This window comes from Erinaceus europaeus, chromosome 1, assembly GCF_950295315.1.
Source record: "Erinaceus europaeus chromosome 1, mEriEur2.1, whole genome shotgun sequence".
Lineage (NCBI taxonomy): Eukaryota > Metazoa > Chordata > Mammalia > Eulipotyphla > Erinaceidae > Erinaceus > Erinaceus europaeus.
Genome location: NC_080162.1, coordinates 172,558,669 through 172,702,847, shown reverse-complemented (window position 1 = coordinate 172,702,847; position 144,179 = coordinate 172,558,669). Strand labels below are relative to the sequence as shown.

Here is a 144,179-nt window from a genome sequence, read left to right as displayed (position 1 = left end):
ATGATGTCTTTCATTTTAACAGCCTGTGTGAACTTGGCCAAGTCACCAGTTGAACTAAGTGTTCGTCATCTGTTAAACAGAAATAACAATACCTATTTTGTAGGGTTTATATAATAATCATTAACAATGTAAATAGTATGCCTGCCTCATTACGGGTGCTCAGAAGATGGTAGCTGTTATTACTATCTCAATGTACTTGCATTTCCAGAACTTTATATACTGAACATACTTTATAAAATTTGGTCAGACTTTCCAGCACCGGTGACTATAGCAGAACATGTGCTACTTCTCAGCTCTTAAGGGCTTCATATCTACATGAGAAAATAAATTCCAAAACCAGTTCATGAAATTGATAACACATGTAAGAGTGGAATATGTTGCAGACCATATGATTTTTGAGTGGTCAGGCAGAAAATGGTAAGGGGTGACTGGTAGTTACTGGGAAATATAAGCTTACATGTTTGTATGTGTAAACTATTTATCATTAAGTCACCTGTGAAAATGTCCAATTTGTTTGGGGAAATTTGATGCTGACTATGCCAATGTTGGGATACAATGCATCCACTTGCTGCTTCTGTGTTAATATGATGGAAGACAATATTGGGTTAATGATCTTGGGCTATCAAAGTGTATTTATCATATAATGGATGTGTTTCCTCTTTTTGGAGCAAGTGGTTAGGTAATAATCTAAATGGGTTTTGATGATGTTGAATGATATTGCTCAGACAAGGCTTTATTATGTGAGCATGCATACTAGTCCTTGTAAACTAGAACACAGATTCAATTTCATATTTTGCTTCTTCGTTGCCTGCCTTGCACAGGCTTTCAGTTGTATTACATCTTCTATAATCATTACACAATGTGGTCCTTTCATCTAACTAAACTCTGTTTGAGCTCTAATAGATGGAATCAAGGTGATGGGCACAAGTAAAATAATGCTTCTTTTTCTTTAGGACAATGCCTTCTTTTGTTACGTAAGTATCTCTCTCAAGGCATTTGTCATAGACCTAAGTACAAGTACACCCCAATAAAGGTTTTTGAGACATTCACAGTCACACTGGAAGCTTTAGACATCTGATTTCAGAATCTAATGCAGCTACTGAATACACTCAGAAGTCCTGAAATTAGGCAGAAATGGACATCTTTTCACCCACCTCATGTCATGCCAGAATGATCTAAAATCCATTCAAGTCAACTTGTCAACCAGGTACTCATCAGTCTGCCCAGACTACATCTGCAGAGCCTAGCCTAGTGGGGCCAACTCCTTTTAGAGTTAACTGCTTACTCACATGCCTGCATCATACCAATGGACATTCCAGAAGCCCTGGCTTCCACATGACCACTGGATGAATGTATCAGAATATTATTACTCACATGGACACACACACACACGTCCAGGCATGGAATAAAGTATTTTGCTGATGTGGATTTGTAATGCACACTTTACTATATAGACAATTTCAGGCTCTACAGGGAACTTTTGAACATTGGTTTGCTGTTTTGCTGAGGCACCCAAAGCCCAAATGAATCTTTCACCCCTGGTTGGTCATCAGAGTGGATAAAGCAGCAGTTTTGTTGCGGTCTTGTCAATCTATTCAACTCTTTTCTCAATTCTCTGAGGGCCCTGTCGCGCCTGCTGGCTAAGTCCGGGTCCCAGTTCTCCCCGCCTTCACCCGGCCGAGGGGCGGGGCCGAGCTGGCCGCCAGGAAATGCCCAGGGGTGTGTGTCACCTGCCCCAGACTTGTTGATACTCAGGAGTACCGCCTTTTTTGGGCTGTGCCCAAGAGACCAAAGGAAGAACTTGCTCTGGGTTTCCCAGCTGTGGCCCAAGAGGAACTCCTGAGACTTTTCCACACTCCACAGCCATGAGCAAGTTGGGCAAGTTCTTTAAAGGGGGAGGTTTGTCTAGGAGCAGAGCTGCCCCCAGCCCCCAGGAGGCCCTGGCCCGACTCCGGGAGACCGAGGAGATGCTGAGCAAGAAACAGGAGTACTTGGAAAATCGAATCCAGAGAGAACTCAGCTTGGCCAAGAAGCACGGCACGCAGAATAAGCGAGGTAGGCTCGGTGTCTGTCCCCCAAAGGCCAGCTGTCTGCCTCCAACCTCCTGACCTGTTTTGGAGTCAGTTTTCCCCCAACCCCCAACCCCCAACCCCCACCCTAGAGGTCAGGTTTGCTTCCAAACTTTTCTAGGAACTTGCACGGTCTGACCCCCTAGACTGGGACAAGAGAGAGTTAAGCAAGGCAACCTGTAATCATTCAGTAATCACAATAAAGCAACATTTTAATGTAGTACTTAAAAAAGTCTTCAAAATTAATGTGGAAAAACCTCATGATAAGCAAAAGATTAAAAACTTAAGTAAATTCAGGGTTGATATTACTACTTTTTTTCCCTTTTGCCTTAGACCTATATTTTGTATGTCACTTCCATATGAACAATTCTTTTCTTAATGTAATATTTCCTTCACAGTGGATTAAAAAGTGTTTTGTCACCATCAGTAATTTAACATGGGTTTACAGAATTATAAGAATTCAGGGGTACAGCTTCGCACCTGCATATATGTGTGCACAACTCATTCTTGGTGGACTTTATAGTGTTATATCTGAGTTTTAAAAGTCCATTATAATACTGCTTCTTGCTTATGGAAAGTTTTGATGATCCTTTAAATTTTGCTTCTGACTCACCTTCTTTCAGTTCCAGTCCTGACTCTTAACATTAAAGATCAAGTTTTCTACTATGTATTTATATCATACATTTTCACCAGCATTAAATCTCCAGCGAAGCATATTCTACTATATTCTGATATACCTTGTTTCTCAGCTGTTGAAAAGTTTAGTTAACTGTCATGCAGTTGAAATACTAGGCTTAAAAAAAAAAAGTCAAGGCACTAGGGAATTAAACATTAAATTTCCTATCATTAGCTTTTGCCACACACAAGGGACTTTGAGTCCCTTTAGTGTTCCTGCCACACCTAAAATCCTTTGTTCTTGTCCAGAGTTCATTGATTCCTTGTGTTTACAGGGCTCTCTCTCCTTTCTCTATTTCTTTTTCTCTCAGTAAAATAAATAAATAAATAAATAAATAAATAAATAAAATAGCACCTATGACACACATAAAACCCCAGTGAGAAGGTGGATTTGCTCTTGTAACAATGATGAATACATGACATACCCTGAAAAAAATTAATACAGAATTTTACCATCAGTCCCTTGAATCTAACATTATCCAGTGAGGCTTCTTTAGTCCTTACTGAATGGGAGATCTTTACAAGCAACGTATCAGATAAAGGACTAATAGCCAAAATATATATTCACCAAACTCAACAGCAACAACAAGGCCCCATTAAAAATGGAGACTAAATAACAAAGCTTTCAATGACTTCACTTTTCTATAAGATACTGCTGTTATTTTACATAGGGTAGAAATACTATTTCCTAGAGTTAACCTTGAAGACTACTGCTTCCCATGAATGCGTGCCTGATACATATTTGCATACTTATTGCCACAGTAAAAGGGCCAGGTTTTATATATCTTCATTATATAACTTTTGTCTACATTACTTTTGTCTGTTTTAGAGCTAAATGCTACTTTCTGTTTTTATTTTATGTCTGTACGTATTTAAAGAAGTTACTACATAGCAATTTCTAAAGAGAGACTGTGCCATTATGACTGCTAAAAAGTCAGTGATGGTTGTGTTTGTTATTTGGGGTTTTCTTTTTCGGTTTAATGTGCATGTTGACATTTGCTTAGTGTCTTTTAAGGATTGTTTTTCTCTTTGTTTTGTTATTCATTTGAATCTGTATGTAGCTCTAGTGATTACTCAGTTCTTCTTCTAGCGTTTGCCAGTAAATCTTGTTTTTAAAGATCTGAAAAATTAAACATTCCCTTTTCTTTATGGGGAGGGGAGAGGAAGAGAACATCACTCTGGTATATGCTGCATCTTTCTTACAATTATATTGAGGGGTAATGGTTTACAGTACAATTGTTGACATAGGGGTGCAATTTCTCATCATCTTCTGATAGCTCTCACCCACAACCTAGGTTCTTTTCCACCATCATGCACCAGGACCCCAGCGCCCTCTCCAACCCTCTCCCTTCTCTGCCTTCCCCTGAATCTTTTACTTTGTTGCAATACATCACACCCAGTCTAAGTATCACTGTGTGTTTTCCTTTTCTGTTCTTGTTTCTTAAGTTACACCTATAAGTGAACTCATCTGGTCTTTGTCCTTCTTTCTCTCTTAACCTTATCTCACTTACCATGATTCCTTCAAGTTCTATCCAAGATGAAGCAAAGGATAGAACTTCATATTTATTGACAACTAAGTATATATACATACATACATATATATATATATGTATATGTACATACATATATATTTTTTATTAGTCACTCATCTGGCATTGACCATCTGGGCTACTTCCAAGTATTGGCTATCACAAATTGTGCTACTATGAGCATAATCGAACAGAGATCTATCTGGATAGGATAAATAGCATAATGGCTATGCAGACAGACTCTCATGCATGAAGCTCCATCGTCCCAGGTTCAATCTCCCATACCATCATCATAAACCAGAGCTGAATGGTGCTCTGGTTAAAAAGAAAAAAAATATATATATATATACATATATGAGGATCAATGAAATTATCCCGAAAAGTCCTTACTTCAGTGCTGTATAAATACCAGCTGTTGTTAGCACTTTTATGTATGTATGTATGTATGTATGTATGTATCTATGTATCTATTTTCCCTTTTGTTGCCTTTGTTGTTTAACATTGTTGTGGTTATGGATGTCATTGTTGTTGGATAGGACAGAGAGAAATGGAGAGAGGAGGGGTAGACAGAGAGGGGTAGAGAAAGACAAACACCTGCAGACCTGCTTCGCCGCTTGTGAAGCAACTCCCCTGCAGGTGGGGAGCCAGGGGTTCGTACCCGGATCCTTACGGGCTTTGTGCCACGTGCAGCACTTTTTTTTTAAAAGCAGAAATTGACTTCTTAGTACAGGTCCCTTATAGACACACATTGTCAATCGGAATACCATCTAATCTATACCATGTGCCACATGAAAACCTTTCACCTGAGGACAACAGTCACTTGAATCTCCTGTTCCACAGCCCCCACATCTGTCACCCCTTGCTGTGCTGAGGTGTTCTCACCAACACTGACCCATTGGATCTAGGGTGAATGCCCCTTAAATTTCTACCTTAGCTGTTTCTTTCTTTCCTACAATATTCCTGGCTCTGTTCCTTGCCTTGTCCCACACTGAGCAAGAACTCCAAGTTTGTAATTATGTGAAAAGACTTGATTCCATCTGGAGCTATCAGTAGGCCTCAGACTACTGGAACATGGGATGAAGAGGTAAAGGGCTTAAACAGAGAGGAAATGAATTTTGCTGTTACCCCATTCCAGTAACATTAGGCCTGATTCCAGGCAAGACTTGTTACTGAGGCCATTCCATCTCATAAGGTGTCTGTTGGTAAATGGCCTTCTAGGCATTTTTCTATTTGAGTCCTCCAGTTCATTTTGAAATATGAATTTTGATTGATTGTTTTGCTGAAGTGGAATTTGCTTTGAGAATCATAATGCAGAGTTGGTCTTTCTTGGAGCAGAGGCCTGCATATAATCCTACTTAGTGATGGAAACTCCCTGGGCTCCGGTTTGCTTTTCATTATAGTTATCATAGAGTCAAATTCTGCAATTTCAGGTGCTGAGCCCTGAAGGGCTTTTATGCTAAGAAATAATATCTATCTTAGTTAAGTGCCAGACAGGTAAGGGCAAAAACATGGGTCAGGTAATATAAGACAGACATAGACTGTGAAACCTTGATGGATAGAGGTTCCTCTGGGAGGTAGATTTTTTCTGCTGACTGCTTTGCTTTTTTTTTTTTTTTAATTAAATGCCACTAGTGCTTTACCAAGGTTTCATGTCTGGCACTTCCAGTGCACCAGGTTGACTTTTTCCTCCACTTTTCAATCTCAGAGAGAAACAGAGAGGGAATGAGGCAGAAAGAGACAGAAAGAGGACAATCTCCACAACATTGCTCTACCCCCAAGTGAAGCATTTCCTGTTGATGGTACACCCTTGTGATGCTGGGGGCTTGAACTTGGGTCCTTGAGTATAATAAAGCATGCACTTCACTGGGTGAGATATCTCCCAGCCCTATGACTTTAATTAAGAGTTTCTCAAAATGAGGTTCTCCAATGTGATCACCTACCTCATATACCATAATTCATAGGGAGAATTTATTAATCATAAATACTTCCCTTAAATGCTAATCTGGCAGATTGAATATAGAGTCTAGAAAATTAAGCTTTGAACAAACAACTCAGTGATCTGAATGTTCACTACAGCTTGAGAACTCATGGTGTAGTTTGCCACGAGTTGTGAAATTGGGAAGTATACTTCTTGGTTATTTTCTTCCCCCACCCATTCTCATTGTTTCTCTTTTTCCTTTATCACACCTGCACTTGGCTGAGAAATGTGTATCCACTTCCCCTCTGCTTACTGCCAAAGAAAAACTTCTGAAGTGTCTAATAGATCCTCACTAGCAATCAGGATTTGTTTTCTTTAGAAATGTTCTGCGGAGGATAAATAGCATAATGGCTATGCAGACAGACTCTCATGCATGAAGCTCCATCGTCCCAGGTTCAATCTCCCATACCATCATCATAAACCAGAGCTGAATGGTGCTCTGGTTAAAAAGAAAAAAAAATATATATATATATATACATATATATATTCTTTTTATCATTTTCCTAGGAAATTGTAGTTCCCAGGACAATTGTTAACACCTGAGTAGCTTATCTCTTGAAGATAGGAGTCTATATACCACTCCTATCACCAATCCAAGTCCCTCTTCACTGTTTGTACTGGATAACCAACACCTGCCACACCCCTTTGACCTAGTCCATAGTCCTTTGCTTTGCTTCCTAAATGCCACTTATAAATTAGGTCATCTGGTATTCCTTCTGTTCCTTCTGGGTTGTTTCACTTAACAAGACCTTTTTTAGTTCTATCTAAGATACGGGAAAAGAAAATATTTCATCACTTCCTATACTTAAGTAGTGTGTTTTACACCATAACTTTTTTAAATGACTCATCTGTTTTTGGGTATCTGGATTGATTGCTTCCAGATTTGGAATATTATAAACTGTGTTGCTGTAAACATAAGCATACATAAATCTTTGTATTATTTTTATTTATTTATTGAATACAGACAGCCAGAAATCATGAGGGAAGGAGGAGATGGGGAGATGCAAAGACACCTGCAGCCCTGCTTCACCACTTGTAAAGCTTTCTGTCGTTAACGTTCGGGGACTCCAACAGGCCGGGCTAGCTTCGCGGCGGTGAACAGAGACTCGAGGACACATGACTGGGACGGGAAGCTGTATTTCTTTATTCACGAACAACGATACACAGATCTCTCCTGCATCCTTCTCCTCACTCAGCTGCACCAAGAACTCTGGAACTCTGTAGGGGTTCTGGGGGCGGGGAAAAGTGGGCCCCGCGAAACTAGCAAGGGCCAAACCAAATCTCTCAGAGGTAGAGGGAAGGGGACCAAACCAATATGAAGAACACCAACATATTCCCCCTTCTTTTTTTTTTTTAATTAAATGACCACAGTATCGGGTGTGGGGTGAACAGAAACCTATATCGTACAGGCATTTTCAAAAAAGAAACTGGCACAAACATGGAGGAACATGTAAGCGAGCAACAAGAACCAGTGTGCTGCCAAGGGAAGGCCTGAGGGGGGCGTTTTTGCCTCTGTGGGCAAAACTTTTATCAGCTAAAAAAAAAAATTTCCTGCCTCTGGGGGCTTCTTTTGCCTCTGGGGGGCGTTACTTGCCTCAACGGGCATTTTCTAGCATGGGGGGGAGGGTGAGGCCTAGAGTCTCAAGGCAGCTGGCTACAGTCAGTCCCCGAGAAACCCAGCAGCACAAAGGGAAGCTGCCAGCCCTGTGCAAAGTGTCCGAGGTGTACCAGTGAGTCTGATAGAAGCGCGAGTCCAAAGCAGATGTCCACCGAAGAATTGCCAAGTGGTGAATTGTTGTACGTCTGTCTCGATGGGGAATGTCAGCCATTGGAATTCTGCTTTTCTGTAGAGAACTTGACAGCTGCAGTTCACTTACGTATGAAACAAAACTTGTAGCAGGTTAGAAGTTTACCACAATTGATAACTCTATTACAATTGGAAGTCCCTTCCAGCACGATTCCAAGGCTATTTGAAGTTCAAACAATAAAATTTGGAAAGGCAAACATGAACCATAGAAAGAAAAAAGACTCAGGCATGAGAATTATTAGCATAGCCATAGCGCAATCTAACGTTTCTAATTGAGAAGGAATTTGAGACTTTTACATATCAACAACATCTTTTTAACCTTTTGTTACACCCATTCAAGATGGAGACACACCCTAGGTGTGCGCAGGTTTTTTTTTTTAGACCAACTTAGTTAAAATATATTGATTGTTAACTAATTTTTACCTCAGACTTTAAATATAAGTTAATTTTATCTTTATGAGAATTGCATTGAAAACCTTTTTCATTTAACTTTGTTTGGTAAGAGTATAGCCTTAAAGTTACATTCTTAACCTTAAAGTTAATGTTACCTGTTGTTAAAATTCGGAGGCTCCAGCTGGCCGGGCTAGCTTCACGGGCGGGTAACAGAGACTTGAGGACACACGGCTGGGCAGGGAAGCTGTATTTCTTTATTCAGGAACAATGATTTATAATCTAAGACAAACTAATCACCAAACAGAACTCTCCTGCCTCCTTCCCCCGCAGCGGTGCCAAACACTCTCGAACTCTGGGACTCTGGAACTCTCTTGGGGTTCCTTGGGGCGGGGGCAAGTGGGCCCGCAAAAACTAGCAGGACTGACTTGGCAGGGGGAGAGCATACAACAGTTACCAAACTTTAAACACACATATACATATGGTCTTCAATACCCAAGGAGAGAAACTTTTGTTACGAAGACATGTCATTTCAAACACGAATTTAGATCTGTACTGTCTTAGCCATTCGGGGAGTGTGTTGTCCAGCGGTGGGGGCAACTTCAGCTTTAGGAATTGTAGGTTGTGATCTCTGCACGAATCTCTGCATATTCTAGCTCGTCTGCCTTCAGACCTGAGATGAGGATCTAGGCCAGGGGGCCCAGTTTCGGCAGGGAACCTGCGGTCTCCGGGTGGTCCGGGATCTGCCCAGACTTCATAGCAGGAGGGCAGGTGGGCCAGCCATGCAGAAGGCACGCGCCTAGGTGCCCCGGGGTGGCGCCTGTCCGCCATGTCTGTTGCCCTGCTCCCAGCGGCCAAGCAGCATGGAGGGAGCCCGCGCCCAATGTCCCGCACTACGTGGCGGAAAGCCGGCTCCTGCGGGCTGGCTCTTGCAGGCTGGCGTTGGGCGGAAACCACAGAGTGGTCCAGAGATAAATGCTCCAGAAACAGCGAAACAGTCTCGTGAAGAAAGGGCAGAGGCCTTTGGAGATCTCTTCACAAGCAGAAGAGAAGGCCATAGTGCACAGGTAGCCAAATTGTCTTCACTTACCTGAGAGATGCACAGGTCCAGCCCCACTTTGTAGGTGCCATTTGTCGTTAACGTTCGGGGGCTCCAGTAGGCTGGGCTAGGTTCGCGGCAGTGAACAGAGACTCGAGGACACACGGCTGGGCCGGGAAGCTGTATTTCTTTATTCACGAACAACGATTCATAAACTAACCCAAACTAATCACCACACAGATCTCTCCTGCATCCTTCTCCTCACGCGGCTGCGCCAAGAACTCTGTAACTCTGTAGGGGTTCCAGGGGTGGGGACAAGCGGGGCCCGCGAAACTAGCAAGGCTAAACCACAATCTCCTAGAGGTGGGGGGAAGAGGACCAAACCAAGATGAAGAATACCAACATATTCCCCCTATTCTTTTTAACTGCTCAGTCGGTAGAGCATGAGACTCTTAATCTCAGGGTCGTGGGTTCATGCCCCACGTTGGGCGCCATTTGTCGTGAACATTCAGGGGCTCCAGTAGGCCAGGCTAACTTCGCGGCGGTGAACAGAGACTCGACACATGGCTGGGCCAGGAAGCTATATTTCTTTATTCATGAACAACGATTCATAAACTAACCCAAACTAATCACCACACAGATCTCTCCTGCATCCTTCTCCTCATGCGGCTGCACCAAGAACTCTGGAACTCTGTAGGGGTTCCGGGGGCGGGGACAAGTGGAACCCACGAAACTAGCAGGGGTCAAACCAAATCTCTCAGAGGTAGGGGAAGAGGACCAAACCAACACAAAGAATACCAACAGCTTTCCCCCTGCAGGTGGGGACTGAGGACTCAAACCTGGGTCCCTGCACACTGTAGCCTGTGCACTCAACAAGGTGTGCCACCACTTGGTCCCTACATAGATCTCTTTGAAGAGGTGTTTTTTCTGTTCTTTGGAGAGATTCCTAGGAGATGATCTGGATCATAGGTTAGATACAATTCTAGTGTTCAGAGGAACATCAGGACTGCTTTTCCACAGTGGTTCAAACAGTTTGTTTATTGTCACAGGGTTATCGCTGGGGCTAAGTGCCTGCACAACAAATCCATTGCTCCTGGAGGCCACCCCCCCACTATTTTTTCTTTCTTTATTTGATAAGACAGAGATAAATTCAAAGGGGAGAGGAAGGTAGAGAGGAAGATACACAGATACCACTAGCTTCACTGCTTGTGAAGCTTCAACCCTGTAGGTGGGAGTTGGGGGGCAGGTAGCTTGAACTCAGGACCTTGTGCTTGGTAGCATGTGTGCTTAACCAGGTACACCATTACCTGCCCCCGCCCCCGAAAACATTGTTATGAATGGTGCTATTTTGGTATCATAAGAATGTTTTGGGGGGCCGAGGCAGGTAATGGTTATGAGTTTGATCCCTGGTGTCACATGTGCCAGAGGGATATTCCAGTTTTCTTTCTCCCTCCTGTCATAAATAAATACATCTTTTAAAATGCCACAGTTACGATGGGTCTCAATTTCTCTGGTATTCTAATTAAAACCAGACTTCATAGTAAAGTGTTCTTTTTGCCTCTGGTTATCTTATCATTTTGTGCCACATTCTGTGTATTCTGGGACACAGGAAAAGAGGAGATTTTATTTTTGGAGAATGAACACCCAGTATCTGGATCAAACATTTTAATCTTTATTTATTTACTTGTTTTTAAAGTCACCAGGTTTATCACTGGGGTTCTATGCCTGCACTATGAATCTACTTCTGATGACTGTTTTTTCCCTTCCCTTCCTTCCTTTCTTCCCCTACTTCTCTCTCCTTTTCTATTTTCATTCGATAGGACAGATAGAAATTGTGAGAGAAAGGGGAGATAGAGAGGGAGAGAAAGACAGACACCTGCAGACCCGCTTCACTGCTCTTGAAGCTTCCTCCCTGAGGGTGGGGAGCAGGTGGCTTGAATCTTTTTCCTTGTGCATGGTAATGTGTGCTCTCAACTGGCGGCCACTGCCTTCCCTCCTCTTATTTTTAATGGGAATTGGACAATATACTCCACTTTGGTTTTTTTTTTAATATATATTTTTAATTTTTTATTTTATTTAATTTATTTATTCCCTTTTGTTGCCCTTGCTGTTTTGTTGTTGTAGTTATTATTGATGTCATTGTTGTTGGATAGGAGAGAGGAGGGGAAGACAGAGAGGGGGAGAGAAAGACAGACACCTGCAGACCTGCTTCACCGCCTGTGAAGGGACCTGCCTGCAGGTGGGGAGCCGGGGGCTCGAACTGGGATCCTGATGCCGGTCCTTGAGCTTAGTGCCACCTGCGCTTAACCCGCTGCGCTACAGCCCGACTCCCCTCCACTTTGGTTTTTTAAGTACATTTATTTATTTATTATTTATTAGGTACAGAAAGAAATTGAGAGGGAAGTGGAAGAGAGAGTGACACACACACACACACACACACACACACACACGGAGGGAAGGAGGGAGGGAGGGAGGGAGAGAGAGAGACAGAGAGACAGAGGAGAGAGAGAGATCGAGCTACAGCCCACCACTCCAATATATATGGTTCTATGGTTCGGGAAATTAAACCAGGAACCTTAGACATGCACATCCTATGCTCCACCAGTTGAGTTATTTACCAGCCACACAGTCTGTTGCTTTTGTTCTATTAATATAGCTTCAATTTGCATCTGTTTTTCCAGGTCCCACATCATTTTTTTTTCCCAACCCATTGGCATTAGTTAAAAATCCCAGCCAGAATTTATTCTTTCTCTCTTACTTATATATGTTAAGATCACACCTGGTATTTTATATTTGTATTTATTAAATGTCACCTTATTTTCAGTTGTTCTAAAATTAAGATATTTTAAAGTTTCAAGTTCTTTTACCTACATTTGGATCTGATTTTAAGTTGAATCAGTCAGAAATTTGACCAGCAATCACATGTTACAGAGATGTCACTGCAGGATAACTCCGTCATATTAGCAGTGCCTCAGCTCAGACATGATTTCAAGTTTGACAGATCAGTACTCAACGATTTTAGTTGTCCTAATCCACACCTTCTTTTATTTATTTATTTTTATTACATAACAGGGAAATTGCACATACATGATACTATTAAGCTCCAGGTCAATTTCTTTCATTTTTTCATTTAGAGAGAGGTGGAAAGAGAGAGGATAGAAAGAGGGATGGAGAGTCTCTAAAGTAAAGAAAGAAAACACAGTACTCGTCCACCATCTATGGAACTCACTTAGTGCTGTCTGTGAAGCTCCCAGTTAGCTCCAGGGCTCAAACCCAGGACCCACCCACCAGAATGTCTGAGCTCTACTGGGTAGCCATTTCCTGGTCTCTCTAGTTTGTATAATCTTATTTCTCCAACTTTGTCTTTTTTCTCTAACAATGCCTCAATATACCTTGTGAATTTGTATTCCTATAATAAAAGCATATTCATACAACTCTTTTACAAATGTTGAGATTATTATTATTATTTACTTTTTTAAAAAAAATTTATTTCTTTATTGGGGAATTAATGTTTTACATTCAACAGTAAATTCAATAGTTTGTACATGCATAACATTCCCCAGTTTCCCATTTAACAATACAACCCCCACTATGTCATTTATCATCCTTCATGGACCTGTATTCTCCCCACCCACCCACCCCAGAGTCTTTTATTTTGGTGAAATATGCCAATTCCATTTCAGGTTCTATTTGTGTTTTCTTTTCTGATCTTGTTTATCAACTTCTACCTGAGAGTGAGATCATCCCATATTCATCCTTCTGTTTCTGACTTATTTCACTCAACATGATTTTTTCAAGGTCCATCCAAGATCAGCTGAAAATGGTGAAGTCACCATTTTTTACAGCTGAGTAGTATTCCATTGTGTATATATACCACAACTTGCTTAGCCACTGATCTGTTGTTGGACACCTGGGTTACTTCCAGGTTTTGGCTATTACAAATTGTGTTGCCAAGAACATAAGTGTACACAGGTCTTTCTGGATGGATGTGTTGGGTTCCTTAGGATATATCCCCAGGAGGGGAATTGCAGGGTCATAGGGTAGGTTCATTTCTAGCCTTCTGAGTGTTCTCCAGACTGTTCTCCATAGAGGTTGGACCAATTTACATTCCCACCAGCAGTGCAGGAGGGTTCCTTTGACCCCACACCCTCTCCAGCATTTGCTGCTGTTACCTTTTCTGATGTATGACATTCTCACAGGAGTGAAGTGATATCTCATTGTTGTCTTGATTTGCATTTCTCTGACAATCAGAGACTTGGAGCATTTTTTCATGTGTTTCTCGGCCTTTTGGATCTCTTCTGTGGTGAATATTCTGTCCAAGTCCTCCCCCCATTTTTGGATGGGGTTATTTGTTGTCTTGTTGAGTCTGGCAAGCTCTTTATATATGTTGGTTATTAAACTCTTATCTGATGTATGGCATGTAAAGATCTTCTCCCATTCTGTGAGGGGTCTCTTGGTTTGGGTAGTGGTTTCTTTAGCTGTGCAGAAGCTTTTAAATTTGATGTAGTCCCATAGATTTATACTTGCCTTAGTCTTCTTTGTAATTGGATTAGTTTCATTGAAAATGTCTTTAAAATTTATGCGGAAAAGAGTTCTGCCAATATTTTCCTCTAAGTATTTGATAGTTTGTGGTCTAACATCCAAGCCCTTGATCCACTTGGAATTTACTTTTGTATTTGGTGAAATACAGTGGTTCAGTTTCATTCTTCTGCATGTTTCAACCCACTGTTTCCAACACCATTTGTTGAAGAGACTCTGCTTTCCCCATGTAATAGTCTGGGCCCCTTTGTCAAAGATTAGATGTCCATAGGTGTGGGGCCAAATGTTGAGATTATTAACTGACACTGTGGCTGCATCATCAAATTTACCTGGGGGGTCAGGTGGTGGCACACCTGGACTGCTCACATGTTACCAACTCAGGTCCAAATCTGTGAGCCCCACCTGCAGAGGGGAAGATTCTTGAGCCGTGAAGCAGTGCTGCAGATGTCTCTCTGGTTTTCTCTCTCCCTCTCTACTCCCCTTCCCTCTCAATTTCTTTGTCCTATCAAATAAAATAAAAAATTAAAAATCTACCTGAGTATTTTAAAGTATCATACAAGTAAGTTCAGCTTCAAAAAAGTTGGGTTATGATTGTGGGCTGTGGGATTCTAAGCTTTCTAGATAATTTTGAAATGTTGACATTAGAAGCCCAAAGACTGGTCTGTGATTTGTCCTTGAGGCAGCATCTCGAAAGTAACACAAAGGGAAGTCTTTGAGCTTAGGTCAATATTTTTCATCTTTGCAAACTCATACTGACTTCTGTTTATCATTGTTTGTTAGTTCATAAGAAATGAAAGTGTAAAGTGTTTCTTTGAGGGGATAATTCTTTCTAGTATATGTGACACAAATTCTGACAATTTGCTGTGTGTTTTTTTTTTAACTTTAGCAAGATAGCTAGTACTGTTTTTCATTCTTCTTCTTCTAGCGTTTGCCCTTCTTCCGTAGCCAGTCAATAGCGTCAGGTTGAGCCTGATGTCTGCTTGTTGCTGGCTTTGAAAGTGACTGGGATCCATGTGGATTCAGTCGGCTAGGAAGGATCGTCAGTTTCCCCAATCAATGGGTACTCACTGGATGCACCACGAGAAGGTCGATCCAATGCATCCCACTGTTTTTCATGCTATGTAACACTGCATTAAGTTTACTTGTTCCTTTGCAAATTTGGAGCAATACTCTCAGTATTGGGACATTCAAAATGTTCTTTATACAAAATAACACAAAACTGAGCAATAGAATCTGTTTTGAAAAATACTTGCATTATGCAAAAAATACAAATTTCCTTAACCTGTGCTATTATTCAGTTTATTGATTAATCCAGAGTAGAACAAAGTCGAAAATCTGTGATTGACACAATGATTGTGTTAAAATCATGTAATTTATGAAAATTCAACAAAGTATAGCAGGAGATAACAATGAACTTGCCCTCATATCTACAGAGTATTATTTTTATTTTTCTTAGTATTTATTTATGATTATGTATTTCAGTCATTTGGTATTCTAACCAATGAGATATAATGCAAGGCATCTAATAACTGAGTATGTGATCATTTTGCTTGGAAGGTCAGATTTGAAAAGGCTATGAATGATCTCCTTTGCTTTTCATTTTTGTGTAAAAGCATTTGTGGATCTATTTATACAGATACTCAAAAACACCTAGATAATATTGAAGATTTGTTTTTTTATTTTAAATCACTTTGTCTGTCTTCTACCTTGATAAATTATAAGCAGAACTTCTAGTGCATACTGATAATTTTAGTTTTCCCTGCTTTTTTCTATTACTTGATGAAAGTTCTGATAAACACACAGCTGGTTTAAAATTTTGCAGAAGCAAAAACAAACAAACACAAGAGTCTGGGTTAAATGTAAAGTATATAGTAAACTAGTTCTTGAATAATTGATTTTCCTGTATCAAAGTTTGATCCCTTGCCCCAGGCCAGTGGTACTTATAAGGAATTGCTTGTTGGAAGAATTTAGGGCCTAGTTCAAGCAGTTAGGGCTCATAAACCTGGGCAATGGCTCCTTCAGTTCATTGCTAAGTTTATTTCACAAATATTTCAGACTTGTGCATATTTCCAGTGAGATGATGTGGTATAACTAAAAATCCCACTACTATCCCATCTGTGCTGCTTCCATCAACTCTTCAATTTAGCAGTCAGTTGGCATAAATGCCAAGACTACAGTACCACACTGCAATACCAATGCTATAATTCCAGCGCAGTAAGTGCTACCCTCAAAGCCAAAGGAACCCAAAAGAGCAAGCAAGTAATAATAATGATTTTTAAATTACAGGACAAAAAAAATTTTTTTTGATTATATTGTTAAAAGTTAGGAATCCTTGTTTTAGAAGTTAAAGTCTATACATGAAAATTTAAAGATTAGGTTAAATGAAATAAATGTTTACATTTTTACACTTGACTTATATATAAACTTAAGGAAACAAAATAATGTAACCAAATATTTGACAAACACTTTGAGGTTTTTATTCTCTATTTAAACATTAATTTCTGGTAAATCTTTTTGATTCTTTTATATAGCATAACATATTACAAAGTTATAACTATGTGTCTTATTTGTGATAGTAATAACATTCCTTACCAGATTTTCACATTACCAGTTCTTTCCATGTATGTATTATATATATGAAGTGAAAGTAAATCTTGCTTTGGAGTTTGAATGAAGATACTATTCTAACTCAAAACTTCTTTTTTTGCGCTGACTACAATAAAAATTATGATGATGATAAACTGATTTGTACATGTTGTAAAGTACCACACACAAGAGCCCATACTTTTTGTCATTCTATGAACAACTTGAAAACTTTTGTTCGTGTAAACCGCTTTGATTTGTTGGGTATTGTTCTCCCAGTTACATTTGAAAAATCAAAGAATCACATAGTTCATCACCAATTTAAGATAGACCCATTCATAATTTCAAATGATAAGTCACCTTGAAGATAGAGCTATGAATTTTTTTTTTTAGATTTATTCATCACAGGATCTCAGAACAAGAGTCATAGAAGCATTGCCAGACAAAACTGAGAGGTGATAGTTTTTTTAGATCTCAGGAACATCTGCAGATCATAGGCACAATATTAGCCAGGACTGTGCAGCTTATGCTCAGTGCATCTTATGAGCAAGATTACTTATTTTCACGTAGAATACAAAACTATATGAAGCATGGCTATATACACAGACATGCTTACATACACATGTGCATATATATGCAAACACATATACACACGTATGCATACAAGTATGTATGCACAATAACAACTTGCATCCCCATATTGCATATTCACCCTCTGGAGTTTAGCACAGTCATTTGTTTTTGAGTTTTACTGCTTGATATTTGCTGGTATCATATTCCTAATGTTTTCTCTATATTTAGGTAGTCACAGGCTCAAGAAAACTATTAATTTATGAAGTTATTAATAATGCTAGAAACAAGCAAAACACTCCTTCTTTCATTAAGTTATACATTCTGCATGGTGTCAGACCTTTAATTGGATGTCCACAAAGAGTATCAAGTAGATTTTAATGAATATATTGGTGTGTTGTTCTAATAATGAATTCATTCTGCTTGTCTGGCAATTGACTTTGATGGCAACTGATCATAAAAAAAAAATAAGGATTTTCATGTGTATTTGAAATGAATTTATAGGGGCGGGGGTAGATAATCCCAGGTTCAATCCCTTGCACCACCATAAGCCAGAGCTGAGCAATGCTCTTTTTTTTTTTTTTTTTAATTTATTTTTTCCCTTTTGTTGTCCTTGTCATTATTGTTGTTGTAGTTATTATTGTTGTTGTTGTTGTTGTTGTTAGATAGAACAGAGAGAAATGGAGAGAGGAAGGGAAGACACAGAGGGGGAGAGAAAGATAGACACCTGCAGACCTGCTTCACCACCTGTGAAGCAACTCCCCTGCAGGTGGGGAGCTGGGGGCTCGAACTGGGATCCTTCCACAGGTCCTTGCGCTTTGCACCATGCGTGCTTAACCTGCTGTGCTACCGCCCAGCTCCCTGAGCAATGCTCTTGTAAACAAAAGCAAGCAAACAAAAAAGAAAGATAAATTGAGTTTATGGGACCAACAAAATAGTTAACATGGAAAGTACTCTGGCTTGGCCCATGTTTGAGACTGGCCCCTACCACACTGAAGAAACTTCAGTATTGTATTCTCCCCCCACACCCCACTGTACCTTTCCTCCTCCATATCTCCCTGAAAAAAGTCAGTCTGGAATAGTAAAATTCCAGAGAAAATCCACCCCCCATAAACATTTCCTCTTCCTTCTGCCATTCTCCTCCTCCTCCTCTTCCTTCTCCTTTTCCTCCTCTTTCTCCTTCTCCTCTTCTTCTTTCTCCTTCTCTTCCTCCTCCTTGTCCTTCTCCTCCTTGGGGATGATAACATTTAGGTCCTGGCCTACCTAACTTTTGAGATTTCCCTTCTATAATATTCTCTTGTGTGACATCTTATTAGTAAAAACTGAGTTATGGAATACAGAGTTCTGGTGATGGGAATTTTGTGGAATTGTACCCCTCTTATCCTATGGTCTTGTCAATATTTCCATTTTATGAATAAATTTAAAGAAAAATCTGAGTTATAAAGAATGAAGTAAGTATACACATCACTTAAGAAAAAACTTGAATTGCTTTTTTATCTCTAGGACATAGCTGTGTGCATGTGTGGATTATATGCACTTTGTCTAAGCCATTTCCCTGGTCTTAGTGGAATATATTTTTTTAGTTCTCTCTTTTTATTTTTCCCAAATAGAGGGTGAAAGTCAGAGAGGGGTACAGGGAGGAGAAAAGCACTGCTCTGTGACTTTCCATAATGCTCTTAGCCTTACCTCAAACCCTGGCCTTCAGATTTGGTGAAATTTGCACTTTACCACCTGAGCCATTTGCAGGCCCTGATCATGATTTCTGATGTTTTACATTTGAAAATATTATCTCCCTCACCTCTTTTTTTTTTTACCCCCAAAAATATTTAGTACAGTTTTGGGATGAAGAGACAAAAAAAAAATCTAGTAGTTTTGACTTGGTTAGATCAGTATTTCACTTCCCAGTGCTCTTTCAATAAAATATCTCTTACTTATTCTCCCACCTTGTTCCTTTTTTTTTTTTTTTTTTTTTGCTGTCTTCTGTGGTATTTCCTTGGCCATTAGTGTGCCCTTGTCTCCTTTTCAGCTTGCTATTAACTTCACTGGCATTCAAAACTGGTAAGACCTCTTCAATCTGAAGAGTTGAAGGCTGCCATCTAAGATTCAGCTAGTCTCACAACTTGGTGGTGCTTTATTCTGAGATTTTTAGTTCTTATTTTCTAGTGTATCTCAGCCAGAAACTTCACACTGTTTATATGAGGTCTGTAGTAGTGGGTCTGTAGTAGTCTGTAGGTTGGGAGCTAGAAAGAATATTTTGTGTAATGCCTTTCTTGCTTCTCACTGAGCAGTGTGTTGGAGTTTATATGTGCACAGTCACCTTCTTTCATCTCTTCTCCCTCCTCAGGGAAGTTTTTACTTTCAAACCTATGATTTTGAACCAAAATATTGTGTTTTTTACTCCATTTGTAAAATGTGTGTGACAGTGCTTATCCAGTGGGTTTTTTTGAGAACTAAACCAGGGTGACATCAATAGAAGGCTTTTTTTTTTCTTTTTCCCCGAGTGACCTGTATGTGAATAGGAATGGGGCTTACATTAAACTAATTTCAAGTGAAACGATTTAAATATATGATTCCTTATTCCTGGGTAAGCAAAACACTGTCATAGTATAGTATAGGTTCAGATTTCACAAGCAGGGTTGTCTATGGTCAGTCAATTCTAGGTTCTTTTTCTGCCAGCTAATGGATCAACAACGTACAGCTACATACCCTGAATGTGTCTAAAACAACAGACTGACCTTTAACACCAAGTTGCCCTACACATTCTATAGCCAATTCAGCTGCAGTATTTTCCTTTTTTTATTATATATGTATTTTTCATTGAATAGAGGTAGTCAGAAATTTAGAGGGAAGGGAGTGATAGAGAGGGAGAAAGAGACAGAGAGACACCTGCAGCCCTGCTTCACCACTCGTGAAGTGTGGGGACCAGGGGATCAAACCCGGGTCCTTGCTCACTGTAACCTGTGTGCTCAGTCAGGTGCGCCACCGCCTGCCCCCAGCTGCAATATTTTCCATCTCATGTCAGTTATTTTTCCTAGATAGCCAAGAGAGTTTTTCCTCTGGCACCATAGTAAAATTGGATAGGAATAGTTTAATTCTAATTCCAGTGGATAACTATTAAATTTTAGTCCTGATCCTCAGGGGACTTTGGTAAGGGCTCTTTCTTTTACCCTTAGCAGCAGGCCACTGCTCTGTATAGGTCATTGTTCTGTAAGTCAGTGACTCATGGCACACCACTGCTGCATGGCCATACACACCACTGGCTGTGTCTACCGGACACGAATACAGGTTTCTTTGTTTTAAAAAGAAAGTCACTCAGGTTTCACCAGCTGCTTTAGAACATATACTGGATCTTGGTGAGATTAAATTGCACGACTCAATATATATCTACACACGACTCAATATATATCACTCAGGTTTCACCAGCTGCTTTAGAGCATATACTGGATCTTGGTGAGATTAAATTGCACGACTCAATATATATCTACACATATATATGCATTTTTTTGCCAAAAGAAGAATAATACTTGATTTTACTGCATCCTGAAAAATAAATATGGCTGCTTCTTTCTCAATGCATTTATTAGAAAACCCAGTCAGAGCTTGTCCAATTCTGGGTGAGTCATTGATCTTGTCATTTCATGTGAGAAAGAGCTCATGGGAGACTTGTCACCTCTCCTTCTTGGCTCTTTGGAACAGAGGCCTCTTGTTTTACTGTTTGAGAGATGCTTAATGTGCCAGGCAGAATCTCAAGCAGTGTCAGGTGTCCTGGGGCCACATAGAGTCATTGACTTTGTTGACGAGTTTTTTTTTTTTTTAAGTGTGATAAGCCTCTAACTTTTGGATATTTCTCTTGAAAGTCCAGGTTATCTGCTTCTTTTGAATCTGTGGATGGCTGAGCCTGTTCTCTGCATGCCTCCTCTTTCTGCCTCCATGGGCTGGAATATAGGGATGTTATTTCTGTCACAGCGAGTTTTTGCATTTCTGATCACCGAAGCTCTCACTTTTTTGTTGTTGTTGTTGATTTCTTGACACTGGACCAGTGCTGCTTCTATTTATTGTCCCCTTTACACTGTAGTGCTTTTTGTTCTCTCAAAGATAAGAAAACTAAGGCTGGGAGTCTGGTGGTGGCACACCCAGTTAATCATAGGTAGTACAGAGCATAAAAACCCGCACAAGAATCCCAGTTCAGGGGGTTCGCATCACAAGCAGTGAAGCAGGTCTGCAGGTGTCTTATCTTTCTTCCTCTCTGCCTCCCGCTCCCACTGTCAATTTCTCTCTGTCCTATCCAATAAAATGAAAACAAACAAACAAAAAAAATGAGCTTTAGGAGTGAGCCCCAGTGGCAAAAAGTAAAGAAAACTAAGGCTTTTCCCCTTAACCTTGCTCTGTTCCACTCACTTATTATTATTATTATTATTATTATTATTATTATAGAAATAGGGTAAGAGAGCAAAGAGAAAAGCTGCAGCCAGCTCTAATGCTCCTGGAGCTCCCCCTTTGCAGATGGGTACTGGGGGCTGGAATCTGAGTCAGTTGTGTCACCACCCTCCTCCTCCACTTTCTTTTTTTTTCCACAATTTTTTTTTTCCTTTCACATTACTTTTTTTTTTTTTAAATAATTCATTTCTTTATTGGGGAGTTAATGTTTTACAGTCAATAGTAAATACAATAGTTTGTACATGCATAACATTCCCCAGATTCCCATTTAACAATACAACCCCCACTATGTCACTCATCATCTTTCATGGATCTGTATTCTCCCCACCCACACACCCACCCCAGAGTCTTTTACTTTGGTGTAATACTCCAATTCCATTTCAGGTTCGACTTGTGTTTTCTTTTCTAATCTTGTTTTTCAACTTTGGCCTGAGAGTGAGAGCATCCCATATTCATCCTTCTGTTTCTGACTTATTTCACTCAACATGATTTTTTCAAGGTCCATCCAAGATCGGCTGAAAACGGTGAAGTCACCATTTTTTACAGCTGAGTAGTATTCCATTGTGTGTCTAGACCACAACTTGCTCAGCCATTCATCTGTTGTTGGACACCTGGGTTACTTCCAGGTTTTGGCTATTACAAATTGTGCTGCCAAGAACATATGTTTACATAGATTTTTTTGGATGGATGTGTTGGGTTCCTTAGGATATATCCCCAGGAGGGGAATTGCAGGGTCATAGGGTAGGTCCATTTCTAGCCTTCTGAGAGTTCTCCAGACTGTTCTCCACAGAGGTTGGACCAATTGACATTCCCACCAGCAGTGTAGGAGGGTTCCTTTGACCCCACACCCTCTCCAGCATTTGCTGCTGTTACCTTTTCTGATGTATGACATTCTCACAGGAGTGAAGTGATATCTCATTGTTGTCTTGATTTGCATTTCTCTGACAATCAGAGACTTGGAGCATTTTTTCATGTGTTTCTCAGCCTTGTGGATCTCTTCTGTGGTGAATATTCTGTCCATGTCCTCCCCCCATTTTGGGATGGGGTTATTTGTTGTCTTGTTGAGTCTGGCAAGCTCTTTATATATGTTGGTTATTAAACTCTTATCTGATGTATGGCATGTAAAGATCTTCTCCCATTCTGTGAGGGGTCTCTTGATTTGGGTAGTGGTTTCTTTTGCTGTGAAGAAGCTTTTTAATTTGATGTAGTCCCATAGGTTTATACTTGCCTTAGTCTTCTTTGTAATTGGATTCGTTTCATTGAAAATGTCTTTAAAATTTATGCGGAAAAAAGTTCTGCCAATATTTTCCTCTAAGTATCTGATAGTTTCTGGTCTAATATCCAAGTCCTTGATCCACTTGGAATTTACTTTTGTATTTGGTGAAATACAGTGATTCAGTTTCATTCTTCTGCATGTTTCAACCCATTGTTTCCAACACCATTTGTTGAAGAGACTCTGCTTTCCCCATGTAATAGTCTGGGCCCCTTTGTCAAAGATTAGATGTTCATACGTGTGGGGCCTCATTTCTGGGCTCTCAGTTCTATTCCACTGGTCAGTGTGTCTGTTCATGTTCCAGTACCAAGCAGTTTTGATGACAATGGCCCTATAATACAGTTTGAGATCTGGGAGTGTGATGCCTCCGGTTCTGTTCTTTTTTCTCAAGATTGTTTTGGCAATTCTAGGTCTTTTCTGGTTCCAAATAAACATTTGTAGCATTTTTTCTATTCTCCTAAAAAATGTGCTTGGGATCTTGATGGGGATAGCATTAAATTTGTAGATGGCTCTGGGTAATATATTCATTTTGATGATGTTAATTCTTCCAACCCATGAACATGGAATATCTTTCCACTTCTTTGTGTCTTTTTCAATTTCTTTGAGTAGTGACTCATAATTTTCAGTATACAAGTCTTTCACTTCTTTGGTTAGGTTTACTCCTAGATATTTTATTGTTTTTGTTGCTATAGAAAAAGGAACTGATTTCTGGATTTCAATTTCTTCTAACTTAGTGTTTGCATAGAGGAATGCCACTGACTTTTGAATGTTAATTTTATAGCCTGACACATTACTGTATTGCCTGATGATTTCCAAAAGCTTCTTGCTGGATTCCTTAGGTTTTTCCATGTATACTATCATGTCATCTGCAAATAAGGAGAGTTTGACTTCTTCTCTTCCAATCTGTATGCCTTTAATTCCTTGCTCCTGCCTGATTGCTATGGCAAGAACTTCCAACACTATGTTGAATAGTAATGGTGATAGTGGGCAGCCCTGTCTAGTACCTGATCTGAGGGGAAATGCTTCCAGTTTTTCACCATTGAGTATGATGTTGGCTATAGTTTTGCTATATATAGACTCCACTATCTTCAGGAATTTTCCATCTATTCCCATTTTTTGTAGTGTTTTGATCATAAAGGGATGTTGTATTTTGTCAAAGGCTTTCTCTGCATCTATTGATATGACCATGTGGTTTTTGGTCTTGCTTTTGTTGATGTGGTGGATCACATTGATTGATTTACGTATATTAAACCAACCTTGCATGCCTGGGATAAACCCCCCTTGGTCATGATGAACAATCTTTTTTATATACTGCTGTATCCGGTTGGCTAGAATTTTGTTCAATATTTTCGCATCTATGTTCATCAGAGATATTGGCCTGTAGTTTTCTTTTTTGGTTGTGTCCCTGTCTGCTTTTGGTATCAGGGTGATGTTGGCTTCATAGAAGCTGGCAGGGAGTATTCCAGTGTCTTCATTCTTCTGGAAGACTTTTAAAAGTAGAGGTATTAGTTCTTCTTTGAAAGTTTTGTAGAATTCATTTGTAAAACCATCTGGTCCAGGACTTTTATTTTTGGGAAGATTTTTGATAACTGTTTCAATTTCATTAGCTGTGATGGGCCTGTTCATGTTATCCACTTCCTCTTTACTTAGTTTTGGAAGTTGGTAGGTATCTAGGAAATCATTCATTTCTTCCAGGTTCTCTAGCTTGGTGGCATATAGTTGTTCATAGAAGCCTCGGCCTCGCATGATATGTTGAATTTCTGCAGTGTCTGTTGTGATTTCTCCTCTTTCATTTACTATCCGATTTATTTGGGTCTTCTCCCTTTTTTGTTTTGTGAGTCTGGCTAAAGGTTTGTCAATTTTGTTTACTCTTTCGAAGAACCACCATTTACTTTCATTGATCTTTTGTGTGGTTTTCCTATTCTCAATGTTATTTATTTCTGCCCTAACTTTAGTGATTTCTGTCCTTCTGGTTGCTTTAGGATTCCTTTGAATTTCTTCTTCTAGGTCTTTAAGATGTGCAATCAGGCTGTTTATTTGTGCCTTTTCTTGTTTCCTAATGTGTGCTTGTATAGCTATGAACTTCCCTCTTAGGACTGCTTTAGCTGTGTCCCAAATATTTTGATAGCTTGTGTCTTCATTTTCATTGAACTCACGAAATATTTTGATTTCTTCCTTGATTTCCTCTTTGACCCAGAAGTTGTTAAGAAGTGTACTGTTGAGCTTCCACATTTTGGCACTGTTACTAATCTTTTGTTGATTGTTAAGTGTTAGTTTAATTGCACTGTGGTCTGAGAAGATGCTTGGGATGATTTCAGTGCTCTTGAATTGGCTGATGCTGTCTTTGTGGCCTAACATATGGTCTATCCTTGAGAATGATCCATGTGGATTTGAGTAAAATGTGTATTCCATTTTCTTGGGATGAATGACTTTGAAAATGTCCAATAGTTCTAGTTTATCTATCTCTTCATTTAGCTCCCTTATGTCTTTACTGATTTTCTTCCTGGATGATCTGTCAAGTTGAGAGAGTGGGGTGTTGAAGTCCCCTACTATGATTGTGTTACTGTTAATATATTGCTGTAGCTCTTTCAGTAGGAGTTTGATGTATTTAGATGGCTTCTCATTGGGTGCATAGATATTAATAATTGTTAAGTCCTCTTGATTGACTGATCCTCTGAGCATTAAGTAGTGTCATTCCTATCTTTTTTTTAATCTTATCTATTTTAAAGTCTATCTTGTCAGATATGGGAATAGCTGTTTCTGCCCTTTTTTGTGGGCCATTGGCTTGTATGATAGTTTTCCATCCTTTCACTTTAAGTCTGTGTTTGTCTTGTTGAGTTAGGTGAGTTTCCTGTAGACAACATATTGTTGGGTTGTGTTTTCTGATCCATCTTGCTACTCTGTGTCTTTTAATAGGTGAATTCAGGCCATTGACATTTATTGATATCAAAGATTGAAGATATTGTAACGCCAGTTGTTACAGTGAGTCGTGGTGAAGAAACAGCTAACTCTTGCCCAATGACTCTGAAATAAAATATAATCTTATTAATTAATGATGTTATGTAAACTCCTACTATTGATGATAACAATAATATCTACTTAAGAAGTCTCTACCACTTACATGGACTGTTATACATAAGTTCCATCAATTCTTTCAAAGATTCATGGAATAATAACCCCCCCCTTCCAAAATAGCAAACTGAAGTTCAAAGAAAGGAAACAATTTTCCCAGAATATACTCATATTGTGGAGGATGACTTTTCACTGTGGCCTCATACCATGATATCTTTCAACTATATGTACAAAATTATCCAGTTGTTTAGTTAATTTTCATTCATTTCAGCTTCTGTAAATTGTGCCAATAATATCTTATTAGAATTTTTCTGAGATTGTTATGTATATCACATGAATACACATAAAGATTTTAATATTAGTTGGGCAGACAGCAAGTATTTAATATGTGTCAGTTTTTATTTTGTATTCTCTTGGCTATGCACAAGGAACTTGGCCACATACTGGGGTTAGAAGGATGCTTTATCTTTCTTCAAAGGGGTTATAATTAATATAGAGGAGGTAAAGAGAAATCCATTGTACAAATAATTATAACATGGTGTGATAAATGCAATAGCAGATACAGATCTGGACAAGTGCCAGGAAAGTATGCATCGACCACTCTCCCAGGGAGGGGAGAAAAACCTTCCACAGCTCCTGTTACTCATGTGCCGACCCTCACTACAGTGATGCTGTGGAAAGGCCTTTACATCAGATAAATGTTCAGTCATTGGTTTAGTTCTTTCCTAAAGGGCAAGGCTGTTTCATAAATAAAATATAAGTGCTATTCACAAGGACTTACGCTGTAGTTTTGCACCTGGAGAAGGTTATGATGCTGAGCGCAATAGAAATCTGAACCTGCATTATGTGAAGGAAAGAAGGAAGGAGAAAGAAAATTACTATTCCCAGAGGGAAATATAGAAAATTGTTCCATTATGACCGAAGGTCCATACTCCCAGAGGGATAAAGAATAGGAAAGCTATTGGGAGGGGATGGGATAGAGAGATCTGGTGGTGGGAATTGTGTGGAGTTGTACCCCTCTTATCTTATGGTTTTGTTAATGTCTCCTTTTTTAAATACATAAAAAATAATAAAAAAAGAAAATTGTCCCATTCCTGATACAAAGTCTCTCTTTGGCAATTGTAGAAATTCCCCAGCCTGTTTGCTTGCTTCCTGCCTGTTGGCATGTCCTGCCTATTTCTTCTGCAGGGTTTTGGAAGGCAAAACTGTACTGGGCACACATGTATAATTATAAGAGGCACAGCTATATATAGAAACCATTCTGGTATTTTATAATTGTGAACTTACAATAGAGGATCAGAAGGATCTCAAGAGAGTCAATTACAAGAAAGAGAGGGATCAATTCAAGCAAAGCAAACAACAAAAAGAATCCAACATTCATGTTATATTCATTTCAAAAGATAAAATGGAATTGTTGTGTGTGCTGGTAGCTGGAGGAATGATGTGACAACAGTATAAAAATTAAAATGTTAAGAGATGGTGAAGTTGTGCAGTGGTTTACACAGAGAACTTTTTTTTTCATTTGAGTAACCTTACTTTTTTATTTATTTAAAAAATGAGACATTAATAAAACCATAGGATAAGAGGGGTACAACTCCACACAATTCCCACCACCAGATCTCCATACCCCATCCCCTCCCCTGATAGCTTTCCTATTCTTTGTCCCTCTGGGAGTATGGACCCAAGGTCATTGTGGGATGCAGAAGGTTGAAGGTCTGGCTTCTGTAATTGCTTCCCCGCTGAACATGGGCATTGACAGGTCGATCCATATTCCCAGCCTGCCTCTCTCTTTCCTTAATAGGGTGGGGCTCTGGAGAATCTGAGCTCCAGGACACATTGAGGGGTTGTCTGTATAGGGAAGTCTGATCGGCATAAATGATAGCATCTGGAACCTGGTGGCTGAAAAGAGAGTTAACGTACAAAGCCAAACAAATTGTTAACCAATCATGGATTTAAAGGCTGGAATAGTGCAGATGAAGAGTTGGGGGTCCTGCATTTTCTAGATAGTTATAGGCATATTTTAGTATATTCCAAAGGGCCTATAGCTATACTAGTTGTTTGTTGTTGTTATTGTTGTTGTTTATTTTTTCCCTGAGCCTGAAATCTGATATGCAGGTGGATCCAAGTTATTGTCTGGGGAGGTGATGTCATGGCTGGAAAAGGGACAGAAAGCTGGATCAGGGAAGAGAGTAGCTCCCAAGTATGGAAAACGGGTATAAATATTGTTGACTGTAAACCTCATCGATTTGATTTGGTCTGGCGCCCATATTCAGCTTAGGAGCCTATGTGACCTCTGCATCCCTGCAGATCTGAGCTCACATTCTGTGGTCATGAGTAGGAACATTCCAAGCTACCCCAATATGGACCCATCTCCCTCAGGTGTAGCATAGAGTATGTTGTCCATCCTCCCTTTGGAGGATGGAACATTCTCTACCGTTGTTGATCCAAGTTGAGGGCAAGGTCCTATGGGTGCCCACAAAGGGGTCTATTTTGTTGTTCCTGATAGAGATGACCAGTAACAATGGAGAGAGGGATTTATTTGAAGTCTAGGCCCATCTTGTCTGTTTGGAAATCTCAGGACTCCCTGACTAGGGCCCCAGCTGATGGGGTGGCCTGGTAGTGACTAAAGAGTCATCGTTAATGTATGCCAGTCTCTTGCCCTTATTCAGCTTTTGCAGTCCTTGCTTTGATAAGGTTAGCTTTGGAGTGAGTGAGAGAACTGTAATAGGAAGTAGGTGAGGAGGGTATCTAAGTCTAAGTAGACACTATTTCATTATGAACCTTATATTGACTCACTACAGACTATTGTGTACTTTTGCTTTCAGTTATATATCTTGCCCTAATTTATGGATATATGTGAACATATGCTCTATCTCATGGGACCTGGTCTCTAGGTTTTGGGACTTTGTCAGGAAGTGAACCACCTGGAATGGAATTAGAAAATACTATGAAAGAAAAGATCTCACCTGAGTAATGAAGCTGAAGGGTTGTCATTCCACACCTGAAGTCTCTGGACACAGTCTGAAATGTGAAGCATGCTGAGTTGGTACTCATTGGTGCTGATTAGGTTGGGATCGGTGGATGCAATATTATTTGGTATGAATTGAGAGAAGCATGCAGGAATGTGAGCCCCACCCTAGAGGTTCCAGGAATGGGGGAAATATGGGCTCTATAGTGGAAATGTGAGGCTCCTGCTGTCATAGGGTTCAAGATAACAATAGATAGTTATTGTTATAATCACATTATTTGGTAACTGGGTTAACTTTGAAAAATACCTTTGTTAGGATTTGCTGTATAATACCCAACATCACCGTATTTTATATCCTTTAACATTTGCTGTGCCACTAGTTGCTTCTGTTCTCCCTGGTCTAGGCTTTTGAGAGAGTCAACATATCAAAGACTCATCCTATGTATTAAAAAGACTCAGAGCATAGTGGACTTTCATGTGAGAGGCCCTAGGTTCAATCCCTGCTACTACCAGCAATCAGAACTGAGTGATACTCTCATAAATAAATAAATAAATAAATAAATGTCTAATACTAAAAATTCCAGAAGAAAGGAGAATGGAGGGAAGTACAATTGAAATGATAACGAGAAAAAACACAGTTTCTCCAAGATAAAGGATAAATACAGACCTGTATTTATCTAGAGACTATGTTTGTACTCAGTTCAAAAAAACCACTCCTATTACCACTTAAGCTTCAATCAGAAGTCACAAAATAGTTAATGTAATTGTTAAGAAATTTAATGTAATTTTCTTAAAAATTGAAAGGGTTGAAAAACCTTATAATCATCTGGCTCACCACAAAGAACTTGACTTCTTTAGTAATAAAGCAACATGCTGAACAAATTTAGCATCTGTAACTATCCATAGTTAAGGTGCAAAATGAACTAAGAAATTTCAATTAATTTACATAAAAACACAAATCACAAAATAAAATATAGTAAAATCATATTAGAGTACATGCTGGTTAGCGCAATAAATAGAAATTAAAATATCACATCAAAAGATGAAGACTACCTCAAAATAACCACAAACTTAAACATCCACGTATGTTAGCTCTAACAAGTGCACCCCCCATAAAAGGCAAATAAAAGTTTTTTGTGAAATTGCAGTCTCCATAAAAATATTACAAGCAAAATTATAGCATAAGAACATTGAAAGATTAATTTAACATTAAGCCAAACACAGTATAAGGCATAAAGGACAGATAATAATTTTTTGATGGATCATGCAATAAAATTCACTAAGGATAATATGATGGTTATGAGTCTGTGTGAATCAAACAAAATGCACTAGAATAAATAAATCCAATCTGTTGGAATTGACCAGATACAGAATAGAACTTCCTTTCAGAAATCTGTTGTGGTGATTTATATATTTTACTCTAAAACTGTAAATCTACTTGAGTTCCTTTGTAAATTCAGTTTAATTGCCACCTCTCATTATATTAACATTCTTTCTTTAAAACATATTTATTTATTCCCTTTTGTTGCTCTTGTTCTTTCATTGTTGTAGTTATTACTGTTGTTATTGATGTCGTCGTTGTTGGATAGGACAGAGAGAAATGGAGAGAGGAAGGGAAGACAGAGAGGGGGAGAGAAAGATACCTGCAGACCTGCTTCACGGCTTGTGAAACTACCCCCCTGAAGGTGGGGAGCCAGGAGCTTGAACCAGGATCCTTAAGCTGGTCCTTGTGCTTTGCGCCCACCTGAGCTTAACCTGCTGAGCTGCTGCCCGACTCCCTATGTTAACATTCTTTTGCTGCCTTTATATCCTATATCAACACTCACTTCTGGGAGCCCGGGGTACCTTCCAAAATACTATAGTGAAAAGGACTCTTTTAAAAAAATTATCTTTGTTTATTAGTTAGAGACAGCCAGAAATTGAGAAGGAAGGGGAAAACAGAGAGGGAGAGAAACAGACACCTGCAGCACTGCTTCACCACTTGTAAAGCTTTCCCCCTCCAGGTGGGGGCTGGGTCTCGAACCCTGGACCTTTGCACATTGTAACATTTGCCCTCAACCAGGCGCGCCACCATCCAGTCCCCAGGACTCTTAATTTTGTGACTTCTGATTGAAGCTTAAGTGCCAATGGGAGTGGGATTTTTTTTTTCACTTTAATACTAGTTTTACTTGTTTTGAGGTAACCTTGGTTTATAAGCCTATAGATGTCTTCAAAATAGAATTTCTCATCTCTTCAAAATGTGTTACTACGTTTCCTGTGACTCCCCACTACCCCACCCCCCCAAAAGACCATCACACTCCACCAAATTCCATTCAATCACCTCCTTCCTTGCAGGTCACTCCCACTCAGTCCATTGATAATGTATTTGAATATAATTTCTCTGAAGGCAACATTCTTTTTTCAGTAATATGTCACTCAGTACTTGAATATAACTGTTAGAATTGATTCCAGGGAAACTCATGGGTAGATGTCTTCAATAGTTCCACAGACCCCATCCATCTTCTAGCCATTGCAGCTGAGGATTCTCGATTTTGGTTTGAGTACTCACTCACTGTCTACTTTTAGGCAAGTCATAGACTCTGTGGATATCACTTGTCTTTGGAATAAAGAAATGGGACTAGCATAAATAGTCATTGAAGTTCTTTCTTTTTATAATGTTTTACGTTTCTGTTGTGTGACTTTGAGTTTACGTTGTTATTTATTTAGCTGCTTCACTGAGGAGATCCTGAATTACAGGACTTGTTACAGGGGTATATTTTCACATTGCCCCAAGATAGGTGCTAGCTATTGCACCACCACCAAATTGTTCCCTTCCACGTTAGGGTTTTCGGTCTTATTATTCTCTTCTCCCCTTCTTGTTTGCCCCCCTCCCTTTTGTGCCTTTGGTTCACTTAAAATATAATATATATAATTTCCAGAGTGACTTGAGATCCTCACACATGTTCAGCACCACTCTGCAGTTTTTTCCTGGCCAATTTCCTCATTCATCTGTTTGGGGAGAGAGGGAGAGGAAGGGGAGGGGGAGAGATAGACAAAAAGGAGACTCACCACTACAACGCTCCACCATTCATAGAGCTTCTCCAGTGCAGTCCCTGGTGTTCCTATGCAGTGTTAGGGCAAAACACAGGGCCTCAGGTATGGTATGGTGCTTGCCCTCCCCAGTGAGCTATTTTGTAATCCTATGGCTTTAACTCAGCTTCATTGCTCTGGGCCTACTTTTTCATTCAGGTAGAAATTGAATGACAGAGCAGGGATAGATAGCATAATGGTTATGCCAACTCTCATGCCTGAGGCTCCAAATTCCTAGATTCAATCCCCTGCACCACCATAAAGCAGAGCTGAGCAGTGTTCTGGTAAAAAAAAAATATAGATATAATAAAAAAAATTAAAATTAAAAATTAAATGGCAGAGAGAGAGAAAAGAGAGGCCACAGTAACAAAGTCCCCTCCAGTATTGTGGGGGCTGGGTTCAAACCTGGGTTGCAAGTGTGGCAAAGCAGTGCACTACACAAGTCAGAGGTTTTGCCCCCCCCCCCATTATGAAAATTGACTTTTTATCTTCTTATACTTGGCATAGCTTTGGAAGAAAGACTTAAGAACATCTTTGGATTGGAGGTGCAGTGGGATCTGGCTTCAACAATTGAGAGAACAGATGTTGCTCTTCCGTTTCTTAACTTTATTTGGCATTTCCTCTTCTGTAGGTGTTAGCAGTGCTGAGTTCATGGGTAAGGCTGAAGACACTCCGGTGACACCCAGGTTAGGTGTCACTTAGGTTCTCTCCTTATAAATGTGGCTTCTCCCTTATTTAGCTGCATTGCAGGCGCTAAAAAGAAAGAAGAGATTCGAGAAGCAGCTTACTCAGATTGACGGCACACTTTCCACCATTGAGTTCCAGAGGGAAGCCCTGGAAAACTCACACACTAACACCGAAGTGTTAAGGAACATGGGCTTTGCGGCAAAAGCGATGAAAGCGGCTCATGAAAACATGTGAGTGACTTTGGTTTCCTCCTGAGTCATACATTCCTTCTATGTAGGAAAGAGCATTTGGAACTACGTGATGCTTTGGGCAGGAATGGGCTTCCTCACTTGTGGCTTTATGACATGTTGGAATGGAATGCTCAGACAAGGATTAGAAGTCATAGTGGCAAAGCAAAACAAGAAGAGGCAGAGCATGAAAAAAATGAAGACCACATACATGTTGTCTTTATTTTTCCCAGCCCTTTCATTGTCTGACATCATACCTGTAGATACTTTAATCCCATAATTTTAAAAAGGCTTATGTGGCAACGCCTATAAGTATACAAGAACCACAGAATATGGTATATTGTACTGAAGTAAAAGATTCAGGGGTTGGGATGGGGGTGGGGAGTGTGGGTTCAGGTCCTGGAACGTGATGGCAGAGGAGAACCTAGTGGGGGTTGAATTGTTATGTGGGAAAATGAGAAATGTTACATATGTACAAACGACTGCATTTTACTGTCAGCTGTAAACTATTAATCCCCCAATAAAGAAAAAATATACATATACAACTTAAAAAGAAAAAAAAAGCAACAACTATAGAATAAGGGTTGTCAAACTTTGATGGAATTCAAAATTACCTGGAAAGATTTTAAAAGAATATAAATGCCCAGCTCCTTTTAGAAGGGTAGGGCTTGGGCCCTTAGGCTTTAGCCAAATGCTTAGGTGATTCTGATATTAAATAGTGTTGGGGAATCATTGACTAAGAACAACAGTTATAGAGAGGGATTTGAAGATCAAATTGTCTGAGTCATTATTCATATTTCATTTTCAGCTCATTTTAGGAAAATTACTTCACTTTTCCTTCAGTTAGTTGGCAACAATAATAGTACTTGCCTCATGGTTATTATGATTCAGTGATATACTAGATTTGAAGCTCTTTGTATAGCAGCTGTCATAAAGTACGAATACAGTGATCGGTGTTAACGGTGGCAGTGGTGCTGGTGACAGACAGTTTGACCCAGGTCTGACCTTTCCTGAGGTCAAGTATGACCATGAAGGCTGGGCCAAAGATGCTCGAGAGCAATGACGTATCTGAGGGATAGAGATAGGTAGGCTGAGGTCAGTTAATACACCCTTACTAAGAATGTCTCTTTGCCTTTTTTATTTTTTAATTTTATTTATTTCTTACCACCAGGGTTATTGTTGAAAATTTAGTACTAGCACCACTCCACTGTTCCTGGTGGCCATTTTTCCCTTTTTCTTTCAGTGGAGGTGAGAGACAGAGAGATATAGAGAGGGAGAGAGACACCTGCATCACTGCTCCACTGCTTTTTTAGCTTCTCCACTGCAGGCAAGGACCAAGAGCTTAAGCCTGAGTCTTTGCACATGTAACCTAGACCCAATATTTTAAAAAAAGATTTGCTTATCTATGTATTAAGATGATAGAGAGAGACGGAGTGAGAGAGAGAACTATAGCATCACTCTGGCACGTGCAATGCCAGAGATCAAATTTGGAACCTCATATTTGAGAATCTGTCACCTTATCTCTGCACCACCTTCAGGGTTGGAGTTGGACTACAACTCTTATTTATTGTTATTAATTAGTTAATCAGTTAGTTAATTTTTACCAGAGCACTACTCAGCTCTGGCTTATGGTTGTGTGGGGGACCAAACCTGGGACTATTGAGTCTTAGGCGTGAGAGTCTCTTTGCATAGCCATTATGCTTTCTCTCCTCCACCCAATATTTATTTTTTAAATTCACTGCCAATTGATTGTCATTTTGGTAGCTTCAGAAAGTTTATCTTGAAATTCTCTACCATAAGCAGGACACTAAAATGGATTGCAAAAGCATAGCCTTTCTCTTCAAGTAACTTAGCAGCAGCAGTAATTGTGTTGCTTATGAGAAAAATTCACCCCTAGACCCAAATGTCATTCTCATATTTCTTTTTAATAAATATATTACTTGCATATTTGTTATAAATATAAGGATTTGAAATAATAGGTGATAGGAGGGTGGGAAATGTCTTCTTTTTGGCTATTCTATGAAGTGATCTCAGTGTACTTAACTTTTCCCTATATTGAGTCTGAGAAAAATCGCAGAGAAAATCACGAAGTTCTTTTATTTATTTATTTTTTTCAGTGGGAATCAAACTTGTAGCATGTGTGTTATTTAATAATGGTTAACTTTGTTGTATGTCATCAGTGTCAGAGTTGGAGGTACAATTCAGTCAGTGCATAGAAAAAATGGGCCCATTTCTGGCATTTAAACCCTCACAGCTAAGGTTGGTGGTTATGGGAAGAATGCCCAGGTGCTGGAAATTTTCTTCAAAGCAGCTGTCCCTCCTGGTTCTGTGACTATCTGATTCCTCAGCGGAAGTTGATGATTCTGCAGTTTCACGGGCTGAATCCTGCCTTTTTTTTTTAGTAATTTCCCACAACTTCAGCACCTGTGGGAAGGTACTCAGGAAGACGGGGTTTCTGAGCTAGGAGACATTCTAGAAAAACAGAAAGATCTCTGTCTCTCTCCAAAGCTTAGTTTCTACAATGAGCTGATTTTCAACAGTGACTGCTGAGAGTGGCTGCAGATTATCTTTGGCACATGGTCCCTGGTGGTTTAGGGCACCATTTCTTGCAGGGTTGATAACACCATAGTATGTATTGAAATTTTATGTGTGCACTACCAAAGTTTCAATAGAGGTCTACAAATACTGATAGTTATAAAGTCATTTTAGCTTTAGGAATGAGTAACTTAGTGGATACTTAGTTAATATTTTTAATTTATGTGCATGTGAGGTTTTACTAGTTTTTTTGACATACACATCAATTTTTTTTAAAGTTGATAAATGCTACCATTAGGAATTTTAGTTATATTTTACTGAAGTAACTAAGAATTTATGTTAAGTTGACTCACACTTTTCATAAAGAACTACACCTAAATTTATTACTAGAAACTAAAATTGTAAAATATTTCAACAAAATGCCATTTCTTAGGGATCTGAACAAAATAGATGATTTGATGCAAGAGATCACAGAGCAGCAGGATATCGCTCAAGAAATCTCAGAAGCAATTTCTCAACGGGCTGGATTTGGCGATGACTTTGACGAGGTAGGCAGCACTGCTTAAGAAATGTGGTGTTGGGAGTCGGGCAGTAGCGCAGCAGGTTAAGCACAGGTAGCACAAAGACCCACACAAGGATCTTGGTTTGAGCCCCCGGCTCCCAACCTGCAGGGGAGTCGCTTCACAAGTGGTGAAGCAGGTCTGCAGGTGTCTATCTTTCTCTTTCCCTCTCTGTCTTTCCCTCCTGTCTCCATTTCTCTCTGTCCTATCCAACGAAGACATCAACAACAACAATAACTACAACAATAAAACAACAAGGTCAACAAAGGTAATCAATCAATCAATCAATAAATAAAAGAAATGTGGTGTTATGGCTACTGTATATCACCATATAGAGCAGGCAGGTTTCTTTATTATTTTAAAAACAAATGAAATTTGTTGAAAATGTACTTCATGTAAGTGAGAACGAAGTCTTGGTGCATCCAATTTAGAGGAAAGATTAACATAACTTGGCTAACAACCTCTTAATTAAGTTTTTAGCTATTAAGGAAAAGCAGCATGTGATTATGTAAAGTTAGTGACTTTTAATGGTGGGAGCCTAAATAACCCCATTACAAGGAATTAAGTGCACAAACATCTGGTCGCAAATAAAGCAGACTGTGTCACTGCACAAGGAACAGACTTATCATCCTTTGTAGTTGTTCAATTAGAGACTAGGCTTTTGTTTATTACTTAAACTATGAAACAAAGTAAACGTGGAGTGGCATTATGAACATACATATTCCATTTTGATTAATCAGTCCAATAACAGACTATAATTACAATGGTGGTGCTTGCGCTGTGGATTTCAATTGTTCTGTTCAAAGCACATGGATATGTCACTGGGACATATTTTAAAATATTTCTAGTTCTCAAACTAGCAAAGAATTAGCAAGGTAAAGAATCTGACTTTCTATACCTATATGGTATTACAGTGATGCATGGTTTCAGGAACAGCAGTGGCAACCAAGAAGAGGACTATGTGATAGATATTTTATGCATCCTGTCAGACCTAAAGTAGTGGTATTGGGCCCTTTTCAGAACTAAGTGGCCAATCCCTTGTTAGACTAGCAAGCATCTGGTAAGCACATGACATATGATGGAGTGGGCTCTGAGCTCAGAAAGGACATATGGGTCTTATGATTTACTATGAAATGTATAAATTCCTTCACTTTTCTGACCCTTAATTTTTCTTGCCTATAAAATGAACATTTCTAGATTACTAGATTATCTCTCTATATTCCTAAAATCATCTATCTGTGACCAAGTAAGTGTTTGGTACCCGAGGCTAAGAATGATGGATGAAGTTATTCTGTTATCATATTTTTAAGAAAAAAAAATCAACATCTTTTGTGAGCTGTTAACAACTAACAAGCACTATTTACACTTGTAGACATGTATTAGTGTAGGATAGCATGTAGTATCACTTCTGTATTTGTTTCTAATGGTTTTGTGAGTAGAAGTAGGATGGGAGAACATTCATTCTTTTTAAAAAATATTTATTTATTCCCTTTTGTTGCCCTTGTTGTTGTATTGTTGTAGTTATCATTGTTGTTATTGATGTCATCATTGTTGGATAGGACAGAGAAAAATAGAGAGAGGAGGGGAAGCAGAGAGGAGGAAAGAAAGACACCTGCAGACCTGCTTCACCACTTGTGAGGTGACTCCCCTTCTGGGAGCTGGGGTTTCGAACTAGGATCCTTACACCATATTAGTTTCTTTTTTTAAAAAATATTTATTTATTTATCCTCTTTTGTTGCCCTTGTCATTCTACTGTTGTAGTTATTCTTGTTGTTGTCATTGTTGGATAGGACAGAGAGAAATGGAGAGAGGAAGGAAAGATAGAGAGGGAGAGAGAAAGATAGACCCCTGCAGACCTGTTTTACTGCCTGTGAAGTGACTCCCCTGCAGGTGGGGAGCTGGGGGCTTGAACTGGGATCCTTATACTGGTCCTTGCGCTTTGCGCCATGTGTGCTAAACCCGCTGCACTACCGCCCGACTCCCAGAATGTTCATTCTGAAGGTATTTTATTCATATATCCTATGGGGAACCAGAAAGCACACTACAGTTATCTTACATGTTCCAGTGTTATACACTTCCGCTTTTACCCCCCTTTTCATGGAGTAGATTTAACAGAGGTCAAATCCTTGTTTAGCTTTCTGTGTGTCCTATTGACTTGATCAAATGGTTGGTTAGCTATCTCCTCTCTTGATTCCTGATGTTCCTCTCAACTTGATATAAGATCTTTACTTGTGTAGGTGCTTTTCTCCCACATTCAATATTTAGCTCCTTAAATGTAGGTTGTTGACTTATCTTTGTAACCTCACTATTGAGTGTAGTACCTGGCCAGGAGTGAGATCTCAGTAAATTTGTGTAATGATGAAATGAATAATATATGAACCATCTACTTGGTCAAATATAAAAGTAGCTTAAGTAATTTCCAGTGGTGACAGCCTCAGAATTCCAGTGACACAAAGTTAGTTTTGACTCTTAGTCTCTCTGAGGGAGATTGCCTGAGGGTTCATGGAGTCAGATGTGACATACAGCAAATCATCTCAAAGTATTATCAGGTCACTTCTTCCCTTAATGTCTGCAGTTAATTTTGGCTTTCTAAGATACTGTGGACAGATAATAGACTAGAGCCAAACTAGATTCTCTGGGAATATTGCTCAAATAAAGAAATACAGTATACTTACCTTGAGTTAAGGTTTTGTCAACCAAACACACAGCATAATTTATACTTGCTTTGGTAATTTGACAGAGGAATCATATCAACAGTATCTCTCTCTCTCTCTCTTACACACACACACACACACACACACACACACACACACACACACACATACACATTCCATTACATTATGGATTTGCTATACATATTGTTTTATTTCCAGTGGCATTAGCCCAAATGGAAATTCTTAATTTAATTTTATTAATTTAATTTTATTTAATTAAGAATCTCCATTTTAATTCTTAAAATGGAGATTCTTAATTCAGCAGGAGAAAAGAAAAGATACACTGCAAAAAAAAATGACAGACAAAATGTAAATTTCCTATAAACTGTGGAAGTTATATATTCAGCTAGCACAAATTGAATAACTGTTTATTCAGTGAAGTATTATAAGATTAACTACAACAAATTTACACAACCCATAATGTTCATTTTTTAATCATTGCTCAGTGTTGCAAAAAAAAACTTAGTCTTAAAATAAATATTCCATTTCGCTGAGTTCTCACATATCAATTGGGTAGCAGATGTTCTTGTTATTGTGTTTAGGGAAGCCCACATCTTGAAATGTTAACTCTGTAATTCTTCCTTTCTCCTATGTTCAGGATGAGTTGATGGCAGAACTTGAAGAACTGGAGCAAGAAGAATTAAATAAGAAGATGACAAATATTCGACTTCCCAGTGTACCTTCCACCTCCCTCCCAGCACAGCCAGCTAGAGTACCAAGCATGTCCTCTACACATCGATCCCGAGCAGGTCTGTGCACCCCACCACAATGATTTGTCATCAGCCTCACAGGCCAGAGAGGCAGCAAAGCCATTTATACAACAGACTTTCATGCTTAAGGCTCAAAGGTCCCAGTTTCAATCCCTGGCACCACTGTGAACCAGATCTAAGCTGTGCTCCAAATAAATTAAAAATATTAACAATTAAAAATAATAACCAACTTCAACCCTTTTAGAACATGCTTTCTATTTTATAAATACCTATTTTTTGTCACATACATATAACCCATGCTTATTTTCTGTGTGGAAAGTATGACTCTCACTAATTATTAATTTTCCTCTGCTTTATATTTCAGCATCTTCCAGGAGATCAGAAGAAGAGGAAGATGATATCAAACAACTGGCAGCCTGGGCTACTTAAACTAAAATGGGATATCTGTATATTACAGTCTTAATAACACCTATTTCCATCCTCAAGATAAAAAAAACTATGTTTGCTAAGTTCAGATGTTAAGAAAGACCCTATCTTAAATGTGCACCAGACATAATTGTCCTGTAAGCTTCATCAGTACAAGCTTTAAAGGAGTCACATGAAGATAGTCAGAGGTGGGAAAGGACTAGTTGGCAGCTTCTTGGAAGATACATTACAGATGGGGACAGTCTACTTTATTCACTGCTGTATTTGCTGAAAGAAAGCAAGATTCAAGTAGCATTTAAAACATAACAATTCAAAAGCCACTTAAGAGATATATTTAAGTTAATTGGTCAAAAGTCACTTTCTTATATATATATATATATATATATATATATATATATATAAATGAAAGTTCCTTTTTGTTTTGTTGGTTTTTCTTTTCTTTTTTTTTTCAGATAGAGAGTGAAACACCGAAACACCGAATTCTCCTTTGGCACTGTAGCAGTAGTACCCCCATATGGGAGAGCATGCAGTCGCCTCCCTGGGTGAGCTGTCTTGCAGACCCCTATTGCAACCTTTCTATATGTTATCTATGGTAACTGTAAAACATTGTCCTTTTTTTTAAAAGAAAACTTTATATAGATAAATCTTGCATGAGTTTACATAGATAATTTCATTGTGTTTTGCAGTTTAAGATCTTAAAGGAACTTTAATTGACATTTATTATGCCAATTAAGCTTGGAATGGGGCAATGGATGCATTTCCCAAAATGTCTGCAAGCGCTAACAGCTTACGCTGCTGAGCAAGAATCCCTTGGGTATAATTTAGCCACTTAGGGAACTACATTAACACTCCCAGGCCATTATGACGCTGTTATGGCTTCAGCATGCTAAATGTGTAAGTGTTCATTCTTTTCTGTTTTGTGCTCTCTTGTACGTCTATGTACACTTTTTAGAACAGCCTTTGTAAATACATTAAAATATAGTCAATTATAGGTATATATCGAATAAAATGTTGGTCATATTAATTTGTAAATGAATATGCACTACAAATTGATACATTGTCTATTGTATGTCATGGATCATAAAATGATAAATGTCATTATGTAAAATGCTCTGGTAAAGCCCACTTGCCCAGCACCACAGCAGAATGGAGAAAGCACTAGGCTTGGTGGTTGGAGGGCTAGATTTCAGCCTTTACCACTGATAGAGGTGAAGAGGCTTGTCAGAAGCACCAAGCTTTTAGTTCTTCATTGGACAATCTAACAATTGGATTTGATGAACCCTAAATCATCCTGTCCTTCTGGAGGCCTTTTGCATAGGCTATTCTTATCAGTCTTTCTGCTCTTTACAACAGAGGTCCCAAACTTAGTCAAAATGCTCCTTGTTTAGGGGCTGGCAGGGCAGTTTAATTGGAAAGGAACCTGCTTTGGCATGTGCGACCCAGGTTATAGCCAGCTTCTACCACATTGGAGGAAGGAAATGAAATGTTCATCTTTTGGTAAACTTTTGCTGATTGCACAGGCTAAATAAAATCTTCTGTTACCTGCTTTCATAGCATTTGGCTTTTCTGTCAGCTATCGTGGTTTACAGTGCACATTTACCTAAATCATTATTCAGTTTTTTTCTTCTATTATGGACTGTGGTCGCTGTGAAGGCATGGAATGCTTATATTTCAACAGTATATCCTCAGTACTGTGATATAGCAGGCATTCATAGCTACCAACCTTTTACATAGGCCATGACAACATAACAGGACCTGAATTTATCTTCTGCCATCAGACAGTGAGAAAAGTGGATATAATTTTGAAGTACCAATTTGTAGACGTTAGACTTAAAAAAAAAAAAAAGGGAGTCAGGCTGTAGTGCAGCGGGTTAAGCACAGCACAGGTGTTGCAAAGCTCAAGGACCGGCATAAGGATCCCGGTTCAAGACCCTGGCTCCCCACTGCAGGGGAATCGCTTCACAAGCAGTGAAGCAGGTCTACATCTTTCTCTACCCCTCTCTGGATCCCCTCCTCTCTCCATTTCCCTCTGTCCTATCCAACAACAACTACAACAAGGGCAACAAAAGGGAATAAATAAATAAATATTTTTTAAAAAGCAGCAGGAGATAGTGATTCCTTCAAGAAAAAAGTGAGCACTTGTGGTACCCAGCTTACTGCCTTTGTGGGGAATGGGTAGCCAAATGAAGCCTGTTGATCAGAGGAGAACTGAGTGGAGGAAGTCTGTGGGCAAGAGTCCTGAAAAGGATATTGTCAGAGAGATTAAGAGACAGAGAGATAGAAAGAGAACACAGGCAATCTGCAGAGGAATCCCAAGTCATAATGGTAGGCAGTACATTGCTGCATTTCTCTGTCCCTCTGTCTCTCTCTCACCCTCTCTTCTTTCTTTTTGTCACCAGGGTTATCACTCTGCACTGGGGGTGGTGGCGGTGTGTGTGTGTGGGTTAGTACTTGAAGAACCACTCTAGACAAATAGGTAATTTTTTTTCTTTTCCTATTTCTTTCCCCCCCCTCCTTGCCTCCTCCTTCTTCTTCTCCTTCTCCTCCTCACTCTCCTCCTCTTCCTCCTCTTATTTCCTCCTCCCTTTCCCCCTCCCCCTCCTCCTCCTTCTTTCTTGGATAGATACAGAGAGAAATTGAGAGGGAAGGGGGAGATAGGGACACCTTCAGTACTACTTCACTGCCCATGTCTTCCCTTCTGCAAGTGAGGACTGTTGGCTTGAACCCAGGGTCTTATGCATAGTAATAGCTCTACTGGGTGCATCTACAGGGTCTTATGCATAGTAATAGCTCTACTGGGTGCACTGGGTGCTCTACTGGGTGAACCCAGGGTCTTATACATAGTAATAGCTCTACCGGGTGGCCCGCTGTTGTGTTTATAAGTAATGTTTTTCAAGGAGATAGCATAATGCTTATGCAAAGGACTTTCATGACTGAAGCTTCAGAGTCCCAGGCTCATTGTCCACCACCACCGCCATAAACCAGAGCTGATCAGTGATCTGATAAAAAGTTGAAAAATGGGAGTTGGGTGGTAGCACAATGGTTAAGTGCATGTGGCGCAAAGCACAAGGATAGGTATAAGGATCCCGGTTTGAGCCCCCAGCTCCCCACTGCAGGGGAGTCACTTCACAGGTGGTGAAGCAGGTCTGCAGGTGTCTTTTTCTCCCTCTCTGTCTTCCCCTCCTCTCTCCATTTCTCTCTGTCCTAATAATGATGCCATCAATAACAACAACAACAATAACTACAACAACAATAAAAAAACAAGGGCAACAAAAGGGAAAATAAATAAATAAATGTATTTTTTTAAAGTTGAAAAATAATAAAAATCAAATTTAAAATAGTAAAAACAGTAAATTTAATTAAAAATATTTCCAATATGAACATTAATTTGTAAGAAGTACATTCAAAATAATTGAAGAAAAAAATTGGATTTATTAATCATTTGGATGGTTTGCAGATTCAAAGGGGATGTTTAAAATGCAGGACTGAGGAAGAGGGGAGCGAGAGTAACTCTGGAGGTCAAGGCAGTCAGATCAACGGAACATTTAACTTCTGAGAAGACAGTTGTAGGAGGAAATGAGCTATGACTATGTGGAGCAAACTGTTGTCCTGATTATGAATCAAATCCCCAAAGCCAAACTATTTGGTTGACCAACCTTGACTTGTGTAATCACTTCTGGAATCAGTTATCTGGGCCCTTTAGAACTGAAAAGCAGCAGATGAGGTTTGCTGAAGTGTAATCATTGGTACATCTAATTGGAGGAAAGGGAATAAATGTTCCTCCCTAAAACCTACCACATCACCTAAAATAAGAGACACCCACCTAACTGTGGACTGCATAATTTTTTTCATTCTTGACAGATAGAATCTGAGCACTGACTTACTTAGTGGAAATTAGCATAGCAAATAGTTTATACACGACACTGCTGTGTCTCTTACTATAACGAAGTGGATAATATGTCAAAGTTAGCAATTCATGCAAGAAGAAAAAAAAATAAATGGAAGAACCCAGACAAGCTAGGTCTAGTAAGGATATCTAGTATCATTATATTGTAGCCCAAGGGAACAAAATGATGAAGTGACCGACAATCTCTATTTCATCTCTCTATTTCCTTCTCATCTCTTTAATTTAAGACAGATATTGATGTTCCTGCTGGAGAAAAATGTTCCTTAAAATAGCTAAGAATCCTCTTCTAACTTCAAATTTACTTTGCATCATTTGTTTCTTGATTCACCAGAAGTTTTATTGCACTGTGTACAAGACACTTGAGCTATTTTTCAGAAGAAAAGGAAGTCTATACAGGGAGTATTAAGGGAGTACATACAGGGCCAAGCAATCAAGTTGATATTTAGAAGAGAAACATCCAAACGCTGAGCAAGTAGGCACTTTATGAATTAATTCTGATTATGGATGATTCTCCTCAACACTTTAAGTATCCACAAACTAGTGAAGGTTATGTATGTATTTGCCATTATTTATATGATGTCAGCACTGAGTGTCCTCTTTCAGCAGCCAGATAAATAAGTCTCCAATTTAGACTTCTCTGTGGAGCACTTTATGTTTGTAGTTGATTGTTTTGATGATATGTCTATAGATATATAAAATTAGCATAAGTATTATAGTCTATATTAATACAATATGTTTGTGTACTATGCTTTTGAGAAATCTGTAACTCCGTGCCCTGAACTTTCAGTATATTCTTTTAACTCCAACTCTAATTCTTTTTTTTTTAAATATTTATTTATTTCCTTTTGTTGCCCTTGTTGTATCGTTGTAGTTATTATTGTTGTTGTTACTGATGTCGTTGTTGTTGGATAGGACAGAGAGAAATGGAGAGAGGAGGGGAAGACAGAGAGGGAGAAAGATAGACACCTGCAGACCTGCTTCACTGCCTGTGAAGAGACTCCCCTGCAGGTGGGGAGCTGGGGGCTTGAACCTGGATCCTTACTCAGGTCCTTGTGTTTCACACCACGTGCACTTAACCTGCTGAGCTACGGCCCGACTCCCTCCAACTCTAATTCTATATTTTCCTCCTGGGATGATTCAGCCTTCTTTCTACCTTTTAAGGATGTCCCTCATCTTTTCATTGCTTTTGTTATTTGCTCTTTATTCACCTATGTTCTTCTTCATAGACCTCATTTTAAATCATTCCACTATTACATCTGTGAAAATGTCTTAGAGTTCATATAAATTCATTCATGTAATACTAATATTTACTAAATATTAATTATACACTGAGCTCTGAGCTAGTGTGGTGATTAAAATGTAATAAAATGTAGACCCTGACACCAGGCATATTTCTAATTATAATTTCTATGCAAGTTCCAGGCAGCTAGAAGTTAGGGGGCTTGGCAAGGGTGCACTGGGTCAGAGCACACATCACCGTAGGTTCCAGTCCTTGGTTTCCACCCGAAAGGGGGAAGCTTCCTGAGTGGTGAAGCACTTGCAGGTGTCTCTCTATCTCTTTCCCCTTTCCCTTTCAATGTCTGTCAACAGGAAAAGAGAAAGAGAGAAATACAAATTAGAAATTTTCTAATTTTCTCTAGTTTTTCTGCCATCTTTTTTTTTTTTTGCCTCCAGGTTTATTGCTGGGGCTCAGTGCCTACACTATGAATCCACTACTCCTGTGGCTATCATCATCATAATCCTTTTGATAGAACAGAGATAAGTTGAGAGGGGAGGGGAAGATAGACACCTGCAGACCTGCTTCACCACTTGTGAAGTGATCCCCTTGCAGGTGAGGAGTTGGGGTTCAAACTGGGGTCCTTACATGGGTCCTTGTACTTCCTACTATGCGAGCTTAACCCAGTGTACCACAGCCCAGCCCCTCCTGCCATCTCTTCGATATTATTATCTTTGTCTTAAAATCAATTTTGTCTGGGTGTTGGTGTAATTATTTCTAGTTCTTTTTTTGGTTACATGGATTTTTTTTTTACTCTATCTGTGTTTTAATCTAAAGTTTAAGTCTTTTGGAGAGAATATATAATTTTATTATAGTTTTTAATCTCTTCACAGTCGCTTCCTTTTAATTAAGGAGTTTAATAATTTACATTTAATGTAGTTAGTACAGCTACAGTCTTGCTGCTTATTTTCTCTGTCTTATAGCTATTTCCCCCTATTCCTTCACTATTTACTTCCTTCAGTAAGATAATAAATAAGTGTGATGTAAATATACTATAATGTGTCATTTTAATTCTTTCAGTGTAACTTTGAGTTATTATTCTAATGAGCTCCTTGGGACTTACAAATAACACCTTAGTTAATCACAAACTAGTCCTGACAAATATAAGCAATTTTAATAAAACACCTGCACTTTATACTGTACAAATTATATCTTTGTGCATCTGTACCCATCAATATATACCTTGTCATCATATTACGCATTATATTATGTGGTTTAAATCAAATTTAAAAAGAGGAGTTATAAACAAAAGCACATTAAAGCTGTCTTTCATATTCTCTTCCATTGACCCCTTCACTGGTGTGCTTTATTACTTTACATATGCATGCAAATTACTGTCTAGTGTCCTTTCATTTCTTTTTTTTTCCCAAGCTAGTTTTTCATTTGTGATCAAATAACGGTTAAAATAATGCAAAATTGCAGAGTCTAGTTCCACATGGCACCCACTACCAAAGCCCTGTGCCCGACCCTCCTTCTTCTTCTAGCGTTTGCCCTTCTTCCGTAGCCAGTCAACAGCATCAGGTTGAGCCTGATGTAAAGTTTCGAGACCTCCTTTGAATCTGGAGAGGTGGCAGTCATTGACTATGTGGCAGTCATTGACTATTGACTATGTCATAGTCTGTCTGGGGCTGCAGGGGCAGTTCGGGTCGTCTCTGGCTCCCCAGCGATGGGAGCATAGCAGCGCACTGGCCATGGCCTGTTCGATAGCGATTGAGGAGGGCCCAATCATAACGTGCTAGGTCAGAGCCGGGTTGACGCTTGCAGGGGTCTGTGATGAGGTGTTTGTTCTTTACCTCAGCTGACTGCCAACTCTGTTTCCAAGAGTCTGGAACAGAGAAGTTCAGTGTAGGCGTAGGTGACCAGATTGGGTGACAAGACGTCAAGCGTTGGACAGGGTGGGCGAAGATATCCGCGTATATTGGCAGGTCCGGTGGAGCGTAGACGTGGGAAATTAACTTAGATGATGCTGCATCCCGACAAATATCTGGCGGGGCGATGTTGCTAAGAACTGGCAGCCATGGAACCGGGGTGGAACGGATGGTTCCAGAAATTATCCTCATGGAGGAATATAATTTGGAATAGACCAAGTGGACATGGGGGCTACGGAACCATACTGGGGCACAGTATTCTGCAGTGGAATAGCATAATGCCAGAGATGATGATCGTAGTGTGGAAGCACTCGTGCCCCATGAGGAGCTGGCCAGTCTTGCAATGATGTTATTCCTCACGCCCACCTTTGCTGCAGTTTTTATGAGATGTTCGTGAAATGACAGAGTGCGATCGAGAGTAATGCCAAGATAGACTGGCTGGGCTTCATGCCGGATTCTCTTATCGCCAAGCTGCACATTAAGCTCACGTGAGGCTGAGGCATGGTGTAGATGGAAAACAGATGATACCGTTTTAGCAGTGCTAGGAATTAGTTGCCATTTTTTACAGTAATCAGATATCAGAGACATGTCTTTCGTGAGTGTTTCCTCGAGGATGTCGAACTTGGATGCCTGAGTTGCACAGCAGATGTCATCAGCGTAGATGAACTTCCTTGAAGAAGTTTCTGGGAGGTCATTGATGTAAATATTAAATAGCATAGGAGCCAGAACAGAGCCCTGGGGGAGGCCACTTGAGACAAGTCTCCATCTGCTAGACTTGTCACCCAGATGCACCCGGAATCTTCTGTTTTGGAGAAGAAACGATATAGTGTTGACCACCCATGGAGGCAGGCATCTTGAGAACTTGACTAGGAGACCACGGTGCCAGACCATGTCATAGGCTGCTGTGAGATCAACAAAGACAGCACCCGTCTTTAAATTCTTCTGGAATCCATTTTCAATGTAAGTTGAGAGGGCCAGGGCTTGTTCACAGGTAGATCTTCCTGGGGGGAAACCAGCCTGGGCGGGTGATAGGAATTTCTCTGTGAGATGAGAAATACATGACAGAAGCAGCCTCTCAAGGAGTTTGTAACACACGGAGAGGAGAGAAATTGGTCTATAGCTGGCGGCCAGTGTTGGGTCTTTCTTTGGTTTCAAAACCGCTATAATCTTCGCACGACGCCAAACTTTGGGCATAGACTCAGATTCCAAGATGTGGGACAGGAATGAAGCGAGCCACTTCTTTGCCGCGGGACACAGGTTAAGAATGAGTTCTGGGGTGATGTTATCATAGCCAGCAGCTGTTCCCGGTTTAACCCTCTTCAAAGCGTCTTCCAGTTCAGACAGTGTAAAGGTTCCAGTTCAGACAGTGCCCGACCCTCCCAACATAGTTCTCACAAAGTCTGAGACAGTTTGTTCGTACCTGTTTTTTGTTATGTTTGCAAGTTCATGTGTTTCAGTTCTCTAGATTGCACATATAAGTGAAACCATTCAGTAGTTGTCTTTCATCTCTTTATCTCACTAACACAATCGCCTCCAGTTCAATCTATTTTGTTCCAAAGGAGCCTTCTTTCATTTCAATTTAAAGAACTCCTTTTTTTTTTTTTTTTTAATTCAGAGATGGAGTTCTGTGTATGTCCTTTCATTGCTCTTTGACTTCTCACTGCTCCAGCTTACTTCTTCATGTATATAGAGAAACACAGAGAGACAGTGAGAGAACCAGAGAGAGGAAGTGACACCATGGCACCAAGGATCACTTCAGGGCAATGACATTTCTTATGTAGCGTTGGGAGATGAGCTTGGTCTGTATACATGGCAAGACATGTGCTCTACTAGTGAGCTCTCTCTAGCCCCTGAAGTGTTTTTATTTAGCAGGACACATGCTAAATAAGCGATACTCACTAAATTCTGTTCTATTAGAAATAATTTTATTTATGTTATTATTTTCTTTTTTATTAGTGATTTAATAATGATTATCAAGATTGGAGGATAACAGGGTTCAGTTCCATACAATTCCCACCACCAGAGAGTTCTGTAACCCATCCCCTCCAATGGAAGCTTCATTATTCGTTATCCCTCTGGGAGTATGGGGTGTCGAAGGTGGAAAATCTGGCTTCTGTGATTGCTTCTTTGCTGAACATTTGAAGTATAACTTTTCCAGATGTGGCGTTATTGATTGACACTTTTTCTTTCAACTTTAAGAAGATATTACTCCTTAAACACTTGGAAGAAAGATACATCATATAAAGCAAAGTAGTCTAGGGGGACCAGCAGGTGGTGCACCTGGTTGAGTGCACTTGTTACAGTGCTCAAGGACCTAGGTTCCAGCCCCCTGGTCCACAACTGCAGGGGGAAAGCTTTGCAAGTTGTGAAGCAGTGCTGCTGTTGTCTCTCTGTCTCTCGTCCTATCTCCCCCAACTCTCTTGATTTCTGACTATCCAATGAGTAAAGATAATATAAAAAATTTTAGAGCAAAATAGTTTGTATGTCATACCTTTATGAACATGAATAATCTTCATATTCCTTAGCATTTCAGTTAGACTCTGGTTTCCTTGAATGTGACATATATACAGTTTGCACTATGTGGGAAATAAAACGTATGTTTAGATTTTTCATTGTTCACCTCAATCACTAGTTCAAACATTCATTCATCAAAGATTACTTGATGATAAGTGCTGTAAGTTTAATAAGCTGCAGACTTACTGACTAGCTATGTGACTTTGGCTAATTTTTTTAATTCCTCTAAGGCCAAACTGTTCTAATGATCTGTAGGAATACGAACACTGATCTCACTGGATGGTCACGAAAATAAAATGAGAATATGTTTATAAAGTTAGGGCAGTAACTGCTATAAGGCTAATATTTAAGAAATGCTTTCTTCCTGAGCTTGTCAATTCTCAAAGCAGGGGAAGCACTTTAAGTCACAATCCACCCTCTCCCACCTGCAATGTATGTCAACAGAGTGCAAAGGGTCTTATTTGATACTTCATCTTATTTTTAAAACATGGCTATGAAATAGTTATTAACATAGTTTTGATGTAAGGCCCTAATACAATTAGGTATTGATTAATAGAAGTAGGTATTAATGTCAGGTATGAACTATTAATTCTCTCTTTATTTAACAGAGTACTGCTATGCTCTAGCTTATGGTGGTGCAGGGGACTGAATGTGGGGCCTTGAAGCTTCAGGCATGAGCATCTTTTTGCACGACCTTTATGCTATTCCCCCCACTCACATACTTTATAAATGTAGATAGCCACCAGTAGTAAAAACTGAAAGTGGCTCAGAGATTAAGTAACTTTCAGAGGCCGCACTGAGTCACTAAGTAAGCTTAAGATTTGCATTCAAGCTGGTAAAATAGCTGATCTGGACAGTAGACAGCTTTGCCATATGCATGACCCAGATTTGAGCCGGGCTAACACTCCATTGAAGGAAACTTTGGTACTGTGGTTTCTTTTTCTCTTTCATCTAAAAATAGAAAAAAAATCATGTTTCCTTCTGGACAGTACTTTTTAAAAAATATTTTATATTGTGATTAATATTTTTTAATTTTATTAATGATTTAATGAGGATTAACAAGATTGTAGGATAACAGGGGTAGAATTCCATACGGTTCTCACCACCAGAGTTCTGTATCCCATCCCCTCCATTGGAAGCTTCCCTATTCTTTATCCTTTAGGGAGCATGGACCAAAATTCTTTATTAGGTGCAAAAGATGGGGAGTCTATCTTCTGTAATTTCTTCTCCGCTAGACAGACATTGGCCGGTTGATCCACAGTACTTAAATCCTTAACTTTTACCCTACTGATACCAGCACTTCTCTCGTAAGATGGTACAGACATAAAATCCTTAAGGAAATCCAGACCAGTAGAAGCAGAGATCATTCCTTGCAATTCTTTAGCTGTAGGAGGCAGGGAGTACTAGAAATGTGAAAAGAGTGAATATTTGATCGTGTGAAATTAGACTCTCACCTTCACCACTGGCATTTTTCCAAGAAGGTTTTGTAATTTGGACAATGCAGAAGTAAATAGGCTTAAAACTACACTGAGATGCTGTGAAATTGAGCCACACAGATAAGGTATGAAGGCATTTATTTATGATTCTGGTAGAATTATTGAAAAGAACATTCCTCTTTAAATTTCTTTTCTCCAGAGAAGGAAAGCAAACCTCAGCCAAAAGATTAAACCAGAAACAATTTAAATACTAGTAAGGAAAGATTTCTTCAGTTCTTTTTTGAAAACTTAGCTCCTATACAGCTTAGTTCTTATTCAATATCAAAGTGTTCAAGAGCAGCTTTTAAAGCATGGGAAAGCCAACCCTTGACACAGATTCTCCCTGTAGACCTCATCTGTGAGTGTCTTCCATTTTCCTTTTAAAATGTTTTATTTTTTTTAACAGCCTTAAAGTTATTCAGTGGAACAGCATAAATAAAGTTTAGATCAGGATTGTGTTTAAGGTATAGAAAGATAGTTAAAAAAAAATGTTGACTCCCTGATGGTTTTTAACTATTAAGACTAAATTTGAGAATGTGTATTGTCTGAAACAAAACAAATCAAGTAAAATTCACTTGATTCTAAAATTGTGAACTTTTGAATATGATTTTCATGTGAAATATAATTCCCCAAGTTTCTTGTATGGATGGTTCCATAGATAGATGGTAAGGAGGCGAGGGCTATCAGAAGCAGTAGATCCAAGTGGGAGGAAGGGGATCAGTCTGACTTAAGACATCAAAGTTGAGGGGTTTAGAGCCAGCTGACTATTACAGGGCTGCAGAGCAGAGGCTAATCTGCTGAGTCAGAGACTGAAGTCAGCAAATTGTGGCCATAGAGAAAAGAGAGTGGAGGAGAGGACTGACTAGGATCCACTTCGTGAAAATTGCAACCAAGGAAGAAGTTAGAGAAAAAGTGAAAACTCCAGCAGGCTTCTTAGTCTCTATGATGTGTTTTGACAATAAGGAGGATTATTCCATTTTGCTAGTCAAGTAACAGCTTTCCTTTTAATATAATATCTGAATAAAGTCATTTCTCTCGAAATATTAAACTCTTATTCACAAGAATTAGGAGTATCTTTATTTATTTCAAAACAAGGTGGCAAAAAGATTACCACACATACTACTTTTAGATAAAAGGTTGAAGTAAAAAAAAAAAAAGTGGAGCCTAACAGATAAGAAAAAGAAATTGTAAAGCAATAAAGAGAATGTGAGAAATGGATAGGACCTGATAGGGAGTAGTTTTGAAATAGAATTACTAAAATATCTTAGAAACACTATTTTAAAAAAATGGAATCTTGCTTAAATAAATAAGACAATAAAAATGAAGAAACAAAAATTTAGCAATGATCTTTAGTGTTTTATATATTAAAATGAGTACAAAGCCCAATAAAAGGAGTAAGAAAAAGTTCAATTTCACTACCTAGTGAAAATTACAAAAAAAAAAAAAAACCATCAAAATAGCTAATGAAACGTACTATTATTTAGATTAGCTGAAACATAGGTAGGAAGAATATACTGACTCACTTAGTACTCATTATTGGATGAAATAGTCACTCAAATCAAATATCCCTGATATATATTAAAGGATTAAGGCTGGGAGACACTTAAAACAGCAGCCTCCTACTTGGACATTTGAGATTTTCAATTTGTAATGTCCCTGCCTTCTTTCCAAGTTTCTTCACCTGAGGTGTAATTACACAGTGATTCCACTAGGCGGCACGCTAAGATCACCATAAATAGGAAGATCGCCCAACTGCTAAAATTGCCCAATAGGCAGCAGCGTTTGTGGGGAAGTGATAACAATTTAGATGGTATTAATTGAAACTTTAGAATTGAAAATGGATATTTACAAACTAGGCAACAAGTGGAAAGCCATGTGGCTTCACTGAATTAAAACTCTGTACTTGGAATCTTTTCTCTTGCTTCTCGGAATCCAGTGCTTCTTACCAACCAGTAAAGGAAACTTGTCAATGGCAATATAAGGCTAGTGCTGAGGGTTGGGTGTTCCTTTTGTTCATATTTACACATAGTAACTGGAGATGCCTTGGCCTACTGGGAGACGCACTACTGCTCCAAAAGGAATTGATAGGAACCAATAGTCCTGCTCAATTATGTACACTGTAGAGACAGCTTCTCTAACAGGCAGTCCCAAAGAAGAGAGATTTTCATATGCCTCTCTCTGAGGTATCTTTCTCCACACCTGATGAAAGATCAGTTCTCATTTTTGTCCCTAATCCCAGGCTCCAGTTCTCACCAGATTTCTATCTCTTTGGTTTAGGCAAAGAAAACAAATGAACAAGGATCTTAAGTCACATTTTGACAACAACACTTAGGAGTCAAAAACTCCTCAGTGACTCGGGATCCTTCTTCACTATAGTCAAGCATCCAGGATGTGTACATGAAATAAAGTAGCATTAGTCAGATTGGAAGTCAAAAAGCCTTGCTTTCCATGATGTTCAACTACTCTCACTCGTTCACTGCATTTACGTCATCGTTCTGGTTTGAGCTCAATCTGCAAGATGAGAGGATTGAAGCAGGAAACTTAACAAATCCCTTCAGGCTTTTATTTTATCTTATTGTGTTTGAGGATTTGGATCTAGTAAGGTAGACCTTTCTGGAAACTCCGGACCAGTAATTGCTTCTGGAGAGTTTCCCAAGTCCCAGCTGCTGTTGTGGAAATGACAAATTTTCTGAAGAGGATTTGTGCCTGAAGGTCTTTTTGGAGCAACTAATTTCTCTCTTTCTTTCTCTCTTCTTTCCTATATTTCTTTCTTCCTTCCTTCCTTTCTTTTTTTGGATTGGTTAGAGAGTTTTATGTATAAAATGAAATGCCAAGATTTATTTATTTATTTATTTTTTCCAAGTGTGCACTAGAAGAATATTAGACAACGTGCAGTTTGCTCTCATTGAAATGGAGCGCAACTGGCTAAACATTTCCCCGCTGGGATGTTGCCATATCAACTACCAGAGCAGCACTTTTGTTTTATAGCTCACTCTGATCCATTAAACTATTTTTAATTTATCACAAGAGATGATGGAGAGGTGAAGAATATATCTGTAAAAAGTGCCAAGAGAAAAATTAAGGTAGGCTATGTGTGGGTTGTAATCATGATCCTCATCAGTATAATAGTAAAAGAAAAGGAAATAAAGAAGTCTAAAAAGATTTTAATTGAGAAGGCAATTTGTTAGAATGTACTATGAAGATCCCATAGTGGGCTGGAAGTCATAGTACTAATATTAGAAAAATCAGTGACAAAAAATAATCCTTTCATAGTCTTCAAGTGTCAATTTTTCTGCAGAGGTCGATGACAGACAAATTATATTTTATTTTAGAAAATATTTAAAATTTTTGTAAACATATTTAATATAATATTTATATTACATTCTATTATAATACTTAATACGTATTATATAATAAATTAAAATATACAAATATTTGAAATGTAAATATTTTTTTAATATGTAAATATTTAGAATATGTAAAATATTTTATAAAATTATGTAAGCTAATACAAATTACATTGCTCCCAGATCACATCAAATCGATGGGGTTTACAGTAATATTTATACCCCTTCCCATATTAGGGAGCTATTCTCTTCCCTGATGCAGCTTTCTGGTCCTTATCCCAGCCATGACATCATCTCCCCAGACAATAACTGGGATCCACCTGCATATCAGATTTCAGGCTCAGGCAAAACAAAACAAAAACAAACAAAAAGAAACACACCAGTATAGCTGTAGGCCCTTTGGAATATAACTAAAATATGCTACTAGCTATCAACAAAATGGAGGGACCCCCCCCCCAATACTTCATCTGCACTATTCATCTGCACTAGGTCCATGATTGTTCAACAATTTGTTTGGCTTTGTATGCTTACTCTCTTTTCAGCCACCAGGTTCCAGATACTAGCATGATGCAGCCTGACTTCCCTGGACAGACAACCCCACCAATGTGCCTTGGAGCTCTGCTTCCCCAGAGCCGTTCCCCACTAGGGAAAGAGAGAGACAGGTTGGGAGTATGGATCGACCTGTCAATGCCCATGTTCAGCGGTGAAGTAATTATAGAAGCCAGACCTTCAACCTTCTGCATCCCACAATGATCTTGGGTCCATACTCCCAGAGGGTTAAATAATAGGAAAGCTATTGGGGAGGGGATGGGATATGGAGGTCTGGTGGTGGGAATTGTGTGAAGTTGTACCCCTCTTATCCTATGGTTTTGTCAATATTTCCTTTTTATAAATAAAAAATTTAAAAAATTACATTGCTTTTAAATAACTATGAATGCTTAAAAAGGACTTCTTTCCGAACAAATGATAACTTTAAATTTGAAATAAAACGTCTGTGTCTGGTAACCTTGTATTAGTCCTGAGAACATGAGTCACATTGTAAGGTGAATCATTTCCTTTTTTTAAAAAAAATGTTTTATTTTTTTACCCGACATCGTAGGCCTATGGAACTTTTAAGAAGTTAGTAAAGAACTAATTGACTGGGTGTCAAAAGTTCCAAATGACCTATATTTCAATGCTATTTCCAAAACTAGTACAATCTAGTTATTACATTAATATACAGCAAATATGTATTAATGCACAACAAATACCTATTGAGATTGTGGTAGGATTAGGAGTGAAGACTACTTAGAGTCTACATACGAAGAACTCTTCTGGAGGAATGGATACCTTCTGGGTTATGTCACTGGCATTTTCACATGCAGATCTGGGAAATGGCATGTCTGGCGGTGAGAGCTTATGTTGGGGGCTGGAAACATAGCTGGCTTTGAGTCATGAAGGAATTTGTCAAACAACACGTCAAACCGTGCTATCGACAGAGGGCTAACAATTTCTGTGGATTAAATGCCTGAATGGCTACAGACTACAGATGGGTAGCTGAGAACAATGTCTGATATATATTTTTAAAAAAGATATTTCTAAAGAGTTCAGGAAGATGAGAAGTGGCTAAATCATTGGATTCTCATGCTTAACTTCTCAAGTTCAACACTTGTCATCCCATGTGCCAGAAGGATATTCTAATGCGCTTGTTCTCACTCTCTCTCTCCTCTTTCATTAACAGATAAATAAATCTTTTATGCTTTCATTGCCACTGGTAGGGTGAAACTTTCCCCCTGCAGGTGGGGACCAGGGGTTTGAACTGGGATCTCTGCACACTGTAATGTGTGTGCTTAATCGGGATCATCACCTCTTTGCCCCTCCAAGGATTGTAGTTTTTAATTTTTTAAAATTTTTTGTTAGTGATTTAATAACAATTAACAAGATCGAAAGATAAGAGAAGTATAATTCCACGCAATTCCCACCACCAGAGTTTCCGTGTTCCATCCCCGCCATTTGGAAACTTTCCTATTCTATATCCCTCTGGGAGTATGGACCAAAAATTTTTATGGGGTGCAGAAAGTGGAAGGTCTGGCTTCTGTAGTTGTTTCTACATTGGACAGGGGCGTTGACGGGCGGATCCATACCCTCAGCCTGTTTCTATCTTTCCTTAGTGGGGCTGGGCTGGAGAGGTGGGTTTCCAGAATACATTGGTGAGGTCGTCTGCTCATGGACATCAGGATGGAATCCCAGTAGTGTCTGCAAGTTGGTGGCTGAAATGCAGTAAGATATAAAGCAGGACACATTGTTTAATAACCAGGAGCCCAAAGGTAAGAAGAAAGCAGATGAAATTAGGGGTCTCTGGGTGGGAAGAAGCTAAGAAGACTATTTTAGATATGTTCCAAGGTTGTCGCCCTAACTTTATTTAAAAACCCCACGGACACAGACAGATAGGGCTCTTAGCACATATAGATATATTGGTTAATTTAAGGATGCATTGGATCGACCTTCTCGTGGTGCATCCCGTGAGTACCCATTCATTGGGGAAACTGACGATCCTTCCTAGCCGACTGAATCCACATGGATCCCAGTCACTTTCAAAGCCAGCAACAAGCAGCTCCTGACAGCTTTCAACCTGACGCTGTTGACTGGCTATGGAAGAAGGGCAAACGCTAGAAGAAGATTTAAGGACAGTCTTATCACCATATTTCAAAACACTGCTTTCTCCTCACGCTTCAGCAGAAGCCAATGAAAAAGTAATGGAATAATTTTCCTCAAAAATTTTACCTTTTAGCATGTTTAAGTATTAAACTCCTATGTAATTGATTGAGGAACTAAAGCATAAGAGACAGAGTTTTACCTTGAGTATTTACACTCAAGGTAAATGTAGAAAGTGACTTCCACGTTAGTCTTTTATGCCTTGACAGCACTGAATCAATGTTATGCCTTTGACGTATTTCAAGGATGGTACCAAGCTAAAAGAGAAAAAAAAACATTCCAAGAGTAATTGAAAGGAACTTGATATCTGACTACAACTAGATCAGCAGCTTTAATTTCTTTGTGCATTGTCATTGGCAAGTTTATTTTAACAACTGGTGGCTATAAAACAGTTTGTAGACACTACTAATAAGAAAGATTTATTTCAAAAGACTGCAGTAGCAGGAAGGCGAGATTTTTCTAAGTGTGGCTTTGTTCCTTTGTTGAAAACAAAATTATAGAGAATATGTTATGTTTGAACGGTTTGAGGTGGAAAAGTGTTTAGGATTATTATTTTTAATCTTTTTTTTAATTTATTGGATTGAGACAGCTAGAAATCAAGAGGGAAGGGAGTGATGGAGAAGGAGAGAGACAGAAAGATACCTGCAGCCCTGCTTCACCACTTGCAAAGCTTTCCCCCTGCAGGTGGGGACTGGGGGCTTGAACTTGCGCATTGTAATGCGTGTGCTCAACCAGGTGCACCACCACTGAACTCAAGGATTATTTAGTAAACTAAACCAGGTTAGTATAGTTAATGAATGAGAAGAGTGACAGATGAGGCTAAGAGGTAAACTCAGGGCCAGAGAGTGGTAGAGTTCAGGACTTGCTTTCCTGGGGCCCTAGGTTTGCTCAACCAAGTATGTCACCACTTAGCTCCATTTTACTTCTTCATAACCTTGTGTTTGTTTTTTTTTTAAATAAAAATTGTTACATTGTTGGATACTAAGACAACACACATAAAGACTTACACACATCTTATTTATTTATTTATTCATGAAGATAGAAGGAGAGAGAGAGAAAGAACCAGACATCACTTTGGTACATATGCTGCCGGGGACTGAACTCAGGGCCTCATGCTTGAGAATCCAACGCCTCATCTGCTGTGCCACCTCCCGGACTATGATGCACACACATTTAACCAACACAGGGCAGCATCATCAATATCACTGTCATCCATGTCCACATTTCCCACTACAGCTTTAGGGACAGTAACCTGTCTGAAGCATCCACATCCTAAGATAACAGTGACTTTAGAAAGGACTTATCTGACACTCTCCTCTCCCTTCTACTCACCAGTTTGTCCTCCTGTCCATTATTTTGCCACCAGGATTACCATAGGGGCTTGGTGTATGCAATATGAATCCTTCACTCCTGGTGGCCATTTCTCCCCCTTTCTTTTATTTGATAGAACGAAGAGAAACCGAGAGGGCAAGATGAAAAGAGAGACTTGCAGACTGGCTTTACTGCTTGTGAAGCTTTCCCTCCTGCAGATGGGAACTGGGGGCTTGAACCCAGGTCCTGGTACCTGGTGTCATGTGAATTCAATCAGGTCCCTCACTGAGACTCTTCTTGAGGAGGTGTTGCTCTTTTCAGAACTACAGTAATTTTCTTGGTTCTTTTTTTGTGGTCAGAGACTTGCTTGTAAGGAGTAAGGCAACACAAATCTGCCTTTTTGTTAATGAAAATCTTTTGGTGTTAGGGTTTATGTATTCACGATTTCTAAAGACTTTGATGAGGTCGATAGAAGCTTCTGTTAAGCATTTAGCTGCGAAGTTTGGGGTTCTTCTTTGTCTTTGTCTTCTTCCTCCTGCAGCTTCCTTTTCTTTTGTCTTTTTTTCAGCTATTTCCTCCTATCCCAGATCCAACAAGTGCTCATTAGTTAATTCCTCAGCTGCTAGATATTTTTCAGTGCCTTAAACACATTTATTATTATTATTATTTTTAGTTTATTGGGAGATTAATGGTTTAAAGCCGACAGTAAAATACAACAGTTTGTACATGTCTAGCATTTCCATGTAGCAATACAACCCCCACTAGGTCCTCCTCTGCCATCATGTTCCAGCACCTGAACCCTCCCACCCCCAACCCGAGTCTTTTACTTTGGTGCAGTCCACCAATTCCAGTCCAAGTTCTGCTTAGTGTTTTCCTTTTTGTTCTTGTTTTTAAACTTCTGTGAGTGAGATCATCCCATATTCAGCCTTCTGTTTTTGATTTATTTCACTTAACATGATTTCTTCAAGCTCCATCCAAGATGGGCTGAGAACAGTGAAGTCACCATTTTTTACAGCTGAGTAGTATTCCATTGTGTAGTTATACCACAACTTACTCAGTCACTCATCTGTTGTTGGACACTGGGTTGCTTCCAGGTTTTGGCTATTACAAATTGTGCTGCTATGAACATAGGTATACACAGATTTTTTTTTTTTTTTGGATGTGTGTTTGGTTCCTTGGGATATATTCCCAGGAGAGGAATTGCAGGGTCATTGGGTAGGTCCTCTTCTAGTGTTCTCCAGACTGTTCTCCACAGGGGTTGGACTAATTTACATTCCCACCAGCACTTCAGGAGACCTTAAACACATTTAGATCAAAGTTGATCGCCATCACAAGCAGTCTTGCTGATGTTTTGCAACCTCTTCATCCTTGGTAAGTTCTTTGAAGTCATGAATGGATGTGTTTAGTGTCTTCTAGATGCTACTCATACACTTTTGGGTAGCATCACCCCAAGCACAAGCAAAGTTTTTATATGCAGTCCTTTCAGAATTATATCAGTGTCTTCGTGTATTCCTTAGTTATGACAATAGCCTGGGCAAAGGTCTTTCTTTGGTAGTAGACCTTAAAAGCTGCCCTAATTCCTTGATTCACTGGTTAGGTCAAAGAGATGATGTTTGGAGAGAGAAATGTCATTTTGAGAATGAAAAAAAAAAAACTCAATAAAAGGAGGATGCCTGTGAGCATTGTCAATAAGAAAAATATCTTGAAAGCTATTTTTCAAATAGTACTTCTGCATTTCACTAGCATAGCAATCCTTGAGGGCATCTTAGAGGAGCTGGTTATCCCTGATTTCATATTTCTCCTATTATACACTGGCACTATGTATTTACTGATATGCTTAAAGGTCAAGATAACAGAATTTTAATGTTTTCTAACACAATCCCAAGCAAGACTGTCATCCCTCCATTTAAAGTTCTACAGCCTACTATTCATTTTTCCTTTTTAATTTTTATTTATAAAAAGGAAACACTGACAAAATCCATAGGGTAGCAGGGGTATAACTCCACACAGTTCCCACCACCAGAACTCTGTATCCCATCCCCTCCACTCCCCTGATAGCTTTCCTATTCTTTATCCCTCTGGGAGTTTGGACCCAGGGTCATTGTGGGATGCAGAAGGTGGAAAGTCTGGCTTCTATAATTGCTTCCCTGCTGAACATGGGCGTTCACAGGTCGATCCATAATCCCAGCCTGTCTCTCTCTTTCCCTAGTGGGGCAGGGCTCTGGGGAAGTGGAACTCCAGGACACATTGGTGGGGTCATCTGCTCAGGGAAGTCTGGTTGGCATCATGGTAGCATCTGGAACCTTGTGGCTGAAAAAAGAGTTAACATATAAAGCCAAAAAAAAAATATTATTGACTAATCATGAAACTGAAGGCTGGAATAGTTCAGATGAAGAGTTAGGGAGGTCTCCATTTTGTAGATAGCTAGTAGGACTATTTTAGTTATATTCCAAAGGTCCCATGACTATACAAGTTTCTTTTTTTTAAATTTATTTTTTATTTAAGAAAGGATAAATTAACAAAACCATAGGGTAGGAGGGGTACAACTCCACACAATTACCACCACCCAATCTCTATATCCCATCCCCTGCCCTGATAGCTTTCCCATTCTCTATCTCTCTGGGAGCATGGACCCAGGGTTGTTGTGGGTTGCAGAAGGTGGAAGGTCTGGCTTCTGTAATTCCTTCCCCGCTGAACATGGACGTTGACTGGTCGGTCCATACTCCCAGTCTGCCTTTCTCGTTCCCTACTGGGTCTCTGGGGAAGCGGAGCTCCAGGGCACATTGGTGGGGTCTTCAGTCCAGGGAAGCCTGGCCGGCATCCTGATGGCATCTGGAACCTGGTGGCTGAAAAGAGAGTTAACATACAAAGTCAAACAAATTGTTGAGCAATCATGGACCCAAAGTTTGGAATAGTGGAGAGGAAGTGTTTGGGGGGGGGTTACTCACTACAAACTCTAGTGTACTTCTGCTTTCAGGTATATATTTTGCACTAGTTTATGGATATGTGTGAACATATGCTCTCTCTCACAGAAACTGGTGTATATCTAGGTTTTGGGACTTTGTTAGAAAGTGATCCACCTGGGATGAAATTAGAGAATGCTATGAAAGTAAAGGTCTCACCCGAGTAATGAAGCTGAAGGGTTGTCATTCCACACCTGAAGTCTCTGGACACAGTCTGAGCTGAAGCATGTTGAGGTGGCAATCATTGAGTTGATTAGGTTGTGATCGGCAGATGCAATATCATTTGATATGGATTGGGAGAGGCATGCGGGAAAGTGGGCCCTATCCTAAGGTTCCAGGACTGGGGGAAATATAGGCTCTTTAGTGGAGATGTGAGGTTCCTGCTGTCTTAGGGTTCAAAAAGACAATGGATAGTTAATGTTATCATCACATTATTTGGTAATTGGGTTAACTCTGAAAAGTCCTTTTGTTAGGGTTTGCTGTACAGTACCCGGTATCTTGTATATAGCTGTGCCACTGGTTGCTTCTGATCTACTTGGTCTAGGCTTTTGAGAGAGTCCGCATATCAAATACACAGCCTATATATATTAAGCTCAGTCTGTGTTTTAAAAACTTCGAGACACACAATTAATTTTCCCCCTCTCATATTAATTAAATAGTGATTTATATGACTACACTTTACTAGGAGTGTACATAAATACCATTCCCACCACCAAAAGATTGTGTCCCATCCACCCACTCACCCCCAACCGCCCAGGTAGCCGCATGTCTACCCCTCACCACAGGGTTTTTACTTTGGTGCCCTACTTTCAATTTAGTCAGATCCTGCTTTTAGTTTCCCTTTCAGATCTTCTTTCTCAACTTCTGTTGATGAGTGGGATCATTCCATACTCATCTTCATCTTTCTGACTTAGCTCACTTAACATAATTCTTTCTAGCTCTGTCCAAGATGGGTCAGAGAAGGTGGGTTCATTGTTTTTGATAGCTGTATAGTATTCTATTGTATATATATACCATAGCTTTCTCAGCCACTCATCTGTTTTTGGACACCTGGGTTGCTTCCAGGTTTTAGCTATTATGAATTGTGCTGCTATGAACATTAGAGTACACACCTCTTTTTGGTTGGGTGTTATGGAGTTCTTGGGGTATAACCCCAGGAGAGGAATTACTGGGTCATATGGAAGGTCCATGTCTAGCCTTGTGAGAGTTTTCTTTCTTTCTTTCTTTCTTCCTTTCTTTCTTTCTTTCTTTCTTTCTTTCTTTCTTTCTTTCTTTCTTTCTTTTTCTTTCTTTTTTTCTGAGCTTGACATCTGATATGCAGGTGGATCCAAGTTATTGTCTGGGGAGATGATGTCATGGTTGCAAAAAGGACCAGAAATCTGGATCAGGGAGGAGAGTAGCTCCCAAATATGGGAAAGATGACAATATAATGTCTCAAACTTTTTAATGCACAGACCATAGGCTGAGTCTTTGAAATGCTGATTCTCTGAAAACTTAGACCAGGGAGAACAGAAGCAACCAGTGGCATTACTCTATGACACAGCTATATAAAAATAATGCCAAATGGCAAAAATTATGGTGATGTTGTACATGATATAGCAAATTCTAACAAAGGTATTTTCAAAGTTAGTCCAATTGCTGAATAACTTGATTAGTATTCATTTTCATAAGTAAAAGTTATCTCAAGTATCCATTCCAAAATAGGGAAGCTTCATATATATTGAAGATATGATCTGACAAGTGGTTTTTCTCAATAATCTTACCTAGACGTCTTTTTGTCATCACTTGCTGATTCTTTCCTATAGTATCTAATACTGATTCTTTAATTATTTACTCAAAACTGACAGAAAATCCAAGAATGTGGCTGAGAACAGTCTTTCAACATGAAGACAATTTTTTTTGCTTTTGTTGTAGTTATGCTGAGGATAGGCTTTTGTATCTGGTTATTACAATTTCCCTCATTGCTCAAATACTCATTTTGCATTCTCATGAGTCCCCTTTCAGTGTAACTGATCCTTTAATAGCATGAACCTGCCACTTTATCCCTGTTTGTCCAAATTGTAGTGATGAGTATGGGACTCCTTCTTGGTTAACAATAACCATCACTGATTTTTCATTTTCACTGTCCTTAGTGATTTTAAAAAAATTTTGTTTCTAGGTCAACCATAATGCTTTTCACTGGAAGCATGAGCAGTGAATTCTATATGCTTAGGAGCCATGAATAAGATACCAGATTAAATCAAACACAAGGCAAATGATACTATCAAGAGACACTGTAAGCATTACATATGAGGCTGCTTCGTGTCAGGTTTGTCCTGTTTGTTTTTTTCCTTTTGTTGCCCTTATCGTTGTTGTTATTGCTGTTGTTGTTGTTGGGTTAAACAGAGAGAAATCGAGAGAGGAGGGGAAGACAGAGAGGGGGAGAGAAAGATGGACACCTGCAGAGCTGCTTCACTGCTTGTAAAGCGACCCCCCCCTGCAGGTGGGGAGCCAGGGACTTGAAGCAGGATCAGCTTTTTGTCATGTGCGCTGCTGCCTGGACCGGTTTTGCTTTTTTAACCGAGCACTGTTCAGCTCTGGCTTATGGTGGTTCAGCAGATAAGATGCATTGGATGCATTGGGATGCATTGGATCGACCTTCCCATGGTGCATCTCCTGAGTACCCATTCATTGGGGAAACTGACGATCCTTCCTACCTGACTGAATCCACATGGATCCCAGTCACTTTCAAAGCCAGCAACAAGCAGCTCCTGACAGCTTTCAAGCTGTTGGTCCTGCTCTTCAAGTCCTCCAACTTAATGTTGAGGGGCTGTCCTTTGACAAACGCAATCTTATTGGTCAACTGGCGATACAGCATCAGGCAGATGCTATCTGCCTACAAGAAACACATATAATAGTCAATGAAGCTGCTCGATTCACCATCAGAGGATTCGATTTAATATGCTATAATCTCCATCCTAAACACGGCCGAGCCATCTACACCAAATCTTGTCTTGAGGACGTTTACCACACGGCCTCTTCGACCTTCTACGACTCCATTACTATTGGAACTATTCAGCTCGTCAACGTATATAAGCCTCCCAGTGCCTCATGGGATAATGAGGTCCTGCCTAGCCCGAATCACCCAGCCATTTACGTTGGAGACTTTAATAGTCATCACCAAGACTGGGGATATTCCTCCACTCGTGCTGATGGCTCTATCTTAGCTGACTGGGCTTAAGCGAATGACCTCTCCCTATTATACGATCCAAAACAGCCAGGCTCTTTTCACAGTGCTAGATGGAATAAAGACTCGTCACCCAACCTGTGCTGGATTAGCACAGTCAATGGCCAAGCCTTTCCCGCTACGAGACAAGTTCTCAAGATCTTCCCACACAGTCATCACCGCCCAGCTATCATCCACATTGGTCTCCAGCTCCCACTGTTTCTGTGCTCAGAGAAACTAAGATGGAACTTTCGGAAAGCAAACTGGCGTCTGTTCAGTGATCTTACCAACAAATCTATTCCTGCAATTCCAATTAACTCTATCACCTGAAGATTCCTACAGGCACTTCCGCCAAGCCATCTTCAAAGCAACTTCCCAAGCCATTCCTCGTGGGAGACGTGCTAACTATACGCCTTGTCTTTTTTTTTTTTTTTTTTGGAGTTAAGAGTTCCTTTACTTCTTTTTCTTTTTTTAAAAAATTTTTTATTAAGAAAGGATTAATGAACAAAAACATAAGGTAGGAGGGGTACAACTCCACACAATTCCCACCACCCACCCCCTCCCATGAACGCCTTGTCTTGATGCTAAATGCGAGCAACTACTAAAGCAGTATGATGAGTCGGGCGACCCAGATGTGTCTGACCATCTCATTGCCTCCCTGGATGCAGCACGCTGCCAAGCCCGCTGGCAACAACTCACGGAAAGTCTGAATTTCACCCACTCAAGTAGGAAGGTCTGGAAGCTTCTTCACAGACTGGGTGCCGGTAGCCAACCCCCTCCCGTCTCCCATCCTCCTGTATCTCCAAACTCAGTGGCCAGTCACCTAACTCAAGTTGGACGTGCTAAGATCAACCCAGTCTGGAAAAGAGAAATTTCCCACGAGTGGTCATCCCACTTCTGGTTATCTTGTCCATCTCCAAAACTCTCTCCCTTTACACTGTCTGAACTGGAAGACACTTTGAAGAGGGTTAAACTGGGAACAGCTGCTGGCTATGATAACATCACCCCAGAACTCATTCTTAACCTGGGTCCCGCGGCAAAGAAGTGGCTCTATTCATTCCTGTCCCACATCTTGGAATCTGAGTCTATGCCCAAAGTTTGGCGTCGTGCGAAGATTATAGTGGTTTTGAAAACAAAGAAAGACCCAACACTGGCCGCCAGCTATAGACCAATTTCTCTCCTCTCCGTGTGTTACAAACTCCTTGAGAGGCTGCTTCTGTCACGTATTTCTCATCTTACAGAGAAATTCCTATCACCCGCCCAAGCTGTTTTCCACCCAGGAAGATCTACCTGCGAACAAGCCCTGGCCCTCTCAACTTACATTGAAAATGGATTCCAGAAGAATTTAAAGACGGGTGCTGTCTTTGTTGATCTCACAGCAGCCTATGACATGGTCTGGCACCATGGTCTCCTAGTCAAGATCTCAAGATGCCTGCCCCCATGGGTGGCCAACACTATATCGTTTCTTCTCCAAAACAGAAGATTCTGGGTGCATCTGGGTGACAAGTCTAGCAGATGGAGACTTGTCTCAAGTGGCCTCCCCCAGGGCTCTGTTCTGGCTCCTATGCTATTTAATATTTACATCAGTGACCTCCCAGAAACTTCTTCAAGGAAGTTAATCTACGCCGATGACATCTGCTGTGCAACTCAGGCATCCAAGTTCGACATCCTCGAGGAAACACTCACGAAAGACATGTCTCTGATATCTGATTACTGTAAAAAATGGCGACTAATCCCTAGCACTGCAAAAGCGGTATCATCTGTTTTCCATCTACACCATGCCTCGGCCTCGCGTGAGCTTAATGTGCAGCTTTGCGATAGGAGAATCCGGCATGAAGCCCAGTCAGTCTATCTTGGCGTTACTCTCGATCGCACCCTGTCATTTCACAAACATCTCATAAAAACTGCAGCAAAGGTGGGCGTGAGGAATAACATCATTGCAAGACTGGCCAGCCCCTCATGGGGCGCGAGCGCTTCCACACTACGATCATCATCTCTGGCATCATGCTATTCCACTGCAGAATACTGTGCCCCAGTATGGTTCCGTAGCCCCCATGTCCACTTGGTCGATTCCAAATTATATTCCTCCATGAGGATAATTTCTAGAACCATTCTTTCCACCCCGGTTCCATGGCTGCCAGTTCTTAGCAACATCTCCCCACCAGATATTCGTCGGGATGCGGCATCATCTAAGTTCATTTCCCACGTCTATGATTGACCGGACCTGCCAATATACGCGGATATCTTTGCCCACCCTGTCCAACGCTTGATGTCTCGACGTCACCCAATCTGGTCCCCTATGCCTACACTGAACTTCTCTGTTCCAGTCTCTTGGAAACAGAGTTGGCAGTCAGCTGAGTTAAAGAACAAACACCTCATCACAGACCCCAGCAAGCGTCAACCAGGCTTTGACCTAGCACGTTATGATTGGGCCCTCCTCAATCGCTATCGAACAGGCCATGGCCGGTGCGCCGCTATGTTCCATCGCTGGGGAGCCAGAGACGACCCGAACTGCCCCTGCGGCCCCAGACAATGACCCACACAGTCAACGACTGCCACCTCTCCAGATTCAAAGGAGGTCTCGAAACTTTACATCAAGCTCAACCTGACACTGTTGACTGGCTATGGAAGAAGGGCAAATGCTAGAAGAAGAAGAAGCAGATAAAAGCCTGGGACTTTGAAGCCTCAGGCATGAGAGTTATCTTTGCATAATCATGACGCTATCCACCCCCAACTCTTACTGGGAAATTGAAATTTGGGGACCACTTACATATATATGTTTTGTTAAAAGTCATCATATCAGCATGTGATTATAGTTAAGAACATAAATTTGTTTTAGCAAGATCAAATCCCTCTGTTTCTATAAGTGACAAAATCCATTTCAAAGCCATTATTCTTAGACCTAAGGTCAATTACCTTCTAATATTAGACAGCTGCACTAAACCAGATAGATGAAATAGCTGAGAAGCACGTACTCTAGATTAATATGTTTTGAATGGTGGTTATTCTCCATTTAGGGGGAAGAGAAACACATTTGCTAAGTGTTATTGAGAATTAAAAAAAAATAGTTTTGTCATGATTGAGTCTTCAGTGCTCTGGGCTAACGCTTTCAGATAGAGGTAGATAGGCAGAAAGGAGTAAGGGAGTGAGTGAGAGGGATACTGCGGTGCTGAAGGTCCCTCCAATGCAATGCAGTTGTGCTGTTGGCAAAGCAGGCACACTATGCATGTGATGTCTTTTGTCAGCCTGTAAATTTTGCTTTCTTTTTATTTATAAAAAGGAAGCATTGACAAAACCATAGGTTAAGAGGGGTAAAATTCCACACAATTCCTAAACCAGGGCTCTGTATCCCATCCCCTCCCCTGATAGCTTTCCTATTCTTTATCTCTCTGGGAGTATGGACTTAGGGTTGTTATGAGATGCAGAAAGTGGAAGGTCTCGCTTCTGTAACTGCTTCCCTGCTGACCATGGGAGTTGACAGATCTATCCATACTCCCAGCCTGCCTCTCTCTTCTCTAGTGGGGCGGGGCTCTGGGGAAGTGGGGCTCCAGCCTGCGAATTTTTAAAAGGGTAAGTTAAAAGAATTGTGTATGCATGTCTTCTGTTTTGTTAAACATTTTTATTAATATTGGTTACAGCTGAAGGACACTGCACCTATTCACAAAGACTTAAAATGATCAGTAACATAAAGTGCAAACTGAACATGAAAATCCCAGACTCATTCCACACCTGTGAACACAGCAGTTTAACATAATTCAATTTACAATAATGGTAAGGGTAAGAGGAAAACAGCATAGAAACTGGAGGGGAAAAATGGCAGTCAATATGTTAACAAAATCTCTTTTGTTATACTGAAAAGAATTATTAAATGAATATTGGAAATAAAACAAATTATAAAAGTTAAAAAAAAGCAAACCGTAAACATAAATAACTGTGCTTTATTTAATGAACAAGAATGTTTCCTTACTTATTCTAAACATTAAATACAACTCTTTGAATCCTCTTTTACTCCAAAGAACCAAAATTTGCAGGTGAATGGTTCACTTAAACAAATAAAAAACAAGGTGTCCAGGCGGTGGTGCACCAGGTTAAAATCACACAGTACGAAGTGCAAGCACTCGCTCAAGGATCCCAGTTCAAGGGCCGGGCTCCCCACCTACGGGTTAGGGTTGATGGGGGTGGGGGGGTTGCCTCACAAGTGGTGAAGCAGGTCTGCAGGTGTCTTTGTCTCTCTATCTACCCATCCCCTCTCAATTTCTCTGTTGTATACAATTAAAAATGAAAAATGGCTGACAGGAGCAGTTCCTAGTGCTGGCCCCTAGTTGTGGTGATAACCCTGGAGGCAAAACAAACAAACAAAAGGAAATGTAGCATATGAGATCTGGAATTTAGCAAAGATTATCTTGCACTATACTGATTAATATAAATGATTGTTCTTTTTGGTTATTTTAAAAGTCTAGAATATTTCAAAGCGAACAAGTAGACTCTTTATATTCTTTTCTTGTCTCCCAGGAGAGTAAAACCTATTTCCACTCTGGAAAATATTCTGAGACAGATTATACATGTACATTCTGAGATTTAAACCTTTTTTGGTATTTTGGTAAAAGGTAGTCTCTTTTTAGATCAAAGGTTAACAACAAACAACCAATGGATTTGTTAATCTATATCAGCAGAATTTTTTACAACCACATCTTAATATATACATCAAGATACTGATAAACTTTTAGATAGTCAAAAAGTTGGAGATGAAACTGTTACTTTATTTTTCTAGTAAGTTTCCCTCAGGTTTTAGAAAGCATATATACTTCTATATGACAACTGATATTTCAAAAAGTTAGATTATACTGACTGTTGACATCTAAATGCAAAACATAGAAATAGAAAGTAAATGAGTTAACTATTAAAAGTCAAACAAGGCACTTTCAACATCTATAGAGCAGAAACAAGCAGTTTTTTTTCTTTTTCTGAAAAGCTGACTTACAGATCACAGGGAACTTGTGTAAAGAGTAAAACAGTAAAGGCACTAAATAATTCTTTTTCCTAACTCCAGTTATTAAAAAAAAATTACCAATTAAACTTGGCACAAAAGAGTTGAATTATCACAAAGTGCATCATTTGGCTAGATACAGTAGAATGAAAATCAGCCATAATGTATTATAGCAACAGATTCCTCTATACAGAAGTAAAAATGCAATGCCAGGAGTTGACATGCTTAAGAACCTTGTAGTCATATGGCTTTAATTTTAATTTTTTTGTATTTGCTTATAATCTATAATATATTCATGAAGGAGAATGCCTTGACTAGCAAAAAAGAGGTAGTGGTCTGAAAGAGGCAAACTCATTAATTCTATTGGTAGAGATTTAAGATAAATATATGTGGAAAATTAACAAATATAATATATTATAATACACCATGATGCTAAGAGTATTTTGATACTAATAAAATAGTTCTATAAATGAACACTATTTTATTATTTCACCTATGTTATTATAGTCTTAGAAGTAGTTTCCTTTGGTACTAGAAACTTTTCTTCTTTTAAATAGCAGTAACACTCTAAATAGTATTTTTTAAAGATAGGAAACATGTCAATATTTAAAACTCAATTCAACTTTACCACTGATTTAAACCACTAATGAAAATATACTAGGTCAGAGATATATAAAGATATGTATAGACTATATAGTAACATGCAATTAATCTCTACTTAGTTGATGTTGACTGTGAAAGTGCACATACTTGCACACACAATGACTTGCTTGCACACACATACAAGGTAGCTTGGAGCAATCTGCCAGCACGATGCCCAATTTCTGCAGGGTGCTGAAGAATGTGGGACTTGATAACAGAACTCTAGGAGTTTTTCAGTGTATTACAAAGGTTGTATAAAAGACAACTGAAAGCAGCAGTGAGTAAGTTTCCTACCACAATAACTTTTTTCTTTATGTAAACTTTATACATGTGCATTCTTGGTGTTTCTGGCAAATGTCTTTGTTTTCCTTTAAAATATATGCCATTCAATTCTACATTTGTGAACATGTAAAAAACAAACAAACAATAATGGAGGGAATAGTGGTGTTTTAGTCTTCTTCAGGATTATACGCCACTTCTGCTACTTCTATCTCTGACACAGAATTCCCAGGTTCACTAAAATTTAAGCATGGCTTATGATCAGGTCTGCAAATAGAGGGGGGTGGGTGGAGAAACATCGGTTAAGAGACTGAAAGTATGCTATTCATTTCACTAACATTTAAAAATATTTTTGCCTTAAGTATTTAGATCCTTAGTAAAAAGTTATTAATGGGAAATGTTCAAATACTCAATCAGAAATTCAAATTTAGTGTATGTGTTTGGGTTGGGACTGGATCAACTGGGTGTGCTAGCACCTGGCCCCCAGGGTGGGACTGGAACCAGGGCCTTGCACATGCATGACCCCCCTCTCTAAACTCTAAGTCACTTTCCTCAGTCATACAAAGAGACAGAGAGTGGAACGTTCCCTCCATCATCGCAGCACCTTGTATGTGGTGCCAGGACTCAGACCTAGGCCATGTGCTAGGATGTACAGGTAAACAAATCAGTGAGATAGAAATTCAGTATTTTACTTGCTATTGCCATAAGACAACTTTGAAGGTTATTTCTGAACTTTCCATTGTCCCAATTACTATTTATCAATGGAAATTTAGTTTGTAATTTTATTTACTTATACAAATTGTGTTCTAATCATTACAGCTTAACCTCTCACTAAAGAAACAGTAATCACTTTGAATTTACATGCAGCAAAAATTGTGTGCTTTCAAATATACCAGTTTCATCATTATTATAAGCTAGGCAGGATGGCTGCTACCATTTTCTGAATGGGAGAGTAACAATGAAGATTAAAGTAGTTTGTCAAGATGAACAAAGATCAGTGGATTAATGGAGTCTGAGTCCTATTATTTAACACACAACTTCAAAATAAATTTAAGTAAGGACAACAGCGATAGTTACCATAAAACCTGGGTGCCAAAGGTTCATATTTAGGAAAAGTCTAGAATACTAGTCTTGTTTGCTCACCAAATTCATGATAGGACATTTAGCTCAGGAAAAATTCTCAGTATAATAGTATGATTATCTTATCCAGTTATTCAGATCATTAGGCTATAGTAAACTAAAGGTTACATATATATACCTAGATTCTTGATCTAAGATATCTTCATCAACCTCAAGTGCAGAGGACTCCATCTTTGTGTTATGCCCATCTTCTGTTCTCAATACACGCAGAGATTCCTCAGATCCTAATGACAATGTCCTAAAAGTAAAACACAGTAACAATTTATTTTCTATGACTAAAAGATACTATTTTTATTGTTATGAGGGCATATAGCATTAACAGTCTTCAGCTGTTAGGTCCTAATGGGCTTGTATAGCTCACAGATTATTTACTCTGGTATAGGGAAATGAGTACTCACAATTGATCTTAAATTATTTTAGTTCAATTCACTATATTTTGATGAAAAGGCAAGCTATAGTTTTTTTTTCTCCCTCCCCCCAGCCCCTCTCTGGTATTTTTTTCTTTTTCTTTTTACTGGGGGATTAATGTTGTAAAGTTGAAAGTAAATACAATAGTTTGCACATGTGTGACATTTCCTGTGAATAAATTATATATCTTAAAAGACTTATCTCTTTATGAGAGAAAGAGAAAGACAAACCCCTGGATACTAACTACTCTCGAATATATGATGTTGAGGTATGAACTTATGATTTTATGCAAGCACGTTCTGAGCTTTACTTGCTAAGTTACTTTCTGGGCTGTAATTAATAATATCTTATGCAGGGCAGCTTGCTCTGGGTTCCCCACCTCACTAGCCATTGGGAGAGGGAGGGTCAGAGCGGCCCCCCAGGGGTCCCGGGCAGCTCAGAGTGCTGAGGGCGATATGGGCAGGGAGACAAACATTCAGTCATCCCTGGGAAAAGCCTTGGAAGGCAGTTCGTTTATTGAAAGGAAAAGCAGATATATATATAGGCCATAACTCGGGGGGCAAGGTTTGGGGTATCCAAGCACAAAGCAAGATAATCCATAGTTACATTTTTACCGACAGACTGTTTGATCATAACCTTTACAATGTACATTTTTCCAGAGGTAAATTGCAGGCACTTTAAAGAGTGGGGAAAAGCTGAGCAATGTTTGCTGGAGTTTTAAAGTTAACACAGTAATCCATGGTTTTTAATTAAAGAAGGAAAGTGGGGGGAGGCGGCATATGTACAAAGGCGCCTATGTCTGAGGGTCCAGCCGTCATAAATTCCAGAGACTGGAGGAACCAGCCCTTCTCTGGACCTAAAGGGAGAGTTGGGAGTCAGCCCGCTCAGATCTCATGGAAATAATGGCCTGGGCATTCGGGGACAGTGGGTTTATCCTCCAACAATCTTCAAAAAATTTGTTATATATGTTTTTTTTTAAAATTTTTTTAATTAATTTTATTTTTGAGAGAGATGCAGAGAGAGAGAGAGAAACACCAGATCACTGCTCAGCTCAGGCTTATGGTGGTGCGGGGGATTGAACCTGGGACTTAGGAGCCACAGGCATGAGAGTCTGTTTGCATAACCATTATGCTGTCTCCCCCGCCCCAAAACTTTGTTATATATGGTTTACAGTAGACACAGTTGTTGGTACATGTAAAAAATTTCTGTGAAATTCTGTGAGTGTTCTCTCATCTCCAGCTTAGATTCTTTTTTAAAAAAAATTTTTTTTTAAATATTTTATTTTATTTATTCCCTTTTGTTGCCATTGTTGTTTTATTGTTGTAGTTATTATTGTCGTCGTTGTTGGATAGGACAGAGAGAAACGGAGAGAGGAGGGGAAGACAGAGAGGGGGAGAGAAAGATAGACACCTGCAGACCTGCTTCACCGCCTGTGAAGCGACTCCCCTGCAGGTGGGGAGCCGGGGTTCGAACCGGGATCCTTATGCCGGTCCTTGTGCTTTGCGCCACCTGCGCTTAACCTGCTGCGCTACAGCCCGACTCCCTCCAGCTTAGATTCTATTCCACCAGCACATACCAGGACCTGAAATGCCTCCCACTCCCCTCCAGAGTCCATTACTTTGGTGCAATATGTCAAACCCAGTCCAAGTCTTGCTACCCGTTTTCCCTACCTGTTCTTGCTTCTCAACTTGTGTCCATGAGTAAGATCATTCCATATTCATCCTTCTCTTTCTGGCTTATCTCATTTAACATGATTCCTTCCAGCTCCACCAAGATGAGGTGAAGAAAGTGAACTGTTACTAGCTGATGAATTCTTACAACAGATGGATGGCTAAGCAAATTATATATATATATATATATATATATATATATATATATATATAATTTTTTTTTTCTTAGCCACCCATCTGTTGCTCCCAGGGTTTGGCTATTAAAAACTGTGCTGCTATGAACATAGGTATACTTAGATCTTTTTGGATAGGTGTATTTAATCCAGGAGAGGAATTGCTGGGTCATAGGGTAAGTTCATTTCTAGCCTTCTCAGAGTTCTCTAGTCTAATATCTTACAGAATAGACAGAAGTCTATTTCCCTCTGCTTCCCATGCAAATGTTCAGCTACCTATGTATCCCAGTCTGTATGGAAACACACCAGGAACTATGATCTTTACAACTGGAAATTTCTTAGATCATATTAGAATAAAATGGCATTTAACACAGAGTATTAATAGTTGAAATTGACTTAAACTGCAAATAGCACAGCATACCTGAATCTGTTCTCTAGAGTGTCTATGTAAAGCTGTTTTTCTCTGAGCATTTTCTTCAGTGATTCCAATTCTTTTTGTTTTTCAAGTAGTTCTTTCTGAAAACGGTAGTTTGTCTCTTCTAAAGTTTCACAGAAAGCCTTAGACAACAAAACAAACAACACATGCAGAAAAAGAGTAAAATTAACTACTTGCCAAGAAAGCTGCTTTGTATAACCATTATGTTGTCTCTCCAGTCCTGATTTAATTTTTATTTTAAGTTAATGGTATCCTCTTCTGTTGGGCTCTGTAAAGTTTTGTGGGCCAGAGGAATAGCTCACTAGGTAAAGTGCCTGCTGTGTCATGTAGGAGGTCCAGGCTCAAGTCCCTGCATCACATGAATGTCCCATGGTACTGGGGCAACTCTGGTGCTGTGGCCTCTCTCTCTCTCTCTCTCACTGGGGTAACTCTTGTGCTGCAGCCTCTCTCTCTCCCTCTCCCTCCCCCCAATATATAGTATCTCTATCTGAATGGAAATGTGCTCCAGAAACAATGAAACCAAGCATATGAGAAGTCTGAATCATACATAACAAACAAACAAAACTAAAACAGAAAACAGAAACAAAGTTACTGGTTTTTCTCCCAAGTTGGACAGCTATTTCTCAGTCTACTTGCATGTAGGTATTCATCAGCATTTTGTCATTGGTTATATACTGACTTGCTTTATAAGACATCCTTGAGCAATTAAATTTACCGCTGTCACATCTGTTATCATATATACTACATGCTATAAACTAATTTTTTAAAATTAACTTCCAGCCCAGACTTTCCCTAAGTACAGACACTTTTGCTTAATCATATGCCAGTAGTCCTCTTCAGTTAAATGGATTGATGGCAAAGTCAAACAGAAAACAGTTCTGAAGAAATATTTGCTCTACTATCTTGTCATTCAACCCCCTATGAGGCACCTTAGATTACTGCATTGTCCTGATTTTTGTGGCTCCAGGGTAAGCCACTCTTCCCATTTTTCTATTCCTTTCTTTCCCTTACTGCCTCATCAACATCTCTTGTGTTTTGTCATTTGCTTTCTATACTTAATACTCTCTACTTTAGAGCTTAACCAAACTGCAATACTGACAAATGAACTGGTTTACCCGTGTTCACTTTGGCACTCTTCCAAACCAAGCTAGTTTTCTTAAAAATAGTTCTGATGATATTACATGATTTAATAGTGCCTGAGGATGAGGTTAAATATGTGACCTTGGCAAATGAGGTACGTCAGGATATGAAATATGCCTCTTACCACAACTTCATAGCTTGCATTATTCATGGCTGCCTTCTCCTAGTTCTCAGAATATCTTATGTTCCCACTAACTAAACCACTTAGCTCCCCAAATATTTGTTTTTATAGTTGTGAGGACAGAAAGCATATCATTCAGTGGCATGCTATCTTACCTAATTATAGGCTGAAAATTAAGAACATTCTCAGATTTAAAAATTCAACCATATTAACAACATTCTGAAAAAAAAAAAAGCACAGTCTTCAACTATCACACTAATAAAACCGAAGACATAAGAGAATAAAAAAATAAATGAGCCACATATAATTTCCACTGGTAACAATATGGGTGATTACACAAACTAAAGCCTCCAGCTACAAAACACACAGCTAAAATCTCAGCTTTTAAAGTAACTACAAGAAGAAAAACACAACAGTAAATTTCCTGGCAAAATGAAATGAAATTCCATTCAGATGTTTGAAGACAACCAACCTTCCGAGTGGAAGAAGGGGCAAGGGAAAATGACATTTTGGTAATGCTGCAACCTTAATACTAGTGAGGTCAAAACATGTTGAGTTAGAAACATCTAGGGGTTTAGTCACAAGAAATGAGGCAGAACAAAGCAAGGGTTTGAAGAGCCAAGCCATTAATAAAAGTCATGAGTGTCTTGAACACATCTATCATAGTGAAATGAGACATTTTACCCATGTGTCAAAAACTGTACTATAACTCACTAATACTGTCCCTCCTCCCCCCCCCCCCCCAAAAAAAGGAAGGCATTTATCAACATAAGGATGCATTCAGAAAGATGATCTCATCCTGCCTTCTGAGAGGTAAATTCTTTCCTGAAGTATCTATAACCAGGAGACAAAATTCCATTTGGGCTTTGACTCTGAATCTATGCTATCACAATTAGAAATACCTATGCTGAGAAGCTAGCATAGAAAATGGCCCAGGACCAATGTATTTTTGTAGACACAAACAGAAACTTCTTCAGAGTGACATATCCTCAACTGTGGTTGTATAGACTTCCTATGTACCAAGCTGTCATCAAAGTGAACTTACAATCCAAAATGATAAATACAGTATGACATAATTATACTGCAGGACTAGAATTTCATAACCTCCAAATAACATGACTATAGGGCCATAAAGCATGAACATTAGAGTATTTTAAAAGCCACTATTAACTTGACGCAAACAAAACAAAATATCAAGATCTGAAAAATATTGACAGTGACATTAAAATTCTATTTATTTATTGAATAGAGACCGAATCAAAAGGGAAGGGAGAGATAGAGAGGGAAGCTTTCTCATGAAGCTTTCTCTTCCTTCAAACAGAAACTGGGGACTTATGAACTGGCCAGCCCCAAAATCTTAATATAGGTATTAGATAGGAGAGGGGACCAGGTGGTGGTGCACTGGTTGAGTGCACACATTAGAGTGTACAGAGACCCAGGTTTAAGATCTGGTTCCTAGCTGCAGGGGGAAAGCTTTATGAGTGGTGGGACTGTGCTTCAGGTATGTTTGCCTGTCTGTCTCTCCCTCCCACCCTCCCTTTGCATGTCAATTTCTCTCTGTCTCTATCCAATTAAAAAAGAAAGTATTAGAGTAAACATGTATGAACACAACAGTAGTAGTGACTGAAAGACAGAATAAGAAGATAACTAGTATGTGACTGAAAGACAGAATAAAAACATGTTTTTACAAGTAGTGACTGAAAGAATAAGAACATAACTAGTATGAAGCACAGAGAGATGGAAATGGATAGCATGAAGGAAAATTTTAAGACAAATAGAAAAGAAAACAGCAAATGCACACACACACACACACACACACACACACACACACACACACACACACACACACAGTAAATTTGTTAAAGGTGGCACAATACTTCAAAGCACTGAAAAAAATGACTATCATGTAGTATTCTAGACTCATTTAACCAGACTTCCAAACTGAGAAAAAGATAAAAAAAAAAAAAATCAGGAATCAAGGTCCAAAACATCACTAGCAAACATTTACTGAAAATATTCTAAGACTTTAGGCAAATAACTCTTATAACAGAACAAATGTTGCAAAAGGATAAACCATATAAGGCATGAAAAGTGATAGAACAACATCACTAACATACTTAAGCATTTAAAAAGACAAAGAAGAAGGAGAAGGAGGAGAAGAAGAAGAAAAGAGAAAAGGGATGCACAGCCCAGAAGAAACATTTGCAGGGGGAGGGCTCAGGTCCTGAAATTTAATGACAGAGGACTTAGTGGGGGTTGTATTGTTATGTGGAAAACTGGGAAATGTTATGCATGTACAAACTATTGTATTTTACTGTTGACTGTAAGCCATTAATCCCCTAATAGAGAAATAAAAAAAAAATTTTAAATCATATATCTGATAAAAGATTTATATTCAAAATACTCTTACAAGTCAAACCCTTACAAGAAAAAAAAAAAAAGCTAAACCAGAAATTGTGAAAAAACAATTCATTAAAAAAAGAACATTTTAAAAAATATACAAAAAATGACGACCTAAAAATACATTAGGGAAATTGAAATTAAGACAGTAATAAAAAATACTACACATACAAGAATGGTTATTACCCAAGAAAGGTAGTATCAAATGCTTGTGAGCATGAAGAAACTGAACTCTCGTATTTGCTGCTAGTATTGCAAAAGAGTATAGTTATTTTAGAAAACACTTCCATCCTGATTTCCCTGGGCAGTTGAACTCACCTATGTGTCCTGGAACCTTACCTCCCCAGAACCCTAATCCACGAAGGAAAGATAGAACTAGGCTGTCAGTATTCACGTACAAAGGAGAACTAGGCTGTCAACAAGGGAGAAGCAATTATAGGAGCCAGAACTCCCACTTCCTGCATCCCATAAAGAATTTTGGCCCATACTCTCAGAGGAGGAGAAAATGTTAGGGCAAAGATGACTAGAGGGTTCTGAAACCCACTTCTATCAGGACCCAGAGAAAGAAGATGAAAAAAAGGAAGGACTTTCAGAAGTAGAAGGCAGAGTCACAGAAAAAAAATGGGCAAATAGATATATAAATGGAATTAATAGTCAACCCACATCTGTGACCTTGGGAAGAATTACTGCAGTTTCCAATGAACAGGGACACAGAACTCTGGTGGTGGGAATGGTGTGAGATAATTATGTTATCTCATAATTTTATAAATCAACATTAAATCACTAAGAAAATTAAAAAAAATAAATGTTATTTGTGACATAACAAGACTACTGCATTCTTATGAACTGACTCAGAAATAAAAAGCGTGTTTTGCAGGGTTATCTCTGATATGATCTCATTGCTTTTTATTTCCGAGTGGTTTCCAATTGTATGCATAGTCCACATTTTGTTTCTACTGTTTATCAGTAGTTGAGGGGGCATTTGGATCATTTTCTACCTTGGGCTACAAACTCTCTCTTCAAAGGCCTCACATGCAACATGTTTTCATTTCACTTGAGTCAGTCCCTAAGAATGGAATAGTTTTGTTATGTCACTAATCATTTATTTTTGCATACTAAATATTGTATATACTGATAAGCACATATGTAGTAAAGCTTTTATATGTATAAAATCATTATTATTATTATTTTATTATTTTTTTATCAGAGCACTGCTCAGCTCTGGCTTATGGTGGTGTGGGGGACTGAACCTGAGACCTGGGACTTTGGAATCTCAGGCATGAAAGTCTCTTTGCTAAGATGGCACCTTGGAGGCAGCTGCTGGCAAGAGCTCCAACTAGCAGAGGCCTATGACCTAGGATTCACTGGATAGAGTAGGATACCGGGCAGTCAGCAGGAGGGTGAATAAGGGATCCTAAGTGTGACACCAAGGAGGGGTCCTATAGCTCATTCTTGGGTTAGAAAACAGAGGCCAGGAGGTAAAAGAAAAGAAACCTTGTGATTATTTCTGAAGCTCACCCCTCCCCCCACACCTGCCCAGGGGGCTGGGCAGCCTCTCTTAGCTGGCATCCTGCTGAGCTACTTTCTTTACCAAGATTCCTGACTCACCAGGGGTATTATTCCAATCCTTTTACTTTTTGCTTTCCTTCTCTTTTTTTCTAAGTGAATGGAGCTCTATTTGAGTGACAAAATATCTGACCAATCAGAGCCTCAACCCTGCCTGGGAAAGACTACCTGGAGGTTTTTTTTTTTTTTTCTTTTTTTGGATACTTCCTACAATTGGCTGTCTTTGCTTAGGCTGCTTGAGCAAATCTGGAGCCCTCCAAGCTGCAGACTTAGTTGTTGGATAGTATGCCAGCTCCACCTGGCTTCTGCTTAACCATATGCCTATATAGGGATAGATTTAATCCCATTCAAAGCTTTGGATATTTACATAAATCACTTTTACATTTACATAAAGCACCACACTCCCTCCAGGGCATTGGTGGTTTAGTGGTAGAATTCTCACCTGCTCCACCCCCTCTCCTTGTCACACCCTGATCCTCTCCTTGTTACACCCTGATCTTCCACCAGTCACTTTTCGCTCCACCCTCTCTATATCACATCCTGTTTCCACCCTACTTGGAGAGTATAAAAACAGCTGCTCTTCTGATTAAAGACACTTGGAAATTGCTTTCCGGCTCCGAGGGTTCCAGAGTGTATCTCCTGCGAAGTTAGTGCGGTGCGAGTTCCTGATCCCTCTCCCACACAGCAGCCTAGATCGGCTCCAGTTGAGTTCTCTACAACCCAGAGAGCACTAGCTTGGGAAGAAGCACCCTCAGGCTATCCCGGCACTTAGTGTTAGGGTTTTTTACTCTATTCTACTTTATTATTACTGATATATATGAGTCCCTCCCCCCCTTCTTTAGGTTGACCAAAATTAACTGTTATTGTTTTTTCCATTGCTAGGTGACAGGGTACCCTATCCACTGTGAGAGGAACTTGGTTCACTCTACCTCTTCCTTCCACTCTCCTTTTTCCCTCCTCCTAGCTAGTTAGGAAAAAAAAAACAACAACTTCTTTTACTGCTCTTTTTTTTTTCTTGTCTTCTTTTGCTCTCTGAATTCACTGATACTCGTTTGTAAATTATTTTGGGGAAGAAATCTGACTCAGATTTGCCTGTGTGTGCATGTCTTCTCTACTTCCCTTTACCCTCTTGCTATCCCAAGAATTTACAGTGGACAGTAGATTTGCATAATTGTCTATTCTCCCTTTTCCTTTTTTCCTTTCTCTTTTTCTTTTGGATTTGGTTGCTACTTTTTCTTGGACTGGAGGTGATGTTTGACTAACTGGCATTGGTTAAACTGCATCAATCCTTGCTTCAGTTAATATCGTAATTTCTGAGGTTGGTGACTGCATTTGTCATAAAGGTATTTAGTATAGTGTGGCATGTACTCAAAACACAACAACTGAAGAACAACAGAACAGAAACATAAAAAACAAATCAGTAAAAAAAAAAAAGGTTAAATCAAGAGCAAATAAAACTGCTACCACAATGAATCCAGACAGGAGGCCAGAAGAAACTTCAAATCAGTCAGAAGTAACTATAGATAAGAAAAGTATTCAAGCAATAGTAAACCTAATAATCACAGAAATGAAGACAACTCTGGAGGAAAGGGCTATCAGAATTAGGGAAACAACAGATGAGACCCTCAAGGAAAATATTAACTACCTCAAGGTAATTAGAGAACTGAAAGCTGAAATAGCGCAGGACAAGCTATTATTATAACAGAACTGAAGAAAGAAGCTGAGGGAAGGGAAAACAGACTAACAGAAGCAGCAAACAGAATTAGCCAGATAGAGGATGAGCTAGAGAAAACAAAGAAAGAGATAAAAGAGCTCAAAAAGACATAGAGAAACACTGAAAACAACAACAGAGACATATGGGATGATCTCAAAAGAAATAACATTCGTATAATTGGCCTACCAGAGGAAGAAAGAGAGGAAGGGGAAGTAAACATTCTAAGGAAATAATAAAAGAAAACTTCCCAGACCTGAATAACAGAAAGGACAATAAGATTCAAGAGGCCCAGAGAGTCCCAAACAGAATCAACCCAGACCTGAAGACACCAAGACACATCATAGTTACAATGAAAAGAAGCAAGGATAAAGAAAGGATCCTAAAGGCTGCAAGAGAAAAACAAAAAGTCACAGGGGAAAACCCATAAGATTATCAGTAGACTTCTCCACTCTGAAAGATAAAGATCACACTCATAAACAGAAGTTGATAAAGAGTAACAGAAATGGAAACACAAAGCAGGTTATAGTAGGGCACCAAAGTAAAACCCTTGGGTGGAGGGTGAGGGTGGATGTTTGGCTTCATGGGACAGGGGTGGGGTGGTGGTGGTGGGGTGGGACACAGTGTTTTGTTGGTGGGAATGGTATTTATGTACAGTCCTATTAATTTGTAGTCCGATAAATCATTAAGTAATATGAGAGGGGAAAAACTGATTGAGTGTCTCAAACTTTTAAAATCACAGACTGAGTCTTTTTAATACATAGGCTGAGTCTTTGATATGTTGACTCTCTTAAAAGCTTAGTCCAGGGAGTCGGGCGTTAGCACAGCGGGTTAAGCGCATGTGGTGCAAAGTGCAAGGACTGGTGAAGAATCCCGGTTTGAGCCCCTGGCTCCCCACCTGCAGGGGAGTCACTTCACAGGTGAAGCAGGTCTGCAGGTGTCTATCTTTCTCTCGCCCTCTCTGTCTTCCCCTCCTCTCTCCATTTCTCTCTGTCCTATCCAACAACGATGACATCAATAACAACAACAATAACTACAATAACAATGAAAAACGAGGGCAACAAAAGGGAAAATAAATAAATATAAAAAAAAAATAAAAAAAAAAAAAAGCTTAGTCCAGGGAGAATAAAAGCAACCAGTGGCATAGTTATATACAAATAATGTCAAAGGACATAAAATATGGTGATGGTGTGTATGATACAGCAAATCCCAACAAAGGGATTTTTCAAAGTTAACCCAATTGCCAAACAATGTGATTATTGCAATAATTATCTATTGTCTTCTTAAACCCTAAGACAACAGGACTCTCCCACTTCCTCTAAAGAGCCTATGTTTCTCCCAATCCTGGAACCTCTGGGGTGGGGCTGACTTCCCTGCATGTTTCTCTCAAGTCATGCCAAATGATACTGCATCCGCCAATTCCAACCTAATCAATGCAACAAGTACCATCTCAGCATGCTTCACCTCAGACTGTGTACAGAGACATCAGGTATGGAATGCCAACCCTTCACCCTTATCACTTGGGTGAGACCTTTCCTTTCATGGTATTCTCTAATTCCATTCCAGGAGGTTCACTTCCTAACAAAGTCCCAAAACCTAGATATAATCCAGGTCCCGTAAGATAGAGCATATGTTCACATGCATCCATAAATTAGGGCAAAATATATACCTGAAAGTAAAAATACACAACAGTCTTTAGTGTCAGTTCATAATGAAAGTGTCCACTTAGACTCAGATACCCTCCTCACCTACTTCCTATTACAGTTCTCTCACTCACTCCAAAGCTAACCTTATCAAAGCAAGGACTGCAAAAGCTGAAGGGCAAGAGACTGGCATACTTTAATGATGACTCTTTAGTCACTGTCAGGCCATTCCACCAGCTGGGGCCCTAATTGGGGAGTCCTGAGACTCCCAAACAGACATGATGGGCCTATAACTTGAATAAATTGCTGTATCTCCATTGTTACCAGTCATTTCTATCAGGAACAACAAAATAGACCCCTTTGTGGGCCCCCATAGGACCCTGCCCTCAACTTGGATCAACAATGGTAGAGAATGTTCCATCCTCCAAAGGGAGGATGGACAACATACTCTATGCTACACCTGAGGAAGATGGGTTGATACTGGGGCAGCTTGGAATGTTCCTACTCATGACCACAGAATAGAGGGATATAGAGGTCACACAGGATCCTAAGCTAATTATGGGCCCCACATCACATCAAATCAATGGGGTTTATAGTCAACAATATTTGTACCCCTTTCCTATATTAGGGAGCTACTCTCTTCCCTGACCCAGCTTTTTGGTCCTTTTCCCAGCCATGACATCATCTCCCTAGACAATAATTAGTATACACCTGCATATCGATTTTCAGGCTCAGGCAAAAAACAAACAAACAAAAAACTAGTATAGCTACAGGCCCTTTGGAATTTAACTAAAATAAGCCTACTAGCTATCTACAAAATGGAGGAGCCCCCCCCCAACACTTCATTTGCACTATTCCAGCCTTTAGATCCGCAATTGCTCAACTATTTGTTTGGCTTTGTATGTTAACTCTCTTTTCAGCCACCAGGTACTTGATGCTAGAAGGATGTGACCAGACTTCCCTGGACAGACAACTCCACCAATGTGCCTTGTAGTTTTGTTTCCCCAGAGCCCTTCCCTACTAAGGAAAGAGAGACAGGCTAGGAGTATGGATCAACCTATCAACGCCCATTTTCAGTGGGGAAGTAATTACAGAAGCCACACCTTCAACCTTCTGCATTCCACAATGATTCTGGGTCCATACTCCCAGAGGGTTAAAGAATAGGAAAGCTATCAGGGGAGGGGATGGGATATGGATGTCTGGTGGTGGGAATTGTGCGAAGTTGTACCCCTCTTATCCTATGGTTTTGTCAATGTTTGATTTTCATAAATAAAAAGAAAAAAGAAAAAAAAAAAGAAAAAACAGATTGCAAGAAAAAAAAAAAGTCTCTTTGTATAACCGTTATGCTATCTACCCACCCCCTCTTTTTTTTAAACCAAAGCTCAGCTCTGGCTTATAATGGTGTGAGGGATTGAACCAAGGACTTTGGAGCCTTAGGCAGGGTAGTCTCTTTGCATAACATTTATGTTATCTTCCCCCATCCATCACTATTCTATTTAACATACATATATAAATATTGGATGATTGGATATCTGTGAGATATCCAGAAAATTCAAATTCATTGAGATTAAAAGCAGATCAGTGGTTTCTGGGTTATGGTGTGTGACTAAGTAAAAACTAACTAAAAAATGGCTTGTACGAACTGTTTTTGGATTTATTGGAATAATCTAAAACTGGATTTCAGTGAAGTTGGCAAAGCTCTGTAATCTACTAAAAATATCTAAAAATAATTAGATATTTACAAAGGATTAGCAAACAGCAAGCAGGTGAATTTTAAGGATGAAAATTTTCCTTCAACAGAGTTGTTTTTTAAAAGCTATGACTTTCACTCTGTGTAACACAAAGAACTTATTCAGTTGAACTGAAAACACCATAACCTTACCATTTAAATCTGTTCCATTAAACACTATCAAACATTTAGGGGAGGGGCTTGCATAAAATCCAAGCCATTCTATTATTACCAGATCTATTTTGTGCATCTAGCCAACTGCTTCAAGAAATGGACTACTTGAACACGTCAGTTACTGAAATTTGAGTAGCTTCAAGCTTGAGCTGTACTGATAACAAAGACAGTAACTTCCAGCTTTTGAACGAAGTTTCAAATCTGATTTTAACTGCAGGTCTTATACTTTTGATACAGTGATGAAATAAACTCAGTATCCAAATAGTACTGTTAAGTATAGTAAAATAAATTGTTAATAATTTCTTAACAGTAAAAATAGTACATAAAATACAAGATTTAATTTTAATGCTTCATTGACTACACATATGAATTTTAATTTTTTTCATGAGTATGTCCATGTATACCAATGAAAGAAACCTTTGACTTAAATATTAAAAGCTTTCTGTGTAAAAGTACCATGAAATGAAATTATTATGTTTTGCTGTTTATATTCCATCCAGGTAACAATATAGATATTGTACTGTATTGTTTGTTCTTGATATATGATATAACACTTACCCTGCTTTCTTCTAGGCTGTCAAATGGACCTGGTGGATCATCCAGACAAAGAAATTCTCTCACTGCAAGGCTTTTCAAAGGGAAAGAAAAATTAGCTTGAGCTTAAGGAAGTTTGTAAAAGTTACTCTAAAGTTACAGTTTTTCATAGTTCTACTAATATATAAAAAAAAATAAAAAGCCAATCTAGTTTGTATTTTAATGCAGGAATCCAAAATGCAAATATAAAACCTATACAAAACACAAAGATTTCAAATTATTTCTAAAACATCATGAACATGAATATTATAAATTTACACTACATAAAAAACTGCTAGATATTAAACATAACTCAGAATAATAGTACAGAAGCCATATATAAAATGGTGAATAGATACTGTATGACTTTTAAAGAAATGTTAATTTGGGCTAGTCAAAAAGAGTCACATAACTCTGTTGTCAAGAAATATAATTTTAAATTCATATTTCACAGTCTTTTCTTAAGTAGTTGCTTCTAACTTAAAAGAGCTTATTCAAAAACAAGTTAAACATTTTTCTTAGTTTCATGCTTCTTTCTTTTTTTCTTCTTCTTCTTTTTTTTAACCAGAGCTCAGTTCTGGCTTATGATGGTGTGGGGATTGAACCTGGACTTTGGAGCCTCAGACGTTGAGAGTATCTTTGCATAACCATTATGCTATCTACTCCTGCCCCATGCTTCTTTCTAACCTAAATATACACACAAGAAAAATTAAAATTATTCCATTTCAAAATTACCTGCAAACCACGTAATAATATGATGTTGTCATTTTACACTTTGAAAGACAGGCAATGACTACATTTTTTTTTGATGCAAAAATACCCTTCCTAAAAAGTAATTTTGGGCAAGGGGAAGAGCACAGCAGAAATGCATCATCTGTGTATGTCCAAGGCCTCAGTGGTGTTAATTCAACCCCTGGTATCACCATGCTCTGGTCGGGGTTGGGGGTAGTGGTGGTGGTGATGGTTAAATGTGTCTCTTTTCCCCTATATCTCTCCAGTTTCTCTTGAGAGCAATTAAACTTAAAAGACAGATAAAGAGGATAAAACCCAATTTTAATTTAGTACCATTTAAATTTAAAAAAGTAAATGAAAAGCATTTTTGATAAAACTGTTAAAATGTAAATGTAGAAATATATTCTTTTCAGGTGTAATGTGTAAGTGATTTTTTCTGAAGTACTACATAAAGAAAATGAAAAGGGAAGGGTATTTGAACTTGATCAGAGAAGTAGATGACAACGAATAGTCAGAAAAGATAAAGTGGGAATTTTAGTGTGTTTTGTTCCCAAAAGAAAGTACAGTATGACTGACTATAGATGAATGTTTCTTCAAGGAAATAATTCCGAAGATACCCAAAACAAAACAAAAATGAGCATATTTTTCTACTATAAGATATTCACAACATAGGTAATAAAAATACAGTAATGGACATGAAGAAAAAAAAACTGAACATTCATGATCGTGAACAAGACAGATGAAAGGGATCTTAAATGATCTAAATGAATCATTGATAGCATACTTCTAATCCTTTGCTCTCCATAGATTTTCAACCAGAAGTATACCTAGATACTTCCAGAAAAGGGGATTAGCCCATCTATTAAAATAAACTATCCTCTGTTGAAAATCAGAAAATCAATACTTTCACGGAGCTGAGATTCTCTCAGTTTTTATTATCTTAACACTTTTCCCCCCTTTAGTAGATTTTTATGGTCATTTCAAATAAATCCAAGTAACTTTTCCCATGGTAAACCTAAAAATATGTCAAGAATGTTTAACTTGGGCTGGGGAGATAGCATGATGATTATGTAAAAAAGACTTGCATGCCCTCTTTTCAAGCTCTTGAGTTAAAACTATCTTTGCATTTGGTTTACAGACTTCTTCATCAGATGTCTATTTTCTTTTTGCTTTAGCAGGACTTAGTGATAGAGGAAGGCAGTCAACACCTTCAGGCTCTGTTTCAAGGGTAGGTGCATACAAGCACCTCTGGGACATGGTAATGTTTTAGAAATTCTGACATTGTTTTTCTTCCTAGGAAAGGAAGTCCTTAACATCTCCTTAGCAATTATTCAGATCTAATCTTGTTAGATGTGTTCCTATAACTTCGTTAAGACATCCATACTACATTATGCTGTTAGGCTGTTCATCAAGCAATCTGCTTCACTAAAAGGAAGATAATAGTCACTAGACTATGCCAACATTTCAGAGTCAACTGCAGTATGAAGTTTCCAGTTGTATAATGGCAAGCTCTTAGCTAACAAGAACAAGAAAGTATGTTTTAAGGTGTTAATAATATCAACAAGGAAGGTGATAAATCTATATAAAGTAATGTAAGATAATTACATGACCACATATAGCAATTTCTCTACTATGAGGCCTATTGTCAGGTAATGTAAAACTAGTTGATAACCACTCTCCTATATTTCTAGATACATTTGTCTGGTGAACTAATGTACGAACTAACACTATCTGAAATGAAAGTGCAAAGATGTTTAAAATTCTAGTTGTATAGTGTGGAAAAAAATACTAATAATATGACTACTACAGTAATGTGGTTCTGGTATATTGAAAAGCAGGCATTCATTTTACAGAAGGAATAGTCCTGAGGTGTAAAGACATATAACATATATCTATCTATACACATATTTACATATATAAAGGTAGGAATGTACTATGCAGATTTTACTGGCTCAATCTTCATTTCATATATGGCTGGTTGACAATCTCAGACTTTTTAGTGATCTTCTGAGTATTGCTTTTGATTTATATTCACTTTGTAGCTCATGATACACACACAATGCCTCTCCAGAGGATCCCTGCTCCAAGATGATATTTATAGACAGAGAGACAGAGATGTGCAGGAGGTGAGGGTGAGGGATAGAGCCTGTAGCACTGTTTCACTGCTTGTGAAGCTTCCCACCTGCCCAATCCCCAGGAGGTGGGGATCAGGGACTTGGAACCTGGGTCCTTGCACAGGTTGACATAAGTGCTTAACCAGGTATGCCACTGCCCAGTCCCCCTCAACTCATAATCTTAATCTAGTCTTCAGTGCTTTCAAATCCTACTTTATACTTCCAAGCACTACTTGGTCATTGCAAAGAGCACTTACCTGATCCTGATCTGAGTTCCTGCTACTTTTATAATCTTTATCATGCCAAATAGCATTTCAAGAAAAATTCTCCATTTCTTCATGTGGAAGCCTGATTTTTCCAAATAAATTTTAATACTAGTGAGTTTATTCTCAGTTTCTTTCATTTCCTTTCTAACAATGACACAGTATAAATGTTTAAACTACAAATGACTAGCTATATCTTCTCTCACCTGCATTTTTTATTTGCCTGTTTTTGTTATCATGTGACTTTACTGATCTAGGCCAGGGCAGGTAGAAAAAGAGAGATAGAAAGAGAGAGAACAAGAGAGAGAGAGAGAGAGAAAAGAAGAAGAAGAAGGAGAAGGAGGAAGAGGAGGAGGAGGGGAAGGAGGAGGGAGGGCAGAGGGAAAGACACAGTACTGAAGCTTCCTGCAGTGTGATGGGGGCTGGGCTTGAGCCCAGGTTGTGTCATGACAAAGCAATTACGCTATCCTGACGAGTTATCTTGCTGCCTTCACTTTTATTGTAAATAATCAATTAATCTTTAAAAATGCGTCTCAACTAAGATACACTTCACTAAAGAAACCAACAACTCACTGGCTGAGTATATTAACATAATTCCTATCATTTGATATTTCATTAGAGAGAGTACATTTATACAATAATTTACTTTTAATTTATTTTATCTTCAATACAAAGACACAAAGGTTTAGTATGGGACTAAAAAAAGGGGATAAGACGTATCGACTTCTTTTTAAAAAAATGTTTTTTTTTTTTTTATGTTTATTTGAGACAGCCAGAACTTGAGCGGAGTGTGGAGACAGAGAGAGAGATAGACAGAGAGACACCTGTAGACCTGCTTCACCACCTGTGAAGCTTTCCGTCTGCAGGTGGAGACCAGGGGGCTTAAACCCAGGTCTTTGTGCATTGTAACATGTGCTGACCCAGGTATGCCACCGACCGGCCCCAATGTACTGACTCCTTAGTTGTGAAAGCCTTCTTTTATGGATTGAAATATTATACAATGCGCTCTCTTCAAAAGTAGTCTCTGATTTTAGAGACTGTTGGTTTTTATATCTTCTTTTTGTGTTTGAATTCATACTAGTGCTCTTCCTTTGAGACATGTAAAAATATACAGAAATGGAGGGAACATTCATGTTTCTAACTACCTGTAACATGTAACTGTACATTTTTGTCATATTTACCCCCAATCCCTTTTCCTATAATCAAGTCCCCCTTTCCTATAACAGTACAATAACATACCCCCATAAATTGGCAATTTATCCAACAACTATTTGTGGAGTATGAACCCTGTACATTCTGAACTGTAAGTGATCAGTCACACAACTTACTATTGTATATGTATCTTACTATCTGAGGAGCATAATCAGATCATCTAAGAATTAAGTTACAAATTGGAATGCTATAAAAGTGACACCTAGTATTTCTCAGCTTGCATTTCATGAGAAATAAATCCTGATGATAACTATTCGAGTGACAAGACAAGTTTTTACTTCTCTTAAGACTGGCTCATGGTGTACTATGATTCTAGAAGTACAGAAGTTAATTCACTTTGTGTAATGGGTGTGTGGAGGCAGCAGGAGCTGCAGATCAAAATCTGTCAAGCTGAAATAATACAGATACAGAGAGAGCTGGTACAGACTCTGGTGCTGGTGGATGACTACTGGTCAGAAAGACCATTACTTCAGGAAGTATGGCTGGTATTGAGATCTGAAGGGCATATACAGCAATTATCTACAGGTGTAGGGGCAGCAGTGCGAAACACTGCTCTTCCAGGGTGCATATATTTGAAGAGGCTTTGGGGGACAAAGGAAAGAAGTGATCTGGGGAAAATTAAAAGATCCGTGTTTGGTCTAGTGGTCTAGGGAGATAGCAGTATGGTTATGCAGAAAAGACTTTCATGTCTGAGGCTCTGAGGTTTTAGGTTCAATTCCCAGCACCCCCCCCCCCCCCGAGCCAGAGCTGATCAGTGCTCTGGTCTCTCACTCTTTATCTTTCTCTCTGTAGCTCTCTATTACAGAAAATAAAAACGTATTTTAAAAAAATGACCAATCGTAGCTGATATATAAAGAATGGAGGAATAATAGCACATGCAGACAGATAGGCAGAGACAAGAGAGAATGATTTAAATCTCTGTGCTTACTGTGGCTCCGGTGGGCTACAAAACTCAGAGTAGATGAGAAAGATGAGTGGGGAAATCTCTCTAAAAATTAAGATGAGAAGCGAACTGCCACAGTGACACTAGGAATATTGAAAAACAGATGAGTGATATTTAAAAAAAAATAAATGATTAGGTGAGGGTAGTAATGGAAGTGTTATGGATGACTTCCAGGCTCTGGGTAAATGATGATGATAGAGGAAATGGAGAAAAAATTTTTTTTTTAAATTGCCATCAGGGTTATCACTGGGGCTTGCTGCTGGCACTAGAAATTGACTACTCCTGGTGACCAGCCCACCCACCCACCCCATTTTTCCTCCTCTTTTGATTTTGATAGGAGAAAGAGAAAAACACCTGTAGACCTGCTTCGTCATCTGTGAAGCTTCCCACCTTGCAGGTAGGGTGTTTGTGTGTGTGTGTGTGTTGGGGTGAGGGTGGGCTCAAACCCAGGTCACTGAGCATCATAGCAAACTCGCTTAACTGCATGTGTTACCACCTGGCTTCCTGGAGAATTTCTTTTAAAGCTTGTGATAGGTTTGTGGTCAGTGAACTATCTGAAGGAGTTATAAAACAGTATGAATCTGGAGTTGAGAGAAGGGTTCTGGTTGCTTAGAGGAAATAATGGGGGAATGGGCAGAGATCTTAAATATGAATCAGTTAAGCTATCAAACAGTATGAATCAAGATGTCTGTGTACAGCACATGTGTTATGTACACAAAGTGAAACACATAAAAGACTGAGAAGACAAAAAAAAAGGTGACATGGCAGTGTTCTTGTTCTCTATTTTTTTTTTTTTTTGCCTCCAGGGTTATTGCTGGAGCTCCGTGCCTGCACCAGGAATCCACTATTCCTGGTAACCATTTTTTCCCCTTTTGTTGCCCTTGTTGTTTTATCATTGTTGTGGTTATTATTATTGTTGTTGTTGTTGCTGTCGATGGATAGGAAAGAGAGAAATTGAGAGAGGAGGGGAAGGCAGAGAGGGGGAGAGAAAGACAGACACCTGCAGATATGCTTCACCACCTGTGAAGCGACGCCCCTGCAAACGGGGAGACGGGAGCTCGAACCTGGGATCCTTAAGCCAGTCCTTGAGCTTTGCACCATATGCGCTTAACCCGCTGCACTTCTGCCTGACTCCCTCTTGTTCTCTTTTTTTTAAAGAAAAGCAGTGAAAAGCTACTAGTGATAGGAGCACAAAGGTATCTAAATAATACATTATGGTATCTTTTTTTTTCTTTTTTCAAAATGGTTCTAATTTATATGGCAATAAATTTCAAATCTAGATCTCCAGGTGAAATGAATCAGTTTTTTCAGAAATGTATTCAGAATTAAAAATCACTTATGTTTCTTTATGGGTTTGCAATTTTCATATTACCTATTATATAAATATAACCCAACTATAAAATTTCCATATTTTTCACTGCTTTGATGAATGAGTTGACCCAGAAAATGATAAAATATCATCTTACCCCAAAATATACCTAGTAATTGGGTCACTTTTGTTTAAATTAACGCTGAAGTATGAAATAATAAAATCAAATTTACAGCTGGGTGGTTTGAGTCTGTGGTACAATGAAATTTTAACCCTGCTGACTTTTTTTTTTAAAATAGTAAAGACAGGTATTATATCCCTTGCCCACCTTATACTTTTGTGGCTGAATGACTACGGGGCTAGATTTCTTACCTAGTTTCAACCAGTTGTTCAAATACATTTATAATATCATATCACAATTTGTTACATACCAGTTAGCAATGTCTTTGTGAGCTATTAAATTCTGAAGGAATGCTTGTAATCCTAATTGCCTATCTTCTAAAAAGTCGGCATTGTAATTATCTTTAAACCAGCGTTTTGGTGGAAGTGCTAGTCGAAAGCCTGGAAACATATCTTTTAGCTGAAAAAGCAAAAAAGAAAACACAATGTTTAAATCAATAGTACAAATTATATAAAATTTTGTTGATTATATTCACAAAATAATTTTAAAGTTTTTTTAAAAATTTTCTTTATTTATTTATTGGATAGAGACAGCCAGAAATTGAGAGGGAATGGGGTGTTAGAGAAGGGAAAGAGACAGACACTTGCAGCCCTGCTTCACCACTTGCAAAGCTTCTCCCTTCAAGTGGGGACCGGGGGCTCGAACCTGGGTCCTCAAGCATTGTAACATCAACCAGGTTCGCCACTGCCCTGCCCTACAAAATAATTTTTTAAAAGAAATAAGTCCAACCGACCTTTTCACATCTTGATTGAACTTAAATATTAGTACATTTCTTGACAGAGGATGTCACTCAATGACATCTTCAGCACTGCTTCACCTTTCAGGAAGCCTCCTCCCTGCAAATGGGGACCAAGGGCTTGAACCTAGATCCCTGCACATTGTATTTTGTTTTTTATTTATTTATTTATAAGAACGACCCTTTTTGAAAGGCTTTTTAAAAAACATGTTTTATTATCTTTATTTATTTATTGGATAGAGACAGCCAGAAATCAAGAGAGAGTGGGGAAGATAGGGAGAGAGACAGAGAGACACCTGAAGCCTTGTTTCACCACTTGTAAAGCTTTCCCCCTGCAGGTGGGGACCAGAGGCTTGAACCCAGGTCCTTGTGCACTGTAATGTGTACACTCAAACATGTGTGCAACCTGCTGGCCCCAGTATTTTATTTGTTTTATTATTATTATTTTTAATGAGAGATACAGAGATATTATTTTTAATGAAAGAGATAAGAGTACTGCTCAGATCTGGCTGGGGATTGAACCAGGGGCTGGGCTGGGAATTGAACCAGGGGCCTCAAAGCCCAGGCATGAAAAGTCTTTTGCATAACCCTTATATCAAGTTTATAGTATGGAAATTCCCCCAAGAACTAACAAGACAAGACTGGTAACTAGAGAGTTTAATATGCACAAGAGGAAGGACCTACAACTCCTGATATCAGAAGACCTCCAAGAATGGTCCACCTCTGCTGTCCTATTGGGGAGCTTAAAAGACCTCCAAGAATGGTCCACCTCTGCTGTCCTATTGGGGAGCTTAAAAGTTAACACAAGAATTTAAAGACAGATTCCAAATAAGTTCAGGTACCTAACTTTTAATCATGGTCAGACAATCAAGAATCGTTATATGGAAGGTAGAGATTAAAGATGGACAATGAGGGGACTGGGCAGTAGCACAGCCGGTTAAGTGCACATGGCACAAAGCGCAAGGGCCAGGAATCTTGGTTTGAGGCCCCCCCCATCCCGTGCGCGTGCGTGCGCGCGCACGCGCGCACACACACACACACACACACACACACACACACACACACACACACACACACACACACACACACACACACCTGCAGGGGGATCTCTTCACAAGTGGTGAAGCAGGCTAGAAGATATCTGTGTTTTCCCCTCTTGTGTCCTGTTCCTCTCTCAATTTCTCTCTGTCCTATCCAACAACAACGATAAACAACAAGGGCAACAAAAAGGGGGAAAATGGCCTCCAGGAGCAGTGGATTCATAGTACAGGCACCCAGCCCCAGCAATAACCTTGGAGGCAAAAAGAAAAAAAAAAGATGTAAGATGAAGACAAGCAGAGAAAAAATAACTCAAGATAGGCACCTAGTGATTTCAATAATTGTTTTTTTCTTTTCCTGTCCCTTTCCCTTCCCTACTTTCTTAGGGGTTGGGGCGGTGGGGGGAGGTTAGTAGATTACAGTACAGTTGCTGACATATGGGTACAATTTGTCATTTCCCTATGACAGGAGTCAGGAATTACTTTTTCTTGTTTAATTCTTTAATGAAATCAATAGGAATACAGAAACTCTTATGTTTTAAATTCACATAGGAGAAATAATAAATAAATAAAACTCACATGTAATAGTAGAAATATATGAGAAGCCAGACTAAGGATTTTGGCATATTGGAAAAAAAAATCATCTTAATATAAAGATAAAATAGGTTCACATTTTATAATTTGCCTTTTTATTTACATTGAAATTTCCAGTGGTAGAAACTTTTTGGTAGCCACAAGTTGCCAAGTCTCGTAAGTGGGGATGTCAATCACCAAACATTCTAAGATAATATAAACTCCAGCAGTTTTGAGTAGTCCAGAAGGAGGAGGGTGTGTGTGGGGGGGGAGTGGCATATATGAAGGGAAAGACTCAGTACAATTTCCTCTACTTAACTACTGTCAAAATTAGAGAATTATTTCTGGACTAAGGTTATCTTACTTGTTTACTCAGAAGCTTTATGAGCAACTTGTTTCTTCTGGAAAAAAAAATGTTTCAAAACATCAACCATCAGATGTGAGGGTGATCTGGCTGCGACATCTGTCATCCCATTAATTGCCAGCGTTGATTCGGCTGATCTGGCTGGCTAGGCGGGTGTCCCCTTCCTCCCTCACTGTTCTATGCGTGTCCCTCCCGAAGTTGTGCGCTCGGTCGAAGAGGACGGCCTTCCCCGAACAGAGACAGAAAGGTCTTCGGTGGGAATAGAGTCAGAAAGGCCTTTGGTGGAGGGTATAGGAATAGCTGCGCTCCCCTGCTAGAACCTTCAAAGGAGCTCTCAAAATATCAACCATCTTCCATCTGTTCCATCTGATTTTTCTTCAGCTCTGTTGATAGCACGGGGCCTCTTCCTATATGGCATTTTAATTGCAATTAACTCAATTTCCTTTTTTTTTTAAAGGTGATTTTGTTTTTTAATTATTAAAAACAGCAGGGTATTTTGCAAATCTGCCGGACCTTTATAGTTCTTTGGATTACCCTGTTAATATCCTTTGTTGTGTTTTCTACTTCTGAGTTCACTTTTAAAATATTTATTAGGCGTCTTAATATATTAAAGCGTGTTATTATCTGTCTGCACAATATGTGTAACAAGCAGATATTAGATGGCCACATGATCACTGCATGTGGTGTTGCTTCTGTGATTATTTCTTACATAGAAGATTTGATTTTGCAAAAGTAATACTTCTAAAGAGCTGGTCTGAAGACAGAAAAACTTATCTGGATAAGCCTCATAATCTTAAGAGCCTGTTACAGAACTATTGTAATCAAAACTGCTTGTTACTGGAACCAGAAGAGACAGAGACCAGTGTAATGAAATTGAAGACCCAGAAATAAACCTCCACATCTACAGCCAGCTGAATTTTGACAAGGGGGCCCAAACCATTACGTAGCAAAAGGAGAGTCTCTTCAATGAATGGTGCTGGGAAAATTGGATTGAAACATGCAAGGGGATGAAACTGAACCATCACTTATCGCCATGCACAAAGTCAACTCCGAGTGGATCAAGGACATAAACATTAGGCAGAAACTATCAAATACATAGAAGAAAACATTAGCAGGACACTTCAAGACCTATGCTTCAAAAAAGCCTTCAAGGTTTCAAATCCAGTAACAAAGAAAAAAAAAGTGAAAATAAACCAATGCGACCACATCAAACTGAAAAGCTTTTGCACAGCAACAGGAAGACACCCAGTGGCATGGGAGAAGATCTTTACCCATTACACCTCAGACAAAGGACTAATGACAAAAAATACATAAAGAGCTCAGTAAACTAAACACCAACCAACAAACAAATAAAACAAGCAAACAAACAAAAAAATTAGAAAATAGGGCCAGGACATGGACAGACATTTCACCAAGGAAGAGATCCAGAGGATCAACAGATATATGAAAAGGAGCTCAAAGTTACTGATCATCAGAGAAATGCAGATTAAAAACAACAATGAGATACCACTTTACACCTGTGTGAATGTCATACATCAAAAAGGCCAATGTTGGAGAGGATGTGGAGAAGGGACACTTCTGCACTGCTAGTGGAAGTGAAAAATGGTCTGACCTTTGTGGAAAGCAATTTGGAGACTTATTGGGACATTAGGAATGGACCTATCCGAAGACCCAGCAATTCCTCTCCTGGGGATTTATCCAGAGGAGACAGAAATACCTATCAGAAAAGATATGTGGATACCTCTTTTCATAGTAGCACACTTTATAAATGCCAGAAACTGGAAGCAACCCAGATGTCCAACATCAGATGAATGGCTAAAAGATTTGTGGTATACACAATGGAGTATCACTCAGCTGTTAAAAATGGTGAGTTCGCCTTCCTCACTGCATTTGGATGGAACTTGAAAGAATCATGTTAAGTGAGATGTTTCAGAAAGAGAAGGATAAATATGAGATGATATCACTCACAGGTAGAAGTTGAAAAATAAAAACACAAAGAAGAACTTGGACTGGGTTTGGTGTACTGCAGCAAAGTAAAGGACTCTGGGGTGGGGGTGAGGAAAGTGTTCAGGTCCTGGAACATGATGGTGGAGGAGGACCTAGGTGGGAGGTTAGAGTGTCATGTGGAAAACTGAGAAATGTTACACATGTACCAACTACTGTATTTTACTATATATATACTGTATTTATACTATATACTGTATTTATTGTATATATACACTGTATTTATTATATATACTGCATTTATTATATATATATATACTGTAATATATATGGCTCAGCTGTTAAGAACAATGAGGTTGTCTCCTTTGTGTCCTCTTGGATGAAACTTGAGAACTTCATGTTAAGTGAGATAAGCCAAGAAAAGGACAAATATCAAATGATCTCATTTATTAGTGGATTTAATAAAGTAGGGGTGGGGAGGGAGAGCACAAAGTGAAATATAGACTGGACATGGTGTATTGCATCAAAGCAAAGGACTCTGGGGAGGGAGGAGGAAAGAGGACAGGTAGAAAACTTTGGGGACTTATTACATAATGAAAGTGTAATAAGAAATTGTACAAAAAAATGAAGTGACAGAATTTGTCACTTTCTTTTCTAGCAGAACAAGGAAGATGTGAACTGCTGGTTCTGGCTCTGAAGATCTAAAGGCCATATTCAAGGACCCAACAGCAGTGTCTCTGAGCTCAGTACAAACTCTGGCTGACAGCCAACAAGTAACAGGAACCTTTGTCATACAACTGAAAGAAACTGAAGTCTGCCAATAAGTTAAATGAGCCTGGAAGCTGATTCTTTCCCACAACCTCCAGATAAGAGTCCCAAAGAGACAACAACTTGATTTTGACCTTATTTAATTCTAAGCAACAAACACAGCCGAACCTACACAAAAGACTAGATAATGAACAGATGTTTTTAAGTCACAAAGTCTACAGTCATTTATTGTATAGTAATAGAAAATACAATGTGTTAAGGATATTTTTAATGTATTCTCTTGTAGTGGTAAGGTTTAAGAGCCTTATTACATATGCTTTATCAAACCCACAAAATTAGAGAAATAATCACCTGTATTTCTGCTAGCAGTTTTGAGATTTTCCACATTTTTCTACTAGTTTTTTTTTTTTTAAGGTAAGTCATTAAAGTAAACTGAAATATCTTACTTTTTTGGAAGTAGCAAAGACTGACTTTACTCAAATAACTCAAAGACTCAAAACAACAAAGAAGGAAAAACACAAATGTGACATAAGAACAATAAGTGACAATAACTCAAAATTTAAAAGATAGTTTTAACTGTATTAAAGTACTTACTTTATCATTAAGCCTAGAGAAGTCAGTATATCTTCTAAAAACCACCCAGCTTTCTTCTGGGGTTTTCTTTACTAGTATTTTATATACCTATACAGAGAAAAAAGATAATTCAAAATTCAAAACAAATATTTTTTTATCTATTAGAGACAAAGAGAAGTTGAGAGAGGAGAAGGAGGTAAAGGAGAGAAGCAGAAAGACACTTGCAATCCTGGTTCACCACTCATGAAGTTTTCCTCTTGCATGTGGGGGACCAGAGATTTCAACCTGGGTCCTTGTGCATTGTAATGTGTGCACTTAACCAGGTGAGCTACCACCTGGCCACAAAAACAAGTATCTTAAAATCTTTACTTGAGAACTTAGATCATAACTATTACGTGAACAATAGAAAAGACTGTCACACATAGAAATAACCACTATAGGAATAAAAAGCAAGATTTTTTTTTCTATAAGGAATATGAATAGAACAAATCTGAGACAAACTGCTTTTTCTGGGCATAGTAATAATAAATGAATTTATCAGCTTCCAAAATACATTTTATACCCACACATTTTAAAATTGACAAAAAGATTAATCATGGCTATACAAGTTGTGAAAATAGTCATTCTTGTTATTTAAAGTCAACTTAATTTGTAAATCCAGCAACCATGAACATGTTTAAATAAATCTGTTGTTGTTTTAATCTTACAGATGGTTACACAAAACAAAATACCCACATTAGAGAATATTTACATTTCTACAATTACATATATTGTCACCTAAGTGACTGAATAGATAAACCTATCTGATCATATTAAAAAAAAGCATAGCAAGGGTGGCATAAGGACAACACGTAACCTACTGTCTGCAAAAAAAAGCTTCTTTCAACCTAGAAATTCCAAGTGAGAACAGGACTTCCAAGCTAGAAGAGAAACTACCGGGAAAGGGTCAGAGGAGCCACAGGGAACATTAACTTATCTAGGAGTTGGAAAAGGCGGCTAAAGAGGACAAAGGAGAACAGAGCAGGCATCACCAAGATGCAGATGATACCTTGATGCCAACCTGACTTGCCTGGGCAGACGACCTCACCAATGTGTCCTGGAACCCCACTGCCCCAGAGCTCAATCCCACTTGGGAAAGAAAAACAAGCCGGGAGTATGGATCGACCTGTCAATGCCCATGGCCAGTGGAGAAGCAATTACAGAAGCCAGACCTCCCACCTTCTACACTTCATGAATATCTTTGGTCCATACTCCCAGAGGGAGAAAGACTAGGGAACCTTCCAATGGAGGGGAGAGGAGAATTATACCGCTCTTAGCCCACAATCTTGTCAATCATTATTAAATCACTAAAAAAAAAAAAAAAAAAAAAATTATGGGGCCTGGTGATGGCTCATGGGGGCTGGGTGGTGGCACATCTAGCTGAGTGTACATGTAACAGTGCACAGGACCTGGGTTCGAGTCCCTAGTCCCCCACACCTGCAGGAGAAAGCTTCACAAGTGGTGAAGCAGTGCTGCAGGTGTGCGTCTCTCTCTCTCCCTTCACTTTCGATTTCTGGCTGTCTCTATCAAATAAATAAATCAGTTTTAAAGAGGAAAAAAGCATATAAAATTAGGTTCTACTTTTTACTAATATAATTGTAGAGCTTATTAAGAGGAAATACTTAGAATTTCAGAGAAATGTCTCAGTAGCTTTGATACAGTATTTTGGGTTAATTAATCAAAGTTTCAATCTGCTGAATGAGTAAAACACTTGAAAAAGAAACTTTTCTTGTTGAAGCCTGCTGTAAAGTAATTCCAGTGGTAGCACTGAGAGCTATAGATTAACTGCACACATTATTATTGAATAATAGAAACACAATTAGTTCTGAGGTGCACTTGAGTATAAATTTCAGATTTAATATGAAAAACAATATAAAATGTTTCATTAAAATAACTACTTCTATGTTGAAGTGATATTTTGATAGATTATGTTTAATATATAATAATATGTCATCTTCTTTTTCTTCTTTAACATTACTAGCTTGTGCAGTTTCACTGTTTCAAGTGGTTTTATCATTCAGATAAACACACACACACACACACACACACACACACACACACACACACACACAGAGATACCATAGCACTGGAACAGCATAATATTTCATGTCATGTCAGGGCTTGAACATGGCTAAACACATAGAAATCACACATGCCCCCATAGGACCTTGCCCTCAACTTGGATAATAATGGTAGAAAATGTCCCATCCTCCAAAGGGAGGATGGACAACATACTCTATGCTACACCAGAGGAAGATGGGTCGATACTAGGGCAGCATGGAATGACCACAGAATGTGAGCTCAGATCTAGAGGGATGCAGAGGTCACACAGACTCCTACACTAATTAAGGGCCCCAGATCATATCAAATTGATGGGGTTTACAGTCAATGATATTTATACCCTTTTCCCATATTAGGTAGCTACTCTCTTCCCTGATTTAGCTTTCTGGTCCTTTTCCCAGCCATGACACCATCTCCCCAGGCAATAATTAGTATACACCTGCATATCAGATTTCAGACTCAGGCAAAACAAACAAACAAACAAACAAAAACACTAGCATAGCTATAGGCCCTTTGGAATATAACTAAAATATGCCTATTAGCTATCTACAAAATGGAGGACCCCTTAACACTTCATCTATACTATTCCAGCCATTAGGTCCATGATTGTTCAACAATTTGTTTGGCTTTGTATGTTAACTCTTTTTTCAGCCACCAGGTTCCAGATGCTAGCAGGATGGAACCAGACTTCCCTGGACAGACAATCCCACCAATGTGCCTTGGAGCTCACCTCCCCAGAGCTCTTCCCCACTAGGGAACGAGAAAGACAGGTTAGGAGTATGGATTGACCTGTCAACGCCCATGTTCAGCGGCAAAGTAATTACAGAAGCCAGACCTTCAACCTTCTGTATCCCACAATGATCTTGGGTCCATACTCCCAGAGGGTTAAAGAATAGGAAAGCTATCAGGGAAGGGGATGGGATACAGAAGTCTGATGGTGGGAGTTGTGTGGAGCTGTACCCCTCTTATCCTATGGTTTTGTCAGTTTCCTTTTTATAAATAAAAAATAATAATAATAAAAAAAAGAAATCACACATGCTACCCAATGATCTATTTCCCCACCTGCTAGAAAAATCTAATATTATAAATGTGAATCACATTTTTGATTCACATCATAGTCCTATTCAGCAGTGCTATTTTAGAGATAACTCATCATTTAGAGACTGTATACTATCCTATTTGATTTTTTTTCCCTTTACAAAATTCTTTTAAAGCTTCTAATGTGGTCAGTATCAAGGATTAAGAATGAGTTTTCGGGTTGGGAGGAAGCTTACCTGGTAGAGTACACACTTGGCTATGTGTGGTGACATGGGTAAAGCCCCAGCACTGCATGGGAACACTATATAATAGGGGGCACTTTACAAATGGTGAAGGAATGGTGAATGCTGGGTGGTGCTGAGGTGTTTCTCCTTTGCTCTCTTTGTGAAGGAAAAAGGCAAAAAAAGAAAAAAAAAAAAAAAAAGAAACAAGAAACTTCTGGGAATAGAGTTATCATGTATTCCTGAAGTCCAAAATGCATCCCACCCTCCCTTCTACGAATCCTTTAGCTTTGAGGTCAAAGCCAAAACAATTTATCTTGAAGTATAAAAAGGTAAGGCCATTTATTTGAACATCCTTTAAATAACCAGAAAGTCCTGATAGTCTCAATGGGTATACAAAGTAAACAACCTTTTCAAAGTTTTTTTTTTTTTTTAAGAATGGATCAACTACAAAACTTTCAAGTATGAACACCAAATGCATGATAAAAATGCACTTCAGGTTACTCTACACAAAATCCACAATGACTTGACTTTATCATTTTAAAAAATGATTTCTTCCTAAGTTATTTAATAGTGAATAACTTAGGTGTTCAGCACAGTGGCCTGTGAATGCTTCTCTAGAAAACTCTCCTACCTTTCCATTGTTTAAATGATGTTTCAGGATCAGGACTTTTCGTTAATAATAGTAGTTATTACTGTTACTCAACTTCAAACTTAGTATGTGCTATTTTGTACTATCATGAGGTAATTTTGCATATTAAGTATATTATACTACATGCAGAGAACACATTGATATTAACTGGTAATAGGAAAAAAAAACATTACCAACAGAGGCAGCCTACCATGTTTCCTTCCCAATCTTACTGCTTTTCTTAGTCACTTTATTTTTGGGTGGAATATCTCAATTTTATTTATGTTATAAACATTTTATTGGACTAATATTATGTAAGCATCTGGAATGTAACATTATAAATCAGTACTACAAACATACACCTGACAACCCCCAACCCATCCATTACCTTTTACTTGGCTTACCTTCCCCTACCCCTTCCTTCTAGGAGAGAGGTTTAAAGAGAAAGACACAGTGAGAGGAAAGACACCACAGCACTGTCCCACTGCAGTGGTTGTGAGCTTGAACCTGGCTCCTCACATATGCTAAAGTAGGTAGTCACTTGTTGTTAATCACTTTTTTCAAAGACTTGAAAAATTTCACCAGCCACTCCATACTTTTTTCAACTAAGAGATTTAAAAAAAAAAAAATCTATGAATTCACAACCTTATATATCCGGTTCAAGCCGTCCTGTAAAGTCAAGTTATATGCACACACATAACACGTGTAACTAAATCAACTCACATATACACACACCTTGAACATCGCCATCTGGATGTCTAATTGCTATTTCCAATGTCCATGTGCCAAAACAAGCCCTGATATTCACCTTAAAATCCAAATGACCTCATTCTTCTCACTTTCTAGACAAAAACAAAAAGAGGATCATTCTTTTTTTTTTTTTCCTCTTTTCTTTTTTCCTCACATCACATTTCCAAGGCTCTATCTTTTTGAAGGTATCTATTCTGATAGATTCAAAATCCTACTGCTTCACAGGACCTCTGCCCATCATTCTAGTCCAGTACACCCACCAGGTCTCTGCTGGATTATTGCAAAAACCTGCCTCTTATTTCTATTCCTCCTCCACAAGGTTGTCTCAATATAGATGCCAGAATAAATCCTTAAAAACATTATCAGAATAAGACTTCCTCTGTACAATCTTTTCAAAGTTTTGTATTTAATACAGAGTAAAATCTTAAGGCCTTACAATGGCCAATACATTCCCTACTTGATTTTGTGTATCATATTGTGTTACTTTTCCCTGTTATCTCCACTGCTATTTCTCCATGTCTGTTTATTCTGTTGCTAGCCACCAATCTCTACAGTTATCCCATCTAGCTGGTAAATTCTTTCTCTAGATATTCTTGTGGCTTAACACTAGCATCCTTTCTGTAGAGTCATGACTAACAAAACTATTTAAATTCCAATTTCAGGGAAACACACTCTCCTTCCCCACTGTACTACTGCACTTAATTACCATGCAACACACTAGCACTTAAAAAATGTGTAAGGCCTGGTGGTGGTGCATCTGGTTAAACAGACATATTACCAAGCACAAGGCCCTGGGTTGAAGTCCCCATTCCCTACCTGCAAGGGGGATGCTTCATGAGTGGTGAAGTAGGTTTGCAGGTGTCTATCTTTCTCTCCCTTTCTCTATCTCCCTCACCTCTCTCAATTTCTCTGTACTATCTAGTAAAAATTAGATAGAATGAGTAAAAAATTTAAAAAAAAATCAATTTAGTAATTATTCATTTATTCAGTTCCTATACCCCTGTTACCTGGACTAGTGCCTGGCATATAATAAGTACTGAAATACACTGAGTTAATAAGTGAATGTGACTAATTTCATATCAGTTATTTTCTTCTTTCTTTATATAGTGCCTAGAAAGCTTTTTTTTGGGGGGGGGGGCGCTGGGGACTGGGTGGTGGTGTACTCAGTTGAGTACACATGTTGCAGTCTGCAGGTGTCTTTCTCTCCCTCTGTCTTCCCATCCTCTCTCCATTTCTTTCTGTCCTATCTAACAATGATGACCTCAATAACAACATAAAACAAGGGCAACAAAAGTGAATAAATAAATATAAAAAAATATTTTAAAAAAGATTTAACAGCTAAAGAATCATTACTATAAAGATGCCCGTTTTGCCCCACCACCTGCCTATAGATTTAACACAATCCCAATTCCAAGTGCTCATAATAGTCAATAATAGCTAGACTTAAATTCCTGATATCAAAATGTACCATAAATCTTCAGTAGTTAATAAAGAAAAGAATAGTAGTGTTTGCTTTTTTATTATCATCACTGGGGTGTCACTACCCTATGGTGACTTTTTTTTTTTTTTCTTTTTAGAAATAGAGACAAAAAAGTAGAAATAAAGGGAGGAAAAGAAACCATTACCACTAAAACTTTTTCCAGTGGTGGGGATGAGGGTCAAACCCGAGTCACAAACATGGCAAAGGAGCACACTTATCTAAGTGAGTTAATTAATCAACCCAAGAGTGATTTTCCAATAAAGGATAGGGCTTTTTTTTTTTTTCTTTCTGTAAAGACCTGCTTCCTTGATACCACACCCATACGAAGAAAAGAAAATGGTTGGGGAGTGGGGTGGTAGCATATCAGGTTAAGGGCATGAGGAGCAAAGCACAAGAACTCGCGTAAGGCTCCCCACCTGCAGGGGAGTCGCTTCACAAGCGGTGAAGCAGGTCTGCAGGTGTCTATCTTTCTCTCTTCCTCTCCCCTCTCCATTTCTCTCTGTCCTATCTAACAATGACAACGACATCAATAACAACAATAATAATAACTACAACAACAATGAAAAACAAGGGCAACAACAAAAAAAGGGAAAAATAAATAAATAAATATTTAAAAGAAAAGAAAATGGTCTTGTCCTTGACCCCACATCACGGACAAAAGTCAATTTTAGCTTACAGATTTAAAAGTAAATGTCTAGCAGTACACCTTTAAAAATAAAATGCAGGAGAACATCTACTGTGTAATCTGGAGTAAGAAATGCCTTTCAAAAGTGCTAACCTACAGAAGAAAAACTAATAAAATGAACTATTACATATAAAAAATAAGAACTTTTCCTTATGAAGTGCATTATTAAAGAAGCAAAAAGGCAAATGACTGAGAGGATAGTCACAGTACATATTCTTAAAAAAAAAAAAAAGAGCTTGTCATAACACACAGAAGTGGTGAAAATAAATGAATAATTCCTCAAAAAGACCTTTTGTGCATACTCTCAGAGGGATAAAGAATAGGGAAACTGCCAGTAGAGGGGAGGGGAGATAAAGCTCTGGTGGTGGGAATTGTACCCCTCTTATCTCACAATCTTGTCAATCATTATTAAATCACTAATAAAAAAATAAAAGGGATAATATTTCATAAAATAATCAAATTTTTAGAAAAACAAAACAAAACTACAAATCAAAAGTGGAAAAGATTTGCGATAAGAACCAAGAAGGTGTACTCAGTTGAGTACACATGTTGCAGCGCATAAGGATGCTAGTTAAACCCTAGCAGGGGGGAAGCTTCACAAGTGATGAAGCAGATTTGGAATTGAGAGAATTTTACTAAAGAGAATAATCAAATAGTCAAAAAGTAAAAAGGCCTCAACTTAATCAGTCATTTAAGAAATACACATTACAACCATAAATTGATAGTAGTCTACTTGGCTACAATGGCTAAAGTGAAAAAGATGGGAAACACCATTTGCTGGCATGGTGTGAAGTAATGAATCCACATATACTACTTATATTATAACCACTGCTGTGCCTTGTTCAGGATCTTCTAAGGCTGGGCACATACTTCAGCAATTCTATAATAGGTAGATAACAGACACATGTACATGCTTAGTGTGTGATAGGGACTAAAAGGTTCATAGCAGTAGTATCCATAAGAGCCTCCAAATGGAAAAGTACCCAAATGTTCTTCAGGAGCAAAACAGATAAGTAAATTATGGTATAGTCATGTAAAAAAAAAAAAATACTATCAAGGGCTGGCAAGATAGCTCACTTGGATAGTACAGTTGCTTTGTAATGCACATGACCTAGGTTTGAGCCCCGTCTCTTAACACATTGGAGGAAACTTTGTTGTTATGTCTTTTCCCTTTTCTTTCTCTCTCTCTCTTTTTTTTTTGTCTCCAGGGTTATTGCCGGGGCTCAGTGCCTGCACCATGAATCCACTGCTCCTGGAGGCCATTTTTTCCCCCTTTTGTTGCCCTTGTTGTTGTAGCCTTATTGTGTTTATTATTGTTATTGTGGATGTCGCTCGTTGTTGGATAGGACAGACAGAAATCAAGAGAGGAGGGGAAGACAGAGAGGGGGGAGAGAAGGATAAACACCTGCAGACCTGCTTCACCGCCTGTGAAGCGACTCCCCTGCAGGAGAGGAGCCGGGGGTTTCAACCGGGATCCTTACGCAGGTCCTTGCGCTTTGTGTCATGTGCACTTAACCCGCTGAGTTGCCGTCGGAACCCCTATCTTTTCCCTTTCTCTCTGTCTGGAAGAAAATAAAATATTGCTCAGAGCAGTGAAGCCCTGGCCATGACCAAACCAAAACATCAGTAATAAAAATGAGCTATTTATAATTAAGTTCAAGATCAAAGATGCCACTAGTAATAATAGTAAAGAAAAGAGAACATACCCAGAAGAGTTTATACTTCATAATCCTTCTTAAATAAAGCACAAAGAATGACAAGATTATTCTAGACTATGAGTATGGATATTAACTGACAGCATGGTGGCAGGGCTTTTTTAGGATAATCTGTAATGCTGCTTTTTGATGTGTGTGCTGTTTTTATGGCTGTGCTTGGTTTGTGAAAATACATTAAGTGAAATAAAAGTTTAACACAGCATGAGATAATCTAGACGTAAAAAAAGTATCAACATGAATGTCATGTTCAAGAAATTACATATACAGGCTAATAATCTGACACAAGCTAGTCAATCTTTCACTTTCTATTGGCGCACAGCAGAAATTAACACTCACAGTAAATTTTGCTCTTTCTTCCATCACTTCATAACCTAGGATAGTAGGTGTAGAAGGTCTATCTTCCCAATTCACTGTTTCAGAGCTTTGTTCTTCATTTTCTTTTGGTTTAACAGAATACTCAATGGAAGAATCTGTACCTGTAAATTTAGTCCTAATAAGGGGGCTGCTACAGACAGATGAAGTACTATCCATTTGATCAGGAACAGCTGTCCGTTTAAAACTGCCTAGATTTGAGTCTTCTAACTGGCCTTTGGAGGAGTTTGAGCTTGTTGAGACACTCCCAAAAGAAGAACTTCTTTGGCTTCTGTTGGCTGCAAAACTGGAAGCAGAGTTGCCTATGGGCATAGGAACTGGAACATAAGGAGTTGCCATCTTCTTCTGGTCTGCGCGACAAACCTGCCCACTACAGAGTCCAAATACTTAGAAAATGTTTATTATGCAATCCATTATTTTCTTCTTGGGAGTTCACTGTCTAAAAATGAGAAGGATATATTGAAATTATCAGTGTTTACTCTAAAACATTAATCCTGCAATAAAGAAATAAAAAAGAGAAAACAAAATATTAGTGTTTAGTATGGAACATTACATAAAAGAAAACATAATGTACCTATTTAATTCTGTGGTACTCGTTACTTTATTTGGAATAAAAGGCTGCACCAAACTACTTCCTTAAGATGAAAACTCCCCTTTGCAAGGTAAATAGGACATTAAATAATCTACAGTTTAGCCCCCAATCTTTATGTTTTCTCCCCCATTTAATTTTCTTGTGAAGGGTCTCTAAATATCCATTTTTAACCTGACTTCATCTATACGAAAAAGTCAATAGTGCACACAACACAGGTAGGGAATTAAGGGAAAATAAGTTCAGGGAGTCGGGCTGTAGCGCAGCGGGCTAAGCGCAGGTGGCGCAAAGCACAAGGACCGGCATAAGGATCCCGGTTCGAACCCCGACTCCCCACCTGCAGGGGAGTCTCTTCACAGGCGGTGAAGCAGGTCTGTAGGTGTCTATCTTTCTCTCCTCCTCTCTGTCTTCCCCTCCTCTCTCCATTTCTCTCTGTCCTATCTAACAACGACAACAACAAGAATAACTACAACAATAAAACAACAAGGGCAACAAAAGGGAATAAATAAGTAAAATAAATATTTAAAAAAGGAGTTCAAAAATTATTTACATTGCCTTAATGACTTAAACTCTGAAGATTTATCTGAAAAACAATAGACTAGCAGCTTATAGGTAAATATCATCTTTTTAGCACCCCTCACCCCCCAAAATATTTATTTAGTTATGTTTAATGAGAGGCACAGAGTGAGACTATAGCACTGCTCAGCTCTGGCACATGGCAGTACTTGGGAGCTGAACCTGGGACCTCAGTTTCAGGCTTGAAAGTCTGGTGCATTAACACTGCACTTCTTGTCCCGGCTTATCAACCATTCTTAAATTATCACTGTATTAAACATTGTGTATTTTTTTAAAAAGTCAAAGTAAATCAATAAACAAAATGCATCTATAGCCAGCAAGACTAAATAAAAATGTCATCGTTACTTAGTTTTCATGTTATGCCACAAACTACAGGTATGTTGTAACTAACCATTATAACTCATACTCAAGAATTTGTTGTCAGGCTAGCTTACTTTGTCTCAAAAAATTCATAATAATGCACAGAAAAAAGTTTATCTCTAAGTTCTTAAACAATACCTACAGACCAGTAAACTATCATATAACAACAGACCTGCCAAATTAACTACATCTAGGCGACTCTACTGGTGAAAAAAGGCTCTGTTCCCAATTTGTAAAGATGCTGAAATAAGATTTCTAACCCAGCACGTGGCTCTGGGCAACCCTCCCAACATCAAAGATTTAAGAAACTTGAGCTGCTGATTCACTGCTCTTCAGTTCCGCCTGATGGCTTCCCAAGGACGAAGTAAATAAAAGTCTGGAATCTCTCAACCTTCTCAAGGCTTGTGGCTTCCTCTCCACTTGCCAATCGGGGCCACAGGGATGGCGGGAAGGAGGACCCTTAGCTTAGCAACCAGCGTGCAAAGAAGTAAGTGGGCGCCACTCAAACCTTAAGAAAACCTATTTGGTACATTAACTGATGCCTTCTGCCCGGAGTGCAGATGTTCCAAGAACCATCATGTCAATCCTACCCTAGAAAAATCTTGGACAGGTGAGTTGGCCCGAGCCTAAGCAACACAGCGAAAGACCGACCGTGAAGCAGGACGATCCAGCAGCAAGCAGCTGGATCCCAGGAATCTCTGGTCTGTGCTTATCAGGCCACGGGGCTGGGGCTCCGCTCTCTGGATGGCAGCAAGTCCAGCGGCTCCCGGGGGCTCCTTGGGGAACCAAGACCGGGAGCGCCTGTTCTCTCCTCCGTCACCCCGCCCGCGGGCCACAGGGGCGCAGGTGTCATCGCACCCGCGTCCAGGACAACGCTCACACCCTGGCCCCTACCTCAGCCGACTCCACGATCCCGTTCCAGCGAGCTAAGTCCGACAGCACTGAAGTTCACCTGGTCCTCACTACCCTCAACACCAAGGGTCCTCACGTGACCTTTTGCAGAGCGAGCACCTGCTCCCCACCTCTGCACAGCTCAACCCCAGCTGCCAGGCCAGGATCCCGGAGAGGTGGTGGGCGGGGCCAAGCCAAAGGCCGCTCCGGAAGTGACGTCGCACGGAGCGCGCCCGCCCCCAGAGGTGCTGATCTGAGTTGAGGTCAGGACTTTTTTGACAGATAGGTTGAAGCTAATTTGGTTGTAAAAGTTTGACTTTTCTGCCATAGCTCTATTTTCATAAGTGAATTTTTAAGAAACTGGAACTGTAACATTTAGTTTCCCCCACAAATGGTCGGAACTACAATTCTCAGAAGGAACTACAATCAGCCTTGCTTTGTATTTTGCTTTGCATTGTGGGAATTGTAGTCCTAATCAACTTGGGCTGCTTCTAATAGGTTACACATGGATTTTCAGAATTAGCAGCGCTCTAAGGGATGACAATTGATTTTTACGAAAGGGCAGGACATTGCACTACAGCCTATTCGTGTTACTTGATTCGTAAGTCCAAATTGCAAGAAAACTTCTGAAATTCTTTAGTGTTTTTTTGTTTGTTGTTTTATTTTTAATAATCATAATGAGGAGGGGACAATTTTTATTCCTAAAGATACACAATTGGACTAGCTAGACTTTGACATCTGGAGATCAGTAAGAAATTAGTTCTTTGATAGTAAAATATAAAGATTAAGAGCAGTGGACAGTTTAATTTATCATTAGATTTGTGCATTTCCATTATTCCTGTGCCTTTGACATACTTCCCAAACTAGGAAAAATTGGAAGTTGTAATTTCAAAATGAACATAGGGAGATAATCTAGTTAGTAGCATAATACGGGTTTTCAGCTAGTGTGGAAGAGACAGATATAAAAAGACAATTCTATACGAACAGACTAAGATTCCCACCCACACTCTAGAATGCACTCTTTACTATGGTCTTGGCCACTACATAGGAACAACTTGGAAAAGGAGAGGCCCATCAGAGATGGGAGAATGTTGGACAAAAAAAGAAGTTCATTGAGTGCAGTGGAATTGCACAAACATGAAACTTTAGTGAACTCCTGCAGGAAACAGAGTAAACCATGGATCATCAAGTAGTCTTCAAGATTCACCTGACAGTCTTGGCCAGGAGCTGGTAGTTATATTCCTGAGTTCCATAGATGAAAGGGTAACAGCAAAAAGCACAGAGAAAGGAGTCCAGGAATACTTCCTTCATTTGTAGATAACTGCAGGTGATAGGAAATTTACTTTTTAAAAAATGGGGGATTAATGGTTTGCACTCAACAGTAAAATGCAGTGGTTTGTACATGTGTAACATTTCTCAGTTTTCCACATAACAATTCACCCTCCACTAGGTCCTCCTCCACCATCATGTTCCAGGACCTGAGCCCTCCCCCCATCCCACCCCAGAATCTTTTACTTTGGTGCAGTACACCAACTCCTGTCCAAGTTCTGCTTTGTGTGGAAATTTACTATCTCAAGAAGTAATGGTGTACATACACTACAGTTATGAAGTAGAGTAAAAATATTGAAAATATTATTGAAGTTGTTCAAGAATAACTCCCTTTACATATTATTGATTGCTGCACAGAGAATATATACTTGTTGTTTATCTTCCAGATGAATTGATACACATCTAAATTTTACTTTCAGAAAGTTAGCCAGACATCTTTGATAGCCAAAAAATATCTCTTGTGGTAGAGTGAAAGGTACATTATTACAGACTATACTTGATGACTTCTAAAAAATGTTTTTTTCAGACCATTTTTATGTGTGTGTGATTAGTGGTGGTTTACAAGAATGTAAGATTACAGGGTATAGTTTCACACCCCATCTGCCACCAAAGTTCTGTGCCCCCTGCCTCCTAGGGACAACCACCATAGTTCTCACAAAACCTTAGAGATAGTTTTAGTTTTTTCTGAGTTCATGTATATTAGTTCTAGATTCCATATGAGTACGGCCATCTGGTACTTGTCTTTCATTTCTTATTTCATTAAGCATAATCACCTCTAGTTCTATTTGTCCCAAAGGACACAATCTATTTGTCTCAAAGGACACAATATCATTTTTTTAACTGCTGAGTACTGTTCCACAGAATATATACCTCATAGCTTCTTTAGCCAATCATCTTCTGAAATAGGCATTAGCCTAAGTCCACTCGTTGACTATTATGAATAATGCAATTATGAATACAGAGGTGCATATATCCCTTCAAATTAGTGTTTGCATGTATTTTGGACAAATGATGGCTGATTTGTATGTATGAAATATTTTAGCTTGGATGCTTTTTATACAGTGCTCCTATCTAAAAAGGTTGTTTACATTTTCATTTGAAGAATAACAGAGTATTTCTTTTTTGGAGGGCCCCTCTTATCATTTTAATTTTTATGACACATATGTACCTAGAAGGAAATCGTGAGCTCATACAAGTTACAGTTTTTTCACTTGTTATTGGATAGAGACAGAGAGAAATTGAGAGAGAAGGGGGAGATTGAGAGGAAGAGAGACAGAGAGATGCCTGCTTCAGACCTGCTTCACTACCTGTGAAGTGACTCCCCTGCAGGAGGGGAGCCTGGGGCTCCACAGGGACCCTAACTGGTCTTTGTGCTTTGCACCATGTGCATTTAACCCGCTATGCTACTGCCTAATTCCCTCAAGTTACATTTTTATACAACAATATATAGACAATTGTACCTAGAAAAAAGAAGTAGGGTTTGAGGGAGGTGAGAGGTGGGTAAAGAAACCGGGAGAAAAAAGTATATTTAACTGGCAGATGATTCTTTAGGTGGCTTCCCAATATTTTCTTTCTTAAATTGATTTCTCTTGGACAAGGCTGGGTTCCTGGTGCACATGTTTATAATATATCATTCTTATAACCAATATGTTTTGTAGTAATTTGCTCAGAAGTGTAAAATTGATGCCCTCTCCTAGGAATTCTTTTTTTTTCTTACCAGAGCACTGTTCAGCTCTGGCTTATGGTGGTTCAGGGGATTGAATTTGTGACTTTGGAGCCTCAGGCATGAGAGTCTGTTTGCATAACCATTATGGTATTTACCCTCTGCCTCTCCTAGGAATTTAAATAGTAATATGAAGAGAGAAGGAAATGGTTGCAGTCAAACTGGAGAACAAATCAGTATCAGCTCACTCTGAAGTCCCTGGAGTTGATCTAGATTTTCCCCAATTTTTGATATTTTTCAGTGAATTTATTATCATTATTATTATTCTTTATTATTGTATTTTATTTTATTGCCTCCAGGGTTATTGCTGGGGCTCAGTGCCTGCACCACAAATCCACTGCTCCTGGAGACTATTTTTTTCCCTTTTTGTTGCCCTTGTTGTTTTATCATTGTGGTTATTATTATTATTGTTGTTGTTGTTACTGATGTCATTGTTGTTGGATAGGACAGAGAGAAATCGAGAGAGGAGGGGAAGACAGAGAGGGGGAGAGAAGGAGAGACACCTGCAGACCTGCTTCACCACTTGTGAAGCGGCTTCCCTGCAGGTGGGGAGCCAGGGGCTCGAACCAGGATCCTTCTGCTGGTCCTTGTGCTTTGCACCACCTGCACTTAACCCGCTGTGCTACCGCTATTTGCTCCCCTAAGCAAATAGTTTTATGTTTTCTATTATTTTTTATCAGAGCACCTCTAGACTTTGGTTTATGGTGGCACTGGGGATCGAACCTGGGACTCTGGGGTCTCAGGCATGAAAGTCTTTTTTTTTTTTTAATTTTTTAACAGTCATTATGACACCTCCCCAGCCCACGAAATTAGTTCTTTTGCTTATAATCAAAGTTACAACTCATACAGAAAATTTGAGTGAGGGAAACTGAATATAAATAGCAAAAACTAATCAAATGTAAACAATTCACAGAACAGCTAATTTTCAGTTATTATTTTGGTATAATTTTTACTGGTTCCTAATTCATGTGTGTTGTTACTCATGTGAAGTATTTCTGTCATCTTAAAATTCAGGATCTCTATTTTATCTGCCCTCTATTTTCTCACTGTCATGAACTTTTAAGAATTCAAAAAAGAACCGTAAGGGAATCTACTTATGTTAGAGGAGCAGGAGGTAACCAAAGTAGGAACAGAAGAACTCGACAATCAGTTTTATTTAATGAACCTCTGACCCATGTAATTCCCTGAGTAGGAATTATATGGTATTTGTAATGGCACAGAGGAGTCACTCTTCAATATTGCTGATACTGATTAGTGATTTTCCACTCTTAATATATAAGGACAATTTTGAAGGCATGTGCAGAAATTTTACTGACAATAGAAATCAAATTCCTTCTCTAAATCATTGCTATTTTAAAACTACAAGTGACCATAATGCTTATGAGGATAAGCCTGAGATTAAGCCTCTATTTTCGAGCTGAGACTCCCCAGGAAAGCAGGCTAAAATAACTTCCTGCATCTTAGAACCAGTGAACCCTTAACTTCCATATTACCACACATAATATGACATATGTTTCTTTCTTTTTTAAAATATTTATTTATTTATTCCCTTTTGTTGCCCTTGTTTTATTGTTGTAGTTATTATTGTTATTGATGTCATCATTGGTGGATAGGACAGAGAGAAATGGAGAGAGGAGGGGAAGACAGAGAGGGGGAGTAAAATATAGACACTTGCAGACCTGCCTCACTGCTTGTGAAGCGACTCCCCTGCAGGTGGGCAGCTGGGGGGCTGGAACTGGGTCCTTACATCCATCCTTGAGCTTTGTGCCACGCGCGCTTAACCTGCTGCACTAACCACCCTACTCCCAAGACACATGTTTCTAAGGAATTATTTTAAATTATTTTATTTATTACTTATTGGATGGAGACAGAGAAAAATTGAGAGGGGATGGAGTGATAGGGAAAAAAAGTGAGAGAGACCAGCAGCACTGCTTCACTGCTGGTGAAAATTTCCCTTCTGTAGGTAGGTGCCAGGGCCTTGAACCTGAGTCCTTACACATTGTAACATGTGTGACCAACCAGGTGCTACCACACAGCCCCTCTAAGCATTTTAATCTATCACAGCCTAAATATCTTTTAACATTCCAGTAGTGTCTTCACCCTGGTACATTTGGTAACTAGGAAGTCTTTTTGCATTTTATATGTAAGGAATGCCTGCCTTGAACCTTTAAGCCTTGGTAGGAATTGGATAAGTAAAGGAGGGAGGGAAGATGTACCAAGTGAAAGTAAAAAAAAAACCTTGAGACTTACTGGGTTTTTTTTAGATAAGAGACAGAGCACTGGAGGGGAGGGGAGGGGGGAGGAGGAAGGAGAAGGGGAGGGGAGTAGGGAGGGGAAGGGGAGGGGGAGGGGCGAGGCGGGGCGCGGGCGAGATGAACGTGGTACCATAGCTTCCTCCAATGTGGTGGGGTCAAGGCTCAAACCTGGACTGAGCACTTGTCAAAGATGAACACTGTTCCAGTGAGTTACATCTAGTTCAGTTAGTCGTATTTTTTTCCTAAGGTACCTGTAGATAATTTACATTTAAATACTAGATTAGAAAATAAATGTCAGGGAGTCGGATGGTTACCCAGACAGTTAAGCGCACATGGCGCTAAGAGCAAGGACCAGCATTAAGGATAGTGGCTAGAGCCCTGGCTCCAGGGGGTCGCTTCACAAGCCGTGAAGCAGGTGTGCAGGTGTCTTTCTCTCCACTCTTTGTTTTCCCCTCCTCTCTTCATTTCTCTCTGTCCTATTCAACAACAACGACATCAATAACAACAAAAATAATAACTGGAACAATAAGACAAGGGCAACAAAAGGAAATAAATAAATATTAAAAAATATTTTAAAAAAGAAAATAAAATTCAAATCCTTCTAGTAGGCCTATCAGTTCGTTTGTGAGTTGACCTATACTTTCAATATCCTGTTGCCACTTGTCTAATTCATTCATTAATTATGCGGCTATTTACTGAGGACCTAGCACTTGCAATGAGTCTTAAAGCTCAACCAATAAATTTCCCTCCTGAGTTCTCCATTTTCTTTCCTCTTACTAGCATTTGCTATTGATTTTTGCATAACTTTACCTTCTTTCATATGCCATTTCTGAGTCTGTACTGTAGAAGAGCTGTTTGCCAAAAGCTTATCAGAATTCCCTAGGTGTCTCTATCCTCTCTATCACACCCTTCCCTCTTGATTTCTGGCTGTCTCTATCCAATAAATAAATAAAGATAATTTAAAATTAAAAAAGTTTACCCAGTGAAACAGAATGAAAGCACTGTAGTTAAAGAATTTCCTCATTTTTTCAGACTAATTTGTAGGCCATTGCACCAGTGAGATGATCTATAAGGTTCACTTTAGATCTAATATTTTTATGTGTTTTCATGTGTTATTTAAACCTTAAGTAAATAATTAAGTGGACATCACAGGCTTGTTAGCAGTGTTAATACCTGAAAAGGCATTAGGAGAGAAAAAGTAAAATGAAAATCCACCAAAGAAACTAAACCGCCAAACTAAAATACCCCAGTAAATTAGATATTATTGTTAATTTAATTCCGTATTGGTTAAAGATGAGATAAGTTTCAAGTTCCTGGTACATATATGGAGAAGGAATTCTATTTTCTGCAGCTCCATGCCACCACATCTGACAGCAGAATCTTGCAGAGGGGACAGTGAGAATATAATGGAAGGGAATTCTGATATTTCAGTGTCTCCCCTCCCCCAAAAGATGTTTTCAGAGGGAAAATTAGCCATGGGAGAAGTAGTAATTCTAATCCCTCAACACAGACATTCCTACCCATCTTCTAGCTGAGCTTGATACCTCTTCAGGAAGGCTAAAATACTCTGAGTTTCCTCTGGGTCTTTTGTTTACATTACTTCCAACTTTTTTTTTTGTAATTGTTGTGAAAAATAAAAATTATAATTTTATGTACTAAGCACTTATTAAATGCTTAGTGCTGGACCTGGTAAAATGAACAGTAACCACCATTTCTTAAGTCAGTGAGGTCTTAGTACTAAGTCTCAATAATTTTAAGAAGATAGGGATAATGGAGGCCCGAAGAGAGAGCCATAACATATGCAAAGTATCAGATGATAGCATCTGTCAGCCAAACATGCTGCTATTCACATGTGAAGGATCAGTAAAAACCGTACCATATGTAAAATAAAAACAAAAACAAACAAACAAAAAACTAGAGCAGTTTGTATAACCAAGCCTGACTGGCAAGAGTTACTGGAAGGAGTGATACAGGTGGTAAAAAAAAAAAAAAAAAGTAAAGAACATTAATCTCTCAACAATGCGATATACAGTTAAACCTAGAAACGTGATGGGGGGTGTGTGTGTGAGTGGTAGCACTCCTATTACCACGCACTAGGACCCAGTTTCAAGTCCTCCTTCCTCACCTGCAGGGGGCGATCCTGCGTTAGTGGTGAAGCAGGACTGCAGGTGACTCTTTGTCTCTCCCTGTCTCCCCTCCCTCTCAATTTCTCTCTGTTCTATCAAATAAAATAAATAAAGTAAAAAAAAAAAGAGAAAGAAATATGAGACAAAGGTTGGGAGACAGCATAGTCATTATGCAAAAGATTCACTCCTGAGGCTCTGAGGTCCCAGGTTCAATCCCTAGCACCACCATAAGCCAGAGCTGAGTAGTGTCTGGTCTTTCTCTCTGTGTCTTGCTCTCTGTATCTCTTTCTCTTTAAATAAAATCCAATATTAAAAAAAATAAATATGCGAAAACTCTACAATATGAGAAGGGAGGAAGAAATGGATATTGTTTAAGCAAAGAGTGGTGAAATAGGAACAGAGTAAATAAGATTCTTTTAGATGCATTTAAATATAACACATTTACATGCACACATAATCCTCAATAACTTCTTAAATGGTGTCACTGTCTTAATTAAAAATATTTTATTTTAATAAGAGAGAGGGAGATGAGAGAGAAGTGAGAAGAGAGAAGAGAGGAAGGGGGTGGAGAGTGAGTATGATTAGGTGTACAGAGCATTGCTCAACCCTGGTTTATGGTGGTGCCAGAGGCTGAATTTGGCAACTCAGAGCCTCAGGCATGGAAGTCTTTTGCAAAACTATTATTCTGTCTGCTCTGCTCATGTTGTCATTTTTCTTCTAGTACTTTTTAATCACTCTTACATCTTTTTTTTCCTTTGTCTTTCTCATCCTGCTTATAATATATAATGCCTTTCTTTAATTTCATGTTTACTTCTGAAATTATTTTGTCCTTATTTTGTATTTCTCTAGAGTTCTTCTACCAGTTTCACTTCTTATTTACCTCTTCCTTTTGACTATCAACCAGTTCCTGAAATCTCTCTAACTCTTCTTTTAGTGTCTATATATTTCATTTGCCATTGTTCTCCTTATCTGTGTTAAAATTTACTTTGCAATATTGGGTATAATATTTTATCTACTTTGTAGCATTTTTTTCTAGGTTTTTTTTCACATATTGGAGATTTTTGCTATTTCCCTTCTCATTTATTTCTTTTTCTTTTCTTTTCTTTTTTTTATCTATCTATCTATCTATCTATCTATTTATTTTATTTTGGGGGGCTCTTGGATTGTTGCCAGATCTTGGCTATTGTATATCGTGCTGAGATAAACTTGGGATACATATAACTTTTGTGTTTTTTGGATGAATACCTAGGAGAGAAATTGCTTAATTGTTTGACAGCCCATTTTTAATATCTTGAGGAATCCCCAGACTGTTTTCTACAGCAGATGGGCCAGCCTGCATACTCACCAACCATTTAATAGTGTTTCTTACTCAACAGGATAATCAACATAGTTTTCACAGTCTTCGGGACACTTTGGAAAGCTCAGGGACAAAGCTGAAATATGCTCCAGTGAAAAGGCAGAAAGAAAAGAAACAAGAAAGACATTAAAACAAAATGTCAGACTAGAAACCCAATACCTCTTACATATAGGATACCACTGAGCTGTCTCGTGGAAAAATTTTTTACTGATGGTATATAATTTATGTATATATTTTATATATTGTTTATGTTATTATTTATTTATTTATTTTTATTTTGACAGAACAGAGAGACATTGCGTTGGGTGGGGCCATAGAGAGGCCTGAGTGTTGTGTATTCAACTTTTATATTATTTACATTTGAGTGAGATGCTTTTTCTGGAACATATTCTTTTAATTTATTTTTTAAATATTTATTTATTCTCTTTTGTTGCCCTTTTTGTTTTATTGTTGTAGTTATTATTGTTATTGATGTCATCATTGTTGGGTAGGATGGAGAGAAATGGGGAAGACAGAGAGGGGGAGAGAAAGACACCTGCAGACCTGCTTCACTGCTTGTGTAGCGACTCCCCTGCAGTTGGGGAGCCGGGGCTTTGAACCAGTTCTTATGCCTGTCCTTGTGCTTTGCACCATGTGTGCTTAACCCACTGTGCTACCGCCCGACTCCCTTTATGAAGTTTATTTATTTATTTATTTATTTATTTATTTATTTATTATTGGAACAAACATATTCTAAGACTGACCTAAGAGGTTGTGTAGGATACAATTCACCTGGTAAAGCATTTGCTTTAACATCTGTGGAAGCCTGGGATTGAGCCCTGACACTATAGGGGAACGCCATGGAAGGCACCTGGTTAAGTACACACACTATAATACTCAGGGATCCAGGTTCAAACCCTTGGTATCCATCTGCAGGGGGAAAGCTTCACAACTGGTGAAGAACTATAGGTATCTCTCTATCTCTTCCTTCAATCTCCCCCCTCAATTTCTCTTTGTCTCTATCAAATAAATAAATATATAAATAAATAATATATTTTTTAAAAAGGTCCACGAGACAGCTAAGTGATATCCTATATGTAAGTGGTATTGGGTTTCTTATCTGACAGTTTTTAAAAATGTCTTTCTTGTTTCTTTTCTTTTTGCCTTTTCACTGGAGCGCATTTCAGCTTTGTCACTGAGCTTTCCAAATTGTCCTGATGACTGTGAAAACTATGTTGATTATCCTGGAGGAGGTAGAGAGTGGGAGACCACATAATTTCCCTGGTGGGTGTGGTGTAGGACTATACCTCTATAGTCTTGTAATCTAGTAAACCACTATTAAATCACTAATTAAAATAAATAAGTGAACTTTTTTTCAACTGGCATTATTTATTTATTTTTCATTTGTGATTATAGTGAGTTACAAGATTGTAGAATTACAGGGGCTAGTTCTACACCATATTATAGGTCCCACCCTCCCAAACCACCATAGGAAGATCAGAGGTAGGGAACCTGTTTTCTGCCAAGGGCCATTTGGATATTTGCATTTTTTTCTTGCTATTTTGGATATTTGTAAGATCATTATAAGGCCATGCAAAATCATCAACTTAAAAGTTAGTCCTAATTGCTGAAAGCATCCTAAAAGTCCATGGACAGAAGACTGGTTAAAGAAGTTATGGAATATCTACTCCATGGAATATTGGGACAGAGTGGACAGAAGTAGATGTAATTATGCAAAGTGAAAGAAGTAAAGGTGAAAGAAAACTACTGGATAGTTTCAGTCTTATGTGGAATCTAGAAAACTGGAATATAAGACCCTGAAAAGAAATAAAAGGACAGAAACAGAAAAAGTCTCTGACTTTGTGAGCACTGTGGTGGTCACCATTGGGAGGCTGCGGAAACAGAGTTTGTGTGGTAGGTGTGGTATGGAAGTATACCCTGTAAACTTACAACCTTGTAATGTACTACTTACCACAATAATAAATAAACTATAAATAAATAATTCACACCTATATAGAATTTTCAGCTTTACCTGTGTCTGCCTTCAGAGCACCAGACCAAATGATGTTGCAGGCCACATATGGCCTGTTGTTAAAATTCGGTGGCTCTAGCTGGCCAGCCTAGCTTCACGGGCGGGTAACAGAGATGACCAGAGAGATACGGCTGGGCAGGGAAGCTGTATTTCTTTATTCAGGAACAATGATTCATAAACTAACCCAAACTAATCATCAAACAGAACTCTGTTGCCTCTTTCCCCCGCAACGGCACCAAGCACTCTCGAACTCTGGAACTCTGGAACCCTCTCGGGGTTCCTTGGGGCGGGGCCAAGCGGGCCTGCGAAACTAGCAGGACTGATCCAATTTTCTTGGCAGGGGGAGAACTAGAACAACCCAATGTAAAGCATACAACAATTCCCCCTTTTCTTTTTAACTAAATGACTACAGTATCAAGGGTGTGGGGTGAACAGAAACCTATATCATACAGGCATTTTTTAAAAAAAGAAACTGGCACAAACATGGAGAAACATGTAAGCAAGTAACAAGAACCAGTGTGCTGCCAAGGGAAGGCCTGAGGGGGGCATGTTTTGCCTCTGTGGGCAAAACTTTATCAGCTTAAAAAAAACATTTCTTGCCTCTGGGGGGCGTACTTGCCTCGACAGGCATTTGCATAGGGGTGGGGAACGGCCTAGAGTCCCAAAGGCAGCTGGCTGCAATTTACTTACTATGAAACAAATTTGTTATTATCATAACCACAGCACAATCTAAACTTTCTAATAGAGAAGGAATTTGAGACTTTTACATATCAACAATGTCTTTTAAACCTTTTGTTACACCCATTCAAGATGGAGACACACCCTAGGTGTGCGCAGGAAAGGAAACCTCAGGCATGAGAATAATTAGCATAGCCATTGTGCTATCTACCATTTCTAATAGAGAAGGTAATGGAGAGTTTTACATATCAACAAGTCTATTTAACCTTTTGTTTAGACCAACTTAGTTAAAATATATTGATTGTTAACTAATTTTTACCTCAGACTTTAAATGTAAGTTAATTTTATCTTTATGAGAATTACGTTGAAAACCTTTTTCATTTAACTTTGACTAGTAAGAATTTAGCCTTAAAGTTACTGTTTACCAAACTTTAAACATACACATAAACATGGTCATTAATGCACAAGGAGAGAAACCTTTGTTACGAAGACATGTCATTTCAAACACGAATTTAGATGTGTACTGTCTTAGTTGTTGGGGGGGTGCGTTGTCCAGTGGTGGTCTCTTGGGCAGCTTCACTTCTAGGAATTGCAGGTTGCGATCTCTGCACAAATCTCTGCGTACTCCAGCTTATCTGCCTTCAGACTGGACCGGCAGCTGGAGATCTCGTGTGCCCAGTTTCGGCAGGGAGCCCGGGGGTCCGGGAGGTCCGGGATCGTTCCAGAATTCATAGCACGAGGGCGGGTGGGCCAGCCTTGTAGAAGGCGCGGGCCGAGGTGCCCAGGGGTGGCAGCCATGATAGACCACCACGGCCCTGCCCCATGGCCCTGCCATGTCTGCTGCCCTGTTCACAGTGGCCGAGCAGCGTGGAGGGATCACGCGTCCAGTGCCCTGCGCCAGCCGGCTCCTGTGGGCTGACCTGCGTGCTGGCATTGGGCTCCTGCGTGGTGGCATCAGGCTCCTGCGTGTTGGTATCGGGCTCCAGCATGTTGGCATCGGGCTCCTGCGTGGTGGCATTGGGCTCCTGTGTGTTGGCGTCGGCCTCCTGCGTGCTGGCATCAGCCTCCTGCGGGCTGCGGGCCTGCAGGCCTGCGGGCGCGGTGCGTGGGGTTGTCTGGGCGCAGCTGGATGGCTGGCTGTTTAGCCAGGTGGAAACAGCAGCTCCGCGCCTCGCCTCTTGCCCGCTGGCTCTTCCCGACTCATCTGGCTGTTTTGAGTGCGCCCGAGCGCGTGGAAACCACAGAGTGGTCCAGAGATAAATGTTCCAGAAATAGCAAAACAGTCTCGTGAAGAAAGAGCAGAGGCCTTTGGAGATCTCTTCACAAGCAGAAGAGAAGGCCATAGTACATAGGTAGCCAAATTGTCTTCAGTTATCTGAGAGATGCGCAGGTCAGGTCCACGTGGGCGCCATTTGTTGTTAAAATTCGGAGGCTCTAGCTGGCTGGCCTAGCTTCACGGGCGGATAACAGAGACGACCAGAGACATACGGCTGGGCAGGGAAGCTGTATTTCTTTATTCAGGAACAATGATTCATAAACTAACCCAAACTAATCACCAAACAGAACTCTGCTGCCTCTTTCCCCGCGACGGCACCAAGCACTCTCGAACTCTGGGACTCTGGAACCCTCTCGGGGTTCCTTGGGGCAGGGCCAAGCGGGCCCGCGAAACTAGCAGGACTGATCCAATTTTCTTGGTAGGGGGAGAGCTAGAACAACCCAATGTAAAGCATACAACAATGGCCTGTGGTCGGTCTGGATGTTTCCAAGCGCTGCACTAAACAAATCAGAAAGTTAATTAGGTAAAGTAGATGTTTGGAAGGAAGCAAGGGGAATATAAGAAGCATCCCAGTCAGAAAAGGTGTAGAAGTTTTTATATAGAGATTGCTTAAAATTGAAGGACAGAGATGCCTGAACTGAAATCAAGACAGGTCTATTATTATTTTTTTTTCTTAATAGGAGCTAGGAACTAGAACACCACTCTGGCAGGTGTAGTTTTTATATTTTGTGTTGGCATCAAGTAAAGTGGACTCATCCCTTTAAGGAACTTGATTTTAACATTCATTCAACAAATATTTACTGAGTGCTAACTGTATGTACTGACTTATTCTAAGCCTACAGAAATTTGTCAGTAAGAATGTATACAAAATAACTTGTATTCTGATGAGTGATTATATAGGGATAGACAATAAACATAATGAAAAATACATTTTATTACATTTATTTTTCCATGTTTTTTTATTAGTGATTTAATAATGATCAACAAGATTGAGGGATAAGAGGGGTACAATTCCATACAGTTCCCACCACAGGAGTTCCATATCCTCTCCTCTCCATTGGAAGCTTCCCTATTGCTTATGCCTCTGGGAATATGTACCAAATCTCTTTATAGAGTGCAGAAGGTGAAAAGTCTGGCTTCTGTAGTTGCTTCTCTGCTGGACATAGGTATTGACAGGTCGACCTATATCCCCAGCCTGTTTTTATCTTTCCTTAATGGGGCAGGGCTCTGGAAAGGTGAGGTTCCAGAACTCATTGGTGAGGTCATCTACCCAGGGAAGTCAGATTGGCGTCAGGGTAAATTCTTCAACTTAATGGCTGAAAAGCATTGAGATATAAAGCAGAAAATTTTACGAATTTTTCTAAATTTATATTTTTGAAGACTAGAGGAAGTAGTAGTATGAACAATTACTGAGCAAGGAAGCATTGTAGCAGTCATATCTTGAGACATCAAATAAAGCCTCTCTGAGAATATTTCTCAGAAATTTGGTGCCTGAGGATTCCAGGAGAGCTGCCTTACAAGTTCTGCAGGAGGAAAAAGGAAACTATCAATAGTTACCAAAAGTGCTTCTTTTACATAAGAACTCCTATTCCAAGAGCTAAAACAACAGATATTGCTTTGATCACATATGTGATTCAAATGTCTCAAAGGTGGTGGATTTTATTTATTTATTTATATTTAAAATTTTTAAAATTATCTTTATTTATTGGATAGAGACAGCCAGAAATCAAGAGGGTGATAGAGAAGGAGAGAGACAGAGAGACACCTGCAGCATTACTTCACTACTCACAAAGCTTTCCTCTTGCAGATGGGGACCAGGAGCTTGAACCTGGGTCCTTGCACATTGTAATACATGCGCTCAACCAGGTGCACCACCACCCGGCCCCTCCAGTGGTGGCTAACTTTAAGGTTCTAGTCTTGTCAGTTTTGTGGTGCCATATTATTGGGAATTCTGGTTTGTTGCTAATTTTCCCTTTTCTGCATATCTGTCCCTGAGAGGTATATTCTATGCTTCAAGAGAATCTGCTTTGGCTATTGCTGCCTGACACTATTGCTGGATAAGCTGCTGTTGCTGCTTTTGCCACTGATAGAATCACTGCTTGCTTTGACAGCTCTCCACTAGTCTCTTCACTAACAGAGATTAGATATTAAACATTTTTTTTTTAGTAAAGCTCTTATACCACAGGTGCAAGCTGGAGATTTTATAATAATTTCACTTGCCTTTGCTGAACCCAAGACATTCAGTGCAGAAGTTTGCTGCTAATTTAAAATAGAGAGCTTTTGTTCACTTTTATTTGAATCCTAGTGTTATAGTCTTATGAGTTTGTCCTTTTGGTTTCATTTAGTCCCTTACCCCATGCCCCTACCCCCCACCTTTCCCCTAGGAAACACTATGGACTGTGGGTGAAGTTGACTGAGATTCCTATAATAGCTTTAAAGTGAATATACTCTTTTTGTGTCTAGAGGATTCCTGCCCCATGAATCTTGGTGAGAGATGGGAACCCATTTCCCACAACAAAATTCTAAATTGTCATATACTTGGCTTTCTCAGTTTCACTGGTAGCAATGGAGAGATGACATGTTTTAGACATTACTAACCATATGAGTGCTTTCACATGCCTGCCATACTGGTGGTCTGAGCAAACAGTCTAATGTTCAGTATCATCTTGACAGTACTCGTTTTCTGGTTTGATTTTGGGCTGTGCTTCTGCCTGTTTTCTTCCCTAGTTTATCAGATGTTCTGTGAACTAGTGTATATCTTAAAGTCTTTATTCTTAGACTGAACAGAATCGCCTTTGATTGCCACATGAGCAACAAAAGAAGAGGATCAAAATAAAGGACAAGGGAAAGAAATTACTACTATGCTCAAATAGGAAAATAATCTCATTTTCAGTTGGGTTGAGCAGGGAAGCTGTCTGGTTGCCACTGGCAGTCATCTTGCAACTAAGAGTGAGTCATTTTGGGATGAAGCCAAGATGAGGATAGCAGAGTGAAGAGGGTTGAACATTCTCCTTTCACTCTTTCTTTCTTTCTTTCTTTCTTTCTTTCTTTCTTTCTTTCTTTCTTTCTTTCTTTCTTTCTTTTCTTCCTTTCCTTTCTTTCTTTCTTTCTTTCTTTCTTTCTTTCTCTCTTTCTTTCTTTTTATAAAAAGGAAACACTGACAAAACCATAGGATAAGAGGGTTACAACTCCACACAATTCCCACCACCAGAACTCCCTACCTCACCCCCTCCCTTGATAGCTTTCCTGTTGTTTAACCCTCTGGAGTATGCACCCAAGGCCATTGTGGGATGCAGAAAGTGGAAGGTCAGGCTTCTGTAATTGCTTCCCTGTTGAACATGGGTGTTGACAGATCAATCCATAATCCCATCCTGCCTCTCTCTTTCCCTAGTGGGGTGGGGTTCTGGGGAATCGGAGCTCCAGGACACATTGGTGGGTTGTCTGTCTAGGGAAGTCTGGTTGGCATCATGCTAGCATCTGGAACCTGGTGGCTGAAAAGAGAGTTAACATATAAAGCCAAACATGTTGTTGACTAATCATGAACCTAAAGGCTGGAGTAGTGCAGATGAAGAGATGGTGGGCCCTTCATTTTGTAGATAGCTAATAGGTATATTTTAGTTATATTTCAAAGGGCCTATGGCTATACTAATTTTTTTCCCCTGAACCTGAAATCTGATATACCCTCCTCACCTATTTCCTATTATACTTTACTCAGTCACTGCCAAGCTATCCTTATCAAAGCAAGGACTGCAAAAGCTGAATAAGGGCAAGAGACTGGCATACTCTAACGATGACTCTTTAGTTACTATCAGGCCACCCCATCAGCTGGGGCCCTATTCGGGTAATCCTGAGATTCCCAAACAGACATGATGGGTCTAGACCTCAAATAAAACCCTCTCTCTAATGTTACCGGTCATCTCCATCAGAAACAACAAAATAGACCCTTTTGTGGGCCCCCATAGGACCTTGCCCTCAACTTGGATCAACAACAGTAGAGAATGTTCCATCCTCTGAAGGGAGGCTGGAACAACATACTCTATGCTACACCTGAGGAAGATGTGTCCTGATACTGGGTCAGCTTGGAATGTTCCCTTCATGACCACAGAATGTGAGCTCAAATCTACAGGGATGCAGAGGTCACATAGGCTCCTAAGCTGAATATGGGCTCCAGATCACATCAAATCAATAAGGTTTACAGTCAACAATATTTACACCCCTTTCCCATATTTGGGAGCTACTCTCTTCCATGATCTAGCTTTCTGGTCCTTTTTCCAGCCATGACATCATCTCCCCAGACAATAACTAGGATCTAGGATCTAAATGCATATCAGTTTACAACTTTCTTTTTTTTTTATTTAAGAAAGGAGAAATTAACAAAACCATAGAATAAGAGGGGTACAGTTCCCCATAATTCCCACAACCCTATCTCCATATCCCCTTCCCTCCCCTGATAGCCTTCCCATTCTCTGTCTCTCTGGGGATATGGATCCAGGGTTGTTGTGGGTTGCAGAGGGTGGAAGGTCTGGCTTCTGTAATTGCTTCCCTGCTGAACATGGGCGTTGACTGGTTGATCCATACTCCCAGTCTGCCTCTCTCTCTTTCCCTAGTAGGGTGGGGCTCTGGGGAAGCTGAGCTCCAGTACACAGTGATGGGGTCGTCTGTCCAGGGAAGTCTGGTCAGCATCTTGCTGGCATCCGGAACCTGGTGGCTGAAAAGAGAGTTAACATACAAAGCCAAACAAATTTTTGAGCAGTCATGGACCTAAGACTAGAATGGTGCAGATGGAGTGTTGGGGGGGTATTCCCTGCATGCTCTTGTGTACTTCTGCTTTCAGGTATATATTTTTCCCTAGTTTATGGGCACTGTGAACCTATGCTCTATCTCAGGGGACCTGGACTATATCTAGGTTTGGGGACTTTATTGAGGAGTGGACCACCTGGAATGGAATTAGAGAATACTATGATACGAAAGGTCTCACCGAGTCATGAAGCTGAAGGGTTGTCATTCCACACCTGAAGTCTCTGGTCACAGTCTGAAGTGAAGCATTTTGGGGTGGCACTCATTGCGTTGATTAGGTTGCGATCCATGGATGCAATATTATTTGATGTGAATTGAGAGCAGCATGCAGGAAAGTAGGCCCCACCCTAAGGTTCCAGGCCTGAGGGAAATATAGGCTCTATAGTGGAAATGTGAGGTTCCTGCTGTCTTAGGGTTCAAGAAGACAATGGATAGTCATTGTTATCATCACATTATTTGGTGATTGGGTTAACTTTGGAAAGTCCATTTGTTAGGGTTTGGGGTATAATACCCAGCATCTTGTATATAGCTGTGTTACCGGTTGCTTCTGTACTCCCTGGTCTAGGCTTTTGAGAGAGTCAACATATCAAAGACAGCCTATGTATTAAAAAGACTCATTCTGTGTTTTAAGAAGTTCTAGACATATGATCAATTTTTTTCCTCTCATATTAATTAAATAGTGGTTTATATATTTACACTTTAATAGGAATGTACATAAACACCATTCTCACCACCAAAAGTCTGTGTCTCATCCCCACCACCCACCCCCACCCCCTCAACCCCCCGCCACACCGGGAAGCCCAATGACCACCCACCCCTTCACCACAGGGTTTTTACATTGGTGCCCTACTCTCGATTTAATCAGATCCTGCTTTTAGTTTCCCTTTCTGTTCTTCTTTCTCAACTTCTGTTGATGAGTGGGGACATCCCATACTCATCTTTATCTTTCTGGCTTAGCTGACTTAACATAATTCCTTCTAGCTCTGTCCAAGAGGGGTCAGATAAGGTGGGCTCATTATTCTTAATAGCTGCATAGTATTCCATTGTGTATATGTACCACAGCTTTCTCAGCCACTCATCTGCTGTTGGGCACCTGGGTTCCTTCCAGGTTTTAGCTATTATGAGTTGTGTTGCTATGAACATAGATGTACACATATATTTTGGTTGGGCATTATGGAATCCTTGGAGTATATCCCCAGGAGAAGAATTACTGGGTCATATGGAAGGTCTATTTCTAGCCTGGTGAGAGTTCTCCAGACTGCTCTCCAGAGAGGCTGGACCAATTTACATTCCCACGAGCAGTGCAGAAGGGTTCCTCTGTCCCCACAGCCTCTCCAGCATTTGTTGCTGCTGTCCTTTTTGAAGTATGCCATTCTCACAGGAGTGAGGTGGTATCTCAATGTTGTCTTTGTTCGCATCTCTCTGACAATCAGCGTCCTGGAACAGTTTTTCATATGTTTGTTAGCCTTTTGGATCTCCTCTGAGGTGAATGTCTTGTTCATATCCTCTGCCCATTTTTGGATGGGGTCATTTGATTTTTTGGTGCTAAGTTTGCTGAGTTCTTTGTATATTTTGGTGATTAGTCTCTTGTATGATGTCTGGCATGTGAAGATCTTCTCCCATTCTGTGAGGGGTCTCCTTGTTGTGTGATAGTTTCTTTGGATGTGCAGAAGCTTTTCAATTTGATATAGTCCCATTGGTTTGTTTCTGCTTTAGTCTTCCTTGCAATTGGGTTTGTTTCATCAAAGATGTCCTTTAGGTTTAGGTGGGAAAGTGTTTTACCAATGTTTTCCTCTAAGTACGTCATAGTTTCTGGTCTAACATCCAGGTCTTTAATCCATTTGGAGTTGATTTTTGTTTCTGGTGAGACAAGGTGGTTCAGTTTCATTCTTCTGCATGTTACAACCCAGTTTTCCCAGCACCGTTTATTGAAGAAAGCCTCCTTCTTCCATTTAATCCTTTGGGCCCCCTTATCAAAGATTAGATGTCCATAGGTGTGGGGGTTTAGATCTGGACTTTCAATTCTGTTCCACTGGTCTGTGTGCCTATTTCTGAGACATCACACTCCCAGATCTCAAACTATATTATAAGGCCATCATCATCAAAACAGTTTACAACTTTCTGGAGGGTGTCAATGAATCTTCATTCTCACTGCATCTAGAATTAGCTCTACTTCTGGACTTAAAATTATGTGAGATAATAAATGTGTTTATACACTATTGAATTACTGTAGTAGCCTTAGTTTTGCATAATAATAGTATTAATGATACAGCTATAAGTATAACTTAGATATAGTTACATGCATATATATAGATATCTATAATTAATAGAGACATAAACATATTTATAGATTTATATGTAGGTTTATGTATGGCTATAATTATGACTAAAGGTGTATAGCTATATGTATAAATATATATATATATGCAATTAGATGATAAATGAGATATCTATGTTGTTAAAATGACAGCTGAAATATAAAGATAAGAAAATAAGGGTTTTTTTTTTTTGGTCTCCCAGGTGATTGCTGGGGCATGGTGCTGACATTACATATCCATCGCTTCAGGCAGCCTTTTTTTCCTTTTCATTTTATTTGATAAGTCAGAGTGAAATTGAGAGGGTAGAGAGAGTGGAAGTGAGAAAGATAGATGCCTGCAGACGTGCTTCCCCACTTATGAAGTGTCCCCGCTGCAGGTAGGGAGCAAGGGCTAGAAAACGCGTCCTTGAGTAGGCCCTTGCTCAGGGTTCTGTGTGCACTTAACCTGTGCACTACCACTTGACCCTGAGAACATAAGTTTCTTAAGTACTCTAAATTATTTTAAAATGTATTTTATTGATTTGTTATTGGATAGAGACAGCCAGAAATTGAGAGGGGAAGAGGAGATAGAGAGGGAGAGAGACACCTGCAACCCTGCTTTACCACTCGTGAAGCCTCCCTGCCTGCATATGGGGACTAGGGGCTTGAACCCGGGTCCTTGCACACTGTAATGTGTGTGTTTAACCAGGTGCACCATTGCCTGGCCCCAAGTACTCTAAATTCTAAGGGCACAGTACACAAGTAATTGGGATCAGTAATCTCCAGATTTTTTTGGGGGGAGGGTGTTCATGCAAAGAGCTTTACAATTTCCTACATCACTCAATTAATATTGGAAGAGGCCTGGGGGTGTGGGGGGAGGTGTGATAGTTTATGTTTTTGGAGAATCCATTGTTGCAGAGAGGCTGTTTCCATCACAACAGCTGAAAATTCAGTAATGAGCGAACATATGTCAAGTAACTAGCACAGAACCTAACACTTAATTCCTCCAAACAAGTAAAATTGCCTCTCTCTTCTTCACGCTGACCTTTCTATGGAAAGGTCACCGTAGCATCTAGAACAGCTTTGTTTTTTATTGCTGTAAATGTCAGTGTTTACTTGACTGCTGAGTGAAGTCAGAAAATACAAAAGTATTTATTTTTAGATGGCCAAGAGTTAGAATAATACTTCCCAGATAAAAGGTACTCCAGAACTGTGGCCTGACTGAATGAATGGAATCAAATATGGAAACAGTTTCAGTACAATATAACAAAGGTCAAAATCTATACAAAGGACAAATAGAAATACAGATGATGAAATGCCAGCTCAACTTGAGAAAGTTATGAGAAACTATGTGAAAAATTTAAATGTGAACTTTATGAATGGGCTTTTTTCAAAGAAGAGAAAAGAAACAGCATGGACGGACATTAATTCATTCTGTGATGATCTAAGACAGAAGAAGAATCTGGCCTCACCTCTGCATCTTAGGAAATACTTTCCTGTCTGCAAATTTCCTTTTCTCCATTTCTACCCCCTCCCCCTTTTAGAAGATATTTAATCTTTTTTCTAAATTTCATTTTATTATGAGACAAATAGAAATTGGGTGATGGAAAGGGAGAGGGAGAGGGAGAGGGAGGGAGGGAGGGTGGGAGAGAGAGAGAGACAGAGACAGAGAGAGAGAGAGAGAAAGAGAGAGGTGCTGCACTGCTTCACTGCCTCACTGCTTTAACTACTCATGAAGTCTCCCCCTTGTAGGTGAGGACATGGGACTCAAACCTGGATATTCTTGTATGATAACTTGTGTGCTTTATTGGTTGTACCACCACTCCTCCATTTCCTTTCATTTACCTAATAGCTTGTCATCACTTAGGTTTGAATTTAGATACTATTTTATTTTTATTTTACATTTTTCTTTTAGCAGAACACTGCTCAGCTCTCTCTGGCTTATGGTGGTGCTAGGAATTGAACTTGGGACTTTTGTATCTCAGACATGAAAGTCCTTTTGCATAACCTTTATACTATTTTCCCAGCCCTACATGTTATTTCTAAGTCACGCGAAGTCAGTTATTGACTACCCACTAAGCAGCCTGTGCTGGCCGCATACCTCGTTTACTAGCAAGAAAGGAGATAATGTTTCCTCACAGTTTAGTAGAGATACCCATCTGTCTTACCTTGCCACAGATGAACATAGATTCTTAGGACATGTAAACTGATTAGAAGTTAGGCAAGTGAAGGGAATGGAGATTGGAAGTGGAGAGCAGGAAAAATTCTAGGTAGAACAGTATTTCCTCAGGTCTGGAGGTGGAAAACACACCAGTAAAATCAAAAGTGGTTTAAGAAAATCATATTGAGAATAAACCCTGTACTTTTAGTTGGAGGGATTAATCTCCTTTATTAGTTTTTTTTCCATAACCAAATATTAGTCTAATTTTTAAAATAAAGAAAATGGCCAAAGGAAGCAATTACAGAAGCCAGACCTTCCACCTTCTGCACCCCAATGACCCTGGGTCCATACTCCCATGGGGTTAAAGAACAGGAAAACTATCAGGGGAGGGGATGGGGTCTCAGGGGGTGGTGGGAATTGTACCCCTCTTATTCTATGGTCTTGACAGTGTTTCCATTTTATAAATAAAAAAATTTTAAAAAAAAGAAGAATCTGAGACAATATTTTCAGGAAGCCCCATATTTACCTCCATGCTGAAGAAATTAGGAAAATATAAGAAATGAAACTTGCTGGATTCTGTGAGCATTGTGGAATAAATTAACTTAAATAATGTGCTTGATCAAAAGATTGAGGACCAGGTGGTGAGAATAGAGAAAAATTGGGGGCGGGGACCTACTAGAATGTAAGAAAGATTGAACGAGAGGAAAGGCTTTTTGCCATTTTTCTCAGAATGGAAAACATTCAGAGGAAGGAGTGTAAAGGAAATGTTTATGCAACTTTGGGGACAATTCAATGTGAAATTCCAGTCTCACCTCTTTAAGCAACTCATAGTGGTTCCAGGCCTGGGAGAAACATAGGTTTTATAGAGAATGGGGAAGGTTCCTGCTGTCTAAGGGTTTAAGAAGGCAATAGATAGTTATTGCTATAACCAAATTATTTGGCAATTGGGTTAACTTTGAAAATCCCATTGTTAGGATGTGCTGTATCAGACAAGACTTCACCATAATTTATGTCCTTTTATGCTATTTACATATAGCTGTCTCATAAAATAACCAGTTGTTTCTGTTCCCTCTGGTCTAAGCTTTTAGGAGATGTAGTATTTCAAAGAACAAGTCATTATTAGAAACATATTAACACTTTGAGCCCGCTGTTAAAATTCAGTCTGATTACCAATTTGAAGTTTTAAGTGCTTAGATTGAAGGAACATATACTCAGCCTATGGTATATGCATCAAAATGTTTGAGACATTCGATACATTTTCCCATATTAATTAAATAGTGACTTATGAGACTATAAGTTAATAGGAGTATATATTAACACCATTCCTACCAACAAAGTTCTGTGTCCCCCCAAGTGAAGCTGAACATCCACCCTTACCCTCCACCCAGAGTTTGGTGCCCTACTCCAAACTCAGATTCTGATTTGAGTTTCCCTTTCTGTTCTTCTTTCTCAACTTATGTTTATGAGTGGGATCATCCCATACTCATCTTGTCTTTATGAGTTATTTCACTTAACATAATTCCTTCTAGCTCCATCCAAGATGGGTCAGAGAAGGTGGGTTCATTGTTCTTAATAGCTGCGTAGCACTCCATTGTGTAAATATAACACAGATTTCTCAGCCACTCATCTGTTGTTGGGTACCTGGGTTGCTTCCAGGTTTTAGCTATCATGAACTGTGCTGTTATGAACATAGGTGTACACATATCTTTTTGGTTGGGTGTTATGGAGTCCTTAGGATATGGGTCATATGTGAGGTCCATTTCTAGCCTTGTGAGAATTCTCTAGTTTGCTCTCCACAGAGGTTAGAACAATTTACATGTGTCCTGGAGCCCTACTTCCCCAGATCCCTGCCCCACTAGGGAAAGAGAGAGACAGACTGGGAGTATGGATTGATGTGCCAGTGTCCATGTTCAGCAGGGGAGCAATTATAGAAGCCAGACCTTCCACCTTCTGTACCCCATAACAATCCTGGTTCCATACTCTCAGAGGGGTAAAGAATAGGAAAATTATCAAGGAAGGGGATTGGATACAGAGTTCTGGTGGTGGGAATTGTGTGGAAATGTACCCCTCTTATCCTATGGTCTTGTCAATATTTCCATACTATAATTAAAAATAAAAAAAAGAAACCCATATTCTTTCCTTTGAGATCAGATACAAGCTATATATTTTTGTGATATGGACATCTTGTAGAGACTTGATTATACAGGACTGAGAGGTGCTTTTTTTTTTTTTTCTTTTTCTTAATTATCATTATTTAAAAGTAAGCACAAGATGGGAAAAAGAAAACACAAATTATAAAGCATAGACTGGGAAAACTTGAAGTAGAACAGAGGAAATAAAGGAAGATCAGTTCATGAGGGATCATGAAAACAAAGCTGAGAAATTACAAGTGAGATTGAATCATGGGGAAACAAGGAAGGGAACCCAAGGTCCGATTGGTGTTTTAGACAGATTACTTTGTCTTTGATGTTCAGAATACTTGGGAGGGAAGCAAACCTCAAAGTACAGAGATAATTTGTTAGGGTATGTAGCTGTCTTTAGCATTCCTTAGAGAATGAATATTCTTGTTTTTGTTTCCTTTACCCCCATTATTATTGAGGTATTAATGGGTTAGTTAGATATATCCTGATAGATGTTCTAATTTCCTTTGGTTAAATATCCAGTAGAGGAATTGCTGATCATAGGGTAGGTCCACTTCCAGTGTTCTAAAAAATTTTTAGACTTTTTTTTTTTTTAACAAATATCGAACCAGTTTGCATTCCCACCAGCAGTGCAGAATTGTCTCCCCTATCATTTCCAGCATTTGTTGTTACTGTCCTTTCTAATGTATAACAGTCTCACCTGTGTATGTAAATTGGTACCTCACTGTTGTCTTCATTTGCATTTCTCTGATAATCAGTGACTTTGAGTGAGAATAAGTATCCTTACCTTGATTTTTCAGATTCAGAAGCACAGGTCAGGGAGCTATTTGGCAGGAAATAAGACTGGGACTCTGGACTGTCTAGTTCTGAAAATTCATAGTTTCTCTTTGTAGATTGTACCACCACTGTCTGCTAGGCTATATTATGTTGTGAAAGAAGAACATGAGTCTTCTTGTTTATAGCTTGTATAAGGTCAATTCTAGTTATCTATTGGAGGATGACTAGTAATAAAACAACAATTTGAAACAATAGCAACAGTTATTTTGTTAAATGTGTCTGCAATGGGTGCAGGGCTTGACAGAGACAGAGGCAAGTCTTCTATGTTCTACTGAGTGACACTAGGACTGGACTGATGGGCCAGGGCTTGAATCATCTAAGGACCCATTTATATGTTGTTTTATCCAGGCTGGCTTCACGGGCGGGTAACAGACACACGGCTGGGCTGAGAAGCTGTATATCTTTATTCACGAACGGGCAAATCACCGCACCATGTGCTTTTCTCCATCATCCTCTCTCTGCTGCTGCTGCTGCTGGGACTCTCCTGCATCCTTCTCACATGGCAGCGCCAAGAAGTCTCGAACTCTGTCCGGGTTCTTTTGGGGCGGGGACAAGTGGGCCCCCGAAACTAGCAGGACTAAACCAATTTTCCTGGCAGGGGGAGAGCTAGACCAAACCAATGTAAAGCATACAACATTTATACTTAGTTCTGCTAAATAACTCTCACTGCTGTCAGTAACATTAGTTAGGCATCTTGGCTGGAACATCTCTACTTGACCTTTCTTTGTGTCCTGCTCTTATTTTACATGTTGACTGGGTTCCAGAGGTAAGCATCCTAAGGAAGAGATGACTGTCGTGAAGTTGTGTCAGCCTTTTTAAAAAGAATGCTAAGAAATAGCATATTTTCTCTGGAAATTATTTTCTCAGGTCTGTGTACATGACAGTCAATTTAGATTCTGGAAAAGTTACTTTGTGGCAAAATTTAGTGTTGCACAGATTGAAAGATAATCAAAAACTTTTTTTTATATTTATTTATTTATTTATTTTCCCTTTTGTTGCCCTTGTTGTTTTTTATTGTTGTTGTAGTTATCATTGTTATTTATGTCATTGTTAGATAGGACAGAGAGAAATGGAGAGAGGAAGGGAAGACAGAGAGGGGGAGAGAAAGACAGACACCTGCAGACCTGCTTCCCTGCCTGTAAAGCTACTCCCCTGCAGGTGGGGAGCCGGGGGCTCTAACCGGGATCCTTGAGGCAGTCCTTGTGCTTTGTGCCACGTGTGCTTAACCCACTGTGCTACCTCCCGACTCCCTAGAAGATAATTTTATTGGAATAATATTACTATAACCTTACCTACATTTCAGTGTACATCACTGAAAATCAATTAAGTTTAACAATGGAAGTTCAGTTCTGTCATTAACCATACAATCTACCTCCTCTACTCTACCCATCCCACTTCCTTCTGATAGACACTAACTGGTCTTATTGTCCAGAGTTTTGTATATATCTTTATTTAGTTCATTGATTTGCTTCCTTTCTCTATATACCATATGTAAATGGAATAATTTGGTGTCCATTTGCCTCCCTCTGACTTATTTCACTAGGTCCATCCATGCTGTTGCAAATGGAAGGACTTTTTTTTTTTTACATCTGAATTATAATATATATATATATCCCTATTCTTTTTCTTCTACTTTTAAATTTTTTGGGGGGGTTAATTGATTATAGTGCATTATTACAATCTTATTGCCTTTTCTACCATCAGTTGATAGATACTTAGGTTCTTTCTATTTCTTGCCTATTGTGAATAATACCGCAGTAAACATGCTAGTGTTCATATATCTTCAAATTAGTGTTTGTATTTTTCAGGTAAATAGTCTGTAGTGGAATCCTTGAATCAAATTGATTTTTCTATTCTTGCTTTCTTTTTGAATCCTCAAACTGTTTTATTTATTTATTTTTAATATTTTCTTTATTTTACTTTTGAAAGAGATGCGGAAAGAGGGAGAAAGAGAAACACCAGAGCACTGCTCAGCTGTGGCTTATGGTAGTTTCGGGGATTGAACCTGGGATTTGGGAGCCTCAGTCATGAGAGTCTGTTTGCATAACCATTATGCTATCTCCCCCAGCCCCTCAACTGTTTTAGTGGTTACACCAAATTATCTTCCCACCAATAGTGTAGAGATTATCTATATTCTACACCTTTTTTTCCAATTTATTATTATTGTTTTTTAATTTTTTATTTATAAAAAGGAAGCACTGACAAAACCATAGGATAAGAGGGGTACAACTCCACACAGTTCCCACCACCAGAACTCCGTATCCCATCCCCTTCCCTGATAGCTTTCCTATTCTTTAACCCTCTGGGAGTATGGACCCAAGGTCACTGTGGGATGCAGAAGGTGGAAGGTCTGGCTTCTGTAATTGCTTCCCTGCTGAACATGGGCGTTGATACATTGATCCATACTCCCAGCCTGCCTCTCTCTTTCCCTAGTAGGGTGGGGCTCTGGAGAAGCGGAGCTACAAGACACATTGGTGGGGTTGTCTGTCCAGGGAAGTCGGATGGGCATCATGCTAGTATCTGGAACTTGGTGGCTGAAAAGAGAGTTAACATACAAAGCCAAACAAATTGTTAACCAATCATGGACTTAAAGCCTGGAATAGTGCAGATGAAGAGTTGGGGGGTCCCTGAGCCTGAAATCTGATAAGCAGGTGGATCCAAGTTATTGTCTGGGGAGATGATGTCATGGCTAGAAAAGGGATAGAAAGCTGGATCAGGAAGAGAGTATTTCCCTAATATGGGAAATGGGTATAAATATTGTTGACTGTAAACCCCATCGATTTGATTTGGTCTGGGGCCCATCTTGAGCTTAGGAGCCTATGTAAGTTCTGCATCCCTGCAGATCTGAGCTCACATTCTGTGGTCATGAGTAGGAACATTCCAAGCTGCCCCAATATTGACCCATCTTCCTCCGGTGTAGCATAGAGTATGTTGTCCATCCTCCGAAGGGAGGATGGAACATTCTCTACCGTTGTTGATCCAAGTTGAGTGTCACTCAGTAGAACAGAGCAGACTTGTCTTTGTCTCTGTCAAGCCCTGCACCCATTGCAGACACATTTAACAAAATAACTGTTGCTATAGTTTCAAATTGTTGTTTTATTACTAGTCAATCCACCAATAGATAACTAGAATTGACCTTATACAAGCTATAAATAAGAAGACTCATGTTCTTCTTTCATAACGTAACACAGCCTAGCAGACAGTGGTGGTACAATCTACTAAGAGAAACCATGAATTTTCAGAACTAGACAGTGCAGTCCCAGTCCTGTTTTCTGCCATATAGCTCCCTGACCTGTGCTTCTGAATCTTAAAAATCAAGGTTTAATTTCACTTATATATGTATCATTGAAAAATAACATACTCACAGTACAGTGCAGAGTAAGAAATGGTGGTTGCTAGAGGTAGAGAGGTTGGTGGATAAAGCAGATGTAGATGATATACAAGTAAAGTTCAGACTATGTAAGTTGTAAATTCTAGGGATGTTATGTCTAATTACTATGGATTGTTTTATTTATTCCAGCCTCTGTGGAGAGCAGTCTGGAGAACTCTCAGAAGGCTAGACATGGACCTTCCATATGACCCAGTAATTCCTCTCCTGGGGATATACCCCAAGGACTCCATAACACCCAACCAAAAAGAGGTGTGTACTCCTATATTCATAGCAGCACAATTCATAATAGCTAAAACCTGGAAGCAACCCAAGTGCCCAACAACAGATAAATGGCTGAGAAAGCTGTGGTATACTATGGATACACAATGGAATACTATGCAGCTATCAAGAACAATGAACTCAACTTCTCTGACCCATCTTGGTCAGAGCTAGAAGGAATTATGTTAAGTGAGCTAAGTCAGAAAGATAAATATGGGATGATCCCACTCATCAACAGAAGTTGAGAAAGAAGATCAGAAAGGGAAACTAAAAGCAGGATCTGACAAGTAAAAACCCTGTGGTGAGGAGGAGGGTGGACATGTGGCTTCCTGGGCCGGTGGGGGTGAGTGGGTGGATGGGACACAACCTTTTGGTGGTGGGAATGGTGTTTATGTACACACCTATTAAATTGTAGTCATATGAATCACTATTTAATTAATATGAGAGGGGGAAAATTGATTGTATGTCTAACAAAGGGACTTTTCAAAGTTAACCCAATTACCAAATAATGTGATGATAACAATAACTATCCATTGTCTTCTTGAACCTTAAGACAGCAGGAACCTCACATCTCCACTATAGAGCCTAAACTTCCCCCAGTCCTGGGACCCTAGGGTAGGGCCCACTTTCCTGTATGCTTCTCCCAATTCTTTTTTTTTTTTAATTTATTTTTTATTTAAGAAAGGATAAATTAACAAAACTATAGGGTAGAAGGGGTACAACTACACACAATTCCCACCACCTAATATCTATATCCCACCCCCTCCCCTGATAGCTTTCCCATTCTCTATCCCTCTGGGAGCATGGACCCAGGGTCGTTGTGGGTTGCAGAAGGTGGAAGGTCTGGCTTCTGTAATTGCTTCCCCGCTAAACAAGGATGTTGACTGGTCGGTCCATACTACCAGTCTGCCTCTCTCTTTCCCTACTAGGATGGGTCTCTGGGGAAGCAGAGCTCCAGGACATATTGGTGGGGTCTTCAGTCCAGGGAAGCCTGGCCGGCATCCTGATGGCATCTGGAACCTGGTGGCTGACAAGAGAGTTAGCATACAAAGCCAAACAAATTGTTGAGCAATCATGGACCCAAAGGTTGGAATAGTGGAGAGGAAGTGTTGGGGGGGGGTACTCACTGCAAACTCTAGTGTACTTCTGCTTTCAGGTATATATTTTGCACTTGTTTATGGATATGTGTGAACATATGCTCTCTCTCACAGAACCTGGTGTGTATCTAGGTTTTGGGACTTTGTTAGAAAGAGATCCACCTGGGATGGAATTAGAGAATGCTATGAAAGGAAAGGTCTCACCCGAGTAATGAAGCTGAAGGGTTGTCATTCCACACCTGAAGTCTCTGGACACAGTCTGAGCTGAAGCATGTTGAGGTGGCAATCATTGCGTTGATTAGGTTGCGATCGGTGGATGCAATATTATTTTGTATGAACTGAAAGAAGCATGCAGGAAAGTGCACCCCACTCTAAGGTTCCAGGACTGGGGGAAATATAGGCTCTATAGTGGAAATGTGAGGTTCCTGCTGTCTTAGGGTTCAAGAAGAAAATGGATAGTTATTGTTATCATCACATTATTTGGTAATTGGGTTAACTTTGAAAAATCTCTGTTAGGATTTGCTGTATAATATCCAACATCACCATAATTTATGTCCTTTGACATTATTTGTATATAGCTGTGCCACTGGTTGTTGCTTCTGTTATCCCTGGTCTAGGCTTTTGAGAGAGTCAACATAGTTGATGTACTTTCATAGATGTCTCAAGCAATACATAAATAATCTCAGAATATTAAAATACTACATTAATTGTAAGATGTCATTAATATTGATAGTTATGAATGAAATACAATGAATTGATTTTCCTCACCTGGTACCCAAGGACAGCAGGTATTGCTTCCAAGTATCTATATTGTGTTAAAATATTTAGATTTTAAAAGATTTCCCCAAATTCCAATATATACTAGATTTTAATACTATGATGTAGTGCCCAATTTAACCTCAAGAACAAATACTAATTGTCCAAATCTAGATGTTAGAAATAATTACCAACACCTTCAATCATTTTCCTTTTCCCATTTACTGGTACATGAACCATGCAAACAAATCATTACTCAGGCATTGTCTTTAAAAGCTTTTGGAGTTTTATTTTGATTGGGTTTTCACATTTTGGAAACTGGAGGTTTTATAAAACAATGTAATAATGTTTATCTGCCTATTACATGTTTATGCATGTACCTAGTTAACATCTATCAGTTCTACCAATTTCTTCACCCACCTCTTGTCAGTTGACCTATATAATATATATGGTACATGTTACTATTCTTTTTTTTTCCCTTCATTTTTGCCTCCAGGGTTATTGCTGGGGCCCGGTGCCCACACCACAAATCCACTGCTCCTGGAGGCTATTTTTCCCTTTTGTTGCCCTTGTTTTATCTTAGTTGTGGTTATTATTATTATTATTATTATTATTATTGATGTTGTTATTGGATACGACAGAGAAAAACAGAGAGAGGAGGGGAAGACAACGAGGGGGAGAGCAAGATAGATACCTGAAGACCTGCTTCACTGCCTGTGAAGTGACCCCCCTGCAAGTGGGGAGCCAGGGGCTCAAACTGGAATCCTTGCTCTGGTCCTTGTGTTTTGTGCCATATGCCTTAACCCACTGCGCTACCGTCCATCCCCCATGTTACTCTTCCTTATACTAAAGTGTATTATCTATACTGTTTTGGTTATACTTGTCTTCTTTTTCATTTTTGTATAAAATTCAATAGGATGAATTTTTATAATAAAGACATTTAAGATCATGTGCTTCATAGAATTACAACAATCTGGACACTCTTGGATATTTAGAATTGTTTGAAAATTCTTTCTTATCTTAAGCTGAGATTTTTGCCATGTGGGCTCCTTTTTTTTTCTAACCAGTAGCAGGTCTTACCCCCTTTTCTTAGGCAGATCCATTACTGGCATTTAATAGACTTCTGTATCTTTCTTCTTTCACATTCAGCTCAGTCCTCTTCTATGGGTTTTCACCCTCTTTTCAGGGACTACATAGCTCTCAAGAAGAATTACTTATATGTTCAAATGCATACATCTTGCTATTTATTTATTTATTTATTATATAGAGACAGCCATAAATTGAGGTGGAAGGGGGCTGATAGAGAATGAGAAAGAGAACACCAACAACACTGCTTCACTATTCCCAAAGCTTTCCCCATGTAGGTGGGGACCAGGGGCTCAAACCTAGGTCCTTGCACATTGTAACATGTGCACTCAACCAGGTGCACCACCACCCTGCCCCTGTATCTTGCATTTTGGTTACTTTTTTTTTCCTCCTCAGTTCTGATTGTTACTACCTCTCTGCTTGTGAAGCTTCCCTCCTTCATTTGGGGACTGGAGTTTTGTATTCAGGTCCTAGAACACAGTAATATGTGCACTCAGCCTAGTGACCCAATGCCTGGTCACTCAAACCTGTTTTTTAAAATAAAATAAAATCAGAGGGAACTTATCTTTATATGCAGATTGTTGTGGCAAATCTACATTACCTTAATTATTAGAAGATGCAGTTCATTAAAATGAACCTCAAGTGTTTCTGACCATTCCTAGACTACGATTTCTCATCTGTTTGGGTACAAGTCCTCAGGTTTTTTTTTTTCTGCTGATGCTTCTTCATTTCACCTTTATGTTTCTGCTTTTCTTTCTCACCTTCCTATCCTCCTGATTCTGGTTATATCTTGTATAACTTCTTTTTTTAAAAAAATTATTTTTTATTGCATAGAGACAGAAAGAATTGAGACAGGAGGGAGAGATAGGTAGAGAGACAGAGACACCTGCAGCTTTGCTTCACCATTCATAAAGTTTTTCCCTTGCAGGTGGGGACCAGGGTCTTGAACCTGGGTCTTTTGTGCACTGCAATGTGAGTATTCAACCAGGTGGTGTAACTTCTTTTAGGGTAATTGGCAACAAGATTTCTCAAGTCTTTCTGGGAAAACTCTATCCTAGTCATTAAGGACTTATTCTGTGCTAGTTAGATAATTGTAATAACATGACACGGGCATGTTTTCTTATAATTGTGATAGCTTTATTAATCATCACCATCTATTACATAATTTCTGCTTCTTTGTGATGTGGTTTCATAAATATGCTTTTCATAAATATGTTCTGTATCCTTGACTAGATGGTGTGCTCTTTGGGCACAAACATTTCCTTCCCTAGCAGAGATTCTAATGCAAAGACAATGTTCAATAAAGTTCTGTAGTTGATGAAGATGAGGTCATAAGGTGTTCAAAATACTCCTAATTTATGAAATACCAATCCCTCCCTTCTTTTGCATAGTGGTTCACACGTAGAACTGCTTTCCATGGACCTTTACATTCTGTCTGAAAAGCCATGCTATACTGATATATTCAGTGTTTTCTCTTCTGGTATATACTGCTTCATTGCAACATAGTTTTTCACCTGTCACAATTATTTTTGTAACCTTGGCATCAAGGTTTCTGTATAACCTTACTGAAAGGAGAGTTTTCCTGGGATGAAAAATGTACAAGACATACGTATCATTATACCACCAGTATTAATGTTAGACTCATGGTGATTTGTGTTAAGAAACTTCCCCCAAAGCATTATTATTTTTTTTGTTTGTTTGTTTGTGAAAAGAGTCACCACTAGAACTTCAGTAGTCTTGCTCTAGCAACTCTTCAGTTGTTTAATAGAGAAATATTTCTCTGCAGTATAATTTTTCTTCTCTTCAATACTAACATCTTTCCCATAATAATATGTCTTTGCCAGCCAACACTTTCTGTATGTGTTCCACTGAATATCAAATATGACATGAAACAAGGAAGGTCTGAGTCTTTTTTTATCAGTGCAATGCTTCTTTCTATCATTCACGCTGACCTGATGTCAGCAGCTATTTCACCAGACACTGTCATTAGTACTTATGGTTAACTACAGAGATGCAATCTCTGATTTTGACTTCTCTCTGCACACTGAGGTGAAAGAAGAAGGAGGAGGAGGTGAAAGGAGAAGGAGGAGGAGGAGGAGAAGGAGGAGGAGGAGGAGAAGGAGAAGAAGGAGAAGGAGAAGAAGGAGGAGGAGGAGGAGAAGGAGGAGGAAGAGGAGGAGGAGGAGGAATAGAAGAAACGCCTGATACTTTATCTGAGTAAGAAATGATGACTGTGTCAGGAAAGTTAGCCCTAAGTGAAAAAATTGACCATTTATTGTAATTTAGTAATTTAAAGGTTATTTAAAAAAACACCACTCATTCTGACTATATTTAAGCTTTTCAAACAGCAAAAGAGCTACACTTTTTCTGATTTTATTTACTGTTACGTAACTTTTTTTTTCCCTGGGTATGATAGTTTCTACCTGATTTGTGAAACTAGTTATGGAGTTATATTAGTCCATGGTAGCAGATTACTGGTATTATTCAACACCTTATGCAACATGTAATAAAATCAGGGAACTTGGGGCCAGGTGGTGGCACATCTGGTTGGGTGCACATGTGCAAGGACCTGGGTTTGAGCCCCCAGTCTCTACCTGCAGGAAAACTTTGTGCATGGTGAAGCCATGCTGCAAGTGTCTCTCTGTCTCTCTCACTCTCTATCACCTCCTTCCCTCTTATATTGGCAAAATGTAGAATTCTGTCTTATCATATTTTAAATTAAGTGTTGTTGGACACCACTGATGGGGGATAAATATATATCTCCTTCAAAGAGCAGTGTTGGATGATTTATTTCTCATAAAGCTCGTATTTCAGAATGTCAGATATATTTGAGATAAACTTGTTTCATAAGAAGCACTTGAAGTAGACAAACTTTATTATTATTATTTTTACCAAGTGTTTTTCTGTCTGGATTAAGGCAGTCTGTTTACATGCACCAACGGGTAGGAGTCTATGGTTGGCACTGAGCTAAGGTAGGAGTTTCCTAAAAGAAGGACTAGTTCAGAAGAAAGCAGTTTCATACCCTGTTTCTCCTTCTTTATTCACTAGTCATGTAAGTTATTTAGATCATCATGAATGAGGCAGTAAGGAGAAATCAGAAATGTTTCACTAATGATGATCCATTTGTATTAAAAAATCAGAAAGAAGCAACATATAAATCAAAATCTTCTAGTTTTTTATTTATTCTTAACTCCTTAGGTTTAACTATTATCTATTTGGTCAGTCAAAGACATGGCCA

At 39.2% G+C, this 144,179-nt stretch overlaps 2 protein-coding genes and 1 long non-coding RNA gene across 5 annotated transcripts; 1 reads left to right on the top strand and 2 right to left on the bottom strand.

Annotated features, from left to right (window-relative positions):
- Window positions 1-1,761: 1,761 nt before the first annotated feature.
- Window positions 1,762-39,975, top strand: CHMP4C (charged multivesicular body protein 4C). The gene is made up of 5 exons (XM_007520140.3): window positions 1,762-2,055; window positions 32,738-32,915; window positions 35,881-35,995; window positions 39,320-39,470; window positions 39,796-39,975. Exons 1-5 carry the CDS (start codon window positions 1,866-1,868, stop codon window positions 39,858-39,860), a joined length of 699 nt encoding a protein of 232 aa, XP_007520202.1. The 5' UTR covers window positions 1,762-1,865; the 3' UTR covers window positions 39,861-39,975.
- LOC132540871 (uncharacterized) lies at window positions 32,590-32,932 on the bottom strand. Its single transcript, XR_009552002.1, has 2 exons — window positions 32,846-32,932; window positions 32,590-32,751 (listed from the first exon to the last, which is right to left on the bottom strand). It is a non-coding gene; the product is annotated as an uncharacterized LOC132540871 (long non-coding RNA).
- Window positions 39,976-68,016: 28,041 nt separating the features above from the next.
- SNX16 (sorting nexin 16) lies at window positions 68,017-109,546 on the bottom strand. 3 transcript variants are annotated; one of them, XM_060199501.1, is made up of 8 exons: window positions 109,370-109,546; window positions 106,915-107,444; window positions 97,980-98,066; window positions 92,214-92,362; window positions 85,195-85,264; window positions 74,138-74,274; window positions 71,584-71,703; window positions 68,017-70,592 (listed from the first exon to the last, which is right to left on the bottom strand). In XM_060199501.1, the coding sequence occupies exons 2-8, from the start codon at window positions 107,287-107,289 to the stop codon at window positions 70,496-70,498; spliced, it is 1,035 nt and encodes a 344-aa protein (XP_060055484.1). In that variant the 5' UTR covers window positions 107,290-107,444; window positions 109,370-109,546; the 3' UTR covers window positions 68,017-70,495. The 3 variants fall into 3 exon arrangements, with proteins under 3 accessions (XP_060055484.1, XP_007520198.1, XP_016042358.1); XM_007520136.3 differs by having other exon boundaries at window positions 106,915-107,389; XM_016186872.2 differs by lacking the exon at window positions 97,980-98,066 and having other exon boundaries at window positions 106,915-107,389.
- Window positions 109,547-144,179: the final 34,633 nt, after the last annotated feature.

Coding starts and splice junctions, on each gene's coding strand:
- SNX16 (XM_060199501.1), bottom strand. CDS start 107,289: ATGGCAACTCCTTATGTTCCAGTTCCTATGCCCATAGGCAACTCTGCT. Junction 98,067..106,914: donor AAGAAAGAGCAAAATTTACT/GTGAGTGTTAAT, acceptor TTCTCTGTATAG/GTATATAAAATACTAGTAAA. Junction 71,704..74,137: donor ACTCTAGAGAACAGATTCAG/GTATGCTGTGCT, acceptor TTTTACTTTTAG/GACATTGTCATTAGGATCTG.
- CHMP4C (XM_007520140.3), top strand. CDS start 1,866: ATGAGCAAGTTGGGCAAGTTCTTTAAAGGGGGAGGTTTGTCTAGGAGC. Junction 32,916..35,880: donor AAAGCGGCTCATGAAAACAT/GTGAGTGACTTT, acceptor GCCATTTCTTAG/GGATCTGAACAAAATAGATG. Junction 35,996..39,319: donor TTGGCGATGACTTTGACGAG/GTAGGCAGCACT, acceptor TCCTATGTTCAG/GATGAGTTGATGGCAGAACT.